The sequence below is a fragment of the Aphelocoma coerulescens genome, chromosome 2 (assembly GCF_041296385.1).
Source record: "Aphelocoma coerulescens isolate FSJ_1873_10779 chromosome 2, UR_Acoe_1.0, whole genome shotgun sequence".
Classification (NCBI taxonomy): domain Eukaryota; kingdom Metazoa; phylum Chordata; class Aves; order Passeriformes; family Corvidae; genus Aphelocoma; species Aphelocoma coerulescens.
In genome coordinates this window covers 140,422,757-140,546,938 of record NC_091015.1, presented here as the reverse complement: position 1 = coordinate 140,546,938, position 124,182 = coordinate 140,422,757, and the positions used below count along the sequence as shown (strand labels likewise).

At 39.7% G+C, this 124,182-nt stretch overlaps 6 protein-coding genes and 1 long non-coding RNA gene across 13 annotated transcripts; 4 read left to right on the top strand and 3 right to left on the bottom strand.

The window, feature by feature from the left end:
- Window positions 1-20,330: 20,330 nt before the first annotated feature.
- Window positions 20,331-41,700, bottom strand: LOC138105274 (carbonic anhydrase 13-like). Of its 5 annotated transcripts, XM_069005035.1 has the most exons (8): window positions 41,597-41,700; window positions 34,451-34,648; window positions 32,711-32,746; window positions 30,618-30,736; window positions 26,737-26,832; window positions 25,531-25,593; window positions 24,535-24,690; window positions 20,331-22,423 (listed from the first exon to the last, which is right to left on the bottom strand). In XM_069005035.1, exons 1-8 carry the CDS (start codon window positions 41,625-41,627, stop codon window positions 22,310-22,312), a joined length of 813 nt encoding a protein of 270 aa, XP_068861136.1. In that variant the 5' UTR covers window positions 41,628-41,700; the 3' UTR covers window positions 20,331-22,309. The 5 variants fall into 5 exon arrangements, with proteins under 5 accessions (XP_068861136.1, XP_068861131.1, XP_068861134.1 ...); XM_069005030.1 differs by lacking the exon at window positions 32,711-32,746; XM_069005033.1 differs by lacking the exons at window positions 32,711-32,746; window positions 34,451-34,648; window positions 41,597-41,700 and adding exons at window positions 32,873-32,937; window positions 33,350-34,440.
- An 823-nt stretch (window positions 41,701-42,523) lies between these two features.
- RBIS (ribosomal biogenesis factor) lies at window positions 42,524-47,862 on the top strand. Its single transcript, XM_069005029.1, has 3 exons — window positions 42,524-42,671; window positions 46,112-46,228; window positions 47,695-47,862. The coding sequence occupies exons 1-3, from the start codon at window positions 42,552-42,554 to the stop codon at window positions 47,761-47,763; spliced, it is 306 nt and encodes a 101-aa protein (XP_068861130.1). The 5' UTR covers window positions 42,524-42,551; the 3' UTR covers window positions 47,764-47,862.
- Window positions 43,451-62,783, bottom strand: E2F5 (E2F transcription factor 5). Of its 2 annotated transcripts, none has more exons than XM_069005028.1 (9): window positions 62,583-62,783; window positions 56,355-56,464; window positions 55,509-55,670; window positions 54,283-54,326; window positions 52,430-52,494; window positions 51,245-51,512; window positions 50,314-50,514; window positions 49,833-49,877; window positions 43,451-43,649 (listed from the first exon to the last, which is right to left on the bottom strand). In XM_069005028.1, the coding sequence occupies exons 1-9, from the start codon at window positions 62,706-62,708 to the stop codon at window positions 43,642-43,644; spliced, it is 1,029 nt and encodes a 342-aa protein (XP_068861129.1). In that variant the 5' UTR covers window positions 62,709-62,783; the 3' UTR covers window positions 43,451-43,641. The 2 variants fall into 2 exon arrangements, with proteins under 2 accessions (XP_068861129.1, XP_068861128.1); XM_069005027.1 differs by lacking the exon at window positions 43,451-43,649 and adding an exon at window positions 47,816-48,566 and having other exon boundaries at window positions 62,583-62,782.
- A 132-nt stretch (window positions 62,784-62,915) lies between these two features.
- LOC138105273 (uncharacterized) lies at window positions 62,916-68,576 on the top strand. The gene is made up of 3 exons (XR_011148437.1): window positions 62,916-63,620; window positions 66,455-66,505; window positions 67,146-68,576. It is a non-coding gene; the product is annotated as an uncharacterized lncRNA (long non-coding RNA).
- Window positions 66,199-85,533, bottom strand: LRRCC1 (leucine rich repeat and coiled-coil centrosomal protein 1). Of its 2 annotated transcripts, XM_069005025.1 has the most exons (19): window positions 85,155-85,533; window positions 84,865-85,070; window positions 84,440-84,505; window positions 83,519-83,686; window positions 81,504-81,673; window positions 81,194-81,403; window positions 80,175-80,377; window positions 79,269-79,428; window positions 78,786-78,934; window positions 77,449-77,653; window positions 74,948-75,087; window positions 73,459-73,660; window positions 72,176-72,361; window positions 70,820-70,994; window positions 69,940-70,103; window positions 68,914-69,122; window positions 68,585-68,722; window positions 67,101-67,236; window positions 66,199-66,487 (listed from the first exon to the last, which is right to left on the bottom strand). In XM_069005025.1, exons 1-19 carry the CDS (start codon window positions 85,229-85,231, stop codon window positions 66,356-66,358), a joined length of 3,096 nt encoding a protein of 1,031 aa, XP_068861126.1. In that variant the 5' UTR covers window positions 85,232-85,533; the 3' UTR covers window positions 66,199-66,355. The 2 variants fall into 2 exon arrangements, with proteins under 2 accessions (XP_068861126.1, XP_068861127.1); XM_069005026.1 differs by lacking the exon at window positions 84,865-85,070 and having other exon boundaries at window positions 85,155-85,223.
- Window positions 85,534-87,801: 2,268 nt separating this feature from the next.
- SLC7A13 (solute carrier family 7 member 13) lies at window positions 87,802-94,880 on the top strand. Its single transcript, XM_069006013.1, has 4 exons — window positions 87,802-88,614; window positions 91,063-91,194; window positions 92,850-93,214; window positions 93,953-94,880. Exons 1-4 carry the CDS (start codon window positions 87,891-87,893, stop codon window positions 94,196-94,198), a joined length of 1,467 nt encoding a protein of 488 aa, XP_068862114.1. The 5' UTR covers window positions 87,802-87,890; the 3' UTR covers window positions 94,199-94,880.
- Window positions 94,881-104,918: 10,038 nt separating this feature from the next.
- Window positions 104,919-123,430, top strand: LOC138105268 (ATPase family AAA domain-containing protein 2-like). The gene is made up of 17 exons (XM_069005016.1): window positions 104,919-104,955; window positions 105,279-105,377; window positions 106,449-106,527; window positions 107,255-107,417; window positions 107,634-107,749; window positions 108,981-109,155; window positions 109,744-109,832; window positions 110,183-110,342; window positions 111,580-111,670; window positions 112,124-112,432; window positions 114,255-114,345; window positions 115,725-115,908; window positions 117,464-117,649; window positions 118,741-118,876; window positions 119,112-119,230; window positions 121,482-121,610; window positions 122,873-123,430. Exons 1-17 carry the CDS (start codon window positions 104,919-104,921, stop codon window positions 122,909-122,911), a joined length of 2,202 nt encoding a protein of 733 aa, XP_068861117.1. The 3' UTR covers window positions 122,912-123,430.
- Window positions 123,431-124,182: the final 752 nt, after the last annotated feature.

Sequence of the window (124,182 nt, the reverse complement as noted above, 5' to 3'; positions counted from 1 at the left end):
CTATTTCACTCCAGAACTTTTATGACTTTGCAAGATTCCCCCCACTGGTTTACTTATAATACCTGTATGGGAAGATTATCTAATACATTATTTCCTTATTCCATTTTGAGCAGATCATTACAATATCTCAATTCTTTGTTAACATTAAAATAAAAAGGTCACCATGAGAGCTAGTGAAATATTTGGTAAGAGTATTTGCATTTTTCTTTTTCACAAATCAATTCATTATTGAGATATGTCATATTTGGAACTTACAAAATGAAAAAAATAATTTCAATGTTTTTATAATATTTTTCAGAAGAGCTTTCTGGTTTTTTTCTGACTAGCGTCCTTAAAATAAGACTATTTTACATGCATTCCTATCCTATGTTCATTTTTCACTTCAAAATCTCAAATAAGGTCAGTAAGTGTCCTGCTATGCATAAAGTTAAACACATCTATAATGTTTTATATACATTTTAAACACATTTATAATGTAGGTTCAGAGCTTTAGATGTTAAAACTTTGAACGCATTCATCCAGAAAGCCAGGGATTCACTTCTATTTATACTATGAAGGTTTTGCCAAGGATATCACATTTCATTAATCCCAGTTTCCTGGAAGGGTGCTAACACTTTCCCTGCAGAGTGGGGTAGCCTAAAATGTGTAGACAATAATCAGTCGTTGATGGAATACAGGGCTGTGTTTTAAGAAGTGTATTACCATCCATTATCCTCAGCCTTCCTATGCCCTGTGATGCTGGGACTTTTTTTGTGGTTGCTGTCTCAGCAACTTAGTCCCATTGTTTTAATGCATTGGAAAAACATGACAACATCTGGACCACAAGTACAATGGAGGAATGCACAAGAGCCACAAAATTAATTATAAACTGCTTAAAATAGTATTATTTTAACTTAAATTTTAAAATAATTTATTTCCATCCCTATTGCAATTTACAAAAAGCTCTTACTTTGGAAAAAAGATTTCAGTGCTCTTTGAGTTCAGTTATTTCCTCCTAGCATGAAGACGCTGCAAAAAAAGCCTTGAAATGGGTTTTGTCACCTAGATAAGGGATCTGCAAGAAGTTGCCCAAATGGAAAGAGCTGTGCAACAAGCAGTAAGCTTTCAGCCACCCTTTCTAAGCTACATTTCCTAGCACTTTGTTTTAAAGTGAAACCTAATTTCTTTGCCATCTGGAGAAAGGCTGATTGCACAGCCACACTATAACTTCAACAATTTAAAAAATTGGGAAGTCTATTCAGAAAAACACTAGACTCTTTTCCTTTGAATCCTGGCTCACAGGCTTTGCATGAGGTCAAGAGCTCCATAACATTAACCTTACTCTTTGTATTCAAGCAGAAGGAAGGGCTCGGCAGGTTTTTATCTGAAGTTGTAAGAACTAGCAGGTTAGACTTTAATTAAGAAATACTAGTAAGTAATTATTTTAACAACAGTGATAGGATCATAGCTAAAAGCTGAAGTACACTTTGGAATGTAGAAACAGCAGTAATGGGAGGAATCATAAGCCAGTTGTGTTGGGTTTCAAGAAGCAAACCAGTTGTTGTGTCAGTCACACAGTCTGCTGCATTAAACCAGAGTCTAGAATTACTTTATAGCCAGGCTGATGAGACAGTGAAAAGGTCACAGTTCTGAAATCTGGGCTCCTCTTCCAAGAGATCATTTTACCAAATCTCTGCCATGCTCACCTTGTGCAGAAAAAACATTTTTCATAGTCATAAAATTGACATTGATTATCTGATCAAGCAAAAGAAACTATGGTAATATTTCCAAATTATATTCCCATTGCATCTGTATAATAGGGTAAGATTTATATTTCCTTTGGTGTTATTCCTATTCATTCTTTTCTTAGAAAATTCAAAATTATCTTGCCCCACTCTTCTGTATTCTTTGTCACTGAATTTCTTTATGTGATATTGTCCCTATATCATGCTGCAATACACCATCTGTTTCACACAAACCATAAACACATTTTCAAATCTCTCTGCATTAATCCCATCGAACTAGTCACTTTCTTTTTCAGTGGTTCAGCTGAAAGTTCTTGACCACAGGTCTTTGATATTATCTATATAAGTAATTCACAGTAACCAACACAGACTACAGATGTAGATGGCAGACAAGGAACTGACAGGTCTCTTTCACCTTGCTGTGAGTGCAAACAACTGCAGATGATTTGGTGCTCTGGCTCATATAGGAGTGAAGGAACTTATGTCCTACATTATTCCAAAGGAACAATGATAATTGACATCAGATCTGTTCAAAAGTCAAAATTTCTGTTCTGCAAGAGGCACATTCTGAAACAAAATGGCTGATATCATTTTAGTAATCTGACTGGGATCAGAGACTAACCAGGTGAAGCTGTCTCTCAGCCAGAAGTTTGTGATGGTAATTTTCCTTTGAACACTTTCTATTCTGATAAAACATAATTTCTGAACAACCAGAAAAAATTAACAAAAAATTGCAATCCACCTATGTCAGGGATGTACCTAAAAGCTGTAATATCCCTCATCATCACTGCAACGAGTTTTACAGGTTAGAACACTACTTGCACAATGGTGTCTGAAATTCCTGACGTCAGCTGTGGACATCTGCAAAGGCAGATATCAGTAGTTTCCTATTACTGAGGATAGCCTGTAAGAAAAACAGGAAAATGTCAACAGGTTCCAGTTTTGCAACGCAGGATGACAAGGCAAGACTTACATAATGTATGATAAACCTTATTTTATATAGAATTAATTAGTCTGTACACTCAGTTCAAATGTATACAGATATAGGTAACACCACAGCTATTTAACTATGCTGCAGTACTTGTCAAGCATAAGGTCCTAAAAATGCAACCCTGCTTATAAGTATGTATGAGACAGAGTTTAAGCCAAGCAAAATCCCGTATGTGTTAGCAGAATTTAGCTTCAAAAGAGTCAGGTATCAATCCCCAAAAGATTGCCTTGAAGATTCCTGGCAGTACAAAAATGGCCTGAGATCATTCCCAAAACATCTGAAGCTGGTAGGACTTAGCAGGTTTTGGACGTCCTTTCTTGTTGAGAGCATTGCTACTTGTATTAATGAAGTATTTAATAATATATTGACCATTTTCATGAACACTGATATGGTTTTCCACCACTAAAAGCTCCTGAGATTGACTATTTCTTAGAGATTGTCAAAATCAATGTTCTAAAATCCACATATAAATTTCTTAAATCAGTGACAAGGATTTTAAAAAAGGCTGAGCATCCATTGCTTTCTGTGTAGTCTTCATTTTTATACCATAATTATCCTCTGGGTTATTTAATGTAACCTTGTAGTATCTTTAGTGTAGTACAACTTCAGTGTATCTTTGGACAACATTTGAACAGTTAGAATAATTTATATTTTAATTTGGCATCCAACTCACATCTGTCTTAATATATGTACTGAACCAAAAAATAAACACTTTTTGATTGTGCAAACCATAGTTTCCTTATTACAACCCTTTCTCTTAGCACAGTTTCTCATGCCATTCTGAAGTCATATGGAATCAATAAAGGTTGGTTAGAAAATGTTAATGTATTTACTGTTCAAGCAGGCATATAAAAGCCCATACGTAAGTTAGAAATTCAGAAGAAATTCAAATCAGAGATCTTTTCTTAACAGTTTTCATCAGTAGGGTTTTTTTAAAGAAGACAGCACCTTGCAAGGACAAAAAAAGGGAAAGTTTGAGCTGCAGTTATCAAGGCAACAATGGTAAAAACAATCCGTAACAGAAATACAGATTTTTTAATAATATATTTATTTCTTTTAATTATAAAAATAATCAGCTACGGGTATTATTAACGTATCAAGTGTCTTTATTATGTATACAATTCCATGGGAAAGTGACATCAATTTACTACTGGTACAGAATTAGAAGCAGAAAACTTCAATTATTTATTTTACCTGGGACCTGACCACTGGACAAAACAGATCAGTTTCTGGGTCTTCTCTGAGTGAATTGGAAACCTTCCAGATGCAAACAGATAATCAATGTTGGACTTCCATTCCATATGAAATTTAAGCATAAGGATAAATAAAACCCATCAGGTTAGTAAAAAAGGGGCCTGAAGAAGGGGATGTGAGACATTTATTTTTTCATTCTCTTTTAAAAAAACTATATATAAAGACTACTTGCTTTTCAGGAGTATTTATATAGATTATGATATGCTTGCTAATTCTGTTATACTAATTGGCAGCATCCTTTAAATGGCAGAGAAGATCCAAATTACGTTCTTTAAAATTAGGACTTGTTGGCAAGTATTCTTGTGTTAATGATAAAAAGGTAATTTCCCAGTAGGAAACCTCCAGGATACTCACTGATTTGAGGAGGAGAATGTAGGAGACCTTCCAAACACAGTTACTCAATTGTGCTTTTTTATTTTTTAATCTTGAGTGGGAGATTTATACATATGCAAAAATTACACTATTACTCCCAATGAAAACACTCTGGACTTGGGGTTTTTTTCCCTCGGAGAGTCTTATTACCTTGATAGCAAAGGAGATTTCTTTCTGCTGATGTGTAATGTTGTAAATGCTGTAAGAACTCCAGCATCATGCACAATTAGAGGTGTCTATCACTACAATGGAAGTCAATACAATTTTATGTGATTGTAAGCAAGGAATTAATGATAATGACCAATAAGCAATGTGTCAATAACATCTGAGTACACCTGGGGCAGCTCTAAATTCAGAAAACATCAAATACCCATAACTGTTACCTCTGTGAAGAAATAGACCTTTAAAATACTGTCATACTCTCTGGAGTAGAAGATGCATTCACATATATTTCACTGGAATTTTGTAACTGTGTCAAAGAGAGACATGCAGGTTTACTATGACTGATGCACTTATATACATACCTAGAATTAAAACCTTCAATGACTTTGGCTTAACTGTTTAAACTGTCAGGTTTTTTCTCTAGATGCTTAAAAATAATCTCATATAAAAAGATGTGAATATGGAGAAAACTGCTTGCCCAGTATAAAAATCTTTGAAATCTATAACTTGGATGTCAGAAAGACTTTACTGATTGATAAAGTTTTTACCATACTTCGTGCATTTTCAGGGCTGGCTGGAGGACCCCTCTCTGGAACATAAACGTTGCAGCAGTTTCATTTCCATCGAGGCCAAACTAATGAGCAAGGCACAGAGCACACAGTGGGTGGAACGAAATATGCCTCAGAGGCAGAGTCAATGAAAGAAAAGCCAAAGTCAAGTTTTTAAGGTCTGTTCACATGTATCATCCCTAGGAAAATAAAAAAAAAAGCGTATGTAGATAGCATTGGGAGTTATTTTATTTTACAAAAACAATACCATCCCTGCATGTGTAAACTTGAATTTGCAAGACCAAATTGGGTTATGTTGACAGCTCTTATTGAGCTAAATTTAGATAATCTAAATCCATATTTAAATAATGAAATAAGGCTGTAAGGTACAGGTATAAAAGTAAATAACCTCTGGTAAATGTTTAAAAGGTCAGCTGTACAAGTACATTGAGCTTGATACTACATCATGTGCTTTTTAGAGAGCCTGATCACCCGATGCCCCACTATAATTGTAGCTGGAGCTCCTCAAAGCTACAAGCATGGTGATGACTGCAAAGTGGTTGGGTTTGTTGGTTTTGTTCCTCCTGGCTTTTCAAGGACAGCAAAGAGGAAGGAAACCCAAAAGAAATTAAGGAAGCAAAGAGAGAAAAAAGTTACCTAGTAAGGGCCCCAGCAGCTGTCCAGTACATTAAAGGTCTCCAGATAATGAAGCATGGTCTGATTTACAAAAATTTAAAACCATCTCTAAAATAACAGATTTTATTTGTTTTCCAGTGCCTTAAAGTCCTGCTAATAGTCATCAGCATGCTACAAACTATTCATGTTCAATCCATGTAATGTTATCTTTGGCACCTTTTTAGATTTCATGAACATTCCAACATGATAAACTGTGGAGATGGATTATACATTTTTAATCCAGGCATTAGGAACACACAGCCAGAACTATCTTCCTCTTCTCTGTCAGTGATGAAGTTATCTCACTTGATACAGCCAAGATGAGAAAGGGGTGTCCCCTTAGAATTGCTTTTAGTTGTAAAATGCACTTCAGCTGTGTTTATGCAGCACATGATTAAGTGTTTAATAGTTTGCTTTGAATCAATAGTTTAAAATATGTTGAAATAGTAAAGATATTAAGTTGAAAATACAGCAATTCAGATTTAAAATTAAAAGGAATTAGAAACAAAAAGGGATTGAAATCGGAATTTTAAGATTATGTGTATTACATTATTACATTATCATTTCCATGTTCTGTTTCTATATTTTAGAATCTCCTCCTTGTATTTTAAGATGCTGTTGTTTGTGTTTAAGATATTTTTGTTTTTGATGTTGCTGAAACATCATAGAAGTAAGCCAGGACTAGTCTTTTGCCGTAGACTTACTTAGTTCCTACAGAATTGCTAAGCATATTCATAGGAGACATGGCATTTAAAGAAATTCTTATGATTTTCAAATTGGAAGTTTATATTCCACAGGAAAAAACAAAAAACGAAAAAAAAGCTCAAGATAAAATATGCAACACTAGACTAAACAAAAGTTCCTTAAAACTCTATGACATTCATGGCCATACCATCAAAGTTTTGCAGTAAATGGGACTATTGTGGGTAAATATTGCACCATGTGTAACAAAGTGGTTACACTCCTCAAAATGCTATTTAATATACTACATTTCTAAAGACATGGAAATAAAGGCATGCACTGGAAACTGTTAGCAGCAGAGTTAGAAAAATGTATGTCCTTTGCAAGCTGTGCTTGTGCACGTCTGTGTACTTACCCCTAAATGGCTTTCAGGAATCCGTGCAGTTCTGCCCACCCAAGGTAAAGCCTGAGGGAGTCCTCACAATGCCAGGGCAATTCAGCTGATCACCATAAATCTGCAAGCGTTCACAAGCACGTTCTCAGTTTCATCGTCAGACCCTAAGAGTGCAGAGTGGCTTTACTATTTCTCACTAATTGTGCCATTTCTTTGTAATAGAACCAGCAAAATTGATCCTGTCCATTGGTTTTTAGCTTTATCTCATTCACTGGAAGGCAGACAGGATTTTGAATGCAGCTGAGGCTTTCAACAAGCAGGATAGCTTGGCAATTGTCACTGTTTGACAATTGCAGGTCGGTTACTGATGTACTGAAAACACGTATCTCTCTTCCCTTTCCTCATCAAAACTGCAATGATGAGGACTAGAAAAAATAGGCCTTTGTGTAAAGTAGGTGGAGATGATTTCCTCTTATCCTGATATAGCAAATATTTCCAACTTTGCCCATGCTTCTAGATGGATGTTTTACCCAAATGCCCATTTAAACCACAGACCCTTCAAGAAGAGCTGTGTTTTAAAACGTGTGCTAGTGAGCTTGTGTTTTCATTCACTTTTTGTAACAGGAAATGTTCAAAGCTTTTGTGTTTGTTTTCCACTTCATTTACAACATGGACTTTCTCAGACAGACTGAGTTATGTGTGGCACTTGTGTCTTATCAATCAGAAAAGAAAATTCTAGATCAGAACTCCAAGAAATCTTGAATCCATGAATAACATACTCAGACTTTCAAACCCAACTGGGGCAGGAAAAATAATTCCTTATTACTACAGAACGTTTTATATTAAGGAACCATTATAACACAGTACTACACATTATTAAATACTCCTAAAATGTAATTACTCATAGTTCACATTGAAAAAAAGATACCAGCAAAATGTTTTCAAAGAGAATTTCAAGGATAAGCACATATGATCAATGCAATCATATACTTCTGAACACAGATTATTTTTGCACCACTATTTGTACTACTCTGCAAAGCAGAAGGAAAAATTCCTGTTATTTTCTCAAAAGTTCTAAATTTTGTCTTGTTGATAATGGGTTTGCAAAATTCAACTAATCAATACTTATAAAGTATGTTTTTATTTACAGGTTGGCTTATGCAATGAAAGCCTGAATGGTATCTTGACAGTCTTTAATTCAGTAAAGACTAGGGTAAACATAATCACAGCCTGATTATAATAATACACAGAGAAATTAAATTAAAATCTATGCTGTCTCTCATCTGCCTTTTTGAAGACTTCGAAGTAATGCAGGAATTCATTTGAATGAGGCTGTTGAGATTTGAGAGCGTGATCCTAGGTATGAGTTTATGGGATCCCATAAGAAATTCTGTATTGTTAGGGCTCCGTTCTGTAGATAGATATGGGCTTTTTGTGTAGAAGTAAGAGTTCACTGTTACTGGTTCCTACCTAATCCTGTGCTTCCATCTGTCTGTCTGTTTAAAATCAACCCTAGTGTTTATCACCAGCACAGTCTCACAATAACCATACTGAAATTTCACTCAGTTAAAGGAAGGAAAAAACAGAGAAATAACACCAGAAATGCACTTTTCTTATGTTTTCTTGTGAAGCAGTGACTATTCACACTAACTCCCTCATAAAGGCACAAGATAACCAGAGATAGAATCTGAAATGAAACAGTATTGTAACAGAGCTATGCTATCAGTGTTTTAAAAGGAATTGTGTGATAGTTGCTGTTTTATTTCACTTGCACATCTAATACATAATTATTTGGCATATGTCCATGGAAAAATAAATGACCTTGGTCTGACTGTACATTTAAGTCACACACTTACAGCACCAATTTCACTATTTCTCAAGCACTGGAATTCTCAGCTTTACAAATGGCTCCAGCCAGGACAACTGAATTACTTAATAGTGGCAAATATCTGAAGAAGATAAAATCAGGCTCCACAAGGAACAACATAAAGCAGTAGAATGGAAATCAGGTTTCCAGTTGACCCCCACTCTGTAACTTACATGGCTTTTGTCTGAAATGAATACCTGCCTTAAATTATGTCAGCAAACATTAACATTTATCTGTTAGGGTTTTGCAGCACATGTTGCTACAGATAGAGCTGCTTCTTTTAGATTTGCATGCCTCTGACTCTACAGTGTTTACAGCAGTGCTGTAAACATTGACAGGTCTTCACACTTCCACTATAAAATACAGAGAAATTTCAAATTCCTGTTCCAAACATACTTGAAAACTGAATTGTTTTAAATACAAAATACCACCTCCGCGGCAATAAGCTTTATTCAGCGGGACATACTCCTAGGACCACCTTTTCAGCTAACCAATGTGTGTATCCAGAAACTGGATCACCAAGGCCTTGGTGAGTGTCTTGCCACCACAATGTAGTAGCAAAAAGTATATCAGAACCTGTGAAATGAATGAAATGATGTTATACGTGGTTGGCTTGTGCAGCATTGCTGCCTTGTGCTGTTAGCCTGTTAAGCATGATGACAGAAGTCAGTAGTCTAACTTAATTCCATGTAAGCAATTGTAAGAAACTCAATGAAATCATACCAAGACCTGTCTTTATTCCATTCCAAAACAGGCACTACATTTATGGATAATTTTTCATATGAAACAGGTTTTGAGATATCACAAGCAATTTACACCTGAAAAAAAAAAAGGAGAGATCATTTAGTCTCATTCTCCTTACTTGGAATTAAAGGAAAAAATTGTTCATTTTTAACAGAAGTGCAGAAGAGAGAGCATGAACTGCAGATAAGCATATAACAGCTAAAATGCAATACTTCAGCTTAGTCTTAGACCTCTACCTTGATGGAGAAAAATTTCCCTTTTCTCAAAAAAAAGCGTGTTTTCCAAATAATATCAATCTCTGATGCAGAATCATGAATGAAATGGGAGCTCATCCATGAACATGGGAATGAGAAACTCAATATTCATAAATGTTCTCCACTTCTATGCTAATTAAAAGGCAGACAAATTACATTCAGTCAGATATTCCTGCAATCCTCATCCTATTACCTTATTAAGCAAAGCTCGTAAAAGACTTCTTTCTGTTCATAAGAATGCAAAAACAGTTATGAAGAGGCCAGTAATCCTCTCAGGTAATTGATATCTTCTTAATGAGCAATCCTGAATCCACAGCACTCTTCTCTGCCTTAGTGATTATCCCTTTAACTGCCATGAGCAGAATAATAATTTTCACTCCTTGCAATTCTTCAGAAAAAAGCTGATGGTGCTTGTGGGAAAAGAGAGAACAGAGACACAGATACATCACTTTGACTGGTTTCAAAGGAATTACCTTCCTTGTGATGGCAAAAAAAATAAATTTTGCAAAGAGATCACAAGTGGAACATCATTGAGAAATGGGAACAAATCTGTTAAGGTAGAACAACAGCTTCCTCTACAGAACTGTTTCATTCAGAATCCCTTTAAAAATCTCTCTAACTGGCTGGGTCCTGTAATTTCTCAGATTTAGAGTGGGCCTGAGCTGCAGAGCTGTGGGTTCAATCAGTTGAAGACCTTTGCATGTGTGCACAAAGTGGGCAACTGCATCTACTGGTTTGTCTCAAGTTCATTTCCAGCATAAAGACTTCACCCTTCTTCCTTTAGAGTAACTCCTTCAGAAATTAATTTTAATCAAGTATAAGTAAAAACATTAGGTAGAAATAACTTTGAAAATCAAAGAGACCTGATTATGACAACCAAGAAAATGAATAAGTTATTCATAGCGTAGGAAATGGTAAGGAAAAGGAAATGTCCTTAACTTGATCAAGGAAAGGCAAGCTCGTTTCACAGAATGTCTAGACTTTGACTACCAGTAAAGAAGAGTTCTCTTATCTTTCTAGCAAAGAAAGATAACAAAATACAAACAGGATTGCAGTTTAGGACATAAAGCTATCACTATATTGACATCCAATAGGACTTGCTGGCAATATAAAAGAGATGGAAAGGAAAATCGCCGTGTAGTAATATGAATGGGTGATTTCTCAACAAGAAAAAGAAAAGAAAAAGAAAAAAAGAAATGAAAAAGAAAAAGAAAAAGAAAAAGAAAAAGAAAAAGAAAAAGAAAAAGAAAAAGAAAAAGAAAAAGAAAAAGAAAAAGAAAAAGAAAAAGAAAAAGGAAAAAAGAGAGAAAAAAAAGAAAAAAAGACCACCAGGATTCCCAGTATACTGCTGCCTATGTTATGATAATGCGCTCTAACTTCCTTATAGGCCTTATTCAAGGTCTTCTGCAGTATCAGAGAGCTCAAATAAAATGCATTTATATTTTGACTGTTTAAGTCTTTGCATGTTTTCAATGCTCTGATGCAACCAAGAGATCACACTGTAAAAGCTGCAGCCTGAAATTAGCACTTCCCTCACCACGAATCTACTGCCACCTGATGATCCCCTTTTAGATATCCATTATCTTCACTTCCCATTTTATCTTTGGGGAGTTACTTCTCACATTTGACAAATCCGTGAAATCGAGAAGCTGGGATGTCTTAGAATCATAGAATCATAGAATCATAGAATGGCCTGGGTTGGAAGGGATCATAAAGATCATCTACATCCAATGCCCCTGCCATGAGCAGGGACACCTTCCACTAGACCAGGTTCCACAGAGCCCCATTCAACCTGGCCTTAAACAATTCCAGGGAAATCCATTATGTCCCTGATATTCACTGTATTGGGTGATGTGTAACTTGTGCTTTAATTTTCTCATAAATATATACATATACACACCAGAGCGGGAATTTAAGACTGAGCTGGGAAAAGCCCCAAACCAGATACAACGGGGCAGGGGAGTAGCATGTGTCTGCCAAAACTCTGCCACACAGCCATGGTGAGCCAGGCCAGGCCCACACCACTGAATTCAGCCACAGCTGAGCCTGCTGGGCCCACCCTGCTGACTTTGTCAGCACCAGGTAAGACAGTTTCTTTAGCACCATTTTTGACCCTTTAGTCACAAAAACATCAGCTCTTCACAGGAAACCTGGTGGCACAAAGGCATGCTTTTCTGAGGCCACAGATCTGATGTGTGGTGGTGATTCAGCCTGCTCTTATTGTCACTGGAATCTTTAGCAAACTGCTTGCTAACTGCAGCTGAACAGGATAAAACAGTGAATGGGGCCAAAAGACTGCAAAAGTTAGTGTCTGGCATGACAATCTAATGCGATTGAATCCCATGTGTATTTGGGACATTCAGTATCCAGAGCAATGCAATAATGTGAATCGCTAATGGTTGGACTTGATGGTCTTAGAGGACTTTTCCAAGCCAAAAAATTTCTGTAATTCTAATATAAAAGAGCAAGACATGCACTGCCAGTATTTTTAGAAATGGTATCTCAGAGCATAGCCTCTCCTGCCCTGCTGTAAGCTCGATCCTACAGCTGGAGGGTGTTAACCAGGAGGCAGCTGAGGCCTGGGGCAATCTGGTCATCTGGGCTGTCCCTTGAAACCAAACTGCTTCCTCATGATAAGGAGACACTAACCCTTGGCTCCCCAGCAATGTGACATCAGGAAATGTTTAGATTTACCCTTTAAAAATGTGTTAGGACAGATTTGGTAGCAGTGGCGCAAAAAGCTGTCAGCAACTGATGCAATAGAACCACCCCTGTCTTATCAGGAGGTTCCCCATGAGGAAGAGCAAGGAGGGGGACATCCACAGCCCCTTCTGTGCAAGTGATTGGGCTTCCCTGCACTCCTCAGGGGAGGCCAGATCTGTATGTCCCCCTCTGTCCCTCACCAAACTGTGTGCTCTTGCATTGATCTGCACCATTGTGAAGTGTGGTCTAATATCCTCTCAAGACCATTCTTAATTATCTTCATGGAATCATACAGGTTGTTTCTGCTACATATTTTGGAGTCATGGTCCCATGGATCCATTGTGTCTTCTCTATGTGAAAATGCATGTATTTAAGAGAAATGCTTGAAACAGCCACAGTCCAGCTATTCAGAGTGCTTTCAGCCCTTGCACAAGTCCTGCAGGACTAACGTTAAGGCAGAATTTCCCAAGGCTGTCAGCTAAGAGCTAACAGTTTGTAACACAGATTCTTTTGTTATTGGGTCAAGAGAGAGAAAGGCTCCAGGGAAAACCTCCAGACATCTTTAGATAATTATTGCAAAGGAAAGCTCTGCCAAGACCTACAGAATTGTTTCCTATTTCACTCATTGTACCTTGCCTCCCCTCCTAGGTTCCCCTGGCATGAATGTTGCTGTCCTATCCTGTGATCTTTTAGCTCTGCTTCCAAGAATTTGCTGTAGACCTATTTCTTTCCTCAACTGACATTTTAACTCATTTGAGAATATCTGATTGATGAGAGGGAGGTGGAGAACAGATATTTGGCTCAAGTAGTTGCAAGACCAGACACTTATGTATTGGAGATCAAGCTCTAGATCTGCTTCTGAAATCTCGTTTCTGTGATACTACAGCAAGTTGTGTCAGTTGTGAAAGGAACACAGATGGAATTCAAATAAATTATTCAACAGAACAAGATTGTAAGTATAAAGGACCACATATTAAAACTTAATTTTGTTCAAGGCTGCGACATACATTGTGCTCTTAATCATGTTCTTCTGTATATCTGCAAACACACAGGGATGTAGTTATTCCAATGAGATAGTTGGACTAATAATAAGACTCGGCAGCTACTCCTGAGCTCTTGCTCCTAAAGGTTATGCTTTAAAATCTCTAAACACCACAACAGAAGTGATCCACTTGCCACAGGGCTGGAGCTTCTGTTAACTAGGAGATCTTTTAGGCAGTCAGTATTTCAAGGAAATTAAAAGCTTATTTTTAAATGGCTGAACAAGGAGTTAAGTACCATTTGAAAATACTGATGTAATGTGACTCCTGCAAAGCCACAAAGAAAAGCGGTGCAAAGTTAGGAACAGAAATGAGTTTCTGCACAATGCTCCCATTCTAGACATGTCTCAGTTCCCTAGAGCAGACCTACTATTAAAACACAGCATTCTAAAAACACCTTCCACTGCTCTCTTAAACAGATGTGTGACCTGTCCTGGCATAGAGTCAACTCCTTCTACACATCCAGTTTTCTAGGCTGCAAACCTTTGCCCAAAGAGAAAGAAGAGGGGACTCAATTTCTAATCCTTGATCCCACCCTCATGCTCCTGGCTCAGAGTACAGGACCAGTTGGTTCTAATTTGACTGCATACCTAACAAAGACAGTGGTTAAACAGCATTCACTTAAGTGTTGGCTTCTGTGACATAAAAGTCACAAAAATCTTGAATTTCTGCTGAAAGACAACATGAATGACCACAAATAAGACAACAGTGAATGAAACAAACATTAATGCACCACTTTTCAAATAAGGGGAGGCACAAAAAAACTTAAAACAGGTTCCAGAAGATGCATTTTGGCACCTGTAATGAAACTTAGGATGAATGCCAGGGGCTAAATTCAGTAGAGAACTCCAGAAAGCAGACACCAGGCTGCCTCTCATTTATGAGACATCTAAATACCACCGTTGTGCAGGAATGCCATGTGCAGTAGTGCCCACACAGCAGCCAGCTTATGGAGACCTAAGTGTCCAGACAGACTGGGGACAAGGTGTCACACAGCCACTCCAGGGGTTTTAGAAAGAAGAGAGGTGGTGGTGAAGCCCTGGGTCACACTGCCGTCCATGGCACTCTAAGCACACACCAGAAGTGTTAGTCGTGCCCATACTAACAGCTGGAGAAGGAAGGTTTTGGCCATGACCAAGTGGAGGCTCCCCAGTGTGGTTTTGGCAAATATCAGCTAGAACCCTGCAAGAGAGCCTAAATTCACTAAACCAAGTGAAATGATGGCTTCCAATAGACTGTATGGAATAAAAGATGCAAGAAGTTCAGCTATGCAGACTCAGGACATGTTATGGCCCTTATTCCAGGACCAGAAAGTGAGTCCTGGCTTGTTTTATTTACCCCAAGAGGCACAGATAGTAAATTCACTGCAAGGCACAGCAGACATGCTTAATTCCCCTCTGGAAAAGCAGGGGGTGTTGGTAGCTAGCACATTAATTCAAGAAGTAGGTGGCTCCTCCCTGCTCAGCCTGAGGCATCCCTGTCACCTCTGCAAGTGCCTTGATGGGCAGCCTTTGAACCAGCTACACTGTTTTTAAACAGGAACTCTTCACTGATCTAACTTGGTAGCACGCACATGGTGAGTGTGATAACATGCCTCTCTGTAAACTCTGAAAACAAAGTGGCAGCAAACAAGAATATGCAATTAAATTATTTTTAGCCATCTAGCCTCTCTTGGTTAGTGCTTTTATTCTTTGTTTGGGTAGCTTTTTCTCTGCCAAATGAGAATGGTAACAGTGCCAGTAAGAAGCATTAGCTCATGTTTGTTCAATGGCTACCACTGTGAGAGCACTAGGTACTAGAAGTGAAGCACATCTTAGCAGTCAAAAATGTGCAGGCTGAAGAGTTGCCCCAGTGCCCAGGCTGGGATGGCTACTGATTCTGAAGAGTCTAAAGCCATAATAGGAAACAAGTCTACTATTGGCATATAAATAACAGCATGTAAAGCACAACTAAACAGGAATACACACTCTCCAGAAAACTAAATGAAGCTTTCTCTATTTCAATAAAAAGCAGTTCAGTCAGTCATATGTTTTCCTCCTGCATGACTTACTGGATGCAAGATGCAAGAGAAAGTCCCTAGTTTAATCTTTTTTTTTTTTTTTAATCTCAACCCAGTTTAGCAGGAACTTAGTGTGAATGCCTCTAGAAGCACCTCTGAACACAATGTTGTGATGCAATGTGCCAGTCACTAGGGAAAAGTGATGCACAATCATGAGACTTCTGTATTATTTATGTAATATCACACCTAAGCAGGATGTTTACCCAAGTGCTGTTCAGCTCTGATATCCTGGGTGTTCCCACTCAGCTATGGCTGCTCTGCAGGGGTAGATTACTAGATTACATCCTGATCGCCATAACCCAGAGGTGGGGGCCATGTGTATGGCCATGTGTATGGCCTCTGTATGCTGACACGAAGGAGGAAATCCAGAGCAGTAAAAATGACAGATATGCAAATAAATTTTTAAAAAAAACCAAAGAGATGCAGCCCAGGACACAACTGGCTTTCTGGGCTGTGAGTGCACATTGCTGGCTCATGTCCAGCCTCTCATCCACCAGCACCCCTAAGTCCTTTTCAGCCAGGCTGCTCTTGATCTGTTCATCCCCAGCCTGTGTTGATACTGAGGGCTGCCCTGACCCAGGTGCAGCACCTTGCACTCGATCTTATTGAGCCTCATAAGATTCCTATGGGCCCACTTCTCCAGCTTCTTCAGCTCCCTCTGGGTGGCATCCCATGCCCCAGGTGTGTCAATTGCACCACTCAGCTTGGTGTCATTCGCAAACTTACTGAGGGTGCACTTGATGCCACTGTCTGTGTCAATGATGAAGACACCAAACAGGAATGGTCCCAGTGTAGACACCTGAGGGACACCACTTGTCACCGATGTCCATCAGGACATTGAGCCACTGACCAGTACCCTCTGCATGATATGTGGCCCATTCTTCATCCACTGAACAGTCCACCCATCCCATCAATCTCTCTCCAATTCAGAGTGAAGGATGTTGGGGGGACTGTGTCAAAGGTCTTACAGAAGTCCAGATAGATGACATCCATGGCTGTCCCTCATCCACTGATGTAGTCACTTCAACCTAGAAGACCACTAGTTCAGTGAGGCAGGATTTGCCCTTGGTGAAGCCATGCTGGCCATCTCAAATTTCCTCCCTGTCCTCCATGTGCCTTAGCATAGCTTCTAAGAGGATCTCTTCCATGATCTTCCCAGAACAGAGGTGAGGCTGACAGGTCAGTAGTTCCTGGGGTGCTCCTTTGTACCCTTTTTAAAAATGGGTGCAATCTTTCCTTTTTTCCAGACACCAAGGACTTCACCTGACTGACATGACTTTTGAAATATCACAAAGGTCTTTTAACAGGCATTTATATTTACAATGTGCCTGTGTGAACCAAGGAACCTGCCTTGAGTCCTTACAGTGATATTTAAGTATCTCATAACTGAGAAAGACAGGTAGAGAAGACCTTTCTGGAACCTGACACAGAGAGTGAGGTGACAGTGGTGCCATGGCTGAAATGAGCACCACCATTCATCTGACTCAGAAAAGTGATGCAGAAACTGGTTTAAATAACTGATCAGATTTTCCATATGAATCTTCACTGCACCCTTTAAAAAACCCACAACTGGTTAATAATGATTACCTATGCTCAGCTGTATTTACTGTGGCTGTGAATTTGCCCTTACCCAGAGCTTGCAGCCAGAACTGAAAGCACTGGCATAGTCTGCCCTGCTGCCCATGCTTTGCCCAGTGGCTTTCCATAAGCTCAGGGATGTCCAGCTAAGCCAGAATGTGCCAGAACTACAGAGCCTGCTTGGTAGTGCTGATGTGGCCGTGCACCATCCAGGCTCCCTGCACCCAAATGGCTTCAATATTCTTTTTTTAATGCTTGGGCAAACTTCCAGATAGAAGAAAACAGAAAAACTTACCTTGCTCCTATAGTGGTTGTTTCTGGCGTGGCTTTAGGCGTGTGTGAAACTATATAACAGCAATTGCTTATGGAAAACAGGTGAGCATTTAAACATTCAGATTCACCTAAATATGATCTTTAAATCTGAGTATCTTTTGTTATGCATCAGAAAGTAATTTTTTTTCTTCATAATCTTGTTTCACTTTTAAGAAAGGGAGTAAATTACAATCAACAGCACATCCTTAATATGTGAGTTATATTGCATACTCTTCTTTCACCGGCTGAGCCTTCAGGATGCTGTGGGTCTTATTCAGGATGTGTCACTGGGCAGGTGACCATTGCCTTATTCACAGTGACATCTATTGGCAAAAACAATATGCAAAGGGCCTCTTTTTCTATTAGAAGACTTTTAGAGTGCCTCTTCTCCTATCTTTAGCATTTTTCTTTATCTTCTCCACATCTCCCCACTCAATTGTTCCCAGTCAGTTCAGAATTTTAGATTACTTAATATAGCTTAGTCTTTTATCATCTTTTCAAACCCAATATCCCTCTTCTCAATCAAACATTCATCTGTTTCCAATGGGGGATGATTTTATATCATCACCACTATTTGCCAGTTTATTAATGAAAACATAAACTATTAAAGAAGCTGAAGCTTCACCAGGACAAAGGGAAAACAGAAATCAAGAAAAAACTCTCTGAAAAACACCAAGAATGACTGGATTCATTTTTTTTCCTCAAAATGGCTGCTAAAAAAAAAGGAAATATTGAGACCACATTTCTGTCTGTTGTTCATACAACTGTAGAAAGGAAAAGAACTGGAAGAAAAGTATTGACATTTAAACAGCTGATATTTCATTCAAAATATTTACAGACCAGAAACAGAAAAATAATTAAATCAGATCTTCACAAAAATATGTATTTCTTCTACCTGTTGCATGTAACCTATGTGATTTTCATCTGAAAAATGAAATTGTCAGTAGTATCTACAGATTATTCAAATTTATCTACCCAAGTATGTGGATGAAATTTGACAAAATAGAAACAGACACAGGAATTGACAGTGCAGCACATCAGTTTTGTTAAGCAGAGGCAGAGAATCTTTGTGTTCACATGACAATCCAGTACTCTCCTGTCAGAGACATTCCCTGGCCTCAAATTCTGCTGCATGGGAGACACAGATCACACATGCAAATGTTTCACCACAGTGAAAACTTGTACTTGGCATAAATGATGGAGAGGTTGACAGAAATAGGAAACAAAACATGAATTTAGAAACATTTTAGTTTCAGCATTTCAGTATTATCTCCTGTCTCACAAAAACAGCAGACACACAGAAAGGCCCTCAAGTACTTCACAAATAAAAGATATGGAAATAAAAGTATCTAAGAGATTAAATCACAGACCAAATCTTTGTATTTCACATCTATAATTAGAAAGCAAGATCAGATTAGGTGGGAGAACAACAAAATATAACAGCTAGATCAGAAGTTAGATGCAGTGTATCTAGCAGCACAGTGATAAGGGAGATTGTCACCAAGCTTTTTTAGACTAATTAATAGGTAGTAAAAGAAAGATGCCACATCTCTTGAGCAAGATTCCTGTCCTATTCATACCTTCATGCTGAGCTTACAACCTGCAGGCACTCCAAGTTTCTCAATTATTTGCAGCTTTTAACATTTGAAGAGTTATCTCTAGTAATCTGCCCCTGGCCTATTTAAAGCTACAAGAATCTAAATCCAAAATTTCCTTTCTATTAAGTTTATAGAAACTGTATAACATATATATTTGTTTTATGTTATTTTATTCATATGCTATATTCCACTTTTTTTTTCCTATGAAGGTATTTTGAAGTTTATTAATTGATGGGTTTTTTTTCTTCAAATCCATTCTTAGAATTCCCTTAGATTCCTGTTCATGTCTGGAAGCAACCAAGAGAAAAATCTCTAAAGCAGCAGAGAAAACATAAGTACATAGCACATCAAAAAGACGTGTGCTGTATCTTCAGCCCACTGTACTCCAGAAGGGAAGACCACTACTTCTCAGGTTTTTTATTTGACATAAAGAAAATCCCCAGCTAATGTTGAACACATGCAACATTAAAAACATCACGAGAATGACTGGCATATGCTATAAGCATGGCAGAGCACACTGCTTCCCTCCTGTGACAAAAACAGCAGAGCTGACCCAAGGGCTCTACTGTGGTTTATTTAATTCTGAGAATAAGTTTATGGGTGATCAACCTTCCAGCAGTTCACAGTTCTTGACAGCTACTATTTTCAGCAAATACACTCTATGTTTTGGTCACTGAGCATTTCATTCTTCTTAATATAAAGGCTCCAAGTGTGTCAGAGGGTTAAGAGTTGATCAAAGGGACGTGTGGCTGCAGGGGGCTGGGGGGTGATGACATATTTCAGCCTTGTTTGCTGTAGGGTACAACACGGAGTTCACACTTGAGATAAGATTCTCTGGGAGCACATTTGTTTGAGATTCAGTGTAGCTTGGGCATAGAGGAAATTAGTGACTGAGGGTGCAACCAAGTGCTCAGAGCTGAGACAGTGTCCATATTCTCACTTTACAATTGCTGGGGATGAATAACCTGAGAAGCTGCTCCCAAATGATTTCAGGCAACTGAGCATTTCTAGTCTTTTTCAGATGCCACCACTAACTTTCAGCTAGGCCAATCTAACATGAACATGGCATCTCCACATAAGGGGAATTACTCTGAATGATGACTTTTTCTAAAGCTTATTAGCATAACTATAAAAATAGTCAGTAGTTCAAAAATCCACTATGAGGAACTTGCAGAATTGACTGCATGTCTTACCACAGCCAAAAATATTTTATTTGGAACATAAAGACATACCTAATACTATACTGCCCAAAGACAGACTTCAAATAATAGGTGACAATTTTTTCCAAACCTAAAGCTGCAGGCGCTAATTTTAAAAATAAAGCCTTCTCTGTAAAACTTTAAGCTCTTCAATAGAGAATACAAGACACATTCATAAAATCAATTTTTTATTTTGATAAAATCCTTATAAATATAAAAGCATTGGATCAACTCCACTGTTTACAATATGTAAAAAGTACATAACACTTCTGTTTACAATATGAAGCAGTAGCTTTATTCCTTTCTCTTCTGAGGCCAACAAACTTTGTATCCTTCCTGCAATTTGTAAACATTTTTTTCACATTCTTTAGCTACTCACATAACAGGGAAACATATAAGATCCAATCCTAGGTCTAAAAAAAGGCTGTGAAAACATACAACACACTCCCTCTTTTCTTTTTAGTGCTGCTAAACACTTTGTATTTATCCAATAGTCTGTTTGTGTTCTTTACTTCAGAAAATATTCAAAAGGCATTGGGAGGCCTTGCAGGATATAATAGCTATATTCTGGGGAGGGGAAAACAAAAAAGTCCATCTACCTTAAACTAAGATAAAGTACCTATATCTCTATGTCTAATTTATTTTTCTAAAACAGCATATAAAGTGAATCCTGATTGTGATTTCCCTCATGTTTGTTCATCTAAAATCAAATGACCCATTGAGGTAAAAGACAGAGCATATAAAACTTATAAAAAAAATGAATTCAAGGAGAGCAGTCATGGAAGATGAATTTGTCAGAAGTACTACAGAGAATGGTGTTAGTTGCTGCCAGTAAAACCTCTAGGTGCCTCTTTCAGGTATCACTGGATTTCACTATGTACTTCTCACAGTTTGAGAGTAAATCTAATTCTATCCTAAGCTACATCCTATGGCAAGTTCATTAATAAAAATATTTGGTGTAAAAAACCCCAATTATATTCAGACAACAAAAGCTCCTAGGAGAAACACAGGCTCAAGTCAACTCATATAGACAGACGGTTCAACATATTGCTATTGAGGGCTGAGCTTTTTATTAGATGTTGACTTGATTCTGATTTCTTTGGCTCACTCTGACTATTCTCTTTGGTCTTGGAATATAAGTGCAACCACTGAAGTTCAACTATGACAACAGAACATCAGCCAGTACCTTGAGACATTTTATACCTGAGTAGTGCTGTCCTCCACAGCAAGATGAGAGGTAAGCAGCATGTGGTTTGCACTGCAGCATGCAACAGTCTGGAACAACAGCTACCCCTGCCTCTTGATTTTAAGTGGCAAAAGTCTGATGTTACACAGATATAGTGTAATAGTCCCTTCTTTTTTACCAAATACAACAAACTGGATTAAGGCACAAACAGCTCCCTCTATGCCTTTCCACCTTGCAATTTCAGGTTTCAGGACAATTTCATGTTGTCACATTGTGAAATTCAGGAATACCTAATCCACCTGACATGATCTTGCAGTATACAAAATCCTTACTATTTGCTTTAAAAAAAAAAAATCAGTACATGATTACTGCTATGAAGCAGCCAGAATAACAGGATCATATAAATATCTGTTTTACTTAAATGCTGTTAGTCATTACTGCTTTTTGTAGGAAAGTAAGGACAGTATTGCAGAAGTCAGCAATGACATTACATCATCCTCGACATATTTTTTCCTTGGGAACTGCAGTGTGAGGTTCATATAGAAGCTAAAAGTTATCTTAGAGATTAGAAGAATTATCCCAGAACATCCTATACTGTCAGTAATACCAGGGATCCTGTTCAGTAATTTGGTGGCAAAATCTGGGAAACTCCTTCACCACATTTGACCCTTATGATTAGCAATGACCTCTGTGCATGCAATGCTGATGGCTCAGTGCTGCTAAGCCAATGCACTCAAACCTAGTCAGACCTGTTAACATCGATGAACCTGTGACAACTCCAGACATACTTGTCTGGGAGAAATAACTGCATGGAAACCACTAATAAAATACCACCTATTCGTTTAAACATCTCACAAAAAAAAAAAAAAAAAAAAAAAAAAAAAAAAAAAAAAAAAATCACAGAGTATACTAACTAATAAAATTAATTCAGCCTTTGGTTTCAGAGGGAGGCTACTGGCTTTACTCCTTTAATTTCTTCTGACTTCTCGTCCCCTGAGAGGCTGGGGAGGCCGGAAGTTTCTCAGCAAGCAGCAGGCGACCTCGTCTTCAGCAGTGCTCAGGAGGCTGCGGAATTTGGCCAGCTGTAACCAAAAGAGACATAATGTTCAGCAGAAAACCCTCATGTCCATACTAATGAAAAAAATTAAAGACACTTGTCACTTTTTTCCCACGTGGAAGAACAGAACTGTATTTTATCAAGCCATGAGGGCAACGGCAATTTCTCCATTTCTATCCTTGTAAATCAAAAAGGTTGACTACTGAGGAAATATCCCAAAGTACACATCAACACGAAACTGTGCATAAGGATTACCTGTTTCCTTTATTCCCATTTTGTCTTCCATAACTTGATTTATACTAGGGGGTGTTATAATTTTTAGTTGGATTTCATAGTTTGGAGATTCTGAAATGTTTTTTGCCAAAAAAAATAAGATTATGTTTCTTACCATACAAACATTCTATGTATGTTTCCTTGTCCACAGAGTATATTCAGAATTAACCTGGAATTGCAGGTGTGGCACTAAAGAAATCTTCTGCAACTAGCACTTACTCAAACCAGGAGAGATCCCAAATTCTTCCCTCGTGAAGACACAGGACAAGCATAACTCAGCATATGCTGATCTCAGCAGAAACCTCTATCAGAGCTCCATATCTAAACCTTGGGAAATCTGACCCTGATTTCTGACCTAAGTACAGAATTTTGTTTAATATCTAATATTTCCAATAGTTACTATTTCTCTGTATCACCTTACTTCCCTCCTAGGTTCCCATAGGTAGCGCAGCACAGAAAGCATTCCATTACAATAGAGCATTTAATTGTACGGCACATTGCATTGTAATGACATTAAGAGCAAAAAACATCAGTGCTATCTTGCTTCACCCCATTCTAAAGCTAACATTTGTAATTCAGGCTCCTTGTAAGTTTCTAAAAACTTAAAAGCTATTTTTAATTCCTTTCAACCTGAAAAGTGCAACAAGAAGTCTGCAGTAAACTCTAAAGCCCTACAGAAATAGAAACTCGATGAATAAAATTAAATGGTAGAATAGTATCAGTCACAGTGCTGACTGATCAATCACAATAGCAGACATTACTGGCAACAAACACTTCAGCTGCATGCATTTTTATATTGAGAAGAATATAGCATATTTCTACTTTGATACATTATATTAGCTAAAGTCTATGAAAAATGACTAATAAAGGATCACTATACTTGACACTTCCCCACACCACGTCCTCTGAGCCTGTTACACGTGGCTGTTTGTGTACAGCATTTCACATTTTAGAATGTGTTAATTATTGATTTGCCTAAATAGTAAGCTTTTAACCTGAACAATGGCTTTTCTTTGGAAAGTGGATACCTTAACACAAGTTTTCAATCCTACATCCATACACATTGCAGCGAGCCTTACAAAGCCAGACTGAGGGGAGTGAAGAAGAGATACAGAAGAGAAAAACACACTCATTAAGCAAATAAATAACTTCAGTTAAAAACAGAATTTGAGGTTTCCTAACAAGCAACCCATTCAGGGAACTGTCTTAACATTTTGAGCAAAGACTGAAGTCACCATTTCTGCTGAGTATGTGGTCTCTCCTCAGAAAAATTTTCCTTACACCTGAGAGGATTAGCCCGCTGGGTGTCACTGTTGCCCAGTTAAGGTACAGCATGCAGCTTTAACAAGAAATGTAAATAGACTCTTTTATGTAGTATCACAGCTTTCCTAAAACAGCCTAGCATAACCCCAGCTTATTACAATTGTATTCACTTCTCACAATTCTAGTAAATTCATCAAGTTTTATGTATTTGGAATGCAAGAAAAAATTTACTACTTGTCTGCCAGATAAAAATGCCAAAGATGAGGTTTGAGCAGGATATGCAAATAACTAAATCAACTGGAATTCCAGAATTTCTAAGCATCAACACAATTCTTTTTTTCTTTAAGTTTCCCGTGGGTTATTTTTGATTATTAATTTTTAGAGTATGCAGATCATTTTTAAAAATTAATATTAAATAGCTGTTACAGCAAGAAAGGCAACAAGAAGTCAGAATAAATTTGATATACAAATTTTCCCTTTTGAAAATCTTAGAAGGTCTGCAATGCCAAGGCCCGCAAAAGAAAATGTAATTTTGGGTGGCATTTACAATTTCAAGTTTTACAAAAGCAATTTCTATAGCAGTCAAAAATCCAAAAATACCTGCTCAGAACAAACACTTATGGGCTCTCTCAGAACAATCCAGATGACACTCTCAAGAAGAGGTGGAACAGTGAGAGAGCCAAAGTAAGTCCAGTAGTCCAGGGACTTGGGAAGCAGACAGCTGGGATCAAAATTTGTGAATAGTGCTTTTTTCCCCTGGAAAGAAATAGAAGAAAAAGAAATACCAGGGCAATATTATTTAAAAGCAAGAGGCCAAGGTAAATCACACCAAAGGAGATAGAGCTTGTTCCACTATCAGGTGGGCTGGGAGCATCTTGGGTGATGACAGGAGGTCCTCATCAGTGCCCTTCTGATGAGGTCTTACCTCGGTGACAGCTTTGCTGTGGCTTTCCTTGATGCCGGCAGGACACCATCAAAGGTGTCATGATAGGACAGACTCCCCAAAGTTACACATGACCATGAGATGGAAGTTGTGGGGAGAGGAGAGGTTAGACTTTCGAGGTGGTCTCTGTGGGGCTGGCAGAGTAACCCCACAGGTTACTGCCACTTGCTTCCCTCCCCACTCACTCCTCCCAGGAGCTATTACTGCTTCTCTCTGTACCTGATACCAGGCCAGAGCTGTCTGACTGAAACATCATGTTGAGAGTCTGGCTGATTTCTCTCACACAAACAATAGGTTATTTCTCACTCTGTACCTCAGCAAAACAGGAGAGGAAGTCTTTCCCTCATCTTTTTTACAACCTTCCATAAAGTATGTTTTTCCCCTGTTACTATCCTCAAAGCAACAGATTTAGGAATTAGCCTTTTCCTCTGATCTTTTACTGTGTAAAAAATATGTTTTGTCTATTTAGTTTTCAACCTAAACAGAATGCACATAAACTGTGTCAAATCATATATAAATTGCTAGGGATTAGGAAACATGAAGGTACAGGGAGTAGCAGCCAGATTTCAAGAAATAAAAAACCCTATCTAAAATAAAAAACCCCAACGAAAGCAATCACAAGTATTAGTATTCTTTCAGAAGCACTTGTTCACCTTGACTCTGATGGTGTCCAAGCGGTCAGTAATCTTCTTCAGTTGAGGGTTGCATTCACCAATCTATTAACACCAAAGAAAAAAGAAACGCTGGAGCTCCAGAGAAAAGCAACAAAAATTAATAAAAAGCAAATGCATAATGAAACTGCTTTATATAACTGTACTGAAGTGACTGTAAGGTCTGTTGCATTTTGTGGGTACAAGCCTGCAACTAGCTGGTCCTTAGAAGTAATACTGGTCATAAAAAAGATCCACTCCCTTGCTGATAGTATTCTGGCTACTCATAGTAATTATTTCAGCCACAAAAGAACTACAAACTTTTCAGTACAGGGGAACAGAAACCATTTATTTTTCAGGTTTTAGTATGTGGGATATTGAAAGTTACAGACTAACAACAGAAATTTAAATTGCTTATAACACTGAAAACACTGTTCTTACATAAGAACATTCCAAACAGAGTTTGTGTGCTAAGAAATCCAGTGATACAGTGATCCAGTGATACTTCCCTTGAGTCATTGTAATGCAAACTGGAAAGACAGAATTACTGAATTGCTGAAGCAGTTCTCTGCAACTGCTGCATGGAACGGCTCTCTGACTGTGCCAGCACCAGTACTAGCTGTTCTCAGGAAGCTGTGTCAGCCACCAGCAACTACAGCATTGACCAAAGCCCTATCTTTTGCCATAGATTGCCTGAATTCCCCATCTGCTTCTTCAAACAGAAGTCAATGAAGCTGTTGCATGAATTTAATCATAGAACAGGTAGAAAAGGCAAAAAGGTATAAAATAACTATTAGGAAATTCTCCAGTCTATGGTTTTGTATTTTTAAATTATTATTATTTTCTAGAAGAAACTACCAGCTCAGAAACAAGCCATTAAAGAAACATTTAAATCAAGTTGTCCCTTTAAAGGAACCTGCTAGTCAAGAACAAGTTATTGGGATCCAAATAGGGGCAGCTGAATTAAGTTCCACATCTAATGTTGTATGGGTGTGCAGACTAGGCAAACTGAAGAGTTTGACTGCCTTGAATAATCTATTAATCTGGTGTTTGTATTTTTAAAGGAAGCACAGCTTCCTACATTGGCAGCTAAACGCTATGAAGGAAATAAGTATAAAACAAGTATCAATAATTACACCAACCATCACCATGATCTCTTTGGGCTTATAAGGCAGATTTACTACAAGGGCTAAGACATTCTCGTCTTACCTTCAGAAATACAGCCATGACTGCTAATCCATCTGACTGAGAAGCTGCCTCAACAAAACTGGAATACTTCTCTGCATTCCAATGGACCACATGAAGCTGAAAAGCAAGATACACAGACAGCATCAACTCTCGCTGAACTCAAGCAGTGGCAAATGAATATTACAACTTTACTGTGTTTGATACTCGACTCTTTTGTATGCAGAACCATTCAGTATTCCAAATGCAGATATTTCATTAAATCAGTAAATACGTAGTTCACACAAATGGCAAGGGCATTTCCAGTGGCTGAGATTATTGAAAATTCAGCAGCAATCGGCACACCACAGTGCCTGTCAAATTGCTGTTGGGTTCCCAGATTTTGAACTGAGAAGTTAAGACAAAAAAAGCCAATGGTTATATAACTAGAGGTTTTAAATCCATTTTTACTACAGCTGATTTTAAAATTGATTGAAATTCATGAGGATGTCATTAGTACTTTACTCCTCTTTTTCTTTAATCAAGCTTTCAGCAACATTAATCATCTACATAAATAGCTAGTAAACAGGCAAATACACATTAAACTCGCACTGACCCTTTTCCCCTTGTTTAGCTCAAGGGAACATCAGCATTTCATTTTTGACACTTTTCAAATGTTATTTTCTATGACTACCAGTAGTGACACCCTTACAAGCAGCTTGATTAGCTCAGCTTTGAGCATTTGCATTTCCAACACGCATTATTCTGGAAGTGTCCTGTCATATTTACTTAAGAAGCTTAAAGACACTACCCAGCCAGGTGGGAAAAGCCCGTGATGCCTACTTCCATGCCACCTAAGTCCCTCCTGCTAAACCAGATTTCCTAATTCCTGACCACACTTCATGATGGGAGGTCCTTCCTAGGAAGTGCCAGGATGTCCCAGCCTTGAGCAATGGTCTGACTGCCAAACTGGAGCACACTCACACAGCACTTAAGTCTAAGTACTTCACAAACATAAATTACTTTCACAAATCCTCAGTGGATTAGTAAATCTTATTCCACACAGTTTTTAGATAAAGATGCTCAGGAGCAGGGCATGAGATTGGCTTTTCTAAAATTGGTGACCATCTTTTCAGATGTTGAACTTTAAGAACGCTGAAAAGCAACTCCATTGAATGACTTAAACTGGGATGAACCCATAAAAAAAAAGGCTTCCTTTTGGAATTCAGCACCTACAAGACAAGTAAAGTAAGAACAATTTAGGAAAGCTGAAACTTGTTTTAGAGGATTTTTACATGAAGCAAGAGAGTTGCATAGTTGAAATAAGCATCTAAGAGTATGAAGATTTTTATTCCAAGTATCAATCCTTGCTTAACCTCTATGAGTTTCAATTTTCCATATCTCTAAAATGGAACTCTTACTTGGTCTTACTTGATACCAATGTTTGTTAAGCATTTGGGCTCTAAAGTGCTGAAACATTACTTCCAGCAAGTAAGGAATCCCACTGTAGCCAGTAATAATACACAGACACAATGACACACATGCTGGCTCACAGCTTTAGAAATCCTTGAAGGAAAGTTGCTATGAATATTATAAACTAAACCAGGAGGAGAACTGTTGCTGCCTGTCCTGAGCTTCCCCTCCCCAAGACACTTGCCTCTGTCATGTGCTCTGAACTGCTTTATTCCAAGCATGAACAAAACCAAATGTAACTCAAACCCTTTGGCAGTGTCCGATTGGCCGCTCACCCCGGGTCCGTCCCCAGTCCTCCCCTTTCCCCTTCTCCGTATAAAAGAGAGGACCAAGGCGGGGCCTGCCCTCTTTGGCTTTGCAACTCTTTTGTGAATATCTGTGTGCGTCTGTTTCTTTTTGAAAGCTTCTAATTGCGGGAAATTAGGCAACCTGGGAGCTATATTTCTCCCTCTTTGCTTCTGCTGGTGGTATTAGATTTGCAGCTACCATTTTACTGCTTTTAGGGCTACTGAAACGCTGGATTGCCCATGCTACCTCTCTAGGCTGCCCGAGGCTTTCTAAGGCATTGAACTACTAGCCTAGCCGGTCAAAAGCTGTAAGTATACCTCCTCAGAGAACATAGTCCACTAAACCTTCCTCAAGTGCATTAATATCCTGGAGCTCATAGTGTCTGCACCTCTCACTATTATAAGTTCACAGAACCTACACTGAACAACTATTAAACAATTACATTTTTACATACACAAAAAGGAAACAGATACTCTCAGTCAGAAATTACTTTTATTGTGGATTTGAAAAAAAAAAAAAACAAACCACCAAAAACAACCCAACAAAGAACAAAAAGGAAAATTCCCACAGCTACTAAAAGCCCACTCCCACTCCCTCATAGCTTTGCCAAAAATCCCCAACAAGGTAACCCTCCCAAAAACAAAACCCCCAAACAAACAGAGCGTGAAACACTTTTGGGTACAGACCCGTTCCCAGTGGCTTGAGACTTCTCTTTAAGGAATATATCCCATCTTACCACCGCTCTGCACTGCAGCTTGTGAAGAGACCTTGACCAGATCGTATGTTGTCACAAAGAATGGAGCCATGGATCCCTTCTGCTTCCCGGTGGGCTTAGGGGCCAAACCTTGCAGTCTTCTTTACCTGTGCATTAATTCTTTCTTCAATTCAGTTAATGCTTTTTCTTGAAATCTTGCACATCTTCCTTAAAAAGGTGAGCACTGAAACCATCTTCATGTCTCCTTCTCAGATATTTTCTTTTTTGTGAACAAAATTCAGCAGCCTTGGTTTTAATTCTGAGTTTCTTATCCCAAAGCCAAAGTGACATCTAGAGAGCTTCTTGTGGAGGGTTACCCAACCAACAGGTAACAGAAAGGCTTTTAGACTGGCTAGAAATTCAGAGATATTTTCTCCTTCCATTTGGTTTCTTAGATGGGAAACATACATATTTTCTCAGCTAGAAATTTGGGTTTGGTACTTAATGGTTTTAAAGCACCTTTATTAATTCTTTATATTCCATCTCACCTGGTTCCTGTGGAAAACATAAGCCTTTAAACACTGCAAATGTCACTTTTCCCCATTAGTGTTAGAAAACTGATCTTTTTTTTCCTGACCAGTATCTCTTATAGCATTTCCAGTAAAATCTGATCACATCACAGTGCACACATTACATCTTTTTCTTCTGTAGTATTATGCCTTTTATTTGTCCACTTATTTTTACACTTTTTACTTCTTTTTAACCCCAGAAAATTCTGACACTGTCTGAATCATCTGTTTTTAAAGATCTCAATCTCATCAAAATATTCCATGTTACTTCCATTTGTAAAGAGGAATCTTGTACTGAGTACTTTTTCCTGCAGATTACTCAAATGTACCAAAGGAGACAGAGCAGGAGTGAATGCTCCATGCCAGAGCAGATGGTGTACTTCTCCCTGTGGCACACCACCTCCACTGAAACACGGCACCCCACAGACAGCAGGTGCCCCACAGACAGCAGGCATCTCACAGATATTAAAGCGTGGTTCTCAAAGTTATAATCACCACATTGCTAAGTGCACCACAAAATGCATCATTCCTAAGTTTTGCATAAACTTTACACTACACAGGCCCCAAATCCAGTAATTCTGTGGTTTGTCACTGAAGAGGACTTTGAAAATGTTCTCCAAGGAAGAAACAATGAAAGACAAAGTTTAAAATAACTCTTGAACATTAAGTCTTGCTCTTATCAAGCTCTTGTCTTCTGTACTCCTTTTCTAATCCTCTCCAAAGCTTTCAAAGAGGTTCTCCTTTGAGAAAGGACCAAACATGCAACACTTCAGGAAGACTGCTTGTCTTTTTGATAAAATGAGGGGAAGACGAAAAGCAGGAAGAGGAGGGGCAACATTATTTTTGCAATGGAAAACTAGTCACAAGCTGAGAGGTACAGATGACTCCATGTAAAGCCTTACCTCTGCTGCATACTTCATCCCGTCCACCGTGTGCTCAGAGCCGGCTTCGTCATTGGATCCCCAGTGGAAGTGAATCTGGCGCAGCCTGTAGGTCCCGCTGAGTGGCCCCCCAGTCAGCACTGGAAACCCAAGCAGAGGAAAAGGCTTCACCGAGAGAACAGGAGTCTCTACACACATCCTCTAACCTCACATCAGACTTCAGTGTTCGGACAGTCCTCTGCTCCTGCTCATAAGCTGTCTCAGAAGGCTTCCCATTTCTTGGAAGTACTATAGAAACCCTCACCTGTCAAGGATATGACTATGAAAATTGCATTTATGAGCAGATTAGTGGGTTATGGCCCACTAAAGGGTATGCTTTTCTTGTCAAGGTTGTCTTGCAATGGGTTGGATATTTCTCAGAAAATGGGGAAATACTTTTATTTTGCAACATTCAAGAGTTTCCTCTCTTGATTATATTCAAAAGAATCTCTAAAAAATTAAGTTCAAAATATAGGTTTTATGAATAATGAGCAGGATCATAAAAATGTAATGTCAGCAGAATTTCTTTTCCTCTTTGGAGGAAAATAGGTGGACCTTAACAAATTTTCAGGGCTCTTTCCTTCATTTGCAACTGGATCCAGTTATATCAGATTGAAGTCTGAGGAAAAGGAGCTTATATTAACATAAATAAAATTAAGCCAATGCTACATATGCAACGTACAACTGCAATATTACTGACAATTAGCCAGGGCTGGAAGGCATGTCCTATGAGGAGCAGCTAAGTACTTTGGGTTTGTCTAGTTTGGAGAAAAAAAGGAGGCTGAGGGGTGTCCTCACTGCTCTCTACAACTTCTGAGGAGGGGAAGCAGAGAGGGAGCTGCTGATCTCTTCTCCCAAGTATCCAGTGACAGGACTCGTGTCAAACTCAAAGCTCAAAGCTGTGCCAGGGAAGATTTAAAGTGGATGCTTGGAAGCATTTCTTTACCATGATGGTGGTCAAACACCGGAGCCAGTTTCCTAGAGAGGCTGTCAAAGCCCCAGGCTTATCAGAGTTTAAGAGGCATTTGGACAATGCCCTTAACAACATGCTTTAACTTTTGGTTAGCCCTGAACTGCTCAGGCAGTTGGACAAGGTGATCGTTGCAGGTCCCTTCCAACTGAAAGAGTCTACTCTATTCTATTCTAGTCTGTTCTGTTCTATTTCTATTCTGTTCTAATTCCATTCAAATTAACGTGCATATGGGTGGGCTTTTCATTATTTTCCTTTTGCAAGTGCTTGTAATTTTCTTGTCAGACTTAGAATCAAAATATCTCTTCACAGAGACTTGAATGTGAATTACACTCAGAAAGATTCCTTATTCATGGCAAAACCAATCACTCCACTCTCCCAGCTCCATATAACCTCTGAGCATTTGGGAATCAGTCTGGAATAGTTTACTGGCTCATAGAAATTTCAAGGGAAAATGATGGGAGATTTAACCAGATGTTTTTTAAATTAAGAGCAGTAGGGAGGGCAATATTTTTTCTCTCTTCAAGGTTTAGTCCAAAACCTAAACTTTCTTAGGAACAAAATACACCAAATAAAGATGAAAGAAGAATTTTTAAGTTGCCTATTTGCTTGCTAACACAAGTAGCTTGGATAATGAAAAGGAACTGGGACTGTTTATTCTGTGGGGAAAAATATTTATTTTCCTTAAAGCTTCAACTCAAAACCATACATTTACACAGTATATAAACTTAGCCAACAGAGGAGATGGGGCAGTGGCACTTTTAAATTCGTTGTTTTAAGGACTGTAAACTTGGAGACAAATGATCCTAGAAACATGTAATGATCAGTGTTCTAACTGGGTGAGGAAAAACTATTATGTAGAAATGCACCAGCACAAAATACTTCTGCTGAAAAGCGTGGAAAATGGCCTGTTGGTATATTTGTGCCACATCACACAGTGATGGTAAAACCCTTTCATTTCCAGCAGTACTTAAGGAAGAGGGTAGTCAGAAGTTTTTAAGGCAAATATCAGTATCTCAAATTCTGAAAAACACTGGAAGAAGATCAATAGAACAATTTCAAAGAATGGTGCTAATGTGGTACCAAAGAGCATAAACAGACTTACACAAACAGTTACAGACTTGACAGCCCAGTTCCAATGCTGACCAAAGTGAAGAAATAGTTCATGTGGAAGTCAGTTAATAATGCATTAGAAGATGCTAATGTATTTAGTACCAATTAATTTGATTTTTTTTTCATGAAACCAACACATGGCAGGAGTTCTTACTTCACAGGGGTGCCCCAGAAGCCAAATTTGGGCCCTAGAAAATTCAGTATTTTTTGAGCAATGACCTGAAAGAAAACAAAAACATTACTGATAAAGTTTGTCAGTGACAAATATTAGGGAAAATAGTGAATTACTCAGTTTATGGTTATGGACTGAAGAATCTGGTCCACACATAGAAGACATGGAGTCTACTGAAGGAGACTGGGGATTCCATCTTTTAATTATCTGATCAATGTCTGTCAGTGCTTTGCCATGATATGAACTAAATCCTTGGAGATATGGCCTGAGGAAAGCAGTAAGAGGAGGATCACATTACCATTGCTTTGGTACCAGGGGAAGCCTAGAGAAACACTGTGTGTCAGGCCCTGTCACTTCACGGATGGAGTTAAGAGAGTGGAAGAGGTTCTTGGTGTATTCACATTCATTACCTTTTTTTTTTTTAAACTGTGAGGGTAATTAACAGTTCAAACAACTTACCAAAGGCTGTGGTAGGTTCATCATCGCTGGAAAATTTGAAATCAAGACTGTATATTTTTCTAAGAGATGTGCTTTAGTTCACCAGCGTCTACTAGGCTCGAAGCAGAGATTAATTCTGGGAAGTTCCGTGGCATCTGACACAAGGTCAGACTGATCATTGATGGTCAGCTGGTGGCTTTCAGGCAACATCCAGTGTTGACACAAAATTTGAAACTAAGACTGTTCAGGAAACAAAAACATGATGGTGTCTCCATCTATGTCTATGAGCTAATAAGTCCTCAAGACTAATGGACAGGGTCATCAAAAATTGGTCCCTCTCTGGCTTTGACCCTTGTGAAAGCATCGTATGGTCTTGGATCCTTAGCTAAGCCTCACACAGCTACAAAATGATTTTATTTCTTGAAGATTCTGCCCTCCTACAGCTTCAAGGGAAGGCATGCTGGCTTGCCCAAAATCCAAGAGAAGGTTTTAAAGAGGAAGGCACTAACAGCACAAAGACTATGATAAACCAGAGAACTTCTAAATAAGAATTATTGTTTGCAAAAAGGGAAGCTACATACTCCTGGAAAAGACTGGGGCAATAATACTTTTCAAAGAAGAAAAGGGATTAATTGGGATCTATTTCATTTGTTCTGTATTGGCTCTTACTTGACACAAGAAGTCTGAGTATAGGTTGTAAAAAGGGGAAAAACATATAACCAAACCTGCAGCTAAATTCAGATAAGAGATTTGAGCGATTCAGTTGGAATGAACCTGTAATGAGACATAAAGGATTCATCTGCAGTGAGAGAGAGCAGCATTTGAAAAATTGTACACAACACTGTTCCAACAGGGGGATGGCACTATCCAGCTGGATCAAACCACTCCTGTGAGTAGGGAATCCCAGCACATTCTGAGAAACACAACCTCGAACTTGTGTCCAAGTAGATTCCCATACTGTATCATGCTGAAAGACAGGGGAAAAAGGAATCTCTCATCCAGAGGAGCAAAGCCTTACTTTTTATAAGGAGTTCATACCCAGTAGTGAGACGTGCCCAGGCGGTAGGCATTCTATTTAGGAGCCGGTGGAGGAAGTCACAGTGCAACATTAAAGGAACAAACCTGATTTGTTGACGGTGTCATCAAACTCCACACTGGTGGAGTGCCCGTTGTTAAGGATGATTTTAGCAGAAGCTGGATCATAACTGGGATTTAGAGGACGGAGGGAGGGATCATACTTGGTTTCCTCAGTTTTGATGTCGATGGGTGACTGACGGTCTCCATTAGCAACAGGAAAAACCTCCTTCCAGTGGGCAGGCCCTGCAATGCATTGGAAGAGAAATCTAAATTGCTGACAGCACCCTCATTCTTATGAAAGAAAACTCTGCTTGAATTGTCCTCATCTGCATCTCTTAAATTCAAAAACGATGCATCAGGAAAACACAGATCAAAATATTCAGCTACTTTTGCTGCATCATATTGCAACAGCAGCTCTCAGGACCCGTTCCTGTACCTTGCATGTACCTTTAAACAAAGCCACATGCAGTATGTAGATACTTAAATTATTCCCAGTTAAGACTCAGCTATGCACAAGACAAATACAACAAATGCTCATTTAATCAGTCATCCTGTATCCAACAGGCACTATGTCCCAATAAATTTTTGACATGCCATTTTTGCCTAATATCATGTCTCATAATGCCTTTAAGGATTAACTCTCTTCTGTGCAAATCCCTGCATTAAGGCTTTTTTATGCCTTAGTCATCTGCTGCAAAAGACCTGAGAACACATCTTCTACTGATCACTCTGAATGAGATGGGGAGATGTCAAAAACGGTGAATGGTGACATCAAGAAATGCTGAGTGGTTGCTGGAGCCTGACGGCAGTGCCTGGAACCTAAGCACTGCTGCACCTCCGATCATGTCCTCCCAGCTCACCAACTGTGCCCATCAGCTATCACAACGAAGAGAGACTGTCACCCTCTAATCATGAAGTCTCCATACACACAGGCACACTTACACACACTAGTGTAGCAATGACAAATCAAAGAACAGGAACACTCAGGACAGCGGTGCCTGCATGAGGTCTGTATTTCTACTGCCTTCAGCAGGTAAGAGTAGATCTTCCAGACACAGATGCAGCCCCATTCACCAGACTTAGGTAGAAATTATAGGGCTATGGAAGCTGTTAATCAATACTAGTCATCTCAACCTTTCTCTCTCCAAGCAGACTAAGCCAAACGTCCGCTGAAAAGCTAATAAATCAATAATATGGACATGAGAAAATGGCAAATGACATCCTAAAATAGTAAGAAAAGCTTCATTGATAAGATGTGTGAGTAATCTGTTGTTACCTACTAAACATCAGAGCGTTCCCAATGATTCACAATAAGAATATATGTGCTATTGCTTAATGTGCCGCATTTGGATAAGAGGGTAAAGAAAAATATAAGTTTCCTGGGGAATATATTCTACAAAGTAAAGACAGAAAATAAGGTTTAGGATAGAAAGGAAGAGAAAGCAAGGGGAAAGAAGAAAGGAAGGAGAGAAAGGTGAAAGTCTGCAGGGCAAATGATCTTTCAGTATTAAGGAGAGCACAGCACTTGTTTTTCCTCCAGGCTTATAACTGGTAAGAAGCATAACAAATCAATTTAGAGAGACTGGATATAAGAAAAATTTAATATGAGCATCAGAACCTGGTCTTGTAAAATCTGCATCACTGGAAATCCTCATAACTAACTCCTTATACTGAAGATAACTGACCTCAGTGTAAAAATTGGGTTTGGGTTTTTTTGGATGGCTTAGCACTTAAATAAACATGATGACAAAAAAAGATAAAAACCTATGATGCAGTGGTTAATAACCAAACATCAAAAGCTGTTAGATATTTTTCTTTCCTCGACTTCAATAGAAGTGAACATAGCTCAGAAACTCACAGGTGCTAAAAGCACCCAGGCACCCCGGCAGTAAATCAGGGAAGGAAGCGCCCACAGAGCCGTGGGGCCACAGCTTGCACAGCACCTGGGCAGAGAATGATTCTCCTCTGAGCAGCACTGGAAAATAGAAGCGGGAAAAACTTGTAAAGAACAGCCTAAGACTTAAGCCTCAGAACGAATGCCTTCAGTCTTGATCTGGTAAAAAGTACTTTTGTTAATTACTTCACTAAATAAACTCAATAAAGAAATAGATTCTAACGCAAAAGATAAAAATTTTACTGGTTTGAAACATAAAACTGTTTAAACTTAATTCTTCTCACTTCACAAATGGTCATCAAAGCTATTCAATATTCTAATAACATACAGTTTAGAATATATTTTAATTGTGTTTAGATCCTAATACCCTCTAGTTAGGGATGCAATGCAAAATTTTATTTGTAAGAAACACCACTCCATCATTTATACCTTACTACTGTGATTTGGGATGCTTAGAAAAAGCTTATTGCTACTTAGTGTTTCTAATATTCTTTAACTGAGAAAAGGCAAAAATATATTTATGTGCTTAACTACTTGGTCCTATTGCTCTGTCTCAGAATTAACTATAGTTATTTGAATTAAGTAATATGGATGATTTGCGCTCAGAAATAATACAAAGGTGCCAAAAAGAAGACCCAAGGCTGTGATTCTGTCACTAGCTAATATTTAACAATAATATTCAGTTCTAAAAAGACATTATTGCTGGTTTTGCACTTGTTCTTGGCTCAGATGACCAAAACACTGTTTTGCTATGGGGATTGAACATCTACCAGAAAAACAAACTAGCAGAAACCTGACTTTTCAAAATATACAGGAAAATATCAAGCAACTTCAGCTCATTTCATACCACTAGGTTATATCAAGAAGTTCCTTACTAGCTAATCTATCATCCAGCTAATACATTTATACTTTTGCCACTCTAGGAAGACTGTGACTCAGTTCATTACTACAGACCCTACCCCAACACAAACTTTGTGTATGACTTGTAAAAAAGTCATTACTGTTGAAAGAGATGCTCAAATGCATGTCATACAATCAGATTTAAGCCAGTGGGATCTCCAGGGTGAAAACTTCTTCTGAATTCAGATGTGAGTTAGATGCCTCCACATTAAAATAATGCACACTTCAGTTTTATAAATATGCACTTTAAGACATACCCAGGGAATATCACTCATTGATTCACCTCCCTTCATTTTTTTTCATTACTGAATGAAAGTGATTAATATACCAATTTTTGAAGTTATGAAATCCTCTCCTGTTGTTGGGAAAATGTTCTGTTGCTAGAGGCAATTTTCTAGTAGCTTTTAACAATCAAAGCCATTGTGACTGAGATTTATGACAAAAACCTGAACCATCTGCTCTGAAGATTTCATGCCTTTATTTTGGACACAGCATTACCAAAGGCAATGAATTGTCTGATACTTTTAGGTCAGACTATCACTGCATATACCACTCACCAGCATGCACACATCCAGTTCATGAAACAGATCTCACAATGAAGGCAGTTAGGAATTTGCCAGGAAATAGAACTCACTACAGCACCTCACAGTGTTGCATTTTTATCCATCTGAAGCTAAAGATTACGAATTTCATCAACAGGATAATTTGACACTAGTGAAGACAGTGCCCAGTGAAGACACTACAGGATACAGCTGAGTTCAGGTGAGCCTCTATACATGCATGAATGGAGCATGTACAGGTGAAAAGGGGTTTGGGGGGTTTTTTTGACAGCCTGTTATTATATATAGAAAATTCATTATTTTAGTACAGTCTGACTTTGACAGGATCACATGCTCATTTATTTCTAAAGAGAATCCATTGCCCAGTTTATCAAACACAGAGTACTTAAATTTATAAAGTTACGTTTGCAGGTAATTTGGTTGCATATTAGGTTACAGTAAGATTAGCTCAAATAAAAGCAATTAAAAATTCATAATGGGTAAAATTAAGCAACTTTTTAAAATGCAGATATTGAAATGATGTAATTATTCTCAGAAAGAAAAAATGCATAAGAAATTATGGCTGGACTGAAGTATCTTAAAAGTCTTTTGCAATATAAAAGATTCTATGATTCTATAAATTAATATCCCTTTTATTTATAAAATGCCCCAGCATTACAGTAGTAACCAGAACAAGAGAAAATTTTTGCAGTAAGAGACAATTCAAGTAAATAATTTCCATATATTTCATTAAACAAATAGAAAACTGAAGACAACTGATTTCCTGTGGTTCCTTCCAACCTTATTCATTCTATGATTTGGCTTTTAACAGAAGTGATTCCCCTGTAAACCAAAAACCACTGAAGGGGCAAGAACATTGCCCTCCTGACAGGAACCTTGAGCAGCAGTGAAAAGCATGCATGATGCCACACTGAAGCCAGTTTTCAAGATTTCAGTATTATGCCTCTACAGATAAGGGACATCAAAACTGTGAGGTAAGAAAAGCAGCAAGGAAGCAAAGGCCAAGGTTTTCATAGAAATAAAGTAATGCCTCCATGCATTTCAGAAACACATGCATCAAAGTAACCGAGAACTTCTGCATTAGGTTTGTGTGACAAGACACTGGTAGCAGGGAGGCTGCAGGTGTGGCTTCTGTGAGGAGCTGCTGAAGCTCTTCCCCCATGTCCAATAGGGGCCAATGCCAGCTGGCTCCAGGACCCACTGCTGGACAAGGCTGGGCCCATCAGGAACAGTGGCAGCGCCCCTGGGATAACAGATTTAAGAAGGGGGAAAAAATTACTGTGCAACAGCAGCCGAAAGAGAGGAGTGAGAATATGTGAGGGAAGCAGCTCGCAGAGACCAAGAGGAGGGGGAGGACATACTCCAAGAGCCAGAGCAGAGATTCCCTGCACCATGGTGAAGACCAGAGTGAAGCAGTTGTGCCCTGCAGCCCATGGAAGTCCCCAGTAAAGCAGAGATCCAGCTGCAGCCCATGGAGGGTGACAACTGGAGAAGGTGGATGTGTCTTGAAGCTGTGACCTCATGAACAGCCTACACTGGAGCAGGCTCCTGGCAGGACCCCATGGGAAGCCCAAACTGGAGCAGGTTTGCTGGCAGGACTTGGGGCCCCATGGGGAATCTATGCTGGAGCAGTTTGTGAAGAACTGCAGCCTGTGGGAAGGACTCACGTTGGAGAACTTCATGGAGGCCTGTCTCCCATGGGAGGAACCCCACGCTGGAGCAGGGGCAGAGTGTGAGGAGTCCTCCCACCGAGGAGAAGGGAGAGGCAGAAACAACATGTGATGAACAGACTGCAGCTACTGTAGGAGAGCACATGGAGAAAAGTCAGGAGTGAAATTTGGCCTGGGATAAAGGGAGGGTTGGAGGGAAGGTGTTTTAAATATTTTACTTTATTTTCTCATTACCCTATTCTGATTTGATAAGCAACAAATAAGACTAATTTCCCCAAGCTGAGTCTGTTTTGCCTGCAAAAGTAACTTGTGCATGATCTCTCCCTATCCTTATCTTGACCCATGAGCCTTTCAGTCTATTTTCTCTCCTGTTCAACCAGGGTCAGTCCCTAAAACTTTTAATACTGTATATAACAGCGAGCCCATGCCCTTAAACATAGATATTCCATATATGCAGACATGTATGTTTTAATATTTGACAGTTTATGCACATAATGATTTCTGTTGTGACTGTTGCAAGTAGCAAATGCAGACCTCAGAGTGAACACAGATGTCTTTTCAACTCTTCAGGCAGTCAACCACAGTATATAACTGCAGCAGATTTAATTTCACTTTATTTCTGTCTCAGTTGTAAAAGATAATCTTAGTTTCAGGAAAACTATTTTCAGGCCCATGAAGGACAACAAAATTTTTCAAGAATCAGAGCAATTTCCTTCATCTGCTACTCACTCAAACAATAAAAACAGGGTAAATCAGTAAAATAATTGCATTAAAAGAGAAAAAGCTGAGAAATAAAACTGATGCTAGGAAAAAGCACTGAAGTGTTCAAAATCCATGCCTCCCTCCTTTAGTCTCCTGTGAAAGGTGTGGTGAAGGGGATGGACTTATGAGGAACTATCCACCCCACAGCTGCTGTGGAGCTCCAAGAAAGGAGTGAAAGGCAAACTCCACCTCAAATACGTTACCAAGCAGGCAGTAAACAGAGTTTTATAGGAGAGACGGGGCCTCAAGACAGGTCCAGGGCCACCCCAATAGAAATTCTGGTGGCCTCCCCTCTCTAGAAGTTGAGAATAGCAAACATGAAGAGATAGGATAAGGGAGGGAAAGTGGGCTTCTTATCTGGACAGTGCAGGTGAAGCTCAAAGCATGGAAACCTATGGAGAAAAAAATTTGAAAAACAAGACCCATTTACGTCTTCAGGGGAGGGGTAGGGTAGACTGCACAACAGCAGATAGCACACCCAATCATTGCAACATCCCTGTGATCCACCACCACCCAGTTTTTCAGGAAAAGTACATCCATCCAGAAAAGATGGAACAAGAGGGCCAGGAAGGAAAGGTAGTACTTGCGCAAACAGTATTCCAAAGTCTAAGTAATATTATATACAAAGCATATTCTTATAGGCAATAGTACATGCAAATACATAGCTGTCTCCCTTTACGGTCACGGTGTTTCATTTCTCTGTGTACAGACAATATAAGTTATTCCATGTGTTTTATCAGAGTTGAGCCTACAATTTACAAAAACACTTTCATTTCTACTTGCTTGACTTGTGAGACCGTCTGCACACTGGAGCAGCGTTTGCATGACTTAAAATGCAAAACAGAGCAAAGTCTTTAAGCCTGCTGATGAGCCCATCCTGGGACTTCAAAGACTGACAAGATGAAGGAAACCATGGAACAACTAAAATCCAAAAGCATCTCCTCTTAGGTGCGTAGTTACACATTTAAATAACCCCGTCAAGTAACTAGGATTCCCACCGTGTAACAGAAGCAGAACACAACTGGAATCAGAAAAGCACTGCTGGTACAGCAGTTCCGATCAGTGTGGCTGTCTACTCGATCCGTGCACGCAACTGTTCAGCTAAACGAGCGAACGAAATTCCAACCGCGAATGCGACAGACCCGACCCGGAGCCAAGCCCGGCCCGGCTCTGCAGGCGATGCCGCACGCACGGACACCTCTGTCAGCCGCCTGCCTTGCAGAATACCGAGACAAAAATCTGCTCGTTCTCACGCTGCAAAGCATTTCAGCTCATCCAGCTCTCCCGAGGGCAAGGGAGCTGCCGAGGCCAGCCGCGGGGGTGCTCCCGGCGGGACCCCGCTGGCCGCCCCGACGGCCCCGCGGGGAGCGCCGCAGCGGCCCCAGCCGCGCCCGCCGTTCCCTACCGTTGTGCTCGTCGTATCCCCAGTGCAGCATGGCTCTGCTCTCCTGCCGGGACGGGACGGGATGGGATGGGACAGGCTGGGGCGGGAGAGGCGGCTGCGCCCGATTTGAAGGGGACGGGCGGCGACGCCCTGATCCTCGGGCGCTGATAAGGGGACCTGCAGCGCTCCGGCCTCCCGACCCGTCCGTGCCTGTTCTCGCCGCAACCCCTTCGCCGCCAACCCTTCGCCGCCCAGCTTCTCCCCAGCTTCTCCCCAGCCTACCCCCAGCACCGTCGGGGCGCCCCGGGACAGGCTGTGCCATCTCTCAAGCGCCCGCTCCAACAGGGGAAAGGTGCAGCCCCTGTCCCGCCAGAGCACGAGTTGTGCGGCAGGGAAAGTCGGGAGTGTCCATTCCTGGGGTCACCCCCGCCACTCCCGAAAGTAAAACCAAGTGCGCACCGTTGCATCCCCTCCCGTTTTTCTCCCAGGGGTGTAAAACCAATTCCCTTTGGAATCGGCTGCAGAAGATTCCGCGTTTTCCCAGGCGGGGCCGTGAGGCAGGAGAGTGTCCCACAACCCACCGGGAATTTATTCTTTTATCCAAGCGCCCCGTGTGCCGGGGGCTGCCGTGGGCACGTGTTTGTGGAGCTTGGGACTCGGCGTTTGGGCTGCGGGCGCGCGCCAAGGAGCTCTAAGCTTTCCCGTGCTGCAAAAGCTGGCTGCGAAGCTGCGGGAGAGGCAGGCAGAGCCGGGACTGAGGCTGAATCAGGGACAGGGACAGGGACAGGGACAGGGATAGCGCCGTTCACCCAGGGCCGTTCCCCGCTGCGGCTCCACAGCGCCCGCCCGAGGGGCGCGCGCCCCCTGGCGGCTCCGCGCGCGCTGCGCCCGCCCCGTGACGGCGCTGCGGGCGATTGGCGGCTCCGCGCGTCACAGCCCAGTGTGACGTCACTCGCCCGCGCCCGGAGCCGCCGCCATGGGCAAGAGCCGCGGCGGGGCCGGCAAGGCCGGCAGCGTGTTCCGCATCGCCCGCAGCGGCGTCCTCAGGGCCAAGGCCAAGGGCAAGGCGCGGCCCGTCACCTCCGGGCTGAAGCAGGTGAGTGCCGCGGCGGGAGGAGGCGCTAGCCGGGCTGGGGCAGCGCCCCACCACGGGGAGGGCCCCGGCCCTGCTGCGGAGCCCGAGGGAGGCCTCGGCCTGGCGGGGTTTCCTCCTCTTCGGCCTCGCTGCGCGGCGGAGGAAGCGCTGGGAACTGATTAAATCGAGCTGGTTTAGGGGCAGTGTGCGTCCGGGCACAAAACGGCAAAGTGCACGATTTTCACCCCAAAATTAGGTTTGTATATGGATGTCGTCATCTGCAAAAAGCACAAGAAGTTCATTTGACTAATCTGCAGGCATATGCTACAGAGGACATCAGGCTGTGCTTGAGGGGTATCGTTTGGGAAGTGCCTGATAGCATCTGGCCTTGTCCTCGGGAATGCGATGCTAAAGGGCGCATCAGCAGTTCAGCGAGTTCGCGTTCACTGGCCTGCATTCACAGCGTCACCGAGGGTGTAATTCAGGGTACAGTTTAACAAAATGCCTTGATCCGAAGCACCGGGCATAGTTAGTTCAACTAACGAGAGGAAGTGGTTTCCATCACGTTCCTGGTCCTAGGAGGCGATCCCTTTGCCAGCCTCTGGGCTATGTTCCCACAGCTCTCCTTGATGCTGGCTCAGGAACTCTTCGCCCACTAGGTGACTCAACTTGCTAAATCATCAGCAAAAGCTATTAAAAATACATTTTGCATTTTTATGTGCTGGGTTGGTGAGTTGAACAAACTTAATTACGAATGAATGAATGAATGCAAAGAGAAGCATTTTAGTGGGGAAGAACCAGAAAGGATGGAGCCTTTTCTGATCCAGTAGTTGTTTATTTGCCTTACCTGTCAAGTACAACTCTATCAGTGAGATGCAGTGAACAGGCCCAGGAGTGCACATTGATGGATGTTTTGCTCTTAATTCCTCTCTCCCCCTTTCTTGCACCTTACATGGGCTATGATGTTCTGCAGATGCTTCTGTGAGCCAATTTAACATACTAAAGCAATAGAAAAACAAAGAAGCAAAAATAATGTTGTTATTTTTGTGTCTCTAGAGGAGCACAGCCCAGAGGAGAGGGAGAGTAGGTCATGGAGCTGGGAGCAGTGCAGAGGAAGAGGAATGGGGGTGATCTAAGCATAAGTTTTCCTGTTGGTAGCAGTGAGTTATTACATGGTATCTTCTCAAACCCTGCCTCCAGCCTGAGATGGGTGTTCTGCGAGAGTTCAGCTGTCCCTTTAGAAAAGCATCTGTTAATAAAAGTAATAAAAGCAGATAGTGGCTTATTTTTTCCATTTGATGCAGTTGCAGTGTGCTGGACAAACATAAGCAAATAGCTCTAAAAAAAAAAGGCTGTTTCAGATTTCCTCCTGCAAGCCAAAGCCACTTGGTGAATTAATCTGGTGGACAGACAGGAATGTAAAAAACTTTGGAAAAAATAATTTCATGTTGCTGGCGTCGCATCTCCTCTTAGTCTAGACTGTCCTGTATAATAAAGGGCGAAACAGGTTTAAAATCATATTCATGAAAAGTCAGTAACTTATTAGGAGTAAAATTTTATTCTCTGTGTTTGAAGCTGTATTGTTTAATGCATTAAGCCTCTGGGCTTAATGGGATTTACTTATCATTAAGAAGTATAGGAAGATGCTCAGAAAAAAAAAATTGTTAATAGCTAAAATTAATAGCTAAAAGCCCATTGTAACTGTTCAGACAACTTTTGATGTAGATACTGTGCTAGCTATAGAGCCTCCATCTGTGGAGGAGTCCTCCCTGAGTACCTGACAGTATCACGTGTTAAAACTGGAACCTTCTAACACCCCTGTGAAGCTGGAAGATGGTGACAAGTGCTGATGGAACACGTAGTCTTTGTCCATCATGTCACCAACAGTCCATCTACTCTGATCAGAGCTAGGAGCTGGGGCTGTATTTCTCCAGTCACTGTCCCAGTTAACGTGTTGATCTGAGTAGGCCTGTTTTATCAGCCTCATTGCCACTGCTTTCTTAATACTGGTGGTTCTCTTGGTCACTCAGAATAAATGGAATTACTGTTACTGTATACATGCTCTGAACTTACAGAGGCTTTGAAAGCAAAATGAATACGTGTAACCATTCACAGTTTGCTTCTGCCTGTTTAAATTGCTGAAGAGGTCAATTACAGGGGTAGCCTTTGGAACAGCAGTAGGTATCCTGAAATTTGGGGTTGCCTGAAGACCTGTGAGCGTGCTTCTGGAATGTTTGCGATGTAATAGGTCATTACCTGGCAAGGATCCTGTTCCAAATTTTGGAAGCAGCAGGTGCTAGGACTGAGATCAGCTGAATCTTACTTTGCTGCAGTGGTGAGAGTTTATGCCCTCTTGGATCTAGCCTCCTCCTCTGCCACACATAGTTGTCCCCAGAGTGCAACACGTATCCATATTCTAGCTCTTCTTCTTTGAAAGCATTTTCAATAAAATAACTTGCAAAGGCAGACTTGGGCTAAAAGGGAGGCTGAGGTGCACAGAGATACACATCCCTCTCTGCTACAGCCGCAGAGTTTCTTTAAATACTGCAGCAAAACCTGGTAGACATTGTTGGCCAGACCTACAGTACGAACAACTAGGTCGCAAGGTGTGATGATGAAAGGTAAGCTACTGGATGAAATTCAAAATGGTGAAATAATTTACCAATTATATTGGGTTTGAGGGGCTACAGGGGTGGCTTCTCTAAAAAGCTGCCAGAAGCTTCCTCATGTCCGAAAGGGCCAATGCCAGCTGGCTCCAGGATGGATATGCTGCTGGCCAAGGCAGAGCCCATCAGGGAGTGCCTCTGGGATGAGGTAGTTCAGAAGCACACCCCCAGCAGCAGTCAGAACAGAAGAGTGAGAATTTTTAAGAGAAACAGCCCTGCAGACAGCAAGGTCAGTGAAGAAGGAGGGGGAGGAGGTGCTCCAGGTGCCGGAGCTGAGATTCCTCTGTAGCATTTGTTTGACAACAAATGAAATTCACTTTCCCCAAGTCGAGTCTGTTCTACCCATGATGGCAACTGAGTGTTCTCTCCCTGCCGTTATCTTGACCCATGAGCCTTCCATTATATTTCAGGAAACATAGTGATGGAGCGGCTTTGGTGGGCACCTGGCATCCAGCCAGGATCAGTCCACCAGAGAGATGAAGGAAGGAACCCTTCCTGGGCCTCCACTCCAGCTAAGAGGAGCTGAGGGCGGTGTAGCAGGGCCTGTGAAGCCTGGCTTTTGTTTTCTCTCTGTTCTCTTTCTGGATCACTATGGGCTCCTATTCCAGTAGAGAAAGTTTAACTCTTGATTTTAAATATATTAGTACACAACTAGATGACCTAATGAGGTAACAGATAAAACATACTTAAAAGCATGTAACACTGTCTGCATAACAGTTGCACAAGAATGGGGAAATTTCACATCAGTGGAATTTTTGTTAAAAATAACAATGTGTGTATTTTTTTCTCTCCCAGATAAACATTAAAAATGCTGAAAAAGTTAGCGCAATAAATAAAGCATTTGCTGAAGTTCGGAAAGAAGTACAGCAGCTATCAAAAGGTACCACAGCAGAACCTCAGAAGACTCAGCAGGTAACTTCCCTCTGTAAAAATCTGAGAATTAAAGGAATGTGTGTGTTTAAAGCATTGTAATGTGGCTCTGAGGCTGTAGGCAGTTAGCTCAGTTGGTCAAAGCATGGTGCTGGTAACACCAAGGTGCTGGGTTCAAACCTTGTGTGGGCCATTTACTTAAGAGTTGGACTTGATGATCCTTGTTGTCCCTTCCACCTCACAATAGTCTGTGAATCTGTGAATTCATGCAGTTGCTTTAAAGCTAGTATCCCAGTTTTATGAATTTCATGTGTGTGGTAATGCTGAACACGGTTAGCATGTTCAAATGCTATATAACTACTAAAGTAGAGAAGTGGGTGGGCAGCCATGCTCAAGCATGCTTCAAAAGCATATTTTTTAAGTACATTCTAGCTGATTTCTAATTGGTTTTTTAAGTTAGTTCCAGCTCAATCCCCTTGATTTTAAACTTTTATCTCCTCATGAATAGACACAGAGAGGATGAACCTTGCTGTTCCCTACCTGAAACACCTGACAGTGCTTTGAAACAAACAGTTCTGCCTCTCTCTGTTCCTGATTCTAAGCCTTCATATTACCTCATCAGAAGCACCAACACCTGAAACAGCAATTTCTCTAGTACAGGTTTTGCCTGCAGCATTTAGGGTTCAAGACAGTGTTTCACTTGCCTTTGTCTAGTTTTTTTTAATACAGGCCTACTTGCAGTCTTGCACAAGAATTAATTCACAAAGTTTAATTCCTGACAAGTTCCTGCATATAAACTCTATGCTGACTGATGCTCTAGGCACAGTTTCAGGGAGAGAAAGCAGTCCTTCAGGATGAGGTGCAGATGAATCCATCCTGGCTGTTGGGGAAGGTGGAGTTTGGAGAAGTGGACATGAGTGCTCAGTGTGCCTGAGGTGATCAAGTTTCTGTACGGCTGGGAGCAACAGAACAGGTGTCAAATACTTAAGGAGAGGCTGACGGAAAAATGAAAAATAAGGGACAGTGCTGCCAGCACTGGATGAGGCCAAGCAAGGATTTCAAGGCAGTTGGAGCCAGTGGTCCTGTCCCTGCTGGGTTGTTATGTATTCCTCCAAGAATTCAGACTGTACTACTGCTCCTGTGCTAGTGGGGCTCTACCTGACTGCTGTATTTGATTACTCAGGCTGCAGCAGTATTTCCTACAAAGTTGCAAAACTGTTGTTGAGAGCAGTTGTGAACTAAAAGCCGAGCCTGTCTCAGTTGGGCCGTGTGTGTTATGTTACTGGTACGACACTCCTGAAGCACAAAGCCTATTCTGCTTATGTCTCAACTTCAGTGTATCCTGCAATCCCCCCAAATTATTCAAGTATGACTGCAAAATTAGCCTAATAAATATATAAAAGACAAACTAATCTTCTGGACAATGGGTATTTATTAGTCTGGAGTTTTTTTTCAAGCAGAACAAAAAGAAATTGCTTTCTACTTTAAACAAACTTTTTTTTTTTCAGGTTTCCACAAATCTGGAAAAGGAACCAGCAAACGTGGATGCTGCCACAAGCCTGTTATCTCAGTTGTAATATAAAATGGACAATGAAGGGGTTGCAAGAAATGAAAGACCACAAAGACTGATGGCTTTGTTTGCACAATTTTATTAAAAAAAATTTGTTAATATACAAGTATTGGCACACTTTAATACAAACTACAAACAGACCTTTCCTATCATGTAGGAAAGTGGAATGTCAGAAGTCAGTGTGAGAAACTTAAAGTGCTAAAACAGAAGGCACTTCACAAAATTGGTTCACTGAAACAATTTAGCATAACTCAAGTTGATACCCTTCACATTTCAACTTGGCAGTGAAAGCTTCAAATTTGTTTGAAAAGTTAAAAGACTATAGAAAGCTTCTTGGCAGTAAAGCTTCAAAAAAAATGCTGTTAACTGTGAGCAAGAAGCCTAATCATTTTTTAAAAAATGATCAAAAGGCTATTAGGTATTTTCACTTTTCTTACTAAAGAAAGCTCCAAACAATTGGATTACACAGAAAAAGTGTAATCTAAAATTTCAGGTGAAAAAGTGCCAGATTTTTTGATAAGAGCCCTTTTTTTCTTGTTCTTGAATTTGTTTTGTGAAGTAGTTAAAGGAAACAAAAGGAAATATACTCCCAGAGTCAGTGAACTAAGAAGTTATACATTCATTATTCAAATACTTAGGTTATGAAGAAGTCTAGAATGTTATAGTTAGAGGTAGATAAGTAGTCTGGTTGACACAATATCTAATAATTTAGTATCTGCACATCAAAGAGATCACAGACTCCTTCATTATCATCCAGGTTAAAGTTGTAGTCATCTCCGGGAGTAGGAGAGAGTCGTAAGAGAGGAAAAACTGTAAAGCAGGAATAGTTTAGTTTAAATTAAAACACTTTTGGAAAATCAGCCCTATCATAATTCAGTATGTTTGTCATCAGGGTTAGTCTTAATAATTAAAATAGTCTTGATAATCTGACAAGCTCACTGGGATACATACTGTGAATACCTGTACTGCATTCAAACTAAGGCAGTAACTGATGTATCTACCATTTTTTGCTTGTTATTTTAAGTCAGTTTGCTGGAGTGATAGCTGTGGAATATGGGTTTAAGTTCTTCTGCAGCAAAGGAGCTCCTGAGCAGCTTTTGAAAACTTTAACCAGAAACCCTTAATTTGTATTTATATTCCTTTGTCTTGTTACAATACCACAACTACCAGCCTTCAAATAAGTAAGGAAGTTAGCATTATCTCTGTTTTTACAGAAGGGAAATGGAGGCTAGCAGTTTGTCTGTGCACTGACTGCATTTCAAGCATGGACTCGAAGCTCTCTTTGTGCGGTGAATGCAAGAAGAGAAGCCTCAGCCCTCACTGCACTGTAGGAACTTTAACACAGTGTACATGAGCTGGGCATGCCATCCCTGCTCTAGAAGTGGAGGCTGTTTCTATGTTAACCACATACTGGCACGTTCACAGAATCCCATCTTGCCCCTTGGATCTTATATAACCACATCTTTCTGGATGAGCCCTGAGGCAGTCTGCTTGAAGGGCACATATTATCACAGGGCAAAAGGAACAACGCAAGCCGAGTTCACCTCTTTGTCTGGCACCTCAGTGAGAGTGGCAGAGGTAGGCAGCACATGAGCTCTGTAGTAGCTGTGGTACAGTGCTGCACTCATGGCCACAGAGGTGCAGGAGCAGAAATGGGTGACATTTAGTGTATCACAGCTGGACATATATCAGTCTGCATCCAGAACTATGTTCTGAAATACTCAAAGCACCTGCATAAAGCTTTAGGCAGAATAGAATTAAATCAGTTTGGTTTTTTTTTTAAAGGCAGCACACTAGTCATCAGCTTGTTCTTTCTTTGTCCCTAAATGAAGGACTGGTGAGTTATTCATGCATGTAAGTGCTTGTTGGATTAAGGTTTTCATATTTTGACTGTTAAATAAAACTTGCAGGGAATAGAAAGGGGAGCAAAGACAAGAGTGACAGAGGAAGCAACACGGGACAGAAGTAGTTTTATACTGACTCTTGGCATCAGACTTAACAGATGCCTCCTAAGTGCTGCTCACACAAAAACCATGCTGCTACTTGTGATTATTACAAAAGATGCTAAATACTTACCATCAGAAGACATGAGTTCATCAATAATATCTCCACTGATATTTCCTGTGAGACAGGAACACATGCTTTAAGTATGTAGGATTTTTTAACACGTGTTTATAGCAGTCAACACATTCTTTGCATTAAAACACTGAATTGCCAAGTACACTATGGCTTGTGCAGTGTTAGGAGCTGCAGAGGTAGTATGCCATGTACACGTGAAATATATTTAATCTTTGTATCCCTCAGCTTTCCCCCCCCCCGCCCAATACATTTTTCCCACTTATCCCTTAAAACCCAAGAGGCATATACAACATGAAGTTTATTTGGTGGCAAGGAACTCATTTGCTCAAAATGAGTATGCTCCTCTGAGCTGGCTCCCTGGCTTCATTAGGAGATAAACAGAGGCCTGTTTTTTCCTCTGTGTAACTCATTGGTAATTTGGCCACGAAGGGCTCAGGGAACCAGTAAAAACATTTCAACAGGAACTACTGCTTCCTACCTGCAGGCTCCTCCATCTTTGCAATGTCAAATGAGTTTGGCTTGAGAATACAGTTGACATCCAGAGGCAGCAAGCTCTGGTAGTCACTGGAACTGGCTGAGGCTTGGGCACCGTCCCCAGACAGGCTGGGATACAGCTCCGGCTCTGGCAGGCTGGAGTAAGGGGCTGTGGGGGCTGCGCTGTCCCGCTGGTTGCTGCCATCTACATGGACAGGAAGGCATGTCACAAGTCTGTTACAGTGAAACAGAACACAGAGCACCTGCCCCCAGCTTTGCCTTTTGAGGAGAACATGGCCAGTGTCTGGGATCAGGTGAGAGGAGTCTTCCCCTTCCACAGTCACAGGCACAATTTAATTAATTGTCAATTAGTTAAAGATTAATAAATGAAGGTAATCAGGACCCCTCAGAAATGCAGTTATAATATTCACAGCATTTTCTTAGATCTTTTCCTATTATCTATTAATTTACTATGAAAAAAATACCTGATATTCAGGAGCCTCTCACTGTTGCTATGTGGAAGAAGGTAAGCGACTTGTGGTACAATAGCTGGAACTGGTGCCTGTATTATCAGTCTCATTAAAAGGTACACATTCATATCATATCCTCTGTCAAGAGGTTTGCAATTTTGCTCCAAACTGCATTCTGGAGAAGCACCTCAGAATAATTAACAGGATTACATCCAAAACCTGTTCAGAGTATGATGATAAGCTCTGAGGGAAGCACCTGTTCCACCAGACAGAAGAGGAAGAGGCATCTCTGTAACCTCCTGAGAGCTGTTACTAAGCCCCTGGAATAGTCTTTTAATGGACAGCTGCTACCCTATGCAAATTCTTGATCTTTCCTTTGTCTACCACCTATCTTAACAGTTTCTTCTTTCCCTCCAGCTGCCTTCCTCCCCCACCCACTGGGGATAGGAAAACCCCTGGATCCACCTGATGGTGTGTCCGCAACTGCCGTTTGTGGTGACTCCCGTCCTTGGTTCAGGTCATGCTGTTCTGGGGGATTTGGAGGAGCTGCAGCTGGTTTAAGTGGAGTCACTGGAGCTGCAGGTTGAGATGGGGGCTGTGCAAGGTCATCAGGTGGAGGAACTGGAAACACCGTGGGCTTGGAGGAGCTCGACTCTTTGTTTATAAGCAGCACGTGGATAGGTCCTGAACTACTTTTAAGATTGATCTGGTATTTCTTCTGTCCGTTCTGTCCCTGTAAAGGTGGTGTATTACGAAAGTTACTGTTCCTGGAGAACTTGGAACTGTACAAGGTGATGAAGACTAAGATCAGCTGTTTTAGTTCCACAATAAAAAAAAAAAACAACAAAAATCCAACATCACAGCTGCTAACTTGGGTCCTGCAGAGAACCCTACCATTGCCTGAACTGAGTTCAGCAGAGACGGACAAAGATAGTACCATTGATCAGCTTCATGGCTCTAGCCTTGGATGCTTTTACGATATTAGACTGTGCTTAGCCTCACTAAAAATAGCTTGTGAAACTTCTCAGGTGAATTTCAGCCTTCTTTAAGCACAGTGGCTATCATGCTTCATACAAACAAGGCTCTCTCCCAACTATGTAAACTATTTAAAACCAAGCACTGCAACAACAACAACAACAACAACAACAAAAGTTAAAGATGGACAGAAGTAAATAATTTGGCCTTCTACTTTAATCTTGCCAATTTAATCCTTTTGGCTATAGCAAGACTGCAGTCTGTTTCTGTATCCAGTCTAGTACATGAGACTAAATCTAAATTAAATCAAAACTAAATCTAAAAGGCTTTTCCTTAAGAGATCCATTTTAACAATATAACAGAGGAACTTGACACATAAAAGTCACTGAGTTCTTAAGAGAATTCATGGCAACTATCCATTATTTTGCAACATTTAAAAGCAAGAGAGAAGAAATCCACTTGTGTATCTTGCTTTTAATAGAAGGCAGGGTTACCATTAGTCTAAGTGTACAAAACCCACTTTTTTCTATCCAGCCTCTCTCTTCTCAGCTGAAACAATCCTAATCCTTTCTCCCCCTCCTCTTGCACATGGATAGAGAGAAATCTTCTCTAAAATAGCTCTTCTTTTCCACTATTGCTCTAGAACACTTAGGTAAACAAGAAACCAGTACATACCATTTCAGGTCTAGGTACTTCTAACTGTGTACCACAAGGTGCTTGAATTGCTAGAAGTGTATCTCCTGGTTAAACAGCAATTTTTAAGAAAGTGTTAAGTGTATTTTTCTTAAGTCTTGTATATTATCCACTCAAATGAGATCTGCAAATTCTCTAAGGCCACCTAAAGTACTGCACAATTTAGCATATATAAACTTGTGGTAGGACATATGTAGTCCCTGTAAGATCCAAGTATATTGCATAGTATAAATCACAGAATTCCAATACTTAAATCATAGTTGCAAAAATATTTTCTCACAACAGTACAAGAGTTACAATTTTCTTTACCCGTTTGTCTTCTAGTTGTATATCTAACATAAGGTGAAAATATTTAGCTCCTTTTTTCACAGAATCAAAGAATGACTTAGGTTGGAAAAGACCTCCAAGACCATCAAGTCCAACCTTTGACTGATCACCACCTTGTCAACTAGACATAGCACTAAGTGTCATGTCCAGTCATTTCTTGAACACCTCCATGGATAGTGACTCCACAACCTTCCTGGGCAGCCTGATCCAATGCTTAGAAGCCCTTTCTCTGAAGAAATTTTTCCTGATGTCCAACCTGAACCTCCCCTAGGTGCAGCTTGAGGCCATATCCTCTTGTCCTGTTGCTGGTTTCCTGGAAGAAGAGACTGACCCCCACCTGGCTACAGCCTCCTTTCAGGTACTTGTAGACAGTGATAAGGCCTCCCCTGAGCTTCCTTTTCTCCAGGCTAAACAAACCCAGCTCCCTCAGCCGCTCCTCATACGACTTCAGCTAAACCAGCCCTCTGGTCTAGCTCACTTTATGACTTTGATGAATGGTGGTACTACAGAAGTTTAACAGAAGGAAGAAGAGGTATTAATGTTCACCTTCAGTGCTAGCACTTCCAAGTATCTAAGCTCATGGCTTCCGCAGCACAACTGGGCTGTAACAGATGGCTGTCAAACTCATCTGTGGCTTACTATGCACATTAAAACATGTTGGGTAAAGTCAGGGGACCACAGTTACATGCACAGCACTAGCACAATACTGCAAGTCACTTGCCTACCTGCACATCATTTCCTCTTTGTCCATAACTAATTTGGAATAACACTTTTCTTTCTCTGCCTCCTAAGAAACACGTAGGTGAAGTACTACGTGAGTGCCATGTCACGTGCCTCCATGTTTTGTAATGACTAACTCTTTTCAGTAACAGCTCATTTTTGTTAAACTGCAGTAGTTTTCTAATCTTGTGTTTTTATTTAAAAAAATCTTCCTTGTGGCAAAGAAAAGATGGTTTTGAGCCTAGCTGGAGGCTGAACAACAATCTTCCCTTGGGTGCCCCAAAATCAGGAGATGATGTCAAGGGAAGTAACCTCTGCCAGCATTTCTTGTCAATTTCTTCAAACCACCTGTAGAGGAATCCTTCAGATTTAGTAGCAATGCCCCATCATTGACCTTCAGCTGGCTCCACTTGTACAGCATCACAAGCTCTGTCTGGCCACAGCTGCCACCAGAAAATGATATGAAATTTGGATCTTCTTGGTTCTTTTGGAGGGTTGGACCAACATGTTCTGTCTCTGGTTCCATTAATGGCCCGTGGCAAGCTGCTGAGAAGTATGAATACCAAAAAAGACATCCAAAACCAGGACTCCAGCTGAGCTTCCATTCTACACAATCTGTGACTACAACTAGAAATTGGTAGCCACAAACATTATGAGACATCTGCCTAGTACTGATCACTATTGAGTACTTCTAAATTCAAAATACTTGCAAGGAAAAAGCAGGTTAGTTAGCAAGTTATTTTTCAAGAAATCCCTCACTGTAGAAATACAGCCTAGCAGCAACTTACCATTGAAGCAGTTGCAGATATCTTCATGGGTGACATATGAAAATGTAATTTATGTCAAGGAATATTTTTCTTAAAGTGACATAAAACTGGTATTTGTTGCCCTTTAAAAGTTTGTCCAAACTGAGCCTAAACTATAATGTTATTATAGCTACTTAGAAGTGTCATCAAGGCATTATTTTTGACTTTCAGAATGGCTCGTTACAAATAAGAAGAGTTCTGTGTTTTAAAGAAAAAACTTGTATCTGCACAGAAAATACAAAAAGAAAAATAGTTGTGTAGCTTGAATGAGAAGCGATTCTTCTAAAAAAGGAGAACATGTAAAATCTTGTTTTGAAGAATACCATTTACCTTGCTAACTTGACAGTACAGAATTCAGGTATGTATCAGCATTTCCCAGAATCACACAAAAATACTGCTAGGGGGAACTTCAGAAGTCATCTGCCATCCCATCCCTCTGCCTCAAGGTAGGATTGATTCACTGTTCAGACATTCCAGACAGATGTTTTTCTTTCCTCTTCTGCAAAACCTCCAGTGAAAGATATTCCACCACCTCCCTGGGGGATCAATTCCAGTGCTAGCTCTCCCAAAAGGAAAGTTTCTCCTAAAATTTAACTTCAGTCTCCTTTGCTACAAAATCCATTTTACAGAAACAGTTTCTGTCCAGAAAATTTAAGTACTTATCAATAGTATTATAGGGCACTTGCCTGCTCCCAATCTCAGGTGTCTGTTTTGCAAGACAGCTAAACACATGGTTATGAGCAATGCAGCTGGAACTCTCTGATATTTATATACAGGATTTTTTTTTCCAGTTTGAAACCCAACAAGCTTCAGAACTTTGTCAACTCAATTTATCTTTGGGTAATAGCTTGATCTTTTCAAAATGAAGCAACAAAAGACTCATGTAAAGCACTGGTAACAAAGTATAAATTCAAGTTCTGGAAGCAATATAACTAATTTCAAATAAGACACTAGGATTGTACTACTTAAAAGTTACTGCTGTACATCTATATATATGCTAAGTTATTTTCATGTTACCAATCACAGTCATAGAAGTTAAAAAGTCATGTATCTAAGATTTATATCTTCTTTTGTTGAAGCAAAACCTGAAAAAATACTTGCCTTACCTTGCTTCAGGATAAAATGGGCTACATTACGCTTTATCCATTACCTTTAGGTGTTGCCTTAATTCTAGTTCCAAAATGCACACAATTAATTTAAAAGGATATTGGTGGTTTGTAGAATCATCCATGACGTTCTTGATACTTTGTTGAAGCCACAGTTTCTGCTGATCCAATTCTTTTTCTTTTAGCTCTAAATCTTCAATTTCAGCTTCCAGATATCTCAGCCTGTCTATGACTTCTTTTGTATTGCAGCCAGCACCTACGCCTCTTAAAACGGTAAAAGGGTTCATGAAACCACAAGTGAAAATCTAAAGCAAACATGCAATGATAATTTCTTAAGATTATTTTCAACATTTGGAATTTTTTTTTTTAATTAGTATCATCTACTAATATTCAATATGAAGGAAATGAGCATTTACCCTCCCAGTAGTGTTTTAACAGGAAAATGAAAATTCTTAACCTCCGATCAAATTAAGATTTCCCTCTACAAAAATTTATCTTCTTTTGGAATGTAGTTTTTTCTGTGTTGGAACTGTTTTGCAGGCCCTTTCTCCTTCACCTGTAATTCTTACCTTGAGCTTTTACTTTCAGAGGCCTAAGAAACAATAGGCAGGGACTGTGGTAGAGCAGGTAGGTGGAGATCATGTGCCCTGATACCCCTCCCAGATTCATTCACAGGGGATTTTTCAACTGCAAGAGCTAGTTATAAAGTAGCACTACAAGTTTTCTAAAAGTTTCTCTTCTGTGTCTTTAAACTTGATGTTATGTATCAAAGACACAAGTTAAAAGGAAAACAAATACAGTTAATTTATTGTAATTCTACAACGTCATGTTGCTCACTGAAAAGCATTATGTTAATTTTATGGTGTCATACCTAGTCAAAAGAAGTAGAAAGAGGCAATTTTTGTTGCTCTTGGGCATGCAAAAATTTGCAGAATTGACATAACTTACTTCCACTGAATGCTGTTTTTTGACTTCTTCTCAATGAGATCAATCCCCTCCAGAACGTTGGTGATATCATAGATCCTTCTCTTCTGCCTCACAGCAAGCGTATCAGCAGCCTGTCGAGAGAACAACTATCAGAGCTTGCATGCTGAGGGAAAAGACAGTTAAACTGCTCCCTTGGAAAAATGCCATCTAATGTAATTCCAAAGGGAGAATTCCACTCTTCAAGAGCCAGATACCATCATGAATTTGGAAGTCCAGCACCTGCAGGTAGTGCTACAAAGCACACAGAGCAGTCCCCTGGCTGAAGGCCAGCAGGCCATCCCCTGACAGAGAGGGGAGCTCACAGGGGTTGCAAAGACCATGGTCAGTATCTGGAGCATATTCAACTGCATGGAGGAGCTTCCCATGCTCTTTCTGGAGGGCAGGAAAAGGTAGGGAAGGCAGGCAGTGACACCCTGCAGTGGGGCAAACCTCTGAAGCCAAGGACATACTAGGTTTATCACTCCTTCCACTGACACTCGAGGTATTACAGCCTTTGTTTGGATTCAGTGGTGCCAGGATACAAAACAACGGGGCTGTAATTTCACAAAGTGGCTGCAGGAGAGCTGCAGCATTTCAAGCCACCATTGTCCTTGCACAAATGCCCCTAACAGCGTGCAGGGGCTCACTCAATCTGTCACACTGAGCACCAGCACCCTGGTACAGCTGCCAGGGGTGTTGCTGCTGACACACAGCCAGCTGTGCAGCACATCTGAGGGTTGTCACAACTCACCACTCTGAGCAAAGCAGTGTCAGGCAGAGACAACCAATTCCTGCCTTACTTCTTTCTCTCCATGGTGATTTTTGTGTAACTGATGCAAAGGGATAAGATAAAATAAGCAAACAAACTAGTCATGCCTTCCACACCTGAAAAGCAGCTCAAGTTCAAAGAATATTCGCTAAAAGGAGGGAAAACAGAGAGGAGTCTGACTCTGTAATTACTTGGGACACTTAAATACAATGATTACAGGGAATTGTATGTATTAAACAAATAAAAGAGAAGAAAAATAAAGAGAAGGGTAGGCAAAGACTTCTGAATTTGAACTAATACATAAAGTCAAATAATTTCTACTACAGGAACACAATCATTTATTTCAGTTTGTTCCAAACAATCTACTAAATGTATGCTTTTTGTATGCAGCCTATATGAAAGAAAGGTAGAACTCGAGACAACCATAACCTGGAAGGCAAACCAAATTTCTTTGCTTAATAGTACAATTACCTTTTGCTACTCAAGTAAAGTTGAAAGGATAAAAAGAAAGAACAGAGATTAAAAAAATACTCTTATACCCATGAAGTATAAGCACTGCTCTTTCTCCTTGACAGTATTGTACCCACTAAACACTGTTTCCACTGACACCATTAGCACCATTTATCTTTTGTATGGTCTTCTGTATGAGTCTTAAAATATTTTCTTATCTAACCAAACAAAATACATGCAAGTACAAATAAAGTGCACAGTTTAGTTCTCTACAAGGAAACAGGCTCTTTGATCACTTGTGTCAGCAGGTATGCACCTGCTATCTTAATCTGCTATTTTTGCTGCATACATACACACTGCTTCCAATGACTGCAAGAGAACCTTAAAAATCTAGCAAGTAACAAAGTTGATGCCACTTGCACAATGCTTAATCAGCACCCTATACATCTCACAGTCTTCAGTTTTTCTACAAGCTGTTTACATAATTCAGTGCAAGGAATGGACAGCACACACTTAGCTGCTATTCAGCTTTCTGCTTTTTTCCCATTGCTCTACATATTGACCTAGGACTTAGTCTACCACTCATGGCTTGAATGATGAAGAAACTGCTCTGGAGACAGAGTTCATTACCTCTTGAGATTTTCCCAAAGGCCTGTCTACAAAATGTAAACGCTTTACTAATCTTAATGTATTTTCAAACTGTACTGGTAGCAAAAGATACCAATGTACATAAATTTGGAGCTGTGAAACCAAAGTTTAAGATTGTTTTTTTTTAAAGTCACTTTTTCTGAGTGTCCAATTTCAAATGTTTCAAAGTTGAAGTAATTGTTCCACTCTAAATGCTATTGCATTTTGTACACAAGCACAGCTCCCATGAACACCAGCAGCAGATTCACCCCTACCAGCTCCAGATCCCCGGGACAGGGGCTCATTTCACAGGAAAATGAAGGACACAGTTACATATGTAACTTGACTTGACTACCCTGTATACAATTCAAGCACTGCTATGAAGTTCAACTACTTACTTACAAGAGTACCAACACAAGCTGGGGCCAGTTCCCAAACTGAGATGTTTAATCCAGACATTCACTAGCTTTCTGGTGCTGATCTTGTAATCTAATTATCTTTAAAAAATTTCACAGATATTTAAAAGCAATTGAGAAGTTCCTCCCTGACATTCTAGCAGTTATCAGTGTGATACCTTCTGACAGGTACATGGATCAGAAATTAAGTTCAGTCCTCCACATAAACCATTCACTAATAATTTAAATAATTAAATGAGCTTTCTTAGACAAATCTCTTGTTGTCAAAAACACTGTATAAAACTCATCATTTCTCAGCCTATGTCAAGAAAGGGACATCTACAGCAATTACTCTGCTAACATAGGTGGACGTAGCTTCCACATTCAGAGTTCTTTCATAAAATCTTTCAAATGTAAAGCTGCTGAACTCTAGTTATTCCTCTTAATATCTCCTCATGCTTTGATTAAGCATGTATTCAAGCCAAGCACTCATGAGTGTCTCATAGACAGGTTCAGAGCTGGAATAAAATATCTAAGCACAGAGCTATGGTTCTGTGCATTCCGATCGTGCAGCTCTTGGAATACAGAAAACACAGTGTTCAGCACAGGTTCAGCTGCAGGCACGCACACACATGCACACCCACCCACCCAGAAATAAGAAAGAAAGGCCAGGAAAAGGGCAATTGAGAGTTTGTAGCCCCCCCCCCCCCCCGCCCCAACTTCTTTGCTCCCTGGGAGCTGACAAAAGGCAGCAGAAATGCTCAGCTGCAGATGTGCTGTGTTAGCCCTAGAGAACAGAGGAACTCGATAGAGCACCGTGACAGAGTCATTACTGAGAAGCTTAAAGCAGAAGGGCCAGCACTGCCTGGTTGCTCTCTCCACGTGTCAAAGGAAAGAGGTCCTGCATCTTCTGAACTCTGCCCATACCACATGACAACATTTTCTCCCCAGGAGGGCTGTCAACAGTTTGGTGAGAGTTTTAAATCGATATGGCACTCTTGTCAAATTGTATGTAAAAGTGCTGAATGTCATTGCAGGATAAACACTAAAGGAATGTAAAACCTAACAGATAGGCTCGCTCTTCTTCTGTGAAGTGCCACAAGTGTAAGGCAGCTGTTATTTGACCTTGACCAACACACTTCTAAAACAAGTAGATTTTAGAATACCTCATGTTTTGCACTGATGATCAGAAACACTACTTAACCATCATCAGAGAAGGGATGGCATTCTGCTAGAAACAAAGGCCACTTAAGAAATTAAGGCAAAAATAGTGTATGCTATGAAGAGCATTCCTTCAGGTGGTTTATCCCTTATTCACTCATCTCGGTCTTTTTCACTCTTCCCTGCAATTCATGGGTTGCTGCAGACAGAAACTTAGTTTTATATCATCCTTTAGTGTTCTAAGCTTAACTCCATGACTAGATTTCTTTATAAAGGCTTATTCAGTGATAAGTACATCATTATTTTAGAATAGCTGTTTGATTTTAAAGTAAATGCAAAATTCAAATTTCAAGTAAAGAAAATTCTCACTTCCACTCCCACAATTTCTCAGATGTTACAGTGAAGTGTCCACCACTAAAACATTTTCACAGCTTCCTTTTACAGCCTACTAAACTGAAATTATAGATGTATTAAGGATCACCAGAAAATGTCCCATAAAACAGATTTTCCTTCTCAATTGCTAAATCGCAAAGCTGGAAGTCCACCTGTTTCCAAATTTTATTTTCTTCCTAGTGCTGGTTTTGCTAAAGAAATACTGATCAGCAGCACAATGTCAGATGATCAATACCAGCCAGCAGGGAGACACTTAAAGGTGTTCACTGCATGAATCATTTCTTGGAATACTCTGTTCCATTTCAAGACTGTCCTGTTCTTCAGTTTGCTGAGCACACTGACAGAACACAAACACACAAACTGGTCTTCATTTTTCCTTAGATATATGGCTTATATATGAGAAAACCAGTCACAGAAATGTATGTTCTGACTCACTGTTTATGAAAGTACCAACAATTTATGCACTACAATTAGTATTTACTTTCAACAAACTGTAACCTGTAATTCCGACACCAGTCCCCAATAGGTCTCGAGCACAAATGTCTGTGATTGGTTGCAGTGCCTACTTAATTTTTCCGTGGCTATCAACCCTTTCATTCCTTCTGAGTAGGTACCTTTCTCACTAAAGAGAAGAAGCAGCATTGTTCCATCCCACTACGCAGCCCAGCTTTATTGTTCAAGTCAATCCTCTTTGGCACTTTAAGCCAAGCTTTTGGGCCTGATGTCTTACAAACTGAGTATGTTTTGCTTCTCAGATTGACCTGGAACATCTCTCAGGACATGACAGACAATAAAGGAAGCTGCACAACAATCCCAAAGATCTGGACGTCTTTGTTCTGTTTTGCTAGAGAAAGAGGCAATTAATAATAAGGAGCTCATCAACTTGTCCAGACCACAGCATAACCAAATGAATATAAAACCTATCAGTGTCCTTCCCTATTCACCCTGAAGTTTCAGTAGCCACAGTAATATCACTGAAGTGCATCTGGTCTGAACAGGGATGCACAAAAAAAGCTCCGAGAACACCATTCACCTCCTGGGGCCTACTAAGAGTAATTAAAAAATAAGTCAATTTTCCAGAAAGTACTTTAACCAAAGCACCAAGCCAGCCTCTTGCTGCACTTTGCTGAACACCAACCAGTCAGGTTAACACACTTTTGCCTCAATGCACTGCACACCTGACAACCCGGGGGGCCCGAGCTCCTGGGCCAGAGCAGCAGCATGCTCCAGGGAACTGGCAGGACAGTGCCAAGGATCCCTCCTGCAACACAGCGACCCCCTGGCAGGAGGACCATGCCAAGGTAGGCTGGTCCCAGGGCATCACTGGAGATGCTCCGGCTGCTGCTTCCCAATGCCCTCACACCCTTGAGGCAGTGGGCTGGCTGCAGAGCTGGGTGACAATGATTTGTCACTCATACGCCAATTCAGCTTCTTTCATTCACACATAACAGAAAGTATAAGGTGGCAATGGTCTGTTTTTCAACATCATATTCTCTTGCTGAAAGGACATTGAGGGGGGTGGGCAAGGTTTAAACAGCAGTCCGCACACTGAGTCAGTGCAGGAACCAACATAGGTCAGTAAAAAAAATACACGGAATTATCAGGGCTGGAATGCAGCTCTAGACATCATTTAGTCCAACCCCCACCAAGGCAGGGTCACCTAAAACAGGTGCACAGGAACTCATGCAGGTGGGTTTTGAATTTCTCCAGAGAGGGAGACTCCATGACCTCCCTGGGCAACCTGTTCCAGTGCTCTGCCTCCCTTAACGTAGAGAAGTTCTTCCTCATCTTGAGGTGAAACTTCTTGTACTTTAGTTTATGGCCATTGCTCCTCGTCCTGTCACTGCGCACCACCAAAGTCTGGCACCATCCTCTTGGCACGCACCTATAAGATATTTATAAACACCAATGAGACCTGCTCCCAGTCTTTTCTTCTCTGGACTAAACAGGCCCAGATCCCGCAGTCTCTCCTTATAAGAGATGCTCCAGACCCCTCATCATCTCTGTAGCCCTCTGCTGGACCCTCTCCAGTAGCTCCTTGTTTTCCTTATACTGAGAAGCCCACAACAGGGCATAGTAAATAAGACCACTCTCAATAAGTTAAATTTAACGCACGGAACCCATTAATTATGCCCCTTTGTAAAAGCCGAAACGCGTATTTGAGCTGACCGCGACGGCTGTCAGCCATCACCGAGCACCCGCAGCCCGTCAGCGACCAGGGGAGGCCCCGCCACGCCGGGCGGGCGGGCGGGCGGTAGGGAAGGAAGGACGGACGGACGGACGAAAGGAAGGAAGGAGGGAGGGAGCGGGCGGCCCTGCCCGGCCCCCGGGCTGCGCCGGCCTCCCTGCAGCGCGGCGGGCCCTGCGGCGCCCGGCCGGGCCCGGCGGCGCCCGGCCGCCCCCCCGCCCTCGCACCGCTTTGAGGTCCAGCACGCCGTCCTTGGCCTCCTGCAGCAGCGACACGAACTTGGTGGTCAGCAGCCCCAGGCTCTTCTCGTGGCGGCTGCTGCCGCCGCCCGCCGCCTCGGCCGCCGCGGCCATGCCGCCGGCGGGGCCACGTGTCGCGACCGCCGCAACGGCCCGAGCGGGAGCGCGGCCCCGGCCCCCGGAGCGCGGCGGCGGGAGGGGCGGCCCGCAGGAAGTGACGCCGCCGCCGTTGCCGGGACACCGGCGCGGGTCGGCCGCGGGGCTGCGGCCGCGGGCGGGGGACGGGCCCGGCCCCTCCGAACGGGGAGGGCGGGCGGCCCCGCGGCCTGCGAGAGAGGGACTGCGCTTGGCTGGCGCGGGCCGCTCCCGGCTTTCGCTCAGGGCCCCCAGGACGGGTAGCGCAAGCCTGGAGTCGGCGAGATACGTCCGGCGAGCCTGGCTGTCCCCGCATCCATAGCTCCTTGTCGCTCATTTCACCGTTTGCATTTGGTATAAATGCACTTAGATTAATTGCAAACGATGTTCTCACACCTTGCCAGGCCAGGCACAGGACACGCCAGGGGCACAGGGAATTTTGAATGCTTACCCAGTCCCTTCCCTTGTGTCCAAATATACTTGGCCTTAATTCAGGTACACCTCGTTCCCTAGATACTATCGGATAAAAGCAGAGAAGCTTTAAAGTCCATACTGGATAAGAATTCAGGGGATGCACTTAAGAGCAGACCCTCAGCTACCCATCGCACACGGCAGCGGAGCGCTGTAGCCTGGGTGTGCCATGGCACACAGGAGCCGTACCTGCACGTGCAATCCCATGTTCAGGGCAACATGTGCATGGTAACACGCTCTCTCTGGACCTGGAATCACACTCCTCCTGGTCTCAAGTAACACAGCAATTTCCTCATTCCATTCTCAGTATTGATTTAAACAGATCATTCTCTTGTCCGGAAATGAAAACAAAGACTAATAATGGAATTGATTTTAAATTGTCGTGATTGATGCACGAGAGCATGCATTGCATCTGACAAGGTCAGCATTCACATTTTGTTTATATTCTTATTTAATTAAGTGTATTTTATTTATTTTATTAAGTTTTATCTTTCAGTCATGCTGGGTTGAAATTTATCCTTGTGAATATGTAAATTTGGTACCGCTTTCACCTGCACCACATCTTTATTATTTCACCATTTTGAAGGTAAAAATCGTTTAAACACTTATTAAAAAGCTCTAAGGAAGCCATGTAAGCATAAAGATGGAAGCAATGCCAAAGACAGAGTTATCTGCAAGAAAAACAAATGTTCCTAGCACTGCTAACACACTAATGTTCCCAAGTACTGTAATATGAAATTCCTGAGCCAAGAGCAAGGAATAGAAAGAATTTATGTTAAAAATGTTAACAACTCCCTATGATGAAATCAGGCAATGAGTTTCAGAACAAAAATTTTGCAGTTAAAACTCAGAGGAGATATTAAAAAATTGAATCAGGGCAAGAATAAGTTCTTTTAACTTCCTGGTGCATTCCAGGTATTCAATTACTTCACCCAAAGTGTAGCTTGGCCAACTAGTAAGTAAAGAAAAAAGAAGTGCCCCAGGAAACACTCGATCAACATGAAGAAAAGCACTCTGAAGTGGTGCAACCTTTCTGCAACAATGATATCTGTAAAAATACTATAGAACAGCTTTCCAGGGGAGCATTTCCTCACATACTGTAGACAGAGTGTATAGAGCACAAGAAATAATTTTCTTCTGCCTTTGGAGAACTGAGTTAAAAGTTTGTCCTTACACCTTGCTAACCATTACCACTATTTCATAATTTTTACATGTTATAAACAAATGGGACAGAGTCCAAGCAAACAGTCCTTAACAACTCTATCCTACCTTAGCTGGGAGTACCACAGTGCAGACACCTCCCCGTTAGTGCTGATGGCTCATTCCTGGTGTTTTCATGGGTCAGGTGCAGGAACTCTTGATGCAGGGAGTCAGAGCTGAAGCAGGTGTCTGCTTTCGATCCCCTCCACAAATTTGGAATTTTACCCTTTTATAAGACCATGCGATCTCCAGACAATTCCCAGCCCTACACGCCTCCCCACAGCGGGGGTTGTTCCCCAGGCTGTTGCAGGCATCTCATTCACTTGTTGGGCGGCCTTTTTTTATTTTGCTTTGCTGTTGCTACTTCCATTCTTAAAACAAAAAGTGTGCTGCTAGCTCTCAAGGCTGTGCTTTGTCAAAGACAAGTTACTGATCATCAGGAAGTTGTTTTCACTGCCATAGCCTCTACTTTCAAGTCCTGGCCGTGTTTTCAAGGCCTTTTACAGCCCACGCTTAAGCTGCACCTCATAACAAGAGGCAGCTGGTATCAAGCTCTGGTTTATCAAGCTTTCATTAACAAATTGTTAACAAATGCAGCACCTCAGTTATCCAAACGCCAGGGCTTTTTACCAGCACTAAGTACTGTTACGGGGCTGCTGGGCACAAAAATGCACAGTTACACTGTGCTAATGTGCTAAAGCCTGGGTTCTGAACAAATGATGGTAAAGTTGGCTTAGGGGCTGCTTCCGTCACTGGAGCAACAGGACTCTGCTCCAGCTACTGCGAGGTGCAAGGAGGGAGGAAATGGCTCCACCTGGTGTAGCAGCGCGTACCCGTGATTTTACTACTCACTGCTCCCTTTATTAGTGCAGCATGAAACGCTTCGGAGGATGGGGGGGGGGGGGGGAGAGGGGAGGGGAGGGGAGGGGAGGGGAGGGGAGGGGAGGGGAGGGGAGGGGAGGGGAGGGGAGGGGAGGGGTGGGGAGGGGAGGGGTGGGGTGGGGAGGGGAGGGGTGGGGTAGGGTAGTTGTTCAGTGACAGTTTAGGATCCTCGGAGAACAGGCACATGAAGTAAATGCCCAAATACAGTGGAGATGGTAAGGTCTCCACCAAGAAATAAATGTAACAATATATTAACATAAGGCTTATGTTTTGCTTCCATAAAAAGCTCTTAGGTTATTATCTCCTTTATTTCAAAAGCCTGGTAGGAAGCCTATTGCTGTGGAGAAAACCAAACTATGCTGCCAAAAAAGCCACTCTAAGTTGCAGTAGTTGTACATTCTCCAACAGTGGCAGATTAAACATGTTTTCAGGTACAAGAAAGATGGAGGGAGTCTATTTACAAGGGCATGTTATGACAGGACAAGGGAGAATGGCTTTAAACTGAGAGTAGGTTTAAATCAGATAATAGGAAAAAATTCCTTACTGTGAAGGTGGTGAGGCACTAGAATAGATTGCCCAGAAAGTTGTGGATACCCCATCTCTGGAAGTATTCAAGGTCAGGTTGGATGGGGCTCTGAGTAACCTGGGCTAGTGGAAGGTGTCCCTGCCCATGGCAGGGGGTTTGGAACTGGATGATCTTTAAGGCCCTTCCAACCCAAGCCCTTCTGTGATTCAGCATTCTTGGTTTTCTCATTATAAGAATCTTTACCTCACTGAAGCAAAGCTTCAAGCTCTTGGCTTAGAACTTTCCAACTTCCTTTTCTCTTATTAAACATGCCAATTCTTAATTTCATATGATGCTTTTCATCTATACATGTTGTGACCCGTTTTGACAGCAGTTAAAAATAACCAAACGTTAGAAATAACTATTTATTATGAAAATAATGTAAAAACGTTTATGTCTACTCCCTGAATTATCAAAATATACAACAGACTTAGTTGTCTAGAAAACAAGGCAAAGTGCATTGCAGTGTATGAAACTGCTTGTGTAATATACATTTTTAGTATAAATATTAATGATCTTCAAAGTCTTGTTGAATATCATTCAGTGCATGTGTAAGTCGTCGTATTTTATTTTCCATGGCTTTTTTATTGTTTGCCATTTCTTGCAGAAGCTCCCGCATTTCTTCTTCAACAGAGTAAACCTGAAAGAGCACACAGAGGTGAAACAGAATTCTTGCTTTTCTTAATACACCTAAACCCATATAATCTTGGCAATTTTTAACACTGATAAGTAATGCAAGACATATATGCTTCTGTTTGAATATGCTATGCACTACTCCTGCTACTGGATGCAGTACCAAAATCTTTCTTTAAAAAATGTATTGATCTGCTAAGAGATAGCAAGTACTGTATCAATCCAGAAAGTTATTATGGAAAAAAAAGCACCAGTTGTCATGTTAAGGAAGAATGCAGTAGGTAACAGAAACAGTAACTGTTAAGGTTGGCATAAGTGAGTTAAATGGATTATCTGGCACAGTCATCATTACCCTTGCCTGTATACATAAGGAAATGCTTAGCTAGTGATTCATAGTAGCTACATAGCATGGAGCTTTACTTTGCTTGAATTCAAAACTTCACGATGGCACAAGTCTAGAGATTTTCTTGCTATGCAAAGATTGAGTACTAAACCAGGACTGTTGCCATCCAGAGTCAGCCTGCTAGATTCAAACAGGAGACTTCCAAGCACCACTCTTGTAGCAGCTGTAGAATAAAAATGCAAATACAATAAATATATAAATTGAGTATTAAAATTACTTTTTCATTTGCTGCTTCAATTTGTTTTTCCTTTTCATTTGCCAGGTGCAAGAGTTCTTCCTGATGTGCTGCCAGCACTGACTCAAGCTGTTTTCTGAAAGCATTATCCATTTTATGAAGCTTTTCCACAGCAATCCTAAAAAAATGATTAAAAAAAAAATCACACTCCTGCAAGCAACTGAAGTGTTTTGCTTTGTCCAACTCTGCCTTTGATAAGGTTTTCATAACATAAGCATGAAGACAATTACATATCGGCATCAGAAGGTGTCCTGTTTTCTCAAGTACATGTTCTAGCTTTATGCACTGTGTTTAGGACTCTGGGCATTCTCTTCGGAGAGGCATTTAATCGCTAGCAAAGGATATGAAGATTAGGGCTTGCTACTGTCAACATGGATAAGAGCTCCCCCTGTTTTCAAACATTTCCTTATGCTTTTGGTTCCCAAGAAGGGAATGAACTGTGTGATCCTGTGAATGGCCTGTGAGCCTGTGTCTCACAGAAAAAGAGAAGGGTCTCCTTCACCATAAAGAAGCGTTTTCTTTAACTCCAAGCAAATTCTGCTTTTAGGGGATAGTTCTTAAGTATCTAGGAACAAAAAGCAATGCAAATTTATACAATTAATTTACAACAAAATTCTGAAACAAACCAGAATTATTTAGATCAAAAATTTTAGTTTCACTGTTGTTCTTCTAACACTTCTGAACCCCAGTACTATTGACTATTTGGTTGGTTTTGTTTGGCTTGTTAGTGTTGTTTGCTGTTGATTTGTTGTAGTTCTGTTTTTTTCTTTGTATGCAGTCTTATTAACTATCTGGTATTTTCTCTAGAGTAGTTGGGAGGAAGGAAGAAAAACATGAGAAGTGGGCCAAAGAATAAAGTAAAAATTATAGTAAGAATCTAAACTTATCACAGGCATCAGTCTAACAAACTTCTCCATCATTCCAGAAGCATATGAAATAATTTTCCAGGTTATGACTACTTGTTTCTGTATCATCTCATATTTAACTATTAACTGATCAAAGAAATTGACAGTACAAGAGGAACAAGAAAATAAATTAAAAATCTTGCTATTTTTATGGGAAAAGCGACAGGTAATTTAGAAACAGTCTGTTTGTCACAGACTCAAACAGTGACTAACAGACACCAAGGTGGGCAGGAGTGTTGATCTGCAGGAGGGCAGGAAGACTCTACAGAAAGGATTGTGACAGATTGGATTGATGGGACAAGGCCAACTGTATGAGGTTATTTTCAAAGAAAATGGAAATTAAGGAGTTCAGACAACGAATGCTGTAACTGAATGCCAGTTCCATGAAGTCACCTCTACAGCAGGAATTCCTTCTAGGCCCAGTTGTAACTGGGCTCACCAAGTAGTTAAAAAGGTATTAACACATTCTTTCATCACTTAATTGAGCATTTCTGCACAGTTATTAATAGTGCAACTCTACAGTAACTGAGTAGTCACAAAATAAACTAATGAAATGTTCACCTTTGACTTTGAAGGCTTTTATTTCTCTCTTCAATCAACTTCTTCTCTTTGAAATCGAAGTTCTCCTTCATTTGTTTAACCTGCACCTCCAGCTGGCTTAACAGCTCTCCTTTACCTTGCCACCTCTTTTTCAGTGCACTGAAAATAAAATGCTCATATTTACAATTAATGCAAATACCACTTCTTAGGAGGGCAGAAGAGTTTTTCATGCTTCCATCTTTCCTCATTTCTGTGGGTTTTAATAGCAAGCGAGTACTCTCTGAACATAGAATAACTTCAGAGCAGTGTTGCATACAATGATCCCAAAGAATTACTGTGATTTGTATTACCTGTGTGCATTCTTAATGTCATCAAGTTCTATTTCTTTTTCTTCTAGCAGTTGCTTTAATTCGTCTTTTCTTTCATTTTGCCTTTCTAATTTTTCTATTAGCTTTTCACATTCAGCAGCTTTTTCATCCAACTGCACTTGAATCAACTTCTGAGCTTCCCGATTTTCTTCATGCTGTTTTCTGATTTGTTTCTCTTTTTCTTGTAAGCCCTTTAGAAGACAAGTATTTTAGAACACATAAACTTTATTGTTACCCCTTAAAAGTATTTGTTTAGTCTACAATGGAATAAAGCAGAGAAGAACGTGAAAGTTTACTCTTCTGAATGTATGAAGAACACTTAGAAAGTGATAGTCAGTTACTTAATCTTCATCTGAAAGAAGTCAGAATAAAAATCAAAGTCATCAAAACACAAATCTGAAGTTGAAAGCAAGTTAAGAAAAAAGTTATTTTGAACTCTTATTCTACATAAGAGTTGTATAAACATATGTAAGTCACTGAGCTCACAATTGTAACAATGAGTAATGCATCTAACTTTGACATAACATGCTACAAAATTTTGATTAATAAGTTAATCTTAAGTCTCTAAATGAGACAAATGGAATTACTGGGACAAAACATAGTACCTCTGCTGCCAAAATACTGTTTTACAAGAACAAAAAAAAGACAAAATAATTATGTTGTAAAATAAATATTTTTCCTTTTCTTTTAAACACTCAGGAAGAATTATGCTATCCTACTTTCACCTCTCTCAAAATCATTATCAAGAATAAATTGAAGCAAAGCAAAGAGAAGAAAGTCTACATAAATATGGTTCAGTGAGAGATTGAAAGTACCATCACTGTGCATCAATTTAATAAAAAGCCCTCTTCTGCTCTCAGTGAAATGAATTGCAACTGACAGCCTGATTGTGATTTGTGAGTTGGTAAACTACGAGTGCAGACCCAGCTTTCATCACAGGCTTTGTGACAGCTAAAATTAAGCTTGCAGTGAAAGTTAAGCCCACAAATTGTCAGATATGGCACTTACTTCTTTTAGTCTCCTAATTGTTTCTGTCTGATCATCCACTATTTTGTTTTTAATTTTTATGGTATCACTGTCCTGTTCCTTTTGCTTTTTTAACGTGTCAATCTCATTTGTTAGAACTTCAATTTTTGCCTCCAGTTTCCCCCGATCTTGTGCAAGATGAGCTCCTAGACAAAACAGGATTTTCACATTACAGCAACTCATGTTATAGATGATTTCAAGATGTAGAATGTTGGGAGATGGGGCTGGGGGAGGCAAATGTAAGAACCTTACAAACCAAAGTAGTGACTATTTTGTCCAATGGAAACACTATAGGGATTTAATCTGTAGGTAGATAACACTTAAGAGGAAATGCAGAACTGAAGGTCTGTGTTTTATCCTTTTTGAAAACTTATCTGAAAAATAGTTGACAGCAAATCTTACAGACCCCAAAGGACCACAAGGTGGTGCTGAGTCAAATGAAAATAAAAAATGCCCGAACTTTTTTTTCCTCCCAGCATTTAGCACTCTTTTAAGATATATACTGAAATTTTCATATTAGACTTCCCTGCTAGACGAGAAGTAATACATAACATTATTTACAAATCCTTGTTTTTCTAGTTCCATGTTTAAAAGTTCTTTGTTCAACATTACGGTATTTTCACATTTTCAGGAAACATAAATTGTATTCGCAGCTGACTCCCACAAATGCTGTTACAGATCCTGTACCAGCCTGTGTCCCACAGAACACCTATTTTTGCACATCATCTTTACAACTGGATAAGATCAGGAAGGCAGCCAAGGGCCCTGTCATGATTACAACTGTATTGGAGTGTTTATTTGAAACGTAAGATATTGAACACCACCATTTCTTCTGCAAAAGAAAAATAACCTGCTATTTTACCCTGTTCTGCCAACTCCTGCCCCCATATTTTTCTTTCCATTTTTAATCCATCAATCACAGATTCCTGGGCTGTCAGCTGGGAAATAAGTTTTCCATTTTCCTTTTTTAGAAGTTCAACTTGAACAGCCTTTTGTTTGTCCTCCTCAATCAGAGTTTCAAGTTCTTCAGTTCGACACTATATGAACAAACATTGGGAAAAGACAGTAAGATCATTTAAAACAATATTCAAAACTTCAAATCAGTACTAATGGGTTAGGAAAGTAACTTATATACAGCAGATTAAGTTAACTGAGAAATATTCTACTTGCATTCAGGGTTCTATCTGCATCTTGTTCCAGTTGTGAAACATGTATGTTTGCTTCAAATAGACATACAATTCCAAAATCCAGTAAAGCTGGTTTCTAAATAGCCACTATAAATTCTCAATGTCATTATAAAAACCCATTTAGAATTACAAATGCAGAAGTCAAGAAAAGCAAAAGAGAAAGTAAAAATATTAAAAACTGAATCAGAAGAAGTCAGAAGCTGGGATGAACTTTCACTTCCAATGATAAGTATTTATCTTCAGTTATCCAAGCAACTTTTTGTTTTACAGATTACAGCTATTTAATATAGGTATTTTTCAATTTTGTTCTTAGAAGCACCACTGACTGGCAGAATCCTATTCTGTACAACAACATAATGTTTGGACACCCTAACAAAAACATGAAGAGGGGAGATTAGAAACAGCTGTGCAGAGGTTGTACTGCACCCAAGTTTTAGCACAAAGCTGGACTAGATCACACGACCATTTAGAAGTTATGTTCTTAAGATTTTTAAGAATTAATTAAGGATAAGAGGATAGTACTAGAATATGTTACCACAAAGCAACTGTGCCCACAGTGTTTAAGATTAAAACTTGACAATTAGTAGATAATGAATAATACTGCTAGTATTATACAAGTAGGAGATACTAAGCTCCTAACAATTACGCTGCATTATTTGTTCAATAACATTTCTCCTTCATGTACAATGACCAATGCAGAAGCATGTTCTATTTCCTTGAATTTACAAGGGGTCAGGAATATTAACGTAGTTTTGATTGACCAGCTGATTCTATATAAGCTGCTACTGCTCGAAGGGCAAGGAGTGCACTTTTGACGACAAGAATGAATCTAGATTTTTCCATATGGGGAGTGGTGTTTGTGAGAAATAGAAGTGCAATATGCAAGAATAAAGGCTGACATGCAGTACTGGGTTTTGGTGCAACAGGAAACCTGTGTCATTTAGTTTATCAAGCTTGTATGGAATCATTAACTTTTATAGATGAAACATTACAAAAAATAACATGTAGTTGAAATGTTTTGAAACAAATACCTTTAGGTTTGCTGTAGCTTCTTCATTTGATTTTGTTAATTCTGCAATTTTTCCTTTCTGTTCTTCCACTATATTTGTCAGGTCTTGGATCAGACTTGCCATGTCTTTTTCCCTTTGTTCCAACTCAAAGAGGGCTTGTTTGTGTTCAACTAGATCAGCAGAAACTTTTTCAAAATCGTGTTTTACCTAAAATTTTATAAGACATGACTTAAAAAATGCTAACATTTCAAAAAGAAGTGTGCATATATAAACACAAGTGACATTTGAATTTTAAGTGAAGACACAGAAATTCATCAGCTGTCTATGAAATTAGTGAATATTTGAAACTGGTTTTCTCCTGGTTTGTTGGTGAAACTTTGACTTGAAAAACAGCTACATATTCTACCCAGCTACATATTTGTAGAAAAAACCCAAACCCAACAAAACATAACAAAAAAAACCCCAAACAAACAAACAAAACCCACACACAGAGAAAAAAATCCATGGGTGGATGGGAAGCAGAGCAGAAAAACCATACTTGGTAACTGAAAACAATACCTTGATTTAATATCATTGCTAAAATTGACATTAAAATCTCAAAAGAAGGACAAAGTTCATTCAAACCTTTTTTTCTTGCAACAGAAAGACTTGAAGGGTAAAACCCCTGTCTTTTCTTTCCCCTCTTTTCCCATCTATTTAAAACTGATTTAAAACAAAGAAAACCAAGCTTAAGGTGAAGCATTTAATATTTTATTTGACATATAAAAAAATGTACATACTAGCCACAGAAATAAATTCTCTAAGGAATTTAGTAAGCAAGTTTCGAATTTGAGTTTCAAAATGTATATCCAAAATTAAATTTGGAAAACTTAGACAATAAGGAACTATATTATTAAATACACTTGTATATGTATTTAACTATAACCTTATCAAAACACAAACCAAAAAAGAGTAAAACTTGTAATTGAATATATTCTAATAGAAGGTCAACATATTTTAAAAGAAATTGATAACATCCGACAGAAGGTGTTTTTAAAATTTCTTTTAATTATGTTCTACATATAAACAAAAATGCTGGGGTTTTTGAGTGTTGACTTGGCATTTGCTGTCATTGTTCTAATCACTGGTATTTCAAATCTTTCTACCAGTATTTTTGCATGAATCCTTAGAGCAAAGACCATAGGGGTGAAAAACCAACCCAGCAAAACACCAAAAACCACACCCAAAATATCCTCCCAAAGCCAGCATATTTAAGAGAACTACAACCCCACCTAGTGTGAGATGAAATGTTCCCTTAGTCTTACCTCTTTAAACCTTTTTGCTTCTATTGTTAAAGCTAAATGAAATTCATCTTCTAACTCTCTGTACTTCTGGTTTGACATGTCAATTTTCTCCTGAAATTCTCTAACATGCTGTTCATGCCTCTGCTCCTCTTTAGCCATTACTTTTGACAAAGCGTCCTGAAATTCAGGTCCGTTTAAAGCAACTCGGGTTTCAAGTTCTTTCCTGAAATTGTCAAGCATATACTTAAGACATGAACTGCAGGATCTCACAATGCTGCTTTAATTCATTTCCTTGGTCTTACTGAACAAGGATAATGAATTACATAATAAATGGGATAAATTCCTTCATCTCACAGACAGTTTTCAGTCTTCTATGACAATGGCCCTGGCATGAGGAAAATGCTGTTGACTACTGTTAAAACACCCAAAGGAATATCCTTACTTTTTAATTCAAACATTTGCAGAAATTGTTCAATTGTGCTTTTCCTGTTAGTTAGCACTTGTTTGCTTTGCTGTTAGCAAACATCTGGAAGTGACATTGGAATCAGAGAAAAGCCGTGTACAGCCAGACACCCTCTTCTGCAGTCAGTCATTCCCTTCACCCTCACCCAACAACTGGTGCTATTCACTCACACCCAAAACCTGAAAAGCAGCAGCAAGAGGGACCTAAAGGACAATGATGAAGCAAATCTACCCTGTATTTTAACACTACTCTGTTCATCTACTCAAAAGCAAAACAATATAAAATAAAATATCCAGTCCTTCACATTACATCTTTTGGAGCTTTATGAGGTAAGTATTCGAAGTTCTCAAAACACAGCTATCAGATTCTTCCCATCTAAACCTGCAGTTTTCTTGGTATCTGAATACATTTTCCCTTGTTAAAATTCAGCAAATGTAACCAGCTTATTTTATTAATAACCTTCGTTATATATTACTATACCACATGGTGCTTCTTGCTTTAGTTTGTACACATTTTTGATTGTATTAGCTGAACACTACAGAACTTACCCTCAAGTATTTGCCAAAAAAGGGAAATTTTCAAAGAGGAGAACAGCCAGGCAAGTAACTCATCCTCCACCCACAAGCAAGATACTGCAGAAGCTGACTGTTTTTTTGGAACACTGTGTTACTGTAGCATATGCAGCTCTTCAGACAGTAATTCAAATACAATTTTGTTTTTATCTGATAATTCCTGGATTACAGACTGAGTACTTAAAATAAAGAATTCACCCATATAATAAGACAAGAACCGTTCATGTGAAAGGCCAGAAGTTGCCTACGTGAACTGATGAGTCAGGAATCTACAAGATATTCTTAAATGAGCAACAAAATGTGTGGGAGTACATCTATGTTTTTACAAAGACCATCTCTCCCACTAATCAAAAAAACCCCAAACAAAACAAACCCAAACAAAACCATACCAGTACTTTAGAACACATTTAAGCAAAACATGTTGGCAACACAAGCATCTCTATTAACTTGTGAAAAGAAAATAATGACCCCATACCTTCGCTCTTGCTCTCTTAATACAAGAAGCTCATGTAGTTGTTTTACCTTCTCCTTCTGTTGTCGGACAGATATTCGCAGTAACTGTACTTCTCTTTCATTTGCTGATGCTTTAAGCTCTGCTTCTTGCACCTGTTTCATCTGTGTGGAATTCATAAAGACAAGAACAAGATTTTCTTATATCTGTAATCTAGTCTTCATGTTTTATACTAGAATGCAAAGGAACAGGTGCATTCTAAGAGTTTTTTATTTGGGGTTTTTGGTTTGGTCTTGGTTTTATTTTGGTTTTTTCTTAATATATATTGTAACACTTGAAGAAATTTAAGACAAGATGTTTAAAAAAAAGTCTTAACTTACTACAACACAAAAAGTGACCTTAATAAGGAACCAAGGGCATTTACTTAATTTGTAAAGAACTTAAAGGTGTCCTGCAGAAGCAGAAGTGCATTGGCAGAATGATCTCCTCAATTAGAAACTCTCATATTGTAATACTTGTATTAGTTTCAAACAAAACATTTTTAGATGTTTTCAACAGAAATTTCTTTTTTTAACTCTCCACTTTTGTAAAAATCTCCATCTTTCTGATTTGTACAGTTTGGAGTTGCTGAACAGAGCTGCTTTCTAATGATTTTACAAAAAATGTACAATCAGTATAAACACCAGATGGCATACTCCACTTTTTCTATTCGATGCAAGCTTTTATGAGCAATTCCATTTCATAGACTTAAGCCTTTTAAATACAAAACTCTTTTCTGATTCAACATGAAGAAAAAAGATGAGAAAAAAGTTATAAAAAAGGTTTTGATTACTCATTAAATGGTAGTTCAGAATCAGGACACTTCAGAAGGCTAAGTTCTCATGTTCTACATGGTAAGCCTTTTCATGAATAGTTTAATGAGTAACTTTTAGTCACACCCCACTGTATTCCTTTGTTTTTGTGGAAGAACAGAAACAATTCTCTCCTAAACTGAAGCACTTAAAAAATGCCAAGCAAGAACACATGCAAATTTAAAGACTGCCTGAAAACAGGGTACACATTTAGATGCATAGTAAACTTACTCATCTTGAATCCCTTCAAGAGGTCATCTAGTAATGCTGACTGAAGGTCTTAAACAGTGGCTACATGGAGTAATTTACCACTGAAGGTAATTGCCAGGATGTATGATGAGAAAGCTCTATGAAATATTCTATAATTTCTTAATCTTGGAATTTATAAAATAGGCCAAATGGTATATTAAGTCTGAACATTCAAAAATCATGAGCATCATGATTATTCTTTGAAACAGAGTATTTGCTACAGGATCTTAAAGACAGGAACAAAGACTTTCCCTTAATAAAGTTTTGCAGTTGATAAAAACAATGCTACTACCACCAAAAGAGATGACTTATTTCTACAAGCTCATTAAAGGAAAAATAAAAACCTCATACATCAATAAGGTGTATCCATTCTTATAGGATAGAAAAAACCACACACACACAAATCCCACTCTTCTGTTCTCTAAATCACTAAATTTCGTACATTTCAAACTGACAGGCAGATACCTGATCTAAACCGAAGGTCACTTCTAGGTTCTCTAACAGCTCCAGGGTATCTGCTGCTAAGGAAGAAACAGAAGAGCCACTCAAGTGCCCGAACAGGAGCCTAAAGTAGGGAGTGTCTTGAATGGTGCTTTGCAGTTTGTCTGTCAGCACACTCCCTGATTCTCATTCCTTTCAGGGAACCTGAACAACATCACTTCCCGGAGCACCACATTATCGGTTTATTGACTTTTCAGCATGCATGTGGTAAGAGTCAATTTTTTTAAGTTCAGTGAGACAGGCATGGGCTAACATAGGAATATAAACAAACAAAAGGAATAGACATTGGAGGACACTGAAAATTCAGTAATTAATTTTTCAGAAAGAAATAGTGGCAGTATCTGGTCCAGCATCTTGATCTTATATATTTGTATACTCAACAAAGAGCCCCTGACTACAAAAGCATCATTATCTTCTCCAGCTGTAAAAACAAAACCAAAAAATCCCAAACAAACAAAAACAAAACATCACACAAACTAACCAGAATCTTTGAAGTTCTCAACAATCACTGTTTTGTTCTGGTTGCAATTAAAAGCATCTAATTCTTTAGATCAGCAAAACAAACAGAACCATCAGATTTCCATCCCAGCAGTAAGATCTCTATTGATTTTAGCAATATTTTAAAAAACTTGTCTTTGTAACACTCTGTTTTCAGAAAATATCAACTCTCAGTATTATGTACATAGGATTTGTTCTCCTGTATCTTAAGACCACATCACATGACATACTTCTGTTTATAAAATACATTAACTGACAATTAAAATGGACACCTGTTATTAATTACTACTATGTAGAAAAAAAGCCCCAGGTTTTATTGTACAAAACTCAAGACTCAATGCTGGTAAAATGCAGTGTTTCTTTGTATTCAGGACTATGGTAGCCACCCTGTTGCCACTGTATAATTTACTCATGAAAAATATTTACCTCTATTGCTCGCTGCTGCAATCTCTGTGTCTCCATCTTGGACAGTGTTTCTTCTAAAGCTTGCATGGCCTTCTGATGTTCTGCTTCTTTATTTCTTGCCTGATTTAGTTCATTAGTAAGTCTTTCAGTTTCACCTTTCAACTGTTGGACATCTGCTTGGAGTCTTGCTTTGGCATCTCTCTCTTTCAATATCAATTCCTTTAACCTGAGAATAAATGCAATGAAGTTGTATTACAAACATTTTACCTGTAAGTTTGATGCCAAATACATTGAGAAAAAGGCATTAGTAACTGTTGTAGAAACATATCTTGGTTTTTACCGCATTTTACTATTTACAGCACTGTCACGTGAAAGTGTTTAAAAAGATGTAAACTATTACTTAAGTCATTACTATATGGAGCTTCAATTTAAAAAACCTGAGGTGGAGACAACTTCATAGATACATCTTTTAGGAAATGACATTCCAGTATGACTTTGCTTTACAAAAATTTCGAACATACACTATCCATTTGTAATTTAATCATTATCTTCAGAAACTCTGAAATATCCTAAATATTTTATCAATTTTTACATAAGATCTATCCGGACAGAAGAGAAACATAATAAGCCTCTTATAGAAGATGGTATAAATGTAGATGGGTATAAAATAAAAGTGGGAGGTGAACCTAAAAAATGAAGGGAAAAAGGGGAAATATTCACAGTCAGTCACGGATCGTAACTCAGGAAGCATGTGGCTTGGTTTTTCCTAAAAGAAGGAAAATGTGGTTTTGATAAATACAATGCAGTTAAAAAAAAAGACAGATGGAGCAGACATCTCCAAAAATAGGGAGATCTTTTGAAGACAAGGCTGCTGCTCAGAACACAAAAGGATGGGGACAACCATCTGTCTGAAGATGTACTAGGCCTGCCCGCACAACACATTGCCTATGGGCTGACTCTGGCCTGCTAGAAACATTTTTTTTCTAATATGCTGTGCAGAAAAAAACAAAGAACACTCTAGGTGTATGTGGAAAGGGAGATTGGGAAACAGAAGGCAGAAGTATGACATGGGACAGCTACTAGAGCTTGAACTGAAGGTACAGTTATGATACAGACTGTTTGGAAAGTAACTGGAGGAAAGTGGCTCACTGATCCTGTTCTACAAGAACCAGAAGCAAGCTGCAGAAAGGAATGTCACTAAGTAATACTGAGAGAAATTTTAGCACTACTTCTTGATGCCTTATTTTCCAAGTATATTGTTTAAAGCTGTTCTTGTTTCTTAAGCCTACAAAATGAACTATTGGAAACTAAAAAAAACCCCCATAACAAACTCTTAGACTACAGCACTGTTTCCCTACCTGTCTGTATTGTACACAGCCATACTCTGAATATTCTTTTCTTCTTTTGCATGCTTCTGTAGCTCACTGACATGCTCTAATAATTTCTTCTCTGCTTGCTCTGCTTTCCATCTCCTTTCTTTCTCCTGATCCAGTTCTTGAATCAGTGCCTTAGCAAGAATGTGATAAACATCAACTTACTAGGAAATACTCAAGCATATCCAAAAATGACAAACAATATTTACAATTGTAGAACAGGACTTTTTTGTCTCTCTGGAATTCATGGATGACAGAAGAAAGTGCAAGCGACCAGGCCAAAAACTCCCATAAAAGTGAAAAAAAAATACATCCTCTCCCAGTTGACACTGCAAGAACTCTACTACTTTTGATACTATCTACATGCAATTATTTTTGTCACCTCCAGTTTTAGTTTGACCAGGAGACATATTTTTGGCTTCAGGTGAAGATATACTTTTATTGAACTTGAAATGATGCAAAACTTACTCGGTATGTTGATTCCTCTATGGGATTTGAATTACGTTCTTCTACTTTTTCCATATTGCTCTGCCTTCCAGTTAGTATTTCAGCTTTTCTTCCCACTACTTTAAAATGAGAGTCTTTCTGATTGGAGCATGGACACTTTGAGGAACTCTTCTCCTCTTCCCTATACGCAGAGTTTAAACAGTAACAGTGGATTCAAATGCTTTTAAATGAAAAAAATTTACAGTTCTGTGCAGCAGCTGAATACTAGAGAGTTCCAATAAATCATTTAGAAAATAATTTGCAATCAGACCATAGTGGCAACAGCTAAATTAAAATATTCAGCTCTAAAAAGATACTTACAACTAGTAGATGCTGTTTGAAACCATCTCATGATCACATAGACATGAAATAATTTTAGAAGAGTAGAGTAGCTGTAGAGCTGCAGTGGCTTACTGAACTAATATATTCCAATTTGTACTGTCTTCTATTCATCACTTCTGATATTTACTATATAAATCAAACAAATCACTATGGCATATTCAGCTTCATCAAGGATATATATTCTTCACCATTGTTCTGACACTATGTATGTTTTATTTTTATTTTTTAATTACTCAGTTCCATCTGTGGAGAATTCTTTTGTCACCACAATTTAAAATAAAGATGGAAATATAAGGGATTATAATTTGGAAATGTTTGTTCTGGAATCTTCAGTTCAATTTCCTTCTCACATCAAGACAGAAACTGTGCTCATAAGGAGAAATGACTGAATGAAGCCTCAGTAGCTACTCATTTTCAGGGCATTTTTAACTGAGCTGATTTACTCAACCTACCACTTTCAGCGAAATGTTTCAAGTTAAAACTACGTTCATGCTGACAATATTCAGTTTAATTCATTTTGGCTTTATATGGTAAACATTGGGATACCTGTCAGTTACTTTCTTCTTTAGATGACTTGCATGACATTTCATGGATAAGGTAGTTTTACGGTAAGTGGGGATCTTGCTTCCTTTCGTGACCTTTCTGTTGTTCTCTTTTCCACTCTCATTTTCACTCTCAGAAGTTGGATCTGTGTCTCTCTTAGCTTTGAGAGCACTTGGAGCAGCTTCTTGTCTTGAACTATCAGATACCTAAGAAGAGAACAAAGTTCTAGATAGAAATTTTACAATTTCTGATTGGCTAATTTCTAACACTTATTCAGGAGCTATTTTTAAAAAAGTTCACACAAAATAATTTGGATAAAAACTAAATAATTGTTTCCAATTTTTTACTTTTACAATCCCTTCCCTCCCTGCTAAAATATTTTGTTGTTTTAAAGCTAAAGTAAACCCAGGATGCTTGAGAACATATAGTTGTTTCCTTTTTAAATACCTGAAGTTTGGTAAAATCCGTGGGCATAAAAAGGTGGTGAAAAATGTAAAATAAACACAGCACTTAAAGCCAAAAAAGCCATGCAAACCCTACCACAAAGCAAACCCAACAAACTTAAGCTACCTATGTTAATAAAACAAACTATATTACCTGACAAACATGTCAGACCAAGTAGACCTATTGGTGAAATTTTCACCAACTGTACAATCCAGATACTCTGGTGCATTTCATGTTTTACTCTGGTTCAGCTATTATATTGATAGCTTCAGGGTAAAATAAAAAACATAAAAAGAATTTTCTAATATAACATGATCAGATAGGTCTGCTAGTCCCATACACTATGGTTTTTATACTGTATGAAAGTTGTCATGATTCAAAGGGGAATCTTCAGTTTTAAAGACTTGTTTTATTTTATTCCCAGCTTCTCAAAATTATTAAGAACACATTAGCACAGTCAGTCCGTACATACCAGTAGAAATTCTCTACTCTGGTTCAGCAAATGTTTCATTATCAGAAAGGCACACCTTATCTTACAAACAAAACTTGCTGTGCAATCACAGAAAAAAAAAAATCACCTTTTGCAGTATCTGTAAAATCTGATCTTCTATTTTTTTAATCCTCATCTCACTGTGTATTTTATCAAGCTCAGTATTCTCCGGTTCAGAAGATGAGACCAGCTCTGTGGAGGAGCTGGTGGCACCTTGCACTGGTATCCTTGTACGCTGCCGAAACTGAGCCAGTGCCTGGTCGATGTGAGGTGTTGCCAGTGGTAAGGGGACATGGTTCTATCAGAAGAAAAGACAACCCTTGTAGCATTAATATGGGGCATGCAATATAAAAATAGAATGTGTCATTTTTAAAACCAGTACACACAAACGATGGCACCTGATCTCTGGATGAAGGGCACCCAGATGAAACCAAAGAACCCATAATATCTTCTAAACACTGCAAATCTGAACAGTTTTCTTCTGCCAGGTCCACTGATTCACCAGAAACATTTCTTCCATCCAGAGCTGTTAGCTGGGGCAATGACTGAAGAACAGCTTCCCTATAACCTTGAGAAAAAGACCACATTTAAATTGAAATCAAGCTCCTGAGGAGATGTCTAGTATATTATAGGTACCTCATTATCTTAAATGATTCACTGCATTTTTAATGTAAGAAAAAAAGTAGTGAGTTATCTACAATTGTCTCACCTTTCCCCACACAAGGCTTTCAACAGACACCACTACAAATTGAATCAACTGGGAAGCTGCCTGCCTAGTCTTGATCTACACAAGGATTTCCCAACCCCCATCAGCACGCTGCAATTGCACAGAAAACCTTCCAACATCAGCCTACTGCACCCAAACAGTTGTACCAAATGGAAGGGCAGATGAATGTAATGGAAAAACAAATTCTAAAAGGGCTTAGACAACTTCATCCTCTCTCAGTGAATGAAGTCAGGCATTATGAAACTGTAAAGCACTGAAGTTAACGTTTTTAAATTACAAGAATTTAGGCTGCTGAACACTGTGGTTTTGAAAGTGCCACAAAAGACATCGATTTGAAGAGGTATGTAAATACTTGCAGAAAAAAACTAGTGGCATTTTCTAAGTTAATCAGATAACTTCAATAGTGCTGTTACTGTTTCTGTAGTGCCTGAATGTATTTGTAAAACATGATGGGTGTGCCTGACAAGATTATTTAGAACCTTATTTGGCTTTCCTCAGTTACCTCTGATGTTTCTTTTCTAACTGTACATATATTACACCTGCATCATCTGTATGCTCATGATATGGTTGCTATTTTGTATTGTTGTAATTCCTACTGTCCTACTCTTCATAATGAAATTATCTTTGAGCTCTCCCAAAAGTATCAATCCTCCATTTCTACCTTCCTGTAAGAGATTTTCCCTTCTTACACACAGAGAAAATAAAAAAATCGACACCAATATAGGATGCTACAATTTAACTTGTTTGAACTTAGAGTGCAACATTTTAGTGGCCTGAAAAACCTACCCCCAAACCAGAAGCTCTAAACAATGCAACTAAAAGTGATGCATTCTCCAACTTGTCTCCATGCTGCCTAGTGAAACACCTGCCACCTATTGGGATGAAAATGCTAATTACTGCAGAGGTTCCTAGAGTCTGTCACTGCTAACCAAAGCAGGGGGAAAAGAAGGAAAAGCTAACAGTGCTACTGATCTCTCTTTTGTGTTCTCTATCAGTAGCAGACTATCTACTTCCTGTGCCTGCCCTCTGTCTACACAGTTCAATAACTCTTCGTACATTCTTTGAATTCTCTACCTATCCAGCTTATAATATTAATACTCCTTCCTTCAGGCCATGTGGCTCAGAGCTCCATCCAACCTGGCTTTGAAAACTTCCAGGGATGGGGCATCCACAACCACTCTGGGCAACCTGTTCCAGTACCTCATCACACTTCACAGTAAAGAATTTTTTCCTAATATCTTATCTAAATCTATTCCAGTTTGAAGCCATTCCTCCTTATCCTGTCACTAGGACAGGACTCTTGTAAACTCCTCTCAGGTACTGCGAAGACACAATTAGGTCACCCTGAAGCTTTCTCTTCTCCAGGCTGAACAATTCCAATTCTCTCAGCCTTTCCTCACAGAAATGCTCCATCCCTCTAAACATCTTGGTGGCCCTCCTCTGGACTCACAAGTGAAAATGTTGCGCCTTATCAAAGCATACAAGTTACAATTTTGAGAATATGCCATGGGGGAAAAAAAAAAAAGATTTTTTTTAATGGAAAATGAATTAATTTTGACAGAATTTAGATTTCTGCAGGCTGGCCAGTTTATGAATGAATTTGCAAGCTTCAGAAAATGGCTCACAACTTAAGGGAAATCACTGACCTAATGAGCACAAAATATCTACACAAGATAAAATCCATACCTGCTGTGTGACACACTGGATTGGCTTTTCCATTTTTTTCCAGTGTGAGGATTGTCAAACAGCGCAGCCCCTTTGCACACTGAAGTAAGTGATTAATATTGCTTACACAGTTGCTGTGAAGGTCAATGTGGCTAATCTTATGCCTGGTTCCATGAAGGGATCGAAATCCTGGAAATTTCAGAAAAAAACCCAAACAACCACAAAGTAATGTTTTCTGCTACAGTCCTAGACGATGGGGTTTAGAACAAATAGCATCTTGTTGAAAAATATTCAGTAAATAATAGATCATAACCGGAAATGAGAACAACACTTGCTCCATACCCTTGTCTACATATGTTAATTACCTATGCTACTCTACCACAAAGTACAACAGTTAAGCTAGCTATGTGAGCTAGCTTTAAAGAAACAGACTAATCTCTGACTGCTAAAAAGCATATAAAAATAAACATTTTCCTTTACGTTTCATTTTATAACTCAGCTCATTAACAAAATTGTTACCAATGTTCTTTTAATTTTCCATTACAAGTTCTCTTGATTTTGTAGCATAAAATCTTAAAAGCAATAACTGACCAGTTCAACAAAGAGATATAGAAGAGAACTTCCATATTATACTTAAGTTGCATTTTTGTTCTATAAAACTGAAAGATATGAATATTTTGGAAGTAAGTTTGAAATGTTTGTTGTACTACTTTCAGAACATGCTTGGCCTCACCAAACAAAGAACAAATTCCAGTTCAGAACAATCTTTGGTGTTAGAAACTTGAAAGCTGAGAGGAGCAGCAGTTGCCACCTTTATTAGAATTATTCAGTGAATTGGCACTTGAAGTGCTAGAAACTTCTCAAAATACACTTGGTCAAGTTTTTCAAAATTAAAGTGAGGCAAATGCTTTATATTGCACAGCACATGGCAAAGTCACTTACCAGAGAGATCATGTATGTGATTGTATGACAAGTTCAGCATAGTTAAATTAAAGAGTTTTTCCAGTCCTAAACAAAATGAGGAAAAAACAGAAACAGTATGATTTGCAGAAGAATGCTCTGCTTTCATCCAATTCAAAGCTTGAAAAGTGAACCTTTAAAGATCATAACTATGAATTATGACATTAAACCATAGTCATAATATAAAAATCAGGTTTTCCTTCTAAGTTAAGGCATTCTGCTATGATAAGGCTTACGAAGACTCTATATATGCATCTTAAAATTTACTTTATAGAATAGTTAGCATACTAATCCATACTAACTTAGTTTAACCTTAATTATATGCAAACATTCCAGAAGTAAACTTTAGGACGACTCTTAGAAAACCTTTGTAACTTGCTAAATGGACAAAAATAAACATTGCAGACCCTCCACTTTGGTTAGTAGGTTACAGGACAAGCTCAGGGTGCGCAGGTTAGCCAGGGAACTGAGCCCCTCGATGCGGCGGATCTGGTTTGATGACAGATCCAAGTGCTGCAAATTCCGGAGGTGGTCCAGCCCTTGGATCCTGGCGATGAGGTTACAGTGGGCGTTGAGCGTGTGCAGGTCCGAGCTCAGGGATACGTCCCGCAGGCTGCGGAGAGAGGCGCCCACCGTCAGCCGGGCAGCTCCGCCCCTCGCCGCGGCCTCCCCACAGCCCCGGCCCGTCGGCACTCACCTCTTAACGCCCTTATCCATGAGGCTGAGCTCGCCGGGCATCCCCGCCATCCCGCCGGGACCCCGAGCAGGCCGCATCTCGCTTCAAACCTCCCTCGCCTCTCACGGCAGCGCTCCCAGCCTCACGGCGGGGACACAAACGCCTCACGGCGGGGACACAAACGCCTCACGGCCGGGACACAAACGCCTCACGGCGGGGACGCAAACGCCTCACGGCCGGGACACAAACGCCTCACGGCCGGGACACAAACGCCTCACGGCCCCGCCGCCGCGCTCCGCTCCCGCCGCTTCCCGCTCCCGCCGCGGGCAGGCGCGGCCGCGGGAAGGCGGCGCTGCCGGAGCCCCGCGCAGCGCGGGCCAGCGTGGGGACGGACTCCTGCCTCCGCTGGGCTTCCTGCCGCTTCCTACCGCTTCCTGCCGCTCCCTGCCGCTTCCTGCCGCTCCCTGCCGCTCCCTGCCGCTTCTTGCCCATCGGCCCAGGAAGGGGCCGGGTCTACAGACCGGACTGCTTTGAATTCTTGTCGGGGGCGTGTTGGGGGGCTTTGTTGTTTCTTAGAGCTCACACGGTATTAAGAGTTTCACAGACTCAATCACAGAATATCCTGAGTTGGAAGGAACACACAGGGATCATCGATGACCACCCCCAAGAGTCACAGCATGTGCCTGAGAGCAATGTGCAACTCAGTCAGGCTTGAACTGTGCCTGCCTCCCTGGGGAGCCCGTTCCCGTGCCCAGCCACCAAGGGGTTACCTCAGTGAGGTTTACTGAGATCAGGCAGCTTTGTCAGAAGTAAAAAAAAATCCTTATTAATCTGCTGCTTGTGAGATTCTGTAAATGCCTTTGTTGTACTAAAAATCGTCCTTTAGGATGATCAGTGAAAAAAGTCAGTTGCATCTGTACTCAAAGATGCCATTTAGTGTAACATCGATTTGTTTTAAAATAGTGATCCAAATCCAGCTGTACATGGCAGAACACACAAAGAGTTGGAAGATTGCTGGATATCAAAAAATATGTGTGCATTCACAGAGAAGGATACTCAGAAAACACACTGAAATAAAATAGGAAATTAAGCATTTGAAACATTTGAAATATATGTTATGCTTAATTTCCCAGTCATGAATACTAGAGAATGAATATTTGAATTATTATGAATTATTATCTATGCATATTAAATGCATACTTAAATACATAGTATAGTTTATGAAATGAATAAATGCAATTTAAAATGCATGCAAGTTTTAGTAAGTAGAGATATGCTTCTTGTAGAACTACAATTTTTGTAGTCTGTAAGGCGAAAGTAGTTAGTGAGTACTGCAGAGATTTGGAGAAGATGAAAGAATTTTCTTATGGTTATAAGCTGCTCTGGAGCTGTACATTCTGTCACTGACCATGCTGCAAAGCTTCTGCGTGGTGAAGGAAACCCAGTTTAACTAAGTCATTGAAACAAAAGAACAGTCTGTGCATGCCTATTTTAGCCAAAGGTTTTTTGCATCATGACATATTATGTAAACTAACTTTTCAAATGAACTTATTTTGTATTTGAGTGAAAATCCTGCTGTTCAGGACTGGTGTGAACCACTGTGTCTTTCAAGTTGGCCCCTGTAAAAGCGTGAATTTTGTTCACTGTACTGCTGAGCTTTGACCTGCAGGACAAAACTGGTTCTGCAACTTGACTGACAAAAAGTAAGAACTTTGCAGTTATGGGTTTGGGCACTTACACAACCCTTAGGGTCCATGCTGAGCTTCTTTTCAGTTAGTTTTCTTCTTTCTGCCCATTTTTCTCTACATCTTTTAAAAATAATAAATGCATTTCTTTTGTACAAAAGTCATGGGTTTATGATGTCTCCACATCTGATTGAAGAGAAGCTCCTAACACAAAATATATCACAGATTGATAAATATGTAGAAAAATCAGTGGCCACACCATAAAAGACACATGCCACACTGTTGGGAGCTTCCATCCTTCATCTTTCTGTTCCACAGCCCCTGTGCAGACAATGAAAATTATGATACAGCTTCTTTCCCTCACAGCAATTTCTGAAGATTAATACCATCTTAGGATGTGCTTGAGTACTATTCTAACAATGAGTGTTCAGGAAAAAACTGGAATAAAACTGGTAATTTTCTTTCTAGGGTTGTGTTTAATGAGTGAAGTATAAACAAGGTCCAGTATACCCAGTGACTGATGAGGTTTTGGCAAAACATACTGGTGATTAGTGATTTTCACTGTCCATTTTATATATGGGCAGTGGAAAAATAGTGGCCACACTGTTCATCTAATGTCCATGTCACTGTCAATAATATAAGGAAGGTTGATTTCTTTCCTCATGCTGCCATATCCTTCCTCTTTCCCTAGGGTTGATGTAGAAGTCACCTTTACTCACCTCTTGTGGTTGTCTCTGAAGATGTACATAAAACAAATTGAAATCTCTTGATGAAAATCATCTGAGAAATGAGCATTTGGTATGCATTATTTTTTATGCTGTTTTCTTTAAAAATACCTGCAGACCTTAATAATTTCTGAAGTACATATTAAACCAACAAGTACATGATTTGCCAGTGTTTCTTGAAGTATTTGGTTAATCATCTTCACACAGGAGACATCAAAACCCAAAGTATGCTCTCTTTTCTGAATGATTAAGCCAAGCTTCCCATAACATTTCACTAGAAAGTAGGGCCATGACAGACTGCTAACAACAAAGTGAAATCTGCTGTGAAAAAAAAAAAACCAGAAAAAATGGAAAAAGGAGAAAACAATGACACTAAAGATGTGCAAAGAAAAGAAAAAGCCAAGATGCAACTCAAAAGAAATATAGGTTATTTTGACGGGGTAAGTTTTATTGTAGGATCAATTGTTGGAGCAGGGATCTTCGTGTCTCCCACAGGGGTGTTAAAACATTCCTTACTCAATGTTGGCGTTGCACTAACGATCTGGACTGCATCTGGGCTGGTTTCTCTGATGGGTGCCCTCTGCTATGCGGAGCTGGGAACCGCTCTGCCCTTCTCCGGAGGAGAATACAGCCATATTAAAAGAGGCCTTGGATCCCTACCCGCCTTCATGTTTATCTGGACATCAACGTTTACCAAGCCAGCATCAAATGCTGCTCGAGCCTTGCTGTTTGCTGAATACGCCACTCAGCCCTTCTATGGCATTTGCCCCGCACCAGATGTGCTGAAGAAATGCTTGGCCTTGGCCGTTCTCTGGTCCCTGGGGATTTTGAATGGCCTCAGTGTCAAAATGGCTGCGTGGGTGCAGACAGTTTTCACTCTGCTGAAGATGATGGCCTTGTCCGTGATTGCTGTTGGTGGCATAGTTTTCCTTGTTGCCAGGCAAAAGGAGAGTCTGGCCAGGTTTGAGGACATGTTTGGCTCAGAGATCCCCAACGCCTCACAGGTTGCCGAAGCCTTCTTCCAGGGACTGTACGCATACGGCGGCTGGTGGTCCCTCAATTACATGGCAGGTATTCTGCTCCTCTTCTTTAGGTTTAGTTCTGCTGCTCTCATTCTTGTGTTCCTCAGCTTGTTTTGGGAGAACTTGTCTCTGCTTCAAGACCACAGGGTCCTTCACGTTTTACATGGGTCTTGTGTTTGTTGGGGCTGGTACAAGAGGCGTTGTTCCTCTCTAGGGAAGATTCCTGCTTTTTGTGCAGAATCAAGCTGACATTTCCAGGGGCGTTCAAAAGAATCAAAATAGTTAATTTAAAATATGCATAAAAAGAATTTTTCACACCTTAAAAATTTGCATTTTGTCTTTCTCAGTGTCCATTCACTGTATTTTTAGGAAAGTACTGAGTTATCCATGCCAAACTATGTGTGCATAGATAATTTCTATTTAAATATCTGTGCCTTAATCTGAGGTTATGCAGCTGGTTTGTACATGGACAAATTAATTTTGAATTTTCTTAGAATGTAGTAATTTTATGGGATGTATTTTCTTGGGAAAGCAGACTTTTGAAGTCTAACAAAAGGTGAAGAGAGATCCAAGGAAGGTCATATAAAATTTTTCATAGAACTTGTACTCTAACATTCAAAAGGTTTTTGCATATCTATTTACTCACCCTATTCTGTATCTGATGACGTGGCAGTAATACATGAGCATTTTTTCATGAAAGCTACAGAGATGGTGTTCATGATGTTAGTTAAATTATTGGTGTTTTATAGTATCATCAGATTAATCGAATTACATTGTAAGCAAATGGATATTGCTGTTATATTTTTAACCATTTGCATCCATTGACCTCGATCATGTAAAATATTAAATAAACTGAATGTGTTAAATGCATAACACAAAGTTCAGTGGTGAGGACAGTGTGAAAATTTGGTTAATGTTTAAAAAACTGACTATTATCTTTATAATTCAGGTACTCCAGCTTTAAAAATAGGCTGTAATTTAAAAAAAAAGTAATATAAATCAAGAAAGTATGGTTTTCCTCAAAGGCGAGCTCTTTGCTTTTTAAGCCTGGAAAAGTACAAGACTTATGGTAAAATACTGATTTATTTTCTGATCAGTTAGCAGTACTAATAAATGCCATACACTGGGCAGCACAGCTGTTTAGACAGATGTAACCTATGCAATAGTTCTGAACAGAACTGAGTTTCCAATTCTTCAACAATTACTTCATTTCTGTGAGCTTCAGCTGATAGATCAGGTGCCAGCTGGATGGCAAGACTGCAACAAGGAACAAAATGAATGGAAAGATAAATTTAAATTGGCAAATTTGGTGATTATCCTCTTCTGAGCTCAAAATTACTAAGTATATTTCTTACATTTGAAATAAATCCCAAATTTTCTGATAGTATCTGAATTCCAGTGTTGTGGTCCTTCAGTCCTGTCTCTGTGCACCACAACCAGCACAGGGATCATGGCTCAAGGCTGATGTCCTGAGCAGAAGACAGAAATCAAATGTGAATGAGAAAAGGGATTTCTGCCTCCTAAAAAGAGTTTAAATAAGCTGTACATTTGACTTTTCACTTATTCTCTCTTGTTAGTTATTTGCTGGTAATACTCAGGAAATTGTCTGTAAATGCTGAGGGAAGTGGGAACTGGAGAGGGAACAAGACGAAGGAGTGAAAGAGATGAAAAAGAACCTTTTTGATTGAGATGAGGGTGATTGAGATTAGGGTTCTGGAAACCAGCTCCATCTTTTGCTGGGACTATGACATGCTCAGGAGTGTGTGCCAGTGCCTGAGTTGTTCACCTGCAAAATTTGTTTTTTTTTTCTTGTTTGGTAAGAGTAATTCTAAGCTATCAGGCTTAGCACTAAACAGTTTTCCTCCACCATCTTTGCACTGGAAAAGACAGTAATAATCATCAGAATCCATCTGGAAATGGCCCCCTTTTAAAGCCACTGCATTATTGCTCTTATGTCTATACCTTCAGTCTTTTCTGTTACTTTTTCTGTATTTTTTGATATAATAGCAAAGAGAAAGGTTTTGAGTAGGAATAGGCAAATATGCTCAGTAAGTTCCAGATCAGGACTCATGAAGTGATGTAAGAATACATAATGTGACTTTGGAGTTTCATTTTTAAGCTACTGATTTTCAAGTAAAGCTACTTGCAAATTTCCTACCAAATCAGTTTTCTCATGTAAGTCAGATATGTGCTTAATCAAATCAAAGGGAAATTATCACTCCTCTTGTAATCTTTTTTAATCAATCAGCTGTTCATCCAGCCCTCCTTCCAAAGAGTTAAAAAATAGATAAATAAAAAGAATTTTTTTAAGCTTTCTGATATTAACCTATTTGAGAACCACTGTAGGGCTTCACGAGCAGAGAATTTAGCAGCCATGATTAGGGATTGGGACAGGACTTTGGTATCAGTCTTATCAAACTCTGCACAGCTTCACCCCTGAAAAACCCTTGCAGAAGCTACATTGTTTGCTTCATTTGTTTTAAATTGTATTTTTCAGAGGAGATGAAAAGCCCCGGCAGAAATATCCCCTTAACTGTGATGACTGCTGTTCCTGCAGTAATTGTTTTTTATTTACTGGTGAACATCTCATATCTGACTGTCCTCACACCTAAGGAAATTGTCTCCTCAGGTATGTATTTAATATTTTTTTAATTAAAAAGGAGTGGACATTAGCATATCCATCTGATGTCAGTGTCCTGGGTTACTTCTGCTCACATAACTTCACAGTCCAGAAATTTGGGTTCATTTTTTTTTTTAACAGAGAATTCTTCCTTAATTTTACTCTATGACACAAGTTGGACTGAATGCTGGCAGATTGTTGAAATTGTTGGCTTTTCCCTACACTGTCTGTAAAAAGAAATCAGAAGTGTACAAAAACCTGGAAAATAAGGTGAATGTCAGGTCCCAAGTACAGAGATGACCTTTGTTTTCCTGTAGTTTAAATTTTCACTCCTCCTTCTTTCCCTACCTCATGGAGTCTCAGGCTAAAGCCATTACTCTTTAGGAGGTGGACAAGTCTAACATGTTCAGGAGTATAGAGAAGACTATGGACACAAAAATGTAGCCATTTTGGGTGTGTATTATTCATGATAAATACTGTGATTCCTTAGAAGAGCCTATACAAAAGGCCAGTGTATGTAAAGTCTGTCTCAGATCCTGTACCAATAAGCTGCCCATGAAAGCTCCAAGGGGAACTGTATTTCTCCTTGATTGTCCAAGCAGCACATTTTAAATCCCATTGTAATGAGACTGAGCTGCCAGACCTTGCCTACAGGTGTGACAAAAACCATACCTCATTTGGATGGATCAATTATTTTTTTTCCTATGGAAAAAGCTCACTAATATAAATGGGAACAGTGGAGCTGTCACTCAGTAACCTCATATTATCGCTCAGCCAGTGTCAGGCCATCTGCTGGGAGAGATGGATCATTTGCATGCTACAATGAAGGAGACAGCAAATACCAGACTATCCATGAATAGCAGCTGCCAGCTGGCATGACCAGCTCCATGCATAGCAGGGGAACTGTGTTTATCCAGTTGGGAAGATAGCCCTAAAATTATAGCACTCTTTTAAACATTGCTTGTTCATGTTCCTTCACTAATTTTTTTTTTTTTTTTTTTTTTTTTTTTTTTTTTGAGGAGGGGGGCACTGTTTTCCCCATCTCTAATAAATTCCTGTGCTGCAAGATGTGTGTTCCTCATGGCATTTGGTTATAGACCCACTAAATAGTGTCCTCGTAAGAATATCAGCTATAGCTAATATCCAAGCAGTATTGAATATCTCTTGTTCAGAAACAATCTTTCACATTTCCCAGTTCAACCCAAAGCAAAATCTCATTAATAGCACAATTGTTGACCCATCTCTGAACGTAGATGTGCTCCTGTTGGCAGTTTCTTGTAACAACAGATCGTGTCACCACTGTGGTCACGCCAGGGACCAAGGAGTTAATTGTCTTTCCTTCCTCATGTGTGTGTTTGTGATGCGGGATGTGAGATGCAGCTCACTCCTGCTGGGAAGTCCATGACTGTGGTATTGGCCCCAGCAGGTTTCCCTGACTTGCTCTGGCAGGCAGCACTCCTTCTTGCTGTTATCCTCCCAGGAAATGCTTAGTTCCTGAATTAAATACCCTTAGGATTGGATTTGTGTTTGACTACTGCAACAAAAAAGCAGGCATTGCTGGTAAATAATAGGTGTTTCTTGTATTTTAAGTTTTGTTCCTGTTGAGTCTGTTGCTTATTCAGAACATGGTACTTGCAGTACACTAATTCTTTGCTTTCTTGCAGTTGCTGTGGCAGTCACTTGGGCTGATCGAGTGATCCCCTCTGTTGCCTGGATCATTCCTCTCTCTGTTGCTGTCTCAATATTTGGTGCCCTCAACAGCAGCATGTTCACACTTGGTCGATTAAGTTATGCTGGAAGTCAGTCAGGACATTTACCTGTTTTAATATCCATGCTTAATGTCCACTCCTGTACTCCAGCACCAGCCATGATTTTTTCAACCACCATTGCATCCATTTTTATCATCCCCTCTGACCTTATTACATTAACAAATTACTTTGGATTTTCTGCCTGGCTTATGATTGGATTGACTTGTGCAAGCCTGATTGTACTTCGATACCGGGAACCTCATCTACATCGACCATACAAAGTAAATGGGTCTAAGTTACAAAATATTTTTATAGATTTTTTTGAGTCATGGGTAGCATGCAAAAGGTACAGAAGAAGTGCAGATTAAAAGGGGATAGTCACAAAAATACAAATAATAATGCTTAGACCCTTATTTGAAAATTTTGTTTCACTATAAAAAGAAGAGAAACAAACAGATGGTCTCTGCACCAGAGAACTTGCAGTTCAAACCAGGAGATGGTTCTTTGCAGAATGCGGGAGACTTGCAAACAAGGTGGTACCATACCAGTGTGGAGCAGGAACAAGAACAGTATAGGACCCATTGTCATTCACAGTTAATTAAGCTTTGATCTGCTCTCACTTTTCCTGACACAATCAGGGGCATTAAGGATAGGTTGAATTTCGTCTTACTCTAGCAGTCAGAAAGCTGGGTTAGAAGTATATGCTTGTTGTGAAGGCTTCTAGGCACCCAGCCCTGAGTGTCCTATAGGAATCCACAATATTATATGTGAACAAATGGATTTCCAGTACTGCCTATCTCTCCCTCTTGACAATAGAAGGAGCCTAAACAAATATTTTAGAAAGATTCCTCTCTTGTAGGCAATTTGAGTCAGATGACTCTTGTCCTGGGTGAATTTATAGCAGCATGAAAAATGGTATTCTACTGGGGAAAAGAACACATTGTTACTCTTATGAATGAGGCATAAAATCACAGTTGGTTCATTTATTTCCTAAACCACTTTTTTTCTTTCTCTTACAGGTGTTTTTACCTGTTCCATTTGTGATGGTGGCAATGTCTTTCTTCCTAGTTCTAGCTCCCATAGTCTGGTCTCCAAACCTGCAATATGTTTACGCTTTCCTGTTTATGCTGGGAAGTGTTATTGTTTATCTGCCTTTTATACATTTTAAATTGCATTTTGCATTTCTTGATAAAATTACTTGCCACTTACAGCTCCTGTTAGAAGTCTGTCCTGCTGATGAATCTGCTAAGGGCAAATGTGAGTAATGGCAGATATTTAATCCCAGTACAACTAAGAGCCAACAGCAGATTTTGTTTAACTGAGACTGTAAACAGTACAACTTAGCTGTTGATGTTATATATAGGTGTGCATGCATGCATATGCATATATAGGTGTATACACATATATTGCAAACTTGCACATGTATGTATGTATAGACACAGAATCACAGAATGAACTAGCTTGGAAAAGACCTTTGATACCATCAAGTCCAACCTATGACTTAGCACCTCCTCATCAACTAAACCATGGCATTAGCATAAGTTAATATGTATGTGGTTTTGTGTCTGTTTGTATAAATACATAAATGTATACATGTACTAATTTAATAGGTGCAAAAGATCTCTCTTAAACTTGCAAAATCTGTAAAATGTTCTCTCTTGCTCCTGAGAACACAGTTAAAAGTTGTGTATAGTCTTGTAATAATAGAAATGACTCAATCACAGCACAAATAGTTATCAATATTATCCTACAATAAGTGAATAAATACACACTTAATAGCATCATTATATAAATGCACTTTTGGACTTATAACTAAATTGTCTGGATTATTCTTAGTTTGCAGTAGCTCATTGATTAGAACTTCTGGTTTTAAAGGCTTTATATTTCTTTCCATATCCTACTTTTTTTTGGCATGAATTTATTTTTAATAAAAACCTTTGAAGAATATCATGAAGGTGACTGAGATATTTTTAAATCTTAAGAAAACTGTATATGGCACATCTCAGCTATTTTAGAACAACACATACAAATTCAAGGTGAAATCTTACAAAGCATCAAGTAAGGCAATAAGAATTATTTATCTCTTTCATTACAGAAATAAAAACTAAAGATATGTGGATTCCTTTACTAAATTGTTTACATCTTAGCATTAATATTACTTTATTCCTTGATTTCTTTTTTGTGTTATTGAGAAGTAAGAGCTTTTTCAGGCCTCCTTCCATCCATTTTTATTTTGTTTATGAAAGCAAGATAAATTAATTTTTTTTCTTCTGATGTTTGTGCCATATTAAATTCACGGAATATTTAATCTTAAAAACAAATTACCAGTACATAAGAAACATCATGTATGTAGGTGATTAATCTATTAAGATATGCTGCTTTTTTTTATAATTACAATGGAATTACAAATATAAAGTGAAACAGCAACACAACCAGTAGATGGCCCCAGCCTAACATGGCTCTTCCCCTGTGATCTCTGGTTTGATGGATGTTATATTGGTGAAACTGTCTTACAGGGCATTATATTATAACACAGTTGAATGAAAAAAATCTTTCTACAATATTCGATTCAATGATATATAAACATTTTAGAGATCAGAATGATAGAGGAAGAATTATTCATAGCTACCCGAAGTCTAGGGTGCCCATCAGTAAAGCTGGGAATCAACTGAAGGTTTAAAAGGATTTGACTTTGCACTGGAATGAGCCCCGAGATGAAAACAAATACATGAAGAAAGTGGCTTTTCTCAAGGTGATAATGCATACAGAATGAAAATTTGAAGAAAAATTTATACCTTTTAAAATGCTGTATGAAGAAAAGTTCATACAAGGGAGGAGTGCAGTGATTACAGCTGAGCTGGAGACTGGATCCAGCTGAAAGCAAGAAAGGAATCAATGTTTAATTTCACTTCATAGTGCTATTGGAAAAACATTTTTCTTGGTATTTAAATTTAAAAATCACAAAACTCATCAACATTGTAGAGGAGTAGTATTTTAAGAACTGAGTTGTAAAAGGAAGAAAGGATTTTACTGTGACCAAAGCATCCATCAGTGATTTGTACATGCAGGCATGGCAGTGCCACAGATTTTCAACTGAGCTTGAGCAAGTAATTTATTTAAACCTATATTTTAATATGTAAAAGAAAAGTGGAAGTCATAAGGAAAAAAAGTGTATATAACAATAATACTGTGTTGTAGGCCAGATGATTAGGAAAAGCAAGCATCAGGGCGAAGTTGCTCAATTGGGTGTGTTATTTCCATGTAATTTCTTGTCAGTGTGTCAACTCTCTGTTTAATTCCGTAATGAGCTGGGTACCTACTGATTATATATGTCAGGGTATGTTTGGGTAATTGGAGCATGTATTTGTTAAGGATACAGACTTCAAATATAGAGATTTAGCAGTTTCAACAAGTCAGGGAACTCAAAAGTCCCAGTGAAATGTAATATGAAATAAATTGCATTTATATATCTTTCTGGAATGTGAAGTAGATAGTTTTTATTTTAACAAAAATCTAGGAAATGGCACATAAGCTGGCATGTACAAGATGAGATGATTTAGAATAGGTCAGAATTAAAAATATCCATGCAAGCTTAAGCCCCTCTGCAAAGGCACCTTTCAATGGCCTTGCTTTATCAGATCAGAGTGTTCTTTCTATATACCCTTACCTCATTTATTGGATAGAATGGATGGTGCCAAATAATTCACTATAATTTTCTTCCCATTTCAACATGTGATCTTGCATTTTGTTTATCACTGTCTTCTCAAATGCTGTTCTTGATAGACACTGTTGACTTCTTACAGACTTTGCTATGGTGTTCCTCATGACAGCACCTAAGCACTTCACAAACAACCACTAGTTTCTCTTGACTCTCATGAGCTGTGTCAGTGGTATCATCTTTGCTTCCTTAAAGTAAGTTAAGCTGATGTGCAGGTTGCACAACAAATCCGTTTTGTGATGTTCTCTGAGATCCTTCAAATCACATCAAATACCTCGGTGGAGAACCATTGATGAAGATTCAAGTCCACGTATGGATGTTTCTTTATCTTTGGAAGCAGGGCAAAGAGCCAGGGAATTGCTGAACATACATCTGGTATGGCTGTTCAGACACTATATACAGATTTTCATTTCTATTCATTCCAGCTTTTAGATGGAAATGAAGTATGGCCAAAATTGCTCACTAACTTTGGATGCCTAAGATGGGGTACCTTGGAGCTGATTTTTCATTGTAATTAGTAAATTCAGACTGCCTACAGTCCCCTGAAATTAAGTTCCAAGAATACTACAAAAAGGAAAGAAGGGCAAATTATCACAGTCCCTTTGGTTTAGATGAATAGCTGGTATCCTTTAGCTCAACTTCTGACTAACTGTGGGTAGCTGCAATTCCTTTAAGACCTACAGTCTACTAAATGTTAAATTACAATGATGAGATTTTAAAATTCCACAAATCAAATGGGGAGAATTTAAAATTTGGTATAGAAAATGAGGAAAACAGAATTAATTACAATTTTGAAAAATTAGGATGTAAATGATTCCAGTATGGCCATAGAATTTTATAGAAAAAGAGCAGTGTGTATTTTGGGCAATACTCAAATTCCTAAATCCAGCAACTGTTCTGCAAGTGCTACATCATTCACTACATCAAATTCCTCTTCTACTGCAAATGAGGGATTGGCTGCCTTACATTTAGCATCTTCTTCAACAAATGTTGACTTATTCCCACATCCAAGAGAGACAGGGTTTTGTGAAAAAGAAGGCTCTCATTAAATGACTCCCGTTGGAAAGAGACTCGCATAGCTGAGCTGAATTAGCATTATAAAAGCAATCCCAGATATGGTATTGCCCATGCCCTGAATATGAGTCACTGATGTTCCCTTAATGCAGCCTTTCTTTTGCCTGAGTGTTTTAGAATGCTAAATCACAAAGAAGAAAATACAATAATAAATTTATAAAGATTTCTTATTGTTGCTGGATCATTCCACATCTCCAAGCAGTAAGCATAAAGGAAAAGAATTCAAATTTATAACTCATGTTAGCTACTCTGGCCAACAGCAATTCAATATTTTAACATTATAGCTTGTTTCAGTTGGTCTCAGCTGCTTTCCTATTTGAATATATCTCAGAAAATGCTATATGGAAGTGTGACTGTTTTATTACTAGACTATATCAGACATTTACTCAAATTTTTAATTTTTTTTTAATCTTTGACTTCATAATTCTTTTAGGCTTATGCATACTTGCATGTTTCAGAACTTTAACCTTCCAACAAGTAAAGATAGAATGGTGATAATTTTTTATCAATACTGTACTGACTGGCCCATTTTGACATGTAACCTCCCTATCTGTTTTTCTACGTTTCTAACACAATATTTGTATGTATGTCTGCTTTACCTTTTTTTTGTCCTTTATCTCCTTAAAAAGACAATGTAAAATACAAAGATTATCAGTCTTGTTTTAAAAATTACTTGTAGCTACACGTCATGCTAATTCCATGTGTGCTGACTGCTTTACAAAAAAAAAAAAATCACTGTGAGGCAAACCCCAGCACAGAAGAAATAAAACCCCCAGTAATTATTTGTTTTACTTCCCTTTTCATGGTTAGTGTTAACAGTGATTCCAATAAAAAGGTAGTCAGCTAATAATGAACAGCTGTATGTGGTTTTTTGTGCTCTGATGTGGTGATATTTGGTTGGAACCTCTGGGTTACATGGGGGAGGATGTATGAGGAGCTGCCTGTAGCTGTAAAGCCATGAGTGGTTCAGACTTCCTATGGGGAATTATAAGAGAGAATTCGGTTGTGAGCTGTAAAACCTGCCTGCAGAGGCACATGGCAGCACAAAGAAGCACATGGCAGCACAGAGAGGTTTGTCTCCACTGGACCCTGTGGGGAGGAGGTGTCACACGGCAGACCCCTACAGAGAGGAGCCTGCTGGGAGCTGACAGCCGAGTGAACAGCGAGTGATCATCCCATAAAAGGACACTGAGAAAGTGTGTTGCTGATGTGGCGACATGGGATAGGTCACACCAAATAAAGAAATACTGTGCCTTAGAAAAGTGTATAAAACCAACTCACTCGTTTGACTAAACAAAATCAGATTCCCTGCCGGTCTGGGTCTGAGATTCAATCGCCGACAAATGGTGCCCCCTGTGAGGAATTTATTATACACCTATCCGTTCGTCTGTCGGTGAGCCCCATGGGACTTGAAGTACTGCTGCAAGAAGCAGGAATGCTGGACAGAGATAATCCCTACAAGTTGTAGGTGAGCTATGGGGGACATAGGGGATGGAGTATCTCAGGAACAGAATGTCCCAGAGACGTTAAAACAACGTTTTAAAGAAACATGGCAGGAAAGTTGAGTCTACAGATTTGAACAGACTCTTGTTCTGTGCAAAGAACTGTGATTCATCTTTAGATAGGACATGCGGCGATGCAGCACTGACAAAGCTTTTGTGTCCATGGAGGACAGTGTGCAAGGTGCTCATAGCGCATGTGGCACCCAGAGAGCAGACAAAGAAAGACACTTGTGCCACCGCAGCAGCTGTGCTGAGCCCTTCTGTGCCGCCAGTGAGGGACCGTAAGTCTGTCAGGGCTGTAGGAGGAGAACCAGAAGATGACCTGTCATCCCCGATCCATTTGACCCTGGAGGGAAGCTGGACAGTACCATAGAAAAGCACGCGCCACCCTGCGCCATACGGCATCAGCTGGAGCCGGGAAGTCCTGTCCTGGTAGCATGTTCCCTCTCTGTTTGCCCCCTGTGAAAGTGCAGCAGTGGCAGATGCAGCAAGGGGGAAAGGAAGCGCGCGACGCCGGGGAGCACACGCTGGCCAGCGCATGGCGGTGTGGCGCCGGCGAGCACATGGCAGAGCTGCGCCGCGGCGGCGAGCGCATGGCGGTGAGCCATAGCAGAGAGCACATGGCAAAGCCACGCTGCAGCATCCCCCACACCGCCGACAGGAGGGATCAGAGCTGGTGGTGCCGCTGCTCTGCTCAGCGCATAGTGGGGGCTGCAAGGGGCTCTCTGCATGTGAGAAGTGAGGAGATGGGCCGGCACACCTCTGCCAGCTGCTGGACCCGCACTGCCGTGCGGCCGGCGGGACCTGTGCAAGCCAGCGGGGGCCACACCGTTATAGCCAAGGCTCCCGTTCCTTGCTGACTCTCGGGAGCTGATACTGTACAGGAAAAAAAGACTAAGTGGACTCATGGCCCCCTCCTCAGGCGTGGGGGGGTGGGCTGCAGCATACAGCATTTGCACCAGCTTGTGTGAGACTGGCTGCAAGCTAAGTGTGTTGTTCCTGCAGCTGGCCCATAGAACTCTTCTGTTTTTGTTATTCAGAATGTTGACCCTATCTCAAAGATTGCTTTTTTACCACACCACCTTGTGACCCCTGTGCATTGTTCTGATTGCTTTTTGTGATAGATAATAATTATAATTTGTAAGCTATTTTTTTAAGCAGGAATTAAGCTTGTTACCTTTTAAAACCTCTTAGAGTGTTCATGTTAATATAATTGTAATTTTCCAAGACCTAAATTTATATCTATTCTGTGAAACAATGAAGTATTTAAGAAATTAATGATATTACCTTGCTTATTTTTACTCAGTGCACACTTGTTATTGTATTAGATGTATTATTTTACTGTTCATATTAAGAAAACTGCATGTTATGTTACACATTTTCTTGAATTTAGTAAGTTGAAAAATGTTCGCATTACATATTGTTAGAAAAAATACGGGGAATGCAGAGATGGAGTGTGCCCCCCGCCAAAGACTAAAGAAGTTTATATGTTCTTAATTTTTCAATTGCATTCAAAATGATCACAAGATATTAATAAAGTTTCTAAGCAATTTTATAAGTATTTTAGGGAAACCCTCTCAGACGAGGCTTGAAGCTCTGGCCAAACCCTAGCCCTGGCTGACTGGAGATTATACCATCAAACCCAAGTGTTTCTGCCCTAAAAGTGTAATCAAGTCATTTTGACTTGCTAATTTGATTTTACAAAAGCTGGACCCTCTTTCAAAGTAAACTTGAAAGTCTTGCCTAGGAAAGACTTTCTAAGTCTTCACTGTGAAACAGGACCTTCCAGCAGTTGCAGACTTCAAGTGATGGTAAAAGTTTTAGACAAGTTTACATTGTTTCTCAAAGTTCTATATGTTCAATCACTGTCATAATTCTTCATTGTATAAAACAGAAAAGGGGGAATTATGGGGAATTATAAGAGGGAATTAGGTTGTGAGCTGTAAAACCTGCCTACAGAGGCACATGGCAGCACAAAGAAGCACATGGCAGCACAGAGAGGTTTGTCTCCACAGGACCCTGTGGGGAGGAGGTGTCACATGGCAGACCCCTACAGAGAGGAGCCTGCTGGGAGCTGACAGCCGAGTGAACAGCGAGTGACCACCCCATAGAAGGACATTGAGAAAGTGTGTTGCTGATGTGGCAACATGGGATAGGTCAGGCCATATAAAGAAATACTGTGCCTTAGAAAAGTGTATAAAACCAACTCACTCATTTGAATAAACGAATCAGATTCCCTGCTGGTCTGGGTCTGAGATTCAATCGCTCTTCCTGACTTTATTCTTATGTTTGATATATGCACTGGGCATATTGCTAAGGTTCCCCACATCTCAGTTTCCATGTATGCCAAAACAGAAACAACTGTGTTTTAGCAACTAACAGGTCAAAGGGTATTCACTTGTGACCTTCTCTTCTGTATCACAGTTAGAAGTTATTCTTGTCATTGTCCTCCATAACTTATTTCAAGTGATGGGGGATTCTGGGCGTTCCCAGTTCTTACTGGCTTGATTTGGAGGGGTAAGACCTGTATCTGCTTCAGGAACTTTGAAGCTGTTTCTATTTTTGCTTTGGAACAGGAAGTAAAGCATTTTTAAATTAGCAAGTTTGGATAAGCTGCATCCTACAGGTTTAAAGGCACTGTTGAGGAGTTTGGCTGTTAATGCTCATTTTCAGTAACTCTTGCTACACCGGGGAAATTTCAGGAGTGCAAAAGAAAGGTAACATGCCAATATTTAAATAGAATAAAAGAAATGAGCCAGGAAATTATAGTCTTGTCAGTGTCACATAATTCCTTGGAAAAAGTAATGGAAGAGATAACAAGAAACTGAATTAATAATGAATTAAAAGCGAGTAGCAGAATTAATGCCAGTTCATTTGTGTTTATGGAAAATAATCCTATCAAACCAGTTTCACATTATACTTTCTGTAATATAGGTTGGGATAAAAGCTGAAGAAAATGTGATTTTGAGGTTCACCGAAGCTGCAGACTTGACAAAGTAGTTACACCACTACAAATCAATCTGTTTTGTTTGGCAAATTTAAAAGTGACTAGGGTGTTTCATCATCTTGCAAAGCTACTAAAATGAGCCCTATTAGCAAGCCTTTGTGTGTAATATTGGCTAGGGATTTTCTCCTTCTTTTGACAGCAGAAAAAGGTATTGTTCCTGGCAGCAAGAGCTAAATGTGTTTGGGCTGAGACTTCCCTATGTGCTGCTACATATACAGTAGGTCTTTAGTGTGAGGGTGGTGAGGCACTGGAACAGATTGCCCAGAGAAGTTGTGGATGCCCCGTTGTAGGCCAGGTTGGATGGGCCACTTGGTCTAGTGACAGGGGTCCCTGCACATGGCACAGGGGTTGAAATCAAATGGTCTTTAAAGCTTCCCACCAGCCCAAACCATTCCATGATTCTGTGATGGTGAAGTTCTAGGCTGCAAGGGGGACTTTCTATAGGAGAGTCCCACCAGAATTGGGTGTGGTCAAGCCTAGAATTTTGGAGAGGGGCTGTTGCTAAGCAACCTCGCAGCCTTTCTATAAACATTCCGCTGCAGTTGGCACATAGGGTCCATCTCTGTTACTCCGCCTGCATGGGTATGTCTTGTCACTACTGTAAATGTCCTAATTTATATAAAGTGTGGGCCTTTGTGCTTTGCAGCCAAGCTCTTGAACCTGAGCTTTTTTTGGGAACAAGTGCTTGGGTCTGTTTAAGACTTCCAGGTCAGAATATGTCCGGAAGGGTGTATTTGGCAGGTGCTTCATGTGTAAAGCTTTTGGGCACAGTCAGTGTTTAAATTAGCTACTGGACTCCTCATTTTAGGGTTGCCAGGTCCAAAGAGATCTTCACACCTGAGTCTCTGTTATGTGTGGGCTGGTTCTTGTGCACCAAAACAATCACTTTATGTTGTGACTTTCAGTAGATTGAACTTGTTCTCTAAATCAATTTTCTTGGCACCAGAAGCACCTTCATGCTTAATTAACTTTTCTTTCATGCTTACAAATAATTTTCTAATGACAGGTCGAGTTAAGATACTGCAGAAAGTGGGATACAAAGTGAAGCAGTCCTAGTGTTTCTGTCTGTGTGTCTGTAACTTAATTCTCTTTGTGAAGCCCACATTGTTTTCTGAAAGGTTTGCAAAATGTAACAGCAATGAGATTTTTTCCCAGCATATATGGTCATAGAAAATCAGTGTAAGACCTTAACTCCAGTTACAAGAAGAATAAGCAACCTTAAGAGTTGGAGTCGATGATCCTTGTTGCTGCCTTCCAACACAGAAGACTGTGATTCTGCTGTCTGAGGAAGACTGTGAACTATAAATGACTTAATGCTATCATGCAGAGCAACCTAAGTGCGATGACAAACTTCCAAAGTTCCTTTCTGTTATCTTACATGATCTTCAGAATTCTTTTTTTTTTTTGCTAAATGAGATTTTTTTTATTGTGTTCAGCAAGAGGGGAAAATAAATCTGAAAATGGTGTATGTTTGCAAATGCTTAACTGCTTGTTCTTAAATCCCTCTGTGAAAAAGTAAACGTTTGACCTAACTTTTAAGTAGTGTTGAAAAACCTGGCTGGAGGTCAACGATTTGCTTTGTGCACACTATATTGAAATGTTGTACTGATTATGTGGGCTAGTTTCAATGAGGTTTTTTTGTACCTGCCTATCTTTGCTCTTACATTTTGTATCTTAGTACTTCAGAAGCAGCCTTGCAAAAAAGTGGATGACGGGGACTAGATTTGTAGGGTATTTCACATAGAGGAATTATTTAGTTGAATTTTTAATTTAGCTCAAACAACTTCTTCCAATGCCTATTTTGGTCTAGAAAACTATTTATTTTTGCTCTCCAATTATAGTTTAACATCTTATAGTCATGTCACAGCTGCACTCTAGGGATGGAGGAAATACCTTCTTCAGAAGAAACTCAAAAATAGCAGTGAAATGCTGCAATATATGCCATAAACTATGCTTTCTGAATTGCCTTATGACTTTTGAATGGACTCTGCTTATGAACATCTGTCTCAGGGCTTGAGTTTTTGCTTCAAATCTTACTAAAAACTGATGCCTGCTTTACCTGTATTTGTCCTTTTGCCAGCCTCGCCTGTGAGCTCAAGTAGTCCTGTGTTGTAAGAGGAACTCATGTTAAAATGATAGACTGCAGCCATATTTCTTCTTAGTTTTCCTGTTAAGTTAGTCTGCTGTCCTTTTGAATGACAGGTGCTTTGTTTTTTGAACATCTTCATAACCTGCTTTGATAGGTCTTTTTCTTTGTTTACATCTGAATTCCTTTATGTTTCTTTGGGGTTGTTTGTTTGTTTTTTATGAGACCAGAATTTTCCACAGTAATTTGTTTGTCATCTCTCAAATGGCAGGATGATTTTTTTTTGTCAGCTAGGAATTGCTTTGTTCTAGGTTCTGCTACACTCTTAGATTATTTACCTGGGATTAATAGATGCACTCTTTTTTGTATCTGGTGAAGTGATTAACATGTACTAAACCCTATTTTAGAGCAGAAATACTTGTTATTAATCCTGGGTACCAGAGATTTGCTCTCATTCTCTCCTCCTATGCCTAGTCTAATCTTTTGTGTATATGGAATGCCTTGATAATGTTACTATATAACCACCAAATATGCCCACAGGTTTTTTGCATATTTCTGACTGATCTTTCTTGTTTCTCTTAATTAGGAAAGCCTCAATATGGGAAGAACTAACAATGAAAAAGCTGATGATCCAGGTAACTGTAGGCTATTTCTGCTTTAAATTTTCTTGACTATTCTCTGGCCAAAAGCCTTGTCTTAAACAATTGAGATGGGCTGAACTACTTGTTTTTCCTCTATTAAAGAATTTATTTTGCTATTGCCATTACAAGCTGTAAGCTCTAGGGCTGTACTGTACTGAGCTCAGAACAGGTATTCAGAGAAAAAGAAAATCCATGTTTTTCCAAAATGCTTACAAGATAAAAGGCTGTGGACGGGTGGGAATCTGTCATGTAGCATGTTTTGAATACACCACATTTGCAACAGTACTTATACAACTCAATGTTGTGTTAATGTGCAGGGGTTTCACCAGAAACAAATGAAGCAAAAGAAGACAATGGTCTGCGTCGCTCCTTCCGGCAGAGGAAAGCTGTTGAGCGCTATGAATCTCCATTGGAAAGTAGGTGTGCTGGGCTGACCTTGGCTGGACACCTGTGCTCGCCAAGCTGCTCTATCACTCCTGCTTCTCTGCTGGACAGGGGAGAGAAAATAAGATGGAAGACAACTTGTAGGTTGAGATAAGGCAGTTCACCAAAGCAAAAGCAAAACATTGTGCACAAGCAAAGAGAAAAACGATTTTGTTTTCTACTTCCCATCAGCAAGCGGGGCCACTTCCCAGGAAGCAGGGCTTCAGCATATGTAGTGATTGCTCCAGAAGGCAAACATTTTATATAACAAATGCCCCACCTTCTCCCACCTTTTCTTAAGGTTTATATCTAAGCTGATGTCATCTGGTATGGAAAATCCCTTTGGTTAATTTGGGTCAGCTGTCCAAGCTGTGTCCCCTCCCAGGATCTTGCCAGCCTACTGCTTGGGAGTGGAATGTTGGGGAGACAGCACTGATGCTGTGCCAGCACTGCTCAGCAGTAGTCAAAACGTTGGTGTTTTATCAACACCTTTCCAGCTACCAAGGCACAACACAGCACTGTGAGGGTTGCTGTGGAGAAAATTAACTCCACCCCAGCCAGACCCAATACAGTATGCTATACAATACTATATATTATACAGTTTCTTTTGAGAGCTAATTTCTTGCATGGAAGTGGGGGGTTGTTTTGGAGGTTTTTTTAAATGAAAATACATGCACACAACTTTATATATTTCATACTTCATTCTGCCAATAAATTTTATTGAATGCATATATCCTGTGCACTTTCTGATTTTTTTTTTTTTTTTTAACATTTGGCATCCTTATTGTTGCTTTCCAGTTAAAAAAATAACCTATCTACCCATAAAAGAATAGCAATTAAAGACACTTAATAATCTTACTTTTGTAGTTTTCAATTTTCCTTAAAAAGCAGGTGTGTGTCTTTTACTTCTGTTATGCACTGATTAAACCACCCAACCTCCCCCTCCTTAAAACTTTCCGTGAACTTAGAGATGAGTAATACCTCTGCCATTTTTTGCCTCTTTGACTATCCTGGTTTCTCTCAGACTTGTTTGTAACAAATTCTAAATTCTTTGCTTTCAACAGATCTAAGAAAACGTAAGCCAAGCTCTTCCAACCATACTTCACCTGTCAAAAAGAGAGATTCAGGCAAAAAACCTAAAAGGTTGGTATATGGTTTATGACAGTTCTCCTTTCTCAGGAGCGCTGTTGAATAATGCTTTCAAGGTTTTTTGGACTGGTGGTAATTAGAGATTAAGATAATTGCAGATTATTATTGTGGTAGTCTGAGGGTATGAAGAAAACAAACACTGCAGGGGAGGCATCCTTTGTACAAGCCATATTAGATTTTATTTGAAAATGCTGTATTTTTGGTCACTAAAAAGGTGATGATGAGGGTCGTGGCTGAGATTGTGTAACTGAAATTCATTTTTCTGGAATGGAAGCCATAATCTCCCTCTGAAAATCTTAGACTTGAAGGGTGTACAAATTAAGATTTAATACTTAATCTTAAAAGGTACAAATTATTAAAACTGAAGACAACTTAAAGGGAAATTTCAATGGATTTTTTTTTAATCACTCAAGAGAGTTCATGTTTCTTTATGAAACTATCCTTAAACAAGAAAAATACCTAATGAAATTTTAAATTAAAGTTGCAATACTCATATTTGTAAGTGCTAAGAGTTGTTATAATAATTAACTCAGTTTAAAGTTCTTTATTTACTTATGGCCATTAAACATAAAACAGTTGGAATGAATATCTAACTATTTAGGAAGTTTATGCTCATTTATAAGGTCTTTAGGATTCACTTGCTATCATTAGAAAATCAAAAGTCATCTAAGTGCATCATAAATTAGAAAGCACTTTTTTCTTTCTCCTTAATTCAAATTAGGTCTCTTTCGGCCAGGTCTCGGAAAGATGACATAAAGGGAGTTCCAAATGATCACACGAAAACCAAAGCAACTCGGAAAGGCAACTCAAATGTAGTTCACAGGGATCACATGGAAATTGGAGCAAGTCTGGCTGGTGTGGAGCAAATGCAAATAGATGGTTCAGTAAGTATTTTTACTTCATCGTGTCAGTGAGATATTTGCAGTATTTATGAAAGCTTCCAGTAATGGGCCATCTATAGCTCCCTTGGCTTACAGTTTTATCTCAAGGAATTTGAAAATCACCACTAACATTTTCTTTGTACTGATATCTAATTTCTGATGGAACCTTATCGAGGTTGCAGCTTTGTTTAGCACATGTTCTGTTGACTTCATCTTTAGGTGCAATTTGATGGTGTGGGTGGTCTATCTGACCACATTTCAGCTTTAAAAGAGATGGTCATTTTGCCGTTGCTTTATCCTGACATCTTTGAGATACTGAAATTTAAACCTCCGAGGTAAGAGACACCATTTAAAACTATAAGTTCTTAACTCACTTATTTTCCATGCTTCAAAATTTTCTGCAGTGTTTATGGTTCTTTTTAACACTAGTAAAAAGTAATTTTTTAAAAAAAATTGATAGAATACTGCATATATGTATGTTCAGAGATTTCCTGTGTGGCAAGACTATCCTTTAAAAGTGTCTTGCCTTTAAAAGGTGGAGTTGAAGGTTTTTTCTTTAGAGTTCTGCATACAAGTGGACTTGATTAGTTTGTGAGCAGGAAGGAATTATCTGCTGCCAGTTAACTGTAGTTTGTTTTGTGGAAGTCCAGTTCTGTCTTCCACCAACTCTTTTTTTATTTTTCCCGCAAGTATTTTCAGGTATTAGTTTTACAATTGATAGGACTTGCAACCAGAACTTTGCATTTTTTTTTTGTGCTTGGCTAAAATAAGAATCTGTCCCCTTCTTACACAACTAAGCAAGTTCCATGTTACAAAATGAGATTATTAGGGATTCATTAACTTTATATATCCCGGGTCAGCAAAACTCAGTCATGGTATATTAAAATAGGACTTTAAATTCTTTGCTTCCAGTAACTTTAAAAGTATTACAAACATTGAAAAGAAAATCTGTGTTTTGCTTCTTTATTCTTTGAAGTTCTTTTTGAAGCAGCAGTGCATTGGCTCTTCTAGTTGATGGAAATACAGAAATGCAGAATACCTTCCCATTTTTAGACTACTTCGTCTTCCTTAATCACCAGTAAGGGGAGACCAAATCTAGTAAATTAAAGCTTTTTAAAGCTTTACTCTCAAATCTTGAGTTTTGTGAAAAAAAAAAAGAATGAATATGCAGTTTATCATTGAAAAATGAACTGGTGATTCCTAAGTTACCCCAGTCTCAGATTCTGCATTGAAAGTGTGCTCTTGTTTTGCTCCACTGTACTGTAACCATCTCCGCTGGTTTGCCAGAAGTTTTGAAAATGTCCTTCTGGGATGCTACTCTTCTTTTCTCAAGATTTTGCACATCTGCATTATTCTCTTGGTTCATTTTGTTTGCTCCCCTGCAGAATTGTGTAGGAACACTTTTTACTTTTCTCACACTTCAGCTGTTGCTGCTATCTTATCAATGAAGTGTTTATCTTAGGAGAGCAGTCGTGTGTCTTAGGGATGGGGGTTGCAACAGATACTTTTCCATGTTGTTTTTTCTTATGTGAATTTTTTTAAACATTTCTTTCTTTTAAATTGTAGAGGCTGTTTATTCTATGGTCCACCAGGGACTGGAAAGACCCTGGTTGCTCGTGCACTTGCTAATGAATGTAGCAGAGGTGACAGGAAAGTAACTTTTTTTATGAGAAGTGCTGCTGACTGCCTGAGTAAATGGGTGGGAGAATCGGAAAGACAGCTCCGTTTAGTATTTGAGCAGGTAGGGTTGAAACATGCCATGTGTTCTGTTGGAGTTGTCACTAATTTTTTGTGGTCGAGAAGAACTCACTCTTTTTCATGTTTAATCATCTCCTTCCACTGAAATGGGATTATCGGTGTTCCCTTTTTCAATGGAGTCTCTCGAGATGTATTGAAAAGATTAGTAAAGGAAACGAGAAAATCACCACCACCCTCAAAAAGCCCTCCACCATGCACACAACCCAAACAGTCATAAAAAAGGTCTCAAGAAGCAAGAGATGGTGGCTTTAGATGAGAGGGAAACAGATGCAGGGTGAAAACATATTAATTTAAATTGGTAATGGAAGGTCGATTCCAGAACCTTTGAGTCCTGTCTCTGTTCTCATGGTTGCCAAATAGCTGTAAAAACTACTGGTATGATTTGTTTCCTGTCACCCAGTCTCAGTGGGTTGACAGGCTGCTGTTTTTCATTAGGTTAATTAGTAGAGATTCCTGATGCTAGTCTGAAAAATCTAGTTCCAATGCCTTTCTGACCGTAATGTTTCCATGTATTTTCTCTTTCAAGCAGTGCTGCTTTCCTGATGTCAATATTCCTGTGTTTTCATTGTAGGCCTACCAGATGCGACCTTCAATCATTTTCTTTGATGAGATCGATGCTCTTGCTCCTGTACGGTCCAGCAAACAAGACCAGGTTCATAGGTAGAACATGTTTTGTATCTATGTAGAAGGTGCTTGATCTTTGTGAAAAGAAGACCACAGCCTATTTAACTTGATGTGACACATTCATTTATCCTGAAAACTAGTAATTCAGTGCTAGTGAATTTCAGGTGATTTTTAAGCAATAATTGGAAACAATTTGCTGAGCTTCATATCAGCATATGATCTGTGTTCCCTTATATCTGTATTTTGCTATGTCTTAAAATAATTATTTCACTGACCAGTATCTTGTCAATAAAAACTTGTCCTTTTTGAAGGATCAGTGGAGAAGGTTATGTGAGACTGAAGAAAATTTACTAAACCAGTGAATGAAAATAGTATTTTTCTGCTAGCTCTGTTGTGGGGACACTTCTGACACTTATGGATGGCTTAGCCAGCAGAGGAGAGATTGTGGTCATAGGAGCCACCAACAGACTGGATTCTATAGATCCTGCTTTACGAAGACCCGGGCGCTTTGAACGAGAATTCCGCTTCAATTTACCAAACAAAGAGGTCAGAACTTCAAATCAACCTTATGTGGCAAAGTCCATCTTTATAACAAACCCCTGTAACAAGGCAATGTTGTGGAACAGTGCAAGTCTCCATCTGAAGTGTAGAGCTTGGACACAAGAGGGATATCTGGAGACACTGCATTTTACTGTGGAGGGCAAACCTGGTACTGAATATATATAGGAATAAGATGATGTCAACAAGTAGTTGCTTCTCTCTTGGACAAAGATATGAAGTACACTGCACAGGTGAAGCACTTCAAGTTCAATGGCAATAGCTAAGCAATGAAGAAACTTGTTTTATAGCAACCAAAATATTGGGGTGGGTATGGATGGGAGAGAGATGGTGTGCAAAACTGTAATCCTGCTTTTGTGTTTTTTCTCTGGCTATCACTGATATTTTTAGCACTTATTGGTGCAAAGATAAAAGGCTTATTGGATTGAAGGCTAGTAAAAGTGCATGAAACAGTGCATTTAGCACAAACATTTGTATCCAGCTTTTATCTGCTCTCAGGAACAAGAGATGAGGTCCCATGAAACAGATCTAATACACAATTCCCTGTGTCATGGTTTGGTGTGGCCTCCCTGCTACCTAAAACCAAGCGGTGCCAAACCTGCTGTGGAAGAATTCTAGAAGTGTGCCATAATTAATCTGTGTACCAGGAGATACTTCACTGAAAAAGTTGCTAGGATCAGAGATGAGAATAGGCGATGTTTGACATTTTCTGGATGAGTGACAGTAGTTTGAGTCATAGTTTTTGTTCTTCTTGGTAGCAGCTGTAGCAATTTTAAATGGAGTTCTAGGACTGTTTTCTTTGAATGAACGGGCAGAAAAGCAAATTTGATGAACTACTGAAACCACCACTGTGAAATTTTGCTAAAGTTGAGAGCATTTTCTTTGATGCAAAATGTCTGTTTGCAGATGAGGCTTTTACTACAATTTGTTCTTCAAAATCATTAGGTTTCACACTTATAAAACTCACTTTTTATGGAAGATGCACATGCCTGTTATTTTATTTCATCAATCCTCTACAAGGGATTTATGTAAGAATTTAAGAATTATTAAATTTCCTTCTTGAAGAAGCAGCAAGTGTATCAACAACTGGCTTTTAAAGTACTTAGAATTTTAGCAAACAAGAGAAGTATTTGTACTAGTGTGAGAGTTTTGGGGGTTTTGTGTTGTGGTTGTTTTTTTAAGAGAAAACTTAAGGCAAACTAAAATGCAACCATTTTGTTTCTAGGCAAGATTAGAAATTTTCAAAATTCACACACGAGACTGGACCCTGAAGCCATCGGACAACTTACTTGAAGACCTGGCTGAGAAATGTATTGGTGAGTTTGAAAAGAGTGTGGGTCCTTTTCCCCTGGGCAGCATTCAACCACTCTGCCCCCAGCCTGTGGCGCTGCACTGGGCTCTGACTGAAGTGCAGGAGCTGGCACTTGGCATTGTTGAACCTCGTACCACTGGCCTTGGCCCATTGATCCAGCCTGTCCACATCCCTCTGCAGAGCCTTCCTGCTCTCCAGCAGATCAGCACTTCCACCCAATGTAGTGTTGTCCATGACCTTACCGAGGGTGTACTCGGTCCCCTCATCCAGATCATTGATAAAGATATCAAAAAGGACTGGACTCAGTACTGAGCCTTGGGGAACACCACTAGTAAACCCTCTGCCAACTGGATATAGCATCATTCCCCAACACTCTGGCCATCCAGACAGTTTTTAACCTATATAACACATATATATGTATGTTGACATAACATTTGGTTCTTGTTTTGTTTGTCAGGATTCTGTGGTGCTGATATTAAAGCTCTGTGTGTTGAAGCTGGGCTCTGTGCTTTGCGCCGCCGTTATCCGCAGATACATGAGAGTGACAAGAGACTGAAGATAGATGCCAGATCAATTAAAGTAACAGCAAAGGATTTTGCCATGGCCATGCAGAAAATTGTTCCAGCATCTCAGAGAGCTGGGGCTTCACCTGGGAGAGCACTACCACCTATTTCAAAGCCGCTGTTAGAAAACACCCTGGAAAGAATTTTACAAGCCTTGCAGAGAGCATTTCCCCATGCAAAGCTTGCACTGAAGAAGAACCAAGGTATTACAATAATATCTACTTGTTTAAAATCCTGCCAAAGCAAAAACTTCTGATTTGTGCAACCAACATACACAAACCTCTCAGCCATAATGACAGTGCAATTTTATACTTTACGTGTGCACAGTGCAGGATGGGAGCTGTGTGTGACTTGCAACATGCAGTGGAGAACTATGGGTTCTCTGCCGGAGCCCCCTGTTACTGACAGTAGCTCACATCACATTAACCATTTCAGAGATGGATCTAAGGTTTCACATATGAGGCACTTCTTTCCAAATTGTAGAATCATAGAATGGTTTGTATTGGAAGGGACCTTAAAGGTCATTTAGTTCCAACTCCCCTGCCTTGGACAGGGACAGCTTCCACTAGACCAGGTTGCTCAGAGCTTCATCCAGCCTGGCTTTGACCACTTCCAGGAATGGGACATCTATAACTTCTCTGGGCAACCTGTTCCAGTGCTTCACCACTCTCACAGTAAAGAATTTTTTCCTATCATCTAATCTAAACTTACTCTCATTCAGTTTGAACCCATTTCCCCTTGTCCTGCCACTACATACTCTTGTAAGAAGTCCCTCTCCATCTTTCCTGTAGGTTTTCTTCAGGTACTGGAAAGCCGAAATTAGATCACCCTGAAGCCTTCTTTTTTCCAGGCTAAACAAATGCAATTCTCCCAGCCTTTCCTCATAGGAGAGGTACTCCATCCCTCTCATCATCTTGTTGGCCCTCCCCTGGACTTGCTCCAACAGGTCAATGTCCTTCCTGTGCTGGGACCCCAGAGCTGGATGCAGCACTGCAGGTGGGGTCTCACCAGAGCAGAGCAGAGGGGCAGAATTTCCTCCCTCACCCTGCTGCCCACACTGCTTTGGATGCAGCCCCGGCTACAGTTGTCTTTCTGGGTGGCAAGAGCACATTGCTGCATCATGTACAGTCTCTCATCCACCAGCCCCCCAAACTTCTTCCTGGCAGGGCTGCTCTCGATCTGTTCATCCCCAGCCTTTGTTGATACTGGGGATTGCCCTGACTCAGGTGCAGAACCCTGAACTTAGACCTGTTGAACCTCATGAGATTCCCATTGTCCCACTTCTTGAGCTTGTCCAGGTCCCTCTGGGTGGCATCCCATCCTTCAGGTGTGTGAACTGCACCACTCAGCTTGGTGTTGTCCGCAAATTTACTGAGGCTACAGTTGATTCCTTCATCTATGTCATTAATAAAGATATTAAATAAAACTGGTCCAAGTATGGACCCCTGAGGGACACCACTTTTCACTGATGTCGACTGAAACTGTGAGCAATTAATTGCCACCCTCTGGGTGTGACCATCCAATCACTTTCTTAGCCATCTAACAGTCCGCTCACCAAATCCATCTGTCTCCAATTTAAAGGGGAGAACACTGTGAGGGACCATGTCAAAGGCATTACAGAAGTCAAGATAGATGACATCTGTAACCCTTTCATTGTCCACTGATGTAGCCAATAATTATTACCAATGTAGTAAATAAATGCTTAAATGAGGGGAGAAGGGTTTTTCTGGTATCTAGGATCTACCAAAGTTGTTCCTGATCAACTTTATTCTAAGGAAATAAAGTGTTTGTCAACAGAGTGGTAATACCTAATGCAAATCATAGGACATAGGATAGCTTTGTATAGACTTGTTCAATCTCATTAGGTCTGTGGTAGGGTGAACTCTTCAGATAACAGCATTCAAATGACAAAATGCAAAAGAAGTGGTTTCCAGCACTGATTTCAAAGGTGTATTAAAGCAAGAGTGAGATATGAACTATTCAGGAAAGTTAACAAATTTGTCTTGTCTTTAAATCCTATTTTAGGGAATGATGGGATTGACAATGATGATGACTCACCATCAGTCTCTGAAAAGAGGCCTGACAGCAAAAAAGCAGAATTCCGCACTTTCAGCAGGTACATGTTTGTCCTCCTTATGGTTACATTATTGAGATGGCTGCATCTGTAAAATGTTATGTAAATATGTGAAGGCTGCTAGATGAAGGAGTTAAGGGTGTTTGTGGGGGTGATCAATATTTGCCAGAATCCAACTCTGAAGATCCAACTGAGTACTAGATCTAATTGTTCTGACTACACTGTCCTAACTTGTCAAACTGAATGGCCTAGCCCTCTTTTACTAAGTCAAACTGGTTCATAGATTATTAAAACATGTTGGTTTAAGCCATAGTATTCCTTGAAAGATTCAAGACCCCAAAAATGTTCATTCTGTCATTTTAGCTTAAAAAATCTCTGTGGATTTATGTAGCCATCTTTTGCTCTTCTAAGATGGTTGAACCAGTAGCAAATTATGTACCAGAAACAAAATCAAGAAGTGGTTTGTTAAATCACTGTGAGAAAAATTTAAACAGTCTTCATTTTTTACCTTTACCCTACTGAGTTTATGTTATCTTTTGACATTTTAATTGTGAAAGTCATGTAGTCCAATAGTTCTAAAATAGATTATTGTCAGATATTTTTCTGCCTTCCTATTGCTGTGCTCCCCAGAAAATATGACTTGCTGAGCTTGGTTAGGTCTCTAGGATCTTTGACTTCAGCAAGTAAAGGTACAATAGTATGGTGGTGAGAAAATGCACAAACCTCTTCACAAGTGTATTTCATGCAAGTAAAGCAAGATGATTAGGAAATTAATGCACAAGTCAAAGATGAAACCAATAGAATGACTAAATAAAATAAGTCTTATACATATTTAGTGTAGTGCTGTAATTTAAACAATCCAGTCATGTTCTTCTTCAAAAACAACTAATGTGTTTCAGTACCCACATTAATCTTTTTTCCTAGAAATGTAGTTTTGCCCCTTTCTTCCCACTGTCTCCAGGAACTGTGGCCAAATTTTAGCTAAATTTGACACCTGTAGTAAATTTGACACCAAAAGTCAAGACAAGCTGAAAATGCTTGTGTATGGAAAGTGAAGAGACACAGATTTGTTTCTGCTGTGAGAATTGTTATTTTTCCCTGTATCAGGTTACTGACCAGCTGTTTTGTGTGTATTTGCCTGGACAGTCCCTCTGTGGGACTTAAGAACTATTACTTAACCCAGCCAAAGGAATAGCAGTCATGCTGGGGACTGCCAGGATTTTTTAGCAGAGGAGTGATACCAGTTTTTGAGAAATTAGGCTTTGATAAATAGACTGGTCTTCTTTATCACAGACCAGCCTATTATTTGGTAGAACATGGAAAATATTTACAGGAGAAAAAAAAAGTATAGGAAAAATATTTAATATCTGTGTGCCTCTTCATCACTCCTTTTTAAACCTGTTTTCTTCTTGTTGTTGTAGAAATCCTTCTTACCAGCCAACATCTTGCAGGCCACGGTTCTTACTAGTTGAAGAGTCAGGATGTGGGCAGGCTTTTGATTTGGCCTCTGCAGTATTACATGCCCTGGAAAAGTTTCCAGCTTATACACTGGATCTACCAACCTTATTTGTTAGCACCACATCACAAGAAGAAACATGCTCACAGGTATATTTTTTTTTGTTGTTGATCTCATAGGATTCTTAACTATATAAACTAGTGAAATAAGCACAACTCACTATTAGTGGAGTTGGCCTGATTTGAATTTGCTGTTATGTTTACTTTTGTCTGAAAATTCACTTTTCTTGTAGATGGAATGATACTGAATAAGGACATTTATACACAGCCATGTTTAATTTCTATTTGAAATTAAAGAGGGACGATGTTGCTTGCAGCTTGGGAAGACGGGAGGTTCTGCTAATAAGCCCCTCTTTGTGGAAAGTAATCCTGCTGGTCTTGAGGGGATCCAGAAAGTTGTTTTTGTTGCTTCTTAAGTCTCTGTGCTCCCAGTAGTTGGCTCTGCATCAGCCTGATGGCATCATGCACTTTCTGTAGCCTTCTTTTTCATTGTATTTTTAGGGCAGCCAAAGTTTTTGTGAAAATAAGTTTTTTTGCATATACATATATGGCTTGTACTGCTGCAGTGAAATGCATTGAAAGCATTACAATTCATGGAATGCTTAAGTGTGTAAACTGATGTGTGTCCCTTAAGTAGAAAAAATAAATATGAACAGATTATTGCAGTTTTGATTTTTTACTTTTAGGCAGGAAATCAATTTAATTACTTGGCATTGCTGTATTAAAATATCTTGATCTTCATTAGCAGCATTTTAGAGCTGTATAAGTCAGGACAGACACATCATGTGACTGGATACTTGTTTGCTACACAGGAGGAGCAATTCTCTTTTTGTTATGTTATCGTTGTACCTATGGCTATATAAATACCCTGTCTACTACATGGATATACCACACATTTCCTATCTTGTGACAGGAACTCCCTGCATATTGTTACTCTGAAATGGTGCATGGGGAGATTTGCCATGTGTTGCCACTTCCCTCATGCAGTAGATTCATGTCCTCTTCTGTGACTGAGATGCCATCTGTAGGCAGTGGCTTGTGGCCTTTCAAAGCAAATCATCTGGTCTGATGGATACTTTGATAATGAGAACAGTGAGAGCCTGTGAGCGATTTAGCTCTTAGGCAGGCTCAGGACTGGTCATCTCTTATAAAATGTGCTTGAAATTATGATTTGTGACCAGGCTTCTTTTACTGTGTTAGCCCTGATCTTTTCACAGAGGCCTTTGTTCAGGCTGTGCTCCAGTCTAACGTGGGTATGGGCCCACACTGAACTGGAAATGCTGCAGTTGCAGTTGTGTAGCGATTTCTCCAGGCTAACACATCTTCCTGAAGGTTAATCAAGGTTAATCTTGATTTTTCATACACATCATCACATCACCTGAGTTTTGAGGCTCTTTGGGAGTTACCTTATCCCTAAGTATTTTTGAAATCACATTCAGTTCTGTGTCTGTCTGCATAGCAATGTCTATACTTGAAGCAAAGTGAAAATTCTACCCTATTGTTAAGGAGCTGTTCATTTATTGGTTTGTCTTGATGTCTTGGCTTTATGCATTCTTATTTCACAAAAGAGTTAGACTGATGCATAATTACTTAGTTGTCCGTTCTACATGATGTAGTTTTCTTATGCAAGCTTTCCTTTTACCAGTTGATACGAGAAGCTCAAAGAACAGCACCAAGTATCATTTTTATCCCACAAATCCCTTTGTGGTGGGAGGCCATTGGACAGACACTGAAAGCTGCTTTTACAGGACTACTGAATAACATTCCATACTTTGCTCCAGTTTTGCTCCTTGCAACATCTGATGTGCCACATGACGATCTCCCAGAAGAGGTATTTCTGTCTATACTTTTCTTTCTTTGTTACTCAGTTTATTGTAATTTACAAATCCTTGAAACATTGGAGTCCTGTGCTGCTCTTAAGCAGATTCATGCTGTTCTTACTCAGGCGCCAGAGCCCTGTGTCTTAAAATTTCCTTAGACAAAACAATGCTGAAAGCATCTGTTTAAAGTATTTTCTGAGGAAAGAGATTGACTTTGACCCAACTTTTTCTCCTTTCTCACACACTCGTGCTTACTAGACAGACATATAGATACACTTCATACAACTGATTCAGTGGCTTCAAGATGGTTAGGTGTGTACTTGGTGAAGAATACACAGTGCTTGAAAGGGAGCTGGGAAAAAGACTGTTTTTCTGAAAACATTTTTACTGAAAAAGTACTGTGATCACACTCTTAGTGATAGAATGTGATTTCTAATTTAAATTATTTCATAAAAAATTCAATTTCTTTCTTCATCTAGGTGGAAACTTGGCAAATTAAAAAACTAAGGACCAACTTCTGTTTAAGCAACTTGGAAATAAATTTTTAGTTGTATTTCTTAACAAAATTGATTAAGAACACATGCTGAGCTTTCTAGAATCTGAGAGTTCATTAAAGGAAGGTGTTTAAAATGGTAATATGCTGCTCTGATTATTTTGTCTAAGTAACAGAAGTTTTTATAAAATTAATAAGTGCCTTCTAAAATTAAAAAAAAAACAACCCACATTACCAAAAAGTTGGCAATTGTCTGCTGAGCCCTGCCTCTTCCCTCTGTAGCTGTCATAAATATTCAAGCTAAAGGACATCAAGCCAGGTAAATGCAAAATAAGCAGTGTTTGGAGTGGTGAATGTCATTGCTTTTTCATTGCTTTATCATACATTTTTCATGGATCTTAAACTCTAGAAGGTTCATTAGAGAAATTATTTTACTTTGCAGTGCTATGAAAATCTAGCCTTTTAAGGCCAAGAAGTTAACTTTTAATAGCTTGTCTTACCTACATGAGTATTCAGTGTAATTTAGAAATGCACTCCTCTGTTTGGAATTTAAAATAAAAAAAATGTTGTGGCCTTATATCTGAAATCTCTTTTCTTCTCATGGTCTAGATAAAAGCATTGTTTAATACTAATCGTGAAGAAGTTTTCAATATCCCACGGCCTACCTGTGCTGAAAGAAAAGGGTTTTTTGAGGACTTGATTATGAAGCAATCTGCTGAACCTCCTGCATCAAGAAACAATGCAGGTAAGGATATTCTACAAATAAAACTTTGTTGCTGTAAGTTAACAGCTAATACAGCATTTGCTTTGATGATAATTTTCTGTCAATCATTTTTCATGGGCTTGCATTTGAGTACCATGAATTGACTAAATTTTTTCCCTGTTACTGCAGAAAGGTACCCTACTTCAGGTATAGGATACTTCACAGATGCTCTATTCCACATGAGGAGAAATCCTGACGTAAATTTGTGTCATTCCAGGTTCTCAGGTACACCTTCCTGCAAGATGTGCTCAGGTGGATGGGCAACCACAAATATCGGACAAGAAAGCAATCAAAATTCAAAAACAAGGAGTGTATGTGGATTACTCTGAGCTCAGAGTAAGTCTAACTTCAATTTTGTTAATACTGAAGTGGGGCATTTTTTATGATTGTAAATTAAGTCGACTGTTAACCAATGCCAATTCAAACAATTTGTGAGAGCGATATATATCTTGTGAAATAATTCAGCCTGTAAGGGACTATGACTCTTGTTTCCACTGCTGGTGAAACTGCTGCTGGTGTTTTCACTACTGGTGAAGCTGCTGCTCTTGCTATATTTTAAAATATAGGGTTCTCTTCCTAATTTTTAATGTAAAAGGGCTTTTTAAATTTTAAAATAGCCCACAGAAAACCTGCTAGTACTGTTAGTTATTAATGCAGTTTTTATGATGGGTTGGAGTAGGGTTGTTTTGTTTTTCTATTTGCATGTTTTCATTTATTAGGAACCAGAAAAGGACCTTGATTTTTAGCAGTTATGGCTTTGAACCTGAAATTAGCAGGTTGACCTGAAGCTTGTCCTGGATAAAATACTAATACCTGCTTTTCCGAAATTCTTTCAGTGTTAGAATCCAGTGTTAGAATTTTGCATTCATACAGTGTTATAAGGTTTTTCCATTCCTCTATAGGAAAGAAGTTGTTATTCTGGGCTGTAGCTGGGGAAAGGGTCAAAAGTGGGCCTAGCTGCAGAGGGTGAAAGAGGTTCCTTTGCATGAACTGGAGAGGAACCAATAAAAGGAGGACCTGACTTTCAGGGAATATTGCTTGGATGAAAATTCAGGAAATTGCTAGTTGAAGTCCTGGAGTTTGGTCAAAGCAGAAGAGGCTGCTGTTCACCTGCCCGAGAAAGGGAGTATTATTTGGATATTTCCTCTGTATGGGGAGAATATGACCAGAGTGGAATCCTCTTTGGTGAAGGGGCTTAACCACACAACTTCTGTCACATTTTTAAGCTGTGACATAATCTGTAGAAGTGAAACTAGCTTTCTAAGACTAGTGTCCTAAGGAAGCAAATTTCAGGGGGTTTTGTTGTTCTCATCTGCCTCCGTGCAGAGAGAAGCTATATAAGTTTTTCTAGAGTCAGGGTGCTAATAGCATGCACTCCAAAGTTATTGCCAACTAGACAAATGGTATGGTAGAGCCCTTATAGATGATTCAGCTTATATATATTTTTCAGCTGTGAGGAGAAAGCTACAGTCATGAAACTTGTCTTTTTAGAAAACTTGTTTCCTTAACATGAGTGTCACTAGAACTTGATGCTTGTACCAGAGAACAACTTTGGAACTCTCTTGAAGTTACTAAGCTGGGTGAACCTGCAAAGTACTTCTGCTTGGTTTTCTATGGGATGGGATTTTTTATTATTTGTTTGGGTTTGTTAAGTTGGTTTGATAGGCGGTTTTTGTTTGTTTATTTGCTTGGTAATAGGGATAGAACTTGATGAACCAATAGAAAAGCATGCAGTCACCTATGTGGCAGCAATTAGAAGTAGTTTCTCAGGGGATGTTGGCAATGCACCTCTGTCATGTTCTATGTGTTGTGTTTGCAGCAGCTGAAAGCAGGCTGTGTGGGTTTTGTGCCTCTTACCTGCATGTTGGACAGAAGGAAGTTCAGGGGAATACTTGAGTCTTGTGCTAACCAGTCTGAGTGAGGCTGAGTTAATGGCAAACAGCAGTAATATTTGCATTGGGTGTATCTACTTTCTTAAGCTACATCTTCGTGACCTTACACAATACAGTTACTGAGCAGCCCCAGCAGTGGTCCACTAGCTTGTTAGTGTTGTATTCCCATAGACTATCACATTCACATCTCCACAACAGAAGGGACTATGTGAGAGATTGGTAATTTGCTACAGGTGGTCACTCTGCTGGTTCATCCACTCTTGATTTGAAAGGTAGGAGCTAACTGGTGCTTGGCACAGCACACACCTAAGGAGCTTCTGTTTCCTGTTGGCACAGCTGTATCTGGAAGATCTGTAGTATGGCTTCCAAATACACATTTTCCAGGGCCCTGTATTGCATTGTGGCTTTGTGGTGGCAGCTACTTTATAATGAAGTAGATTGTGTCATTCTCCGCTGTTCTGGAGGCAGTTGATTGGCAATTATAATCATTGATGTCATAGATTGATGAGTAAGAAAATATTGTCTGAACTTTAAACCATCCTTTTCCCTGAAGTGTGAAAAATTAATTTGTTTTCTCCAGTTAAATCTTATGAGATAATCAGCTCTCCAAAGTGCCACTTTTATTTAACAATATAAGAAAGTAGGACTTACCTTGTCCTATTCTGAATTGTAGTTTCCACTTTCTTTTTCTTCAGAAAATGTTGGATGCTGTCGTCATGGCAACTGAGAACGTCAGTATATCAAGCATGGCAAAACTATATTCTATTCTTAGCATGTGCATTTGCCAACATCGCGAAAATCCCGACAAAACCGAATTAGTCGAGGTAAATTTTTTTGTCTTATAGCACTTTCTGTCATGTGATATTATGTGTGTGTGTGAATGTTATGCAGATGTATGTGTTCACTGTGAATATCACCATTATTTATCACTCTTTACTGCTTAGTGTTACAAGACTTTTGTTTCAGGCTGGAAGACATCTACCCATATTGCAAACCCAATGTTGTATTTAGCCTAACTGGTGGCAGTTTCAGCAGAAAAAGGCAATGGGTCCACCTACATAGTGCATCTCAAACCAGTTAATCTGTCTGTCACTAGTCCTTCTCCAGAACTTTTTCAGGGTAGGGGGCTGCGAAAGGAGAGCTCTTTTCTCAGTGTGCCACTTCCTCTTTCTCCCCTTGAAGGCAGGCACACATGGTAACACTTGAATAGCACTCATTCCATTCTTGAAAAGAAATTAGGTATGAAACATTGCAAGAATTTTGGGCTTTTCTGTAGGCTCACTAGACTTTCTTTTTAACTTGGCACGGCTCAAGCATCTTTAATATGACATGTGGGGAGCTTTCTGCCTATGATGGTTTGGAAGCTAGTGAGCTTCCTCGAAGAGAGCATTTCTAATTTGTTAGAACTCAGCAGAAATCTTCCACAGGCACCCATGGTCCCAGGCAGGCATTCTCAGTATTGAGTTGTTTTAGATAGATTAGATATTCAGCTTCCAGATTCGAAATCCTTGAATCCATTGTCTTTCAGATGCTTATGCATGAAATTACATAAAATTCTTTATGCTTCTCAGTCTGCCTTAAAAAAAAAGAGTAAGCCTCTTCTCTTTAGCCAAGGAGGATATTCCTGAAAAATGCACCCTTCTCTCATCTAGCAAAATAATATATTTTAGCATGAGGAGGGATTTGTTTATGTTATATCAGGGCTTGTGAGCTCTTGTGACTGGACTTGATTTAATTTGTTCATTTTCTACGTCAACTTTTAGCTTTAGTTCCAGCTTTCACTTGTGGCTCTTCAGGAACTGTCTTCTTTTTTATTGTTGAAAGCACCTTGATAGAGATCCATTGGCCCTTGAGATAGATCCCTGCAGTTTCTCTAGCCTACTCTCTGTTTTGGGTGCCTGAGGATGTGTTTGAAGCTAGTGGGGCTAGAAGGACATTGTGATGGTGGTAGCACATGTATTGGCTAAATATTACTAATAATTGTATGTATGTACAGATTCTTGATTCATTTGATGAAGAAGTTATCAGGGTTCTCAGGCTTGTATTCACACTGACTCCTAATTTGTCATTTTTTTTTTCTTATTAGGATATGAAGAAAGAAATTGCAGCCCTCAGCTGGCTGTGATACTTGACTTCAGTATACTTGACATACTCTAATGTTCGTGTATGGCTCCCAAATAGATAAGTTATATTTAACGTCTCACTAATTGTAGCACCTATAGAAAAAAAAAATGAAAGAAGCTAAGCACATAACTGAAACCAGACATAACAGAGTGCTGAACCAGTGACACTTGGTGAAATGATTAATATAATGCCAGATTATGAGGAACAAAACAAGGCAAACTTATTATAGTTAATTCCTGTAGTAAATCACGCCCACTGGATCAAGAAAGGATCTGCCTGAAGAAGGGAAGGCATCGGCTGAAGAAAAGTGGGCACCAGCTTGAAAGAAGATTGAGCATGTTGGCTAATCAGCATATGAAGTGAGAGAATCATTCAACCAGTAGAAGATTGAGTATTAATTACTTGGAAGACTATGTAATTGGGAGCCAATCAACATTAGTGTCTTTGCAAAGTTTTGATAGTATGCTGGCTTTGTGGATTTACTGTCTACCACCCTTCTCTGCACAGAACTGCAAATAAATCAAATACCTCTACTTTGTGTCGATTAGCCTTTTGCACACTGGGTGAAAGAACCTGTTTCGGGACATCAGTGGGTTTTTTTTCAAGAAAACAGCATGGAATTCTTCTAAAGCATATTGATCCTGATTCCTGCTGTTGTCTCAAATCTTCCAAACATTTTTTATCTCTGGAAGACACTGGAACTGCTTATTCTTTTTCCTTCAAGTTGATTTCTAGTGAAGAGAAGCAAGCTGAGTGGCCAGGAGTAGGACACAGGGCGCCATTCCCGCTTGTGACTTTGACTGCCCGGTCGCCTCACGGGGATGGGTCGGGGGGCACCCGAGCGCCCGTGTCCCGGGATGCAGGAGCGGGTAGGGTGGGCGTCGTGGGCGACCCCCGGCCGCACCACTGCCGGCGACCTCCAGGGCTCCAGCTCCAAGTTCATCCCTTTGGATCCCCTTGGATTCCCCTCGCTCAGTAGCCAACGCATCTGGACGTGCTCCAGTGCGCCCCGGCCGCCGCAAGAGCCGCGGGATGCAGGGGGACAGGAGAGCCGGCGAGCCGTGAGCAGCGGGACGGGGGGAGCCGGGAGCGGGAGGCGCGGACCGGCGGCAGCGGGTGCCGGTGCCGGCCGGGAGGCTTCGGGACTCTTGGGGGGAGCTGGGAAACTGGAGTCCCCGCGCGAAAGCACCGGAGACCGCTGTCCCATGGAGGGAAAAAAGAGGGGAAAAACGAAGCCTGGGGTAAGCGCGTGCGGCTGCCGCCGGGAGCGCT

What these genes read in the sequence shown, in the direction of transcription:
- LOC138105274 (XM_069005035.1), bottom strand. Translation starts at nt 41,627, where the DNA reads ATGCTGCACTGGGGATACGACGAGCACAACG. An exon ending in GGGATACGACGAGCACAACG is followed by an intron (nt 34,649 to 41,596) that starts GTAGGGAACGGC and finishes AATGCATTGCAG; the next exon opens with GGCCTGCCCACTGGAAGGAG. An exon ending in TCATGGCTGTATTTCTGAAG is followed by an intron (nt 25,594 to 26,736) that starts GTAAGACGAGAA and finishes TGGTGTTAATAG; the next exon opens with ATTGGTGAATGCAACCCTCA.
- RBIS (XM_069005029.1), top strand. Translation starts at nt 42,552, where the DNA reads ATGGGCAAGAGCCGCGGCGGGGCCGGCAAGGCCGGCAGCGTGTTCCGC. An exon ending in TCACCTCCGGGCTGAAGCAG is followed by an intron (nt 42,672 to 46,111) that starts GTGAGTGCCGCG and finishes TTTCTCTCCCAG; the next exon opens with ATAAACATTAAAAATGCTGA. An exon ending in AACCTCAGAAGACTCAGCAG is followed by an intron (nt 46,229 to 47,694) that starts GTAACTTCCCTC and finishes TTTTTTTTTCAG; the next exon opens with GTTTCCACAAATCTGGAAAA.
- E2F5 (XM_069005027.1), bottom strand. Translation starts at nt 62,708, where the DNA reads ATGGCCGCGGCGGCCGAGGCGGCGGGCGGCGGCAGCAGCCGCCACGAG. An exon ending in AAAAACAGCATTCAGTGGAA is followed by an intron (nt 55,671 to 56,354) that starts GTAAGTTATGTC and finishes TACCGTTTTAAG; the next exon opens with AGGCGTAGGTGCTGGCTGCA. An exon ending in GATGATTCTACAAACCACCA is followed by an intron (nt 54,327 to 55,508) that starts ATATCCTTTTAA and finishes GACATAAATTAC; the next exon opens with ATTTTCATATGTCACCCATG.
- LRRCC1 (XM_069005025.1), bottom strand. Translation starts at nt 85,231, where the DNA reads ATGCGGCCTGCTCGGGGTCCCGGCGGGATGGCGGGGATGCCCGGCGAG. An exon ending in ATGGATAAGGGCGTTAAGAG is followed by an intron (nt 85,071 to 85,154) that starts GTGAGTGCCGAC and finishes CTCTCTCCGCAG; the next exon opens with CCTGCGGGACGTATCCCTGA. An exon ending in TAGAGGAATCAACATACCGA is followed by an intron (nt 78,935 to 79,268) that starts GTAAGTTTTGCA and finishes ATTCTTGCTAAG; the next exon opens with GCACTGATTCAAGAACTGGA.
- SLC7A13 (XM_069006013.1), top strand. Translation starts at nt 87,891, where the DNA reads ATGGAAAAAGGAGAAAACAATGACACTAAAGATGTGCAAAGAAAAGAA. An exon ending in GTCCCTCAATTACATGGCAG is followed by an intron (nt 88,615 to 91,062) that starts GTATTCTGCTCC and finishes TGTATTTTTCAG; the next exon opens with AGGAGATGAAAAGCCCCGGC. An exon ending in TAAGGAAATTGTCTCCTCAG is followed by an intron (nt 91,195 to 92,849) that starts GTATGTATTTAA and finishes GCTTTCTTGCAG; the next exon opens with TTGCTGTGGCAGTCACTTGG.
- LOC138105268 (XM_069005016.1), top strand. Translation starts at nt 104,919, where the DNA reads ATGGGAAGAACTAACAATGAAAAAGCTGATGATCCAG. An exon ending in TCAATTTACCAAACAAAGAG is followed by an intron (nt 110,343 to 111,579) that starts GTCAGAACTTCA and finishes TTTTGTTTCTAG; the next exon opens with GCAAGATTAGAAATTTTCAA. An exon ending in TGCATCAAGAAACAATGCAG is followed by an intron (nt 118,877 to 119,111) that starts GTAAGGATATTC and finishes GTGTCATTCCAG; the next exon opens with GTTCTCAGGTACACCTTCCT.